Below are 144,179 nucleotides of genomic sequence, written 5' to 3' on the forward strand. Positions count from 1 at the left end.
GCTTGGGGTTCTCTCTCTCCCTGCTCTTCTCTCTCTCTCTCTCTCTCTCTCTCTCTCACACACACACACACACAATAAATAAATAAAACTTTAAAACAATGTTAAAAAAAAAGTACAACCACCCCAGAAAGAAAGAATCTCCTTTTAGCTTTTCATAACCTGCTCTATTCTGATTTTTGGTTTTCTGTTTTGTTTTGTTTTGCTTGACTAGGAAAAATTCCAAATTCAAAATTGTAAGACAAGTGTTTCATATGAAATTCCCCCCCATTGAGTATATCTGTGTTTTCTAATTTAAAAAAATTGATGTTTATTTATTTTTGAGAGTGAGAGAGACAGAGTGCAAGCAGGGGAGGGGCAGAGAGAGAGAGGGAGACACAGAATCTAAAACAGTCTCCAGGTTCTGAGCTGTCAGCACAGAGCCCAATGCGGGGCTCGAACTCGAGACCGGAGAGATCATGACCGGAACAAAAGTCTGATAACTAACTGACTGAGCCACCCAGACACCCCTTGTGTTTTCGAATTTTTACACATTAGAGTTGTTTTACATACTGTGTGCGTGTGTGTGTGTTAAGTTTATATGTTAACATTGGGAACTTTCTTAGAATCCATTCCCTGTCATTATTTCCACAACAAATTCTATGTACTGTTTACCCTTAAAGTGAGGGATATCTTCATTCAAAAGTTGATCGCCAAATGAAGCACTTTTGAAAATATTTAAAAACTTACCATTTGCCTGTTCCAGAATTATTATTATCCTCAGCTTTCTACTCACATTGCACAATTAGATGTAAAAGTCTGTGTGAGATCACCCACAGAAGTCTACAAGAACTTGTCTTTATTGTTGCCTTATGAAAGCTTTAATTTTGTATACTGTTAAGACCCAGCATTCTGAGGCTACAGAATGAAAACTATTTAATAGAAATGTAAAGTAATAACCGTTTCACCAAAATCTCATTTAAATTTTTCTTTTCTTTTTTATTCTGTAATACTTTTGTAAACACCCACATCATAGCTGCATCATTGTGGCAGAAATAGAAATAAATAATCAAACACATTCACTTTGAAACAGGAGGACTATCATTTCTGGGTTTTCATCATTACAGTAGCCCATTGTCAGTTACCTGAGTTAAGCCACAAGGGGAAGAGACACTGCCTTTTTGGTGATCTACAAAGCCAGGTGTTGTGCTAGGTTGTTTAAACACATTTTATTATTTTATCTTAATCACAACCTTCGGAAGTAAGTGAAGCCAGGTATCATCCAAAGCTATCCGACTCTTTTTATTAGTTGCTAATATTCTGTTTACTTGTTGAAAGAATCCCATTGCTTTTCCCAGTGTTTCTGTGACTATTCGGGGCTTATATTCACATGATCAACTTTGCTATGATCTTCTATGAATGCTAAATCCTTGACCAAATTCTAATTTGACCCTTCAGACACTTCCTTTCTTACTTCCTTGTGAATTCTAAAGCTATAGTTTTCCAAACTTTCTTGATTTTTCCCCCAGATACCACTCACACAAATGGTAGTGCTAAATTTTGCTGAACACTTGGCTCTAACAGCAACAGACTAGTACAAATCAGCACACAGATTCCGCATAAAAGAGACCCGAGAAGACGATTTCAAGTAGGAAAGATGTTTTCTCGGACATTCTTTAAACTTCTATTTCATAGAACAAACAGGACAAACAGAGGGAATTTCTCACGAGCTGCTTATAAGGAACATTACATCTTGTTCAGTTCTGCTTTCTCAATGTTGACAGTTGTGCCTAACACATGACATGGACCCAATACCTAATGAAAAGATGGGTAAGTTTCCACCTAAACTCTGTTTACCTCCCGCTAATATGTCCCTCTATTACTCAAAATTCGTCCTAAATCCCTCCCTTCCGTGTTCACATTTCTTTTCATTAAAATCTCTAATTGTTTCCCACTGCATTTTATACAGCATGTTAGCTCTTGCTTTGTCTGCAGTCACACATTGAGAGCCAAACCTCCACCACCAAAATGACCCATCCAAAGGTTTCTGTTAAACCAATATAATTCTCTTTCTGTGCTTGCTCTGTGTGTGTTTGTTTGTGTGTGTATATGCATGTATATAACCTTTACTAGGCTCATTCTACAGAAGAAAGCATACCAAACTAATCATTCAATGATATCAGCTGTGTAGAAAGATTTCCTACATTCTCAATAAGCTATGTTTTGATTTGCATATTTTTATATTTAAAAATTGGATACTGTAGTGTAGACGTTCAATGAAGAGTAGATTAGATTAATTAGATTTGTTGATCTGCTTAAGTAATCTAAACCAAAGACCAATTTTCTTCTGGAAGTTATTTGTTATCCATAGTTTCCTTCTTTGGTCTATGATGTATATGTCTATTACATAGAATACACATTATTGGTTAGAGTTTTATAAAATATCCATTTATGTTGCTATCATTCCCTGGCCAGTCAACCATTGCTATATTGTTATCATGTAAAACCGTTCGATTCTTTTTGGGGCTCAGATCCATACGTACCATGAGACAGATATCTCTCAGGTGTTAATTTTCATCCTCTGTAAAAACGACTACCACTGAAGCCCTTGCCTAACTCATCATCCCAAGGATCAGTGCAGTAATTATACAAAGTATTCGGAAAAATAATAACTTAATATATCATTTTTTAAAAAATTATTTCTCAAACTTAAATGTCATGAAACCAGACAATACCAAATTAGATACCAATCAGATAATACCAAAACAAATATATGAAGTATTCATTTGTTGCAGTTTAAAAAAAATTTAATGTTTATTTTTGAGAGAGAGAGAGACAGAGCATAAGCAGGAAACGAGCAGAAAGAGAGGGAGACACAGAATCTGAAGCAGGCTCCAGGCTCTGAGCTGTCAGCACAGGGCCCAACATGGTGCTCAAACCCACAAACCGTGAGATCTTGACCTGAGCCGAAGTCAGAGGCTCAACCAAATGAGCCATTCAGGCACCCCTCGTTTGCTACACTTAATAAAAGAATACAGATTCTCTTAAGAAGCTCTGGTCATTTCCTGTCTCCTTTAGACTTGATTTGCAAGGAAGTTCTAACACTGTTCTCAAGTATACTTCTAAGAAGTATAATCACGGTTTTATCAAATGTATTCCATTACCAATATCATAATTGTCTGATTAGATATTGTTAATGGGATACCATTTAAATGTAAATTCTGGTCTACATCTACTAATATTATTACTAATGGTGATCTCATATCAGTAAAATATACACCAATTACACAAACAACATTTTTAAACACAGGAGTGGTTTTCTAACTAATTCGGTTTTATGGTTCCTGTAAAGTTAAATGGGGAAAGAAAACAAACACATAAATGTCAGAAAAGTAAATTACATTTACGCCATTTTATTTGCACTAAAATAAGGTTTATTTTACTAGAAGCAGAACCAGTAAGATCATTAAAAGAAAAAAAAAGGTGAAAAATTTTGAAGCTCTATTTTAGACTTCAGAAGTAAACACACTTCTTCATCTTCTGTAGTTTTTTCAACAGCAATTATAGGTTCTGGACCAGCCTTAAGAAGCTCTTCTTCAAGAATAGCAATTATAAATTACGGCATCAGCATGCATTTTATTTTTTTCCTTATTTATTTACTTATTTATTTATTTATTTATTTTGATTAGAAGTGCCTTTTGACTCTGATATCCCGGGTATCTTCTTCCAGGGCTCCCTCACTCTCCATAACACAGTACAGTCCTTGCCAAATCATTTTGATGGCACGGTCTCCCTTTAAACAATGGATGACTTATTTTAATTCAAACAAGTAATTTATTTGTCTTGCGAATCTTCAGTTTGCTATGCTTAACATTTATGTATCTTATTCAACTTAACCCTAAGATGTTCTAAAGTGGAAGAGCTCACCAGCATGTGAAATTCAGGGGAACAAATAAGACTGAAAACAAGTCGTTATTATTTTCATATCTTCATGTTTATATTTAAAAGTAGTAGAAGCCGTTGCATCGGCAGCTAGTTCATCAAAAGAGAATTTTAACGCAGGCACAAACTCCCCACCCCGGCCACATTCTGAAAAGATATAATGGATTCCACAGAAAGCTGAGTCAGGATGCTACCCAATCATTGCCTTTAAATTAAATCTCTTTGGCACACTGCAAGAGAGAGATTAGGTAAAAAATCCAGACTGCGGCAGAATAGTCCAAATGCATCTATTTTTGAGAAATGCCTGGCAAATTTGCAATCTGTCCTAAAAATCAAACCCTTCTTTCTCTTTTAACCCATATGGCTTTCCCCTGTCCTTTCAGCTAGTGTAGTATACAGGCCCCGTGGCAGTGAGAATGGACCCTCCCACAAGGCCAACTTTGATTGTTCACTTTACAATGGCGCATGACAGAAGCTTCCCAGATTTGGCTGAGAAAACCCATGTGAAGTGTCTGCTGGCTGTTATCACATTCCAACCTGCTGGCCACTTGCAAATACGATTCTGTTTAAGAGCCAGCTGACCCTCTGTTTCTGCTCTCAGAGACAGGACGCGTTCCCAGAGGCTCAAGCTGCTACCACGTGAGGCCGAAGGCCGCTGATACCAAGGAACAAAACGAATTCCATTTTTTAACTTCACGTTAGACCAAGAGAGTCATAAAAGAGGTGGTATGAGGAGAATAGAGTATTAAAGGGCTGCTAGAAAAGGTTTGCTGAAGAGAAAATGTTTGAAGACGTTTTATGGAGAGGAATAATCAAAAGGATGCTTCTCACTCAAACTGGTGAGTGCCCTCAACTCAGAGGGTTTGTAATACCTCATGATTCCATGGTTGTAAGATCATCCCATTATTTATTATCTGTTCCATCAGACTGAGCTCTCCAGAACCTTGCACGGGCTTGGCAGCTAGTTAGCATCCAATAAATATTGATAGAATACATGGATGAATGCATTATTAATGTGAACTTCACGACCACCTAAACTGCTCTTGCTTCAAATTCTCCGTATTTTACATTAAAAATGTATTTCATTTATGTGAGGATATAGACTGTCCTTATGGCTCTCTTGAGTTCAATGCTTTGTGTTTCTTCTCTTAAAACACTTAACCAGCTATTGGGGAAGGGGAATGATTTTGAGCCTCTGAATACTTTTGACTGATGAGGGAGCATAAGGCGAGCTGACAGGTGACAAACACCCCCCTACCTCCAGCCAGGTGGGATATGTGTGATATTCCTCAGGCACTCCTGGCTGCCCAGGAACAAAGGAAAGGAGAGAAACAAAGGTTTAACTGATGGTGATCCTCGTCCTGCAGGACCCAAGTCCTCCATCACCCCTCCATAGTGTTGTGGGAAAGAAAGGCAGAAGGAAATGGCAGATAGAACTAAATTTCCTTATAACCTGCAGCCTATTGACAAATACTTGAGGCTGGCAGAGTAAAACCTTTCTCCAGGAACTCCTTACTGTCTCAATGCTAATGCTTTGCTAGAGGGAAAAACAACCCTAGCTTGACAATACCTAGGCCTCCAGTATCCTGGGAGTCTTCTTTAGCATATGAAAATCTCACTAGAAACTGCCCTTGGATTTTACTTCCCCAAACCCCATAGTATATAACCAGTGTCTCCTCATGGTCCTGGGGCAGCTCTTCCTGCCCACGGGTCCTGTCCCTGTGCTTCAATAAAATCACCTTTTTGCACCAAAGAGGACTTTAAGAATTATTTCTTGGTCATCGCTCAGGACCCCATGAACCCCACTAACACCCCCCAAAAAAACCTCATCATGATCATCTACAGAAGTTTATGCTTATCAGGACTTAGGGGTAGAGGAGAACTGTTACTGGTATCTAAGGAGCAAAGAACAAGGATGCTCTAAACATTTTGCCATGCACAGGAAAGTCCCTGCAACAAATCATTTTCTGGCTCAGAATGCCCAATAATGTTTGTAGCTGAGGTGCAGAGGTGCAAGGGGGCTCTGGGGGACCCAGACTGGGTTCAGCCACTCACCTCACACAAAATCCAAAGGTAGAAAAACTACTAGCATTAGATAGACATGAGCAGGAGTGGGGAAAAGATGGCAGATGGAAATTTCTAGGGACTACCCAGTCCCCCTTAGACCAACCCCTTTTGCAACTTAACATTGTTATGCCCAGAATTCGTGATCCCCAAAGACCACTAGGGAGCCGAGTTTCTTGGGGTTTTTTCTAAGTTAAAGCCGTGATGTCTGCAGACTCTAGGCCACATGAGGGACATTGTTCTTTCTCTTTCATGTCACCCTTTGTGCCTGTTGCCACCTATTCAGGTAATTGCCTGCAGCCAAAGATCAATAAAGTTACAACCTAGAGCAAATCAGCACATAGCCCAGGGTTGTCCCCATTTATTTTCTAGACTTTATCTCAAGGAGGAATGTGCCTTGAGGAAAGGGCTGCTGATGCCCCACCACTTTGTCTCTTTATCAAGGGCAAAACTTCCTCTTTTCATTGTTCTGAAAATAAGCTTTTAATTAAATGCAAAGGTACTTCAGCAAACTTCTGAATTTCCACCTACATGTATGCCTTGAAAGTGCACACCCACCCATGCAAAACTCTACACACATATTTTGCTTCGCTTTTACTCTGGAAAATCTAAAGCCCAATTCTAGAATTCAAGATGCATTTGAATTTTTCCTTCCAGCCTGTTTTTGGATGGCCAGTTAAGTGACAAATTAGGAACATAATGTGAATAAAGCAAAACATTAGGTCTTTCCCTCTGCCTAATTGTTTGCTTTCCATTTAAAAGACCTACAGTAGAGAAAATGAATCAGCTTTTGGTTATGGGAATGAGGTCTACATAAGTAACTTTCTGTTCTATACCCTGTGTGATTATTCAGAAAAAACTAAATAAATTTTAAAAAGTAAAATCATTTAAAACCCAGAAATAAATGTTTCCTTGATTCTTCCTCTTGAACAACCCTCTTGCAAACTAGAAAAGTTGGCTTCCAAGGCTACAGAGATGAGCTATTCTAAATTATTTTCTGTATTATTTTCTTGCTGTATCTGCCATTGATTTCTCTAGGCTAGAAGTTAATCATAGGGTTGGCCTACTTCCTAATCTTACTTCTACCTTGAGACCGCAAAGCCAGTTGTTAAATTTTGGCCTTTCTCTAACTTGCTGTTACTTAATTCAAATCTTAAGTCAGCACTTCCCACTATAAAAGGCAACCCAGAAACCAGCTACCAGTCTAAGCTATTTCTCCAATATCTACCTTGCTTAGATTAACAACTCTTAGTCACATCCTTATGTTTTGTAAACTAACTTAGATTTTCTGATTCTAGTAATAGAAACAGTAACTCAACTTTTGACTGCAATTAGTACCTCTGCTTAAAATTTTAAAAACACTCATAAAAACCCTTATTCATTAATTTCTGTATCAATGAATATCTACTAAGTGTCCTTGATGTATCAGACCTAGGGTTGGGCAAATGAAGATCAATGACTGAATAGGGGAAAGTCTACTTCTAAATAAATAAAACAGGACTATATTATCAGAAGACACAAAGTTGGATCAGGATAAGTTTATTAATATGGGCTTACTAAGCAGAGATTCTGCCTTTAACGTTGTAGCTCCAGGAGTTGGAAAAGGCTCTAACAGTTTGGTTGTTTGCCTGAAGCATAGCCCCAGAAATGGCCCCTAAAGAGTGAGTGTGAAATGCCAGTCATATATTGGTTTAATGTAGTATCAGGGAGTCAGAGGCTTAGAGAGATTGGAATGTCAGAGAGGATTTGTCACTTAAGTCCTATTCATATGTCCATGGTTCCCACTCCTGCTACACTGCCTTCTTTCTCTTAGCCAGCATTTATCTGTGGTTTCTTGGGGTGTGCCCTATGACCACTTGACAGAGGAAGAGAAGACTCGGGACTCTTTCTACAGATAGTTCTGCCTGACATGCAGAAACCACCCTAAAGTGAACAGCTGCAGCACTCTAGTCTCTTTCTAGGGACTAGAAAGACTCCAGGGACATTGCTGGAGAACAGGGGTGAAGGAAAATCCTCTCAGTGACCAGAATCTTGAATGGCTGCCACTTTGCTTGGAAGGAGAAATGGCCACATGCATGAGTATTTATTAATTCATGGTCTGTGGGCAATGGTTTAGCTAGATGGTCAGGGACTTGGAAGGAAGATGATTAAAAAAAGAGTAACAAGGGAAATTGGGAAGAATGAGTAAAGCAGATGGCCCTCCAATCAGTTGACTGCTTGGATGGAACAAAGCAATACAGGATTAAAGTGACTCTGCCTCTCCCTCAATGAGTGCAAAGGGATCTGCTAAATGACAGTGCTAATATATGAAGAAAGAATAATTTTAGTAAAGGAGGATGTATGAGGGAAGGCTTCAGGAAGAAAGAAATTTTTCAGATGATCCTTTAAAGGAAGCAACTCTCCACAGGCAAATAGTTATAATGCCCTACCGAGCTGATGGTTCAAACTAAACAATGGTTTAAGAAAGTCCAATGAATTTATTGAAGGTGAAATTCTTTGGCCCCATGTGGTTGGGCTAAGATCTCTGCCTTAGGAAAAATTACTAACAGCAAGTCCAGGAAGAGCCTAGAATGGTATACTGAGATATTTAAGGACTATATTTCTTATAGCATCAGGATGTAACATAAATAAGGGTAGATATGTAAATATTGGAGGCATAAATTATTTACAGAAATAATATTGAAATGGAAACTCTAAGCTACTTTTCAGGTCCTGATAGATTTGGGTTTCTATGGAGCTATAAAAACAAAGCATTGTCATGCTGTGTTTATTATGGAAAATCTCTATGTCCTGGTTAAATGATTTTAGTTTTCAACAATTTCAGATGACAGACTGTAATTTTGCCTTTCAAGCCAACTTACATTGTCTTTTTTTAAGGGAAATCACCTAGATTTGTCATGCCTATTGCAAATTACTTCTGAATGTGCCTCATATCTCAGTGTGTAATTCATGATTGATACTTTATTTATTTAGCTTTTTTTTTAACCAAAAGTTTTTCAAGGTATATTAAGAAAAGTGGATCAATATATCATCAAAGTCCTTGGAAAACCCACTCCTTCAGAGACATTTTCAGTAGGTATTCATGAACATTTTTGTTTGTTTTGAGGACAAATACTAAAAGTTACTTTCAAAGTTACAAATATTTTAGGTTATTTAGGTAAAGTTGGGAAAAGTTACAATTTTTAGTCAAAACTTCTATACTCTGAATTAGTCTCTTGAAGGTATCATTTTAATGCTTTTTCATGACTTTGAAAATAAACCAACTATAAATAAAATTAAGTTACTTGACTACACTACCTTTACATTCCCTTCCATGGCTACATTTCTATGATTCAACATTTCCAAAATGATAGCTCCTTTACAAAAATTCTTGGTTAATATTAACATAAATGAACATGAAAAATTCATGCAGGTTTCTTCCTACAACTCTGAGCTTACTCTCAGTCATTGAATAAGGTTTCAGAATAGCTTTGTCCCACAAAAGTCCAGGGACATGCATTATTAAAGATAATTTTCTCTGATACTTCAGTAATCATGTTAGAAAAAAATTAACTTGAAGCTGTCTTTACTTAAGAGTCATCCTTCAGGGAGTTTGGGTGGCTCAATCCATTAAGCACCTGACTTCAGCTCAGGTCATGATCTCACAGCCTGTGAGTTCAAGCCCTGCATCAGGCTCTGTGCTGACAGCTCAGAGCCTGAAGCCTGCTTTGGATTCCTCCTCTCCATCTCTCTCTGCCCCTCCCCTGCTCATCCGCTGTCTCTGTCTCTGTCTCTTGTCTCTGTCTCAAAAATAAATAAGTATTAAAATTAAAAAAAGAAAGAATCATCCTTCAAAGTAATTAAAGGCAGTAAAATGTAGTAGTTAAAGCCATGTGTTTTGGAGTCTGATAATGTAGGAATGTATGGTGCTTGTTCCTGGTAACAACTTATGTGATCTTTGATGTGTTACTTAACCTTTCCACATGTCAGTTTTATAAACTATGAAGCAGACATAAAAAGTAGTATCCCTATTGCATTGTTTCATGAATTAAAAGTGATAATAAATTCAGAACATTTAATACAGTGCCTGGCACAGAGCCCATGATCTATAAATTGTGGCTATTGCACTTAATAAAAACATTAAAAACTTAGAGAAGCACCTCTGATATTTAAACAAGATATTTTGCTACTCTGTAATTTGTTGTTCCTATACCTATATTTCCCATATGATAAAGATATCATACATGTTTTTTTTACAAGTAATTTATCCCATTTCCAGTGTTGGCATTCAATCAATGATAACCTCTACTTCATTTACGCAATCGTGTGTCTTCTATTGTATCTCCCATCTTTCTTTCTTAGGCTGTTATGCTATTTTAGACATGGATACAAATTCTTTGACACTCCTCCCTCCTCTTAAATATGGGAAGGCTTATAACTACTTTAACCAAAAAATTACAGAAGTGATGCTGAGTACCTTTCAAAACTGACCCAAAGTATCCACCGCTCCTGCTTTGTCCTCTTGGACAGTCCATCTTGACTTTGTGGATCACCAGGAGGAGAAGTCCAATTGCTCTGATGCCACCGTGCCGATGCTTTGGTCGCTGGTTCCAGGTGAGCGCCATTATTTAGCCATCTCCACTAAGGTGCCAGGTATGCAAGTAAAGCACGGTCAGCTGATCCACAATATAGATACAACAACATAAGCACTATCAATGTCATATAGAGTTGGAGGATCAGACAGCTGATTCCTGGAAAATTCCTGAACCATGCAATTATAATATTTAGTAATTGGTTATCGGTTGAGACTCTAAGTTTGGATACTTCGTAATGCAACAGCAGTAGTTCACTAGAATGAGTACATTATTAACATTTGCCCTTTACACATTCACCATTTTGATCCCAAAATCTTTTGCACTTGCTGAAAATAATGGAGCTCGTAATGAGTTACTTGCACATATGTCTGGAGAGGAGTCCCTTCATTTTAGGGAACAGGTAACAACTTTATTACTCAAGAAGCCATTACAAGTACAATTATTTGCAGGCTAATTTCTGCCTCTATGGCTAATTGTATGAATAAGATTTGAAAGAAAAATTGAATGCCTATTAGAAACTTCTCAGAAATGCATTTCTTTATTACTCTGAACAAGTTTTGGGTGACCTGTGTCCATTTATATCATAAAACATCATTCAGAGTGGAAGTCGTGCTCCTGGTATGCTATCTAAACTAAAATTGTGCCATTAATTTATCTTTGCATAAAATTATTTATGTTTTTGTATTTTATTTTTTATCCTTAACGTTGATGTACTACTAACATACCCTTTGGTTTCTTAAGTGTGTCTAAGTGTTACAATTCCATTATATTACATAATGCAAGAACACTGACCTATTTGTAGCATGCTAAAGGAAAAAATTGTATGTTACATTCTTTTTAATGTACACTGTATATTCATTACAGATAAATGAAAAATTAGTATAGCCCGAAGGAAAATACAATAATTTGAATTACTATAACTCAAAAACGAGAAAAAAATAAATATGTATCTTTATACATTTATAAAAATATGTATATCATATACCTATGTAATATATTACAAAAGTGGTTTGCTTCTACATATTGTCTGTAAACTTCTTTATTTATATACCAATATATTATGAACACTAATGCATGCTAAACAAAGATGCATGGCATTTTTAATCTTCACATATTTTTTCTTTAAATCACTTGACCTATTGTATGTTTATGTGGTTCTTAATTTTTTTACTAATATAAACAATATATAAAATAAAATAATGTATTATGCATGTCCACTTATATATTTTTTTAATTTTTTTAACGTTTATTTATTTTTGAGACAGAGAGAGACAGAGCATGAACGGGGGAGGGTCAGAGAGAGGGAGACACAGAATCTGAAACAGGCTCCAGGCTCTGAGCTGTCAGCACAGACCCCGATGCGGGGCTCGAACTCACAGACCGTGAGATCGTGACCTGAGCCGAAGTCAGCCACTTAACCGACTGAGCCACCCAGGCACCCCCCCCCACTTATATTTTTAAGGATATGTTTCTAGAGGTAGAATTTATACATCAAAATTTATAAATATGTTGACTAGGAGATGCCTCCTGCCACAGGAATACAGGGTGGTTTTATTTTTTAATTGGTGCCTTTTTATTTTATTTTATCTTATTATTTTGAGAGAGAGAGAGAGCAGAAGAGGCAGAGAGAGAGAGAGAGAGACAGAATCCCAAGCAAGTTTTGCACCATCAGCACAGAACCCAATGTGGGGCTTGAACTCATGAACGGTGACACCATGACCTAAACTGAAACCCAGAGTAGGACGCTTAACTGACTGAGCTACCCAGGTGCCCCAATACAATATAGTTTTTTAAGTGGTCAGTATTATAGGGGGGAAATATATATATATATATATATATATATATATATATATATGTGTGTGTGTGTGTGTGTATGTGTGTGTGTGTGTGTGTATGCTTGAATTAAAGAGATGAAAACACTCAGTAACATCTGTAAAAATAATTTCTCCACTTAACAATTTTGTTTGAAGGAAAGTTGAATATATATTCAGGTTCATCATGATAATTGTTTAACTTCTAAATGAAGACGTGTCAACAATAAACAGCACTGAAAAGGCAGCAAGCAAAGCAATGTTGGGACTTGCACCACTTTTCTTTGGATCCCTGGGAGTAATTATTAGGATTTCTTAGTATATTTTGCTATCATTTGTAGAAATCAGACAAACAAATGATTGTTCACCAATTCTTGGGGGAGTGACGATAGCGAGTCAGTTAGGTTCAAGGGTAGTTTCTGTGCACAGAGCTGTATCAGACAGCGTTTCATCTCTCAACTACATTGTTCTCACTAATTCATATGCACTTAGTGATTTAATCAAAATACAAAAGAACTCTACCACAGTCAGTGTTGATATAAGCTAAGCTTAATAACTATGTGGAATAAATCTGAAAAGTTTGAACACATACACACATATATGCACACTTACTATTGGATACTAAAACGCTGCTAAAATTTATCTCACTTTAGCTTCTCTTCGTAGTTAAAAAACAAAAGTTACTAGTCTGAAAATTTTTCAACAAGATTAGTGTCTACAAATTAAAAATGTACACATTTGTAAAAACTAGTGGAAACCAGAATATGAAAGATATTTAGGGACCTGGGTGGCTCTGTTAAGTGTCCAACTCTTGATCTCGGCTCAGGTCATAATCTCACGATTCATGGGTTTGAACCCTGCATCGGGCTCTGTGTTGATGGTACGGAGCCCATACCCCACGGTGCTCTCTTTCTCCCTCTCAAAATAAATAAATAAACTTAATAAAATTTAGAATATGAACGATATATAAAAAGAATCATATCCTCCTCATTTGAGAAGTAATGAATATGACAAAGAAAAGAAAAAGCCTTTAAAAAAAAATGGGGCACCTGGGTGGCTCAGTCGGTTGAGTGTCCAACTTCAGCTCAGGTCATAATCTCACAGCTCATGAATTCGAGCCCCGTGTCAGGCTCTGTGCTGACAGCTCAGAGCCTGGAGCCTGCTTCAGATTCTGTGTCTCCCTCTCTCTGCCCCTCCCTTGCTCATGCTCTCTCTCTCTGTCTCTCAAAAATAAACATTAAAAAATAAAATTAAAAACATTCTTTAACATAAAGAACACATAAAAAAGAACACTATGTGTTAAGAAAATATTTATAAATACATGGAAAAAGATAGCTAGCATGTATCTTATCGTTGCCCAAAAAGGAAAGGAATCATCTAATGACGAAGAAAGGTGTTTATAGAGTTTGATAGACTTGCTACTTTTTGTTTCTCCATATTGTCAAAATGCTGGGATAGTTGCTATTAATCTTGTAAGTTAATAGTAAAGGACTTAAAATTCTTAGTTATTAAAATCATTTTATTATTTTATATTAAACCATTAAACATGTTTAAAAATCTCTTATCCAAATGACAAAAAGGATCAAGATTATTACTAAGGAATACACTTGAAATTGAAATAATACATAAAGGCCTTGAACATGAATAAAAATCATCTTAAACAACATTGAAACATTAATTTGCTAACCCTGAATTTTAAAATCATGTAAAAACTTGATAACCATTAGAACCCATTCTTTATAAATTAAAAATTAATTTATAAATTAATTTAATAATCATAAAAGGTTTACTATCCTTTGACCCACTATTTTATAAGAATGTCTCCTAAACAAAAATTCAGCAGAAAAAATTTATATGACAAAAATATTAATTTTAGCATTGTGTAAAAAACTTTCAAAGATTATCATTCCTTATTGTCAGTAATGTAGAATAAAAAATTAATATATATTAATATGTTTTTAAATAATATAATTTATAATGAACAGTGTCTCTGCCTGTAATATGAAAGCAGATAGAAAAATAAATGCAACGGATCAGAAAAATATTTCAGTCTTCTTACTTCATTATATGGCATTATTTTCTCATTGGCAAATTCTTAGGCTAAGCCAGATAGTTTTATAATACCTTTGTTATTTATGTTTTTTTTCTATTTATATCAACTAATTGATTTAGAATATTAATAAGATTTCCTGCATCCCCTTGGCAGATTCCAATTCTGCTAATATGTTATGATTCATAACTCTGAATTTTCAAAACCAAGACAAATCCCTGGGCAACTCTGGATCAAAATAAAATTCTTTCTAGCTGTCATTATCATTACTTGCCTCAGTATAGTCATAGGAAAGAATATTTCCCAGGAGGGGATTGAATTTTATAAAACTTTCATTGAGGGGCACCTGGGTGGCTCAGTCCATTGAGTGTCTGGCTCTTGATTTCAGCTCAGGTCATGATCCTAGAGTCGTGGGATTAACCCTACATCAGGCTCTGCACTGAGCGTGGAGCCCGCTTAAGATTCTCTCTCTTTCCCTCAGCTCTTCTCCCCAACTCACACTCTCTTTCTAAAAAAAAAAAAAAAAAAAAAAAAAGTAATGATAATAAAATAAAATAAAAAATCTTCATTGAAATTTCCTTCAAGAAAATCCTCATGTAAGATTTTATCTTAAAATTATAAATGAGGGGCACCTGCGTGGCTCAGTTGGTTGAGCGTTTGGCTCAGGTCACGATCTCGTGGTTCGTGAGTTTGAGTCCCGCGTCGGACTCTGTGCTGACAGCTCAGAACCTGAAGCCTGCTTCAGATTCTGTGTCTCGCTCTCTCTCTGCCCCTCCCCTGCTCATGCTCTGTCTCTCTCTGTCTCAAAAATAAATTAAAAAAACATTAAGGGCGCCTGGGTGGCGCAGTCGGTTAAGCATCCGACTTCAGCCAGGTCACGATCTCGCAGTCCAGGAGTTCGAGCCCCGCGTCAGGCTCTGGGCTGATGGCTCAGAGCCTGGAGCCTGTTTCCGATTCTGTGTCTCCCTCTCTCTCTGCCCCTCCCCGTTCATGCTCTGTCTCTCTCTGTCCCAAAAATAAATAAACACTGAAAAAAAAATTAAAAAAAAAACATTAAAAAATTTTTTAAAAATTATAAATGAAATGTGCTGATATGTTAGATTATTTTAGTTAATATGTTTCTACCCTGCTCTACATAATCCTAAAGCGCTACATGAATGGGTCTTAAATATCATTATATGATGTTGTACTTCAAATTATAATAATGGATATTGTGCAGAAATATGAAGAAATGTGTTTTTATTTTTTGTTTATTATTCTTATTATTTTATTTTAGAGAGAGAGTGTGTGTGCAAGCAGGAGAGAGGAGCAGAGTGGGAGAGGAAGAATCCCAGGCAGGCTGCATGCTCAGTGTAGAGTCTGATATGTGGCTGGATCCCATGACCTTGAGATTATGAACTGAGCTGCAATCAAGAGTCTGGAACTCAACCGAGCCATCCAGACGCTCCAAAGAAATATGAGTGTGTGTGTATGTGTTTTAATGTTTACTTATTTATTTTTGAGAGAGAGAGAAAGAGAGAGAGAGAATCACAAGTGGGGGAAGGGGCAAAGAAAAAGGGAGACAGAGAATCCCAAGCAGGCTTCACACAGTCATCACAGAATCTGACACCATGGGGCTTGAATTCCCTGAGATAATGACCTGAGCCAAATTCAAGAATCCCAGGTTTAATCTGCTTCAGATTTTGTGTGTGTCTCTCTCCCTGCCTCTCCCCCGCTCATGCTCTGTCTCTCTCTGTCTCAAAAATAAAGATAAACATTAACAAAAAAATTAAAAAAAAAAAAAAAAAGAATCCCAGGCTTAACCAACTGAGCTACCCAAGGTGCCCCAGAAATGTGTTTTTAAATGAGACAAAGCTATAATAAAATATATCCCCAGCCATAATTGATGGTATTGAAGTAATTTCATGGAGAAACCCCAGAAAGAATTTTAACCATAAAAACATTGTATTATGATTTGGAAATTCATGAAATCACTCACCTTTTCAAAAATATTTATTGAACACTTGCTACACTTCAATTGTGTTTCACTTAGAATTATGAATACTTGCCCTCTCTGAATTTTTTTCTGAATTTTCCTTAAGTTGGGAGGGCTATATATTAAAAATATGATTATTATTTTTTATTGTTTTCATATGATACTAAATGAAATATTATTTCATTAAATAAGAAGAAAAACTTGGGGGTAAAGGTTGTGACTCAGATGAATGATAGGCATAAAAAGTAGATAAAAATGAAGTTCAAGGAATTGAAAAAGTAAGATATAAAGATAGGTGAGAGACTAAAAAACTACAAACATTGGTGAAAGAAATTAAAGAACACCTAAATAAATGGAAATACATCACACATTCATGGATTGGAAGATTTACTATTTTTAAGATGGCAATACTACCCAAAGAATTCTACAGATCAATACCATTTCTATCAACATCGCAATGACTTTGTTTGTTTGTTTGTTTGTTTGCAATAGCTACAAAGGTAAGGATAGACATATAGGCCAAAGGAATAGAACTGAGTCCATAAATAAGCACATACATTTATAGCTAATTGATTTCAACAAGGGTGCTATGACCATTCAGTTACGAAAAAATAGTGCTTTCAACAAATGGTAGTAGGACAACTGAAAATCCACATACAGAAAGAAGAAGAAGAAGAAGAAGAAGAAGCAGCAGCTGGAATCCTATTTTATTCCTCCAAAAATGTAACTCAAAATGGATCAACAATTCAAATATAACAGTTAAATACATAGAACTCTTAGAAGAAAACATATAGAAATCTTCATGACCTTGTTTTTGGCAATGAATTTTGAGATGTAACACCAAAAGTACAATCATCATCAACAAACAAATAGATAAATTAGATTTCATTAAAATTAAAAACTTTGGTTCATCAAAAGGCATTATTATCAAGAAAAATAAAACCTACAGAATAGGAAAGACCATTGCACATCACATATCTAATAAGGATTTTGCATTAGAGGTCTCCAGAGACACAGAACCAATAAGTGAGAGAGAGAAAATATAGATGACAGATAAATGATAGATAGATACTTCTTTTCTGACATTTTTAGATGTAAAATATTTTCTTCATCATTCTATTTTAATTTTATTACATAAAATATTTTTAAAAAAATACTAGGGTGCCTGGGTGGCTCAGTGGGTTAGACAGCAGGCTCTTAATTTCTGTCCAGATCGTGATCTCACGATTCATGAGATCGAGCCCCGTGTCAGTTTCTGTGCTGACAGCACAGAGCCTGCTTGGGATTCTCTCTCTCATTCTCTCTCTGCCCCTCCCCTGCTCTCTCTCTCTCTTTCTTAAAATAAATATATGAACTTTAAAAAAATATATGAAAAATTTTTTTTTTTCTTTTTCTGTGACTGTGGGACTGAAGTGTAAAAGAAAATTTTTCTGAGATTTATTATAATTGTTTTTAGTACATGCTTGATTAAAAACAAGTAAATGAAAAACGATTAGCACTTATTAAATATAAAAAATTAATTGGAGGGGCGCCTGGGTGGCGCAGTCGGTTAAGCGTCCGACTTCAGCCAGGTCACGATCTCGCGGTCCATGAGTTCGAGCCCCGCGTCGGGCTCTGGGCTGACGGCTCAGAGCCTGGAGCCTGTTTCCGATTCTGTGTCTCCCTCTCTCTCTGCCCCTCGCCCGTTCATGCTCTGTCTCTCTCTGTCCCAAAAATAAATAAACGTTGAAAAAAAAAATTTAAAAAAAAAAAAAAATTAATTGGAACCATATTTCTTAATGAGATAAACGATCTTTTTTTTCCTATTAGCCTTTGTATCCATCGGTTAAAATAACAATGCTAAACAGTGTTATGTTTCTGCATAAATTCTACCCCTATTAATCATTTTATAAATGCTATCAACTGAGAGTTAGTATTCATAGAAATAAATAGAAGGGATAGAAGTTTTCCTTTATCAAATTCACTCTTTTTAGAAATCTTTCTGAGGTATGTGCTAAATATTAAAATAGGTTTGTGCTATTGTCAAAAATTATCTTCATTGATTAATTAGCTTACAACTCAATGAGGTCTTCTCTCAATCTGTGAAAATGAAGATTGTAAACCACCTGCCATGAAAAAAGTATTTGTTACCAAGGAATTGGCATCATTTTAGGTCTCAGGTTCTAGGAATTATATCATTTTTTTAGCTGAATACTGGACAAATGGCCATTAATCGTTCACTTAGAGGCACCAGGCTTTATCTAATATAACCGGAAATAATTGAAAAAATTAAAATAATGTTAATGTTATTAAAAATTTTAACATAAATATTTTTAAATAATCACATGCTTTAACTATAGAGCTATAAACAGAAAATATAGATACGTACAAATACAGAATTATAAATGGAAATATAGATATAGAGATATAAGTAAATATAAATACAAACAACTATGGTTTCTGCAAAATAAGAAATGCCCTGAGGGAATTAACTATGCATAAAACATTATATGCAGAATTTCAAGCCTCACAAAAATCTTCAAAAGCAATGGAAGTGTGGTAAGAGTTTGGTAATCCCAAACATTGTATTTCATTGTTATTTTCTTCAGTTTATAAAGGAGAGACTGAGGAGCAAACAGGTAAATTTCTTCAAAGACAGTGAAGCATCAATACCATGGATTTCTGCCATTAAAAGTCATGATCTAGCCTTGACTTTTTGTGTGCATCATCAGCATCTACCTTCCTCCCCTTCATTCCTGCTTTCTCCAATTGTTATTATATTATTATCAGTCCTGTCTCTGCCCATCAGCATTACTTCCATAATATAACTAACCTTCCTATTCTAGATTTTTCAAATTAAATTCGAATATTGACACCTATGTAAGAAAGATGAGAAAATCGGTCCACTTAAACTTCTTCCCACATCTCTGGTGTCTTTATGTTTGCTTGGCAGATGTCTTCTGGGAAAACATGGAAAACAAATAGAAATATATCAGATGCAGTCATAGATATATCTCCATTTCGAGCACAGATTTACTAGCATACTTTTGAAAATCATTAATTGTTCATTCTGCCACTCCTGTTTCAATGGCATTATTATTCATTCTCAGATTGCTAGAGAAATGATCTGCTCACTGCCATTTCTATTACGTGGCTGCAAAACATAACTGAGAAGTAATAAATAGCCACATACCAAGTAACAAATGGCTTGTTTTCAAAACAAGATTCTGATTACTTGGATTCAAAGAAGTGAAATGCAATAGTAAAGCATAAATCTGTTCAAATCTATTGAGGGATGTGGTAGTATTGTGTGGCTTGGTGAAATCGAATGCAGGTTTTCTGATTTTCAATTAAAATGGCATAATTCATGGAAACATCTATTTAGTTGTATTGCACTATAATTTTTCAATTCTTATTTATAATTTTCATTTGAAACAAACAAAAGTAATCGTAAAGTGATTTAAGCTATTTGTTTTTATCATCCTACACTCTAGGAAATATATTACTCCACAATTACTAATTACGGACACAAAATAAAATATTTGCTTGTCACTTATTAGTAATTACTTATAGTTGATGAACATGTCTTGGAATTTAAAGTACTTTGAAATTGCTGTCACAGAGTAGAACAGGGAAATTAATTTTAGTTACTAATGCACACCTCAACTGAACCTCATACCAAGCACTGTGGGACACATAAATATGACAAATATACCCGAAGTCTATTCCAAAGGCATCAAATAAAACCAATCATAGTTAGGATCCTTGGAAGTGCTTTGTTCCTCTTTCAGTAGCAGTCAGAATTGTTGAACTTGAAAATATTCAGTACCAAGATTGAGAGGTAGCCTTTGGCCAAATCTGGCTTTGCAGAATAAACAGAGTCGAAGTAGTTGTCTTGATGTCATTGCTGGTATGTGAGAAAAGGAACTTTCAAGGCAGAATGAGCTCTGGCGTTCAGGCTTCTCCTACTTCAGCAAAGTGTTTCTTTGCCTGTAATATGCAGCCCCTTCTCCGCCTCTTTACCGACTGTGTGGCCTTGTATAGGTCACTGTACTTTTTCAATCTGTTTCTTCCTTTGAAGAAATAGGAAGTGACACCCATTGCCTGCAAATGTCAAATGCCACTTCAGATCTGAACGACATGAATCTGTAAGAATGCGTCTTTCAACACAAATTCTTGAGTGCTGCTTTGTTGATATAAGGACAAATAACTTACTATTCAAAATAAGTTTACCAATTACTTTAGCAATATCTTGCTGACAGGAATGATTTCTCAAACTTCTCTCTAATGAGCTAAAAAAAAAACCAAGAACAAACAAAAAGTAAAACCAAATCCAAAATCGTCTCCTGAAACACTTTTTCCTGGGCCCATTTTCTTTCACTTTGATGTGTCCATACTCTCCCCCATTGTGACTGAAATTGACCAAGCACTGGAGCAAATGCTGGAGAAAACCCGACTAAAGCAGAGAGGCCTTTTGGATAAAAATATTCCTTTGTGGTTAAGCTTCCACTTAACTTAGGTAACCTCCGTGTGATGGATGAAATTGAAAACAGGGAGGTCTCTAAGGAGAATTGTGAACCACTAAAAAGATCATCTTGATTACTTTCCTGATGACCTTCTTCATTGTTCTTCAGTGATGGACTCTCTCACACCACTTCTGAGAGAAGTTCTTCAGAAGATTCAGAGTTCCCAAAAGACAAATGCCACCAATTCTTGATAGGACTTTTGTCCTCTTTTTTTCCCTCTTTCTGCCCCTTCTGAAGGGACACATTTACTGTACTTACTTACTTACTTCTACCATTAGCTGCCACTGGAAGGGTCAGGAGAATTGCTTTATACCAAGGAGTTACCAAGGGTAGCCTTCTCTTAAAGAAGAAAATAAGTTAAATTAGAAAACTCTGAAAATTCTCAAGAAAGAATTTAGATGATGCTACATCTAAAGTTGATGGAGCTATTTAAAGACAATTTTAGGATGCTTGGTGCTTTGCAAATATAAAGCTGCAAAGGAAGATAGTCTATCTTAATTACAGTGGATTCTTTTTTTTTAAGTTTATTTATTTCTTTTGAAAGAGAGGGAGCATGAGCAGGGGAGGGGCAAAGAGAGAGGGAGAGAGAGAATCCTAAGCAAGCTCCTTGCTGTTCGCATGGAGCCCAACAGAGGGCTCTATCTCACAAACCGTGAGATCGTGACCTGAGCCGAAGTCAAGAGTTGGATACTTAACTGACTGAGCCACCAAGATGCCCTAGGGTTCTTTTGATATAAGCAGACCCCTACTCTCTTTTTACTGGTTTTCTTCTTTAGTGATAGGAATTACCTTACTTTATAAATGATTATTGTTTTCCTTAATAAAACATAAAATTTTCAAACTATAATTATAATTTGAAGTTTGAATTCAAACTATTCATAATAAAAATAGGAATAATAAATGTATCATTTTCAAAGTGTTTACCACATACTTCCCAATATAAAGTGAACATATGTCAAAGATTAAACTCATTAACGAAAGAAACAACAGAATGATACAGAGACAGAACTCAAGAGTGAGTAGCCACTTTGGAAAATGGTGAAATAAGTTTACTAAATTAGATAGAAAATGAATTAAGGTTCTAAAGGGCAATAAAATTATAACCTATTGGGTGTCTTTCCTACTGAACAGAAGTAATTTGTGTTTACATGTTAACATGTAAGTTCACAGAATTTGGGGGCTCTGATTAATAGGAAATAATAGGTCAAACAAATATACATTCTTCCTGGAACATTAATTATTCTGGTTGGGCCTTTTGGACAATGAACAATGTTCCAAGATGAGGCTGAAAATCATGCAGGCTTTCTTTTATTTTCAAGTTTTGGATAATTTTTCTTAGCATCTGCACTACTGTTAGGATAAAATTTCCTCCTTATAAAAGTAGATGGAAAGAAATAAAGAAAAAAAAAGAAAAAAAGAAAAGAGAGTGGAAGAAAGGAAGTAGGGAAAGAGGGTGGGAAGGAGGGAGGGAGGAAGGAAGGAAAGAGAGAGAAAGAAGGAAAGAAAGAAGAAAAGAACATTTACTACATTACTAGTTTCCATTGCTTTCTTTAAAAAATATATCATTTGTCTCTGTACTCAGAAGTTTAGTTATACACTCAAATGTTCTGTAATACACATTTGAAATAATGTGCTATAAAGATCTTATTCAATTTATGGGCTTCTGTCTTGTTTTATGAATTTACCAGCCATTGTTCTCACAAATGACAATAGTCTGTAATTGGAAATGTCATAAGAACACTGAAAAGTAAATTTTTTTATTCCAAAATATTTTGGGGGGAGTGAGGAAAGGTAGAAACAATCAAATATGGCAAAATACACCAGTGTAAAATGAGAGAAAAGAATTACAAATATACTAACAAGTAACTGATTATTAGTCATTTAAAGTATTCTGCTGAATTTTCAGAGTGAGAATGAATAAAGAAATGTTTTGGGTCTGATGGATTGGGTAATAATGTGCCTGATCGTTTTGAAAGAGTTGATTTCCATATCATTCTGTGTTGATTTAGTTGAAGATTAGAGCAAGCACGGCATCCTTTGCAATATACAATCGCATATGTCCCCTCATAAATTAAACTGTTAACCTGGTGACATTATCCTCTCTCTCAACAGTATTAGGTTCATTTAAAGATGGCAAAGATCAGTGCTTTTTTTTTTTTTAAAGAGGTTTATACACATTAATTCTTTCTCTTTGATATTTACCAGGTGTGTTTTCAAAAAAGAAAAAAGAAAAAAAAATCACAAGGCATTGTTAGAATAAAGGCACAGAGAGATATTTTGAAGTCAATGCCAAAATACTTTTCAATTGTCAAGTTTTGACTTCATGAAAGACTTTGAGTTCAGTAAAAAATTAGGAATTTCCCAAGAGTCATTGAAGTGCATCGCAGAAAGGAATGATCCTATAACTATAAACCCAACTACTTAGTTTCAGAGAAATTAGCAGGGTTTAAGTTGACTTTCTCCCTGCCGGGGAGCTGACTTTTCCTTCACTAAGTCTAAAGAACATCCTCAGTATCACTGAGTCTTTCTTCTGTAATCAGTGAGGAAGGGACTGGGTGAGTGGGGGCAGCAACAGGGCTTCTAGAGAAAAGTCAGCTTAATGCTAGAAAATTGTGGCAGGCCAATCCTTGCTCTTTGTGTTTTAGTAGACCCTATGCCGAACACTTTGCATACTTTTCTCCTTTCGTTCTGAATGGTTCTATGAGGTGAAGCTCATAATCCTCATTTTTATAGGTTTGAAAATTGAGGTGTAGATGTCAGTTTAATTTTCTCAATATCACACAGCTAGTGAGTTATAAAGCTGGAATTTGAACATATTTAAGCCCACTTCAGAGGTCACCAAAAATTATTCTATGTTGCCTTTGTTGGATTGAATGACCTAGGCATTATCTCAGTTAAGTAATAATTAAATCTTTTACTCTGAGAAACAATAAAAGTCTTCTGGCTTTTTTTCCCCCTTCATCTGCAAAATAAAGATTTTAAAATCAGTAATATGGAAGACACCTATTTCTTCTACGATTCTGGGTCATGCCCTGTGCTATTTTGCCTAAGAAAAAATATACGTTTTCCAGCCTCACTTAAAATTGAAGATGATATCCTTATGTGGATTCTCTATGCTTAGTATGGTTATTTTTATAACATGAAAAACATGTAGACTCCTATATGACTTTTCTCTTAGAATTCATTGATTAATGACATAGCACTACAATGCATTCAGAAATACTTAGAAATGATTTTGTCTCTTGAATTCATAATATCATCTACATACATCTGAAAGTTTACAATATTGATCTACATAGGTATTAGTTATTCACCGTAGAGTTATTGTTTGATATACAAATGAATTCATAAATTCACTGTATTCAATCATCAGTCACCTGGGCAATGGCCTGTAGGTCAGGAATCACTGATAGATAAATCTGGATTATAAAAAGCTCTAGAGGAGAAACATCATTTTTTTCTTAAAGGATAAGAAATACATTGCTTTGCAATATTTAATATGTAATATCAGACTGGTAATGGCACCTTCATTGTGTATATCAGAAAATTATTTAAAAAGAATTATAGGTCATTTGAAATTCATTCCAAAGGTCCATCGGAAGTTTTACAATTTGGAGGGTATATTAGTTTCCTGGGGCTGCCATAATAAAAATCAGACTGAATGGCTAAACAACAAAACTTAATTTTTTCACGATTCTGGAGGATAGAAGTGCAAGATCAAAGCCATGATAGAGTCAGGGTTTTTTTGTTTTGTTTTGTTTTTTTGTTTTTTTGTTTTTTTTTTTTTACATGGCTTTTCCTCAGAGTGTGTGCTAATCTCCTGTTATAAGGACCCAAATCAGATTGGAGTAGGCCCACCCTACTGACCTCAGGAAACCTTAATTACTCTTTAAAGACCCCTTTCTCCAAATGCAGTCACATTCTGAGATAATGAGGGTTAAGACTTCAAAGCATCATTTTGGCGGGGCCGGTGCAAAATTTAGCCACAAATAGCTCATACTTTTGGAGATCGAGTGTGAGGCCTTCATTCAACTATGCACATCCTACCTATTAAGATATCTTTACCTACGCCTCATAAGGAACATTTACAGACTATATCATCTTATTTTAACTTATCTTCACAAAAAGGGCACTAGGCTAACACAATTATTACAAAGAAACCATGGAATAAAAATAAGAATCGAATTCAAACTTAAGTAGACGCACAAAAAGTCACAGCTGACTTATCCTTTCCTCGTATGAGCTTTTTCTCAGTTACAGAATGATGTAAAATCAATGAAAGATATTAAGAGAGGTACAAGGATCATTTACAGGTTTTCTTTCTCCTATCATTAAATCACTTTCTGCTCAATCTTTTTTTTTTTTTTCTTTGCTCTAACCACATTCTGTTCAGTACTTTGTTGGGAAAACAGCAAGCATGGTGTTGTAGCACCATCCATGGGAGTGTGGGAGAAAAACCTTTGTTGACATAGATCTGGAAAAAAGGCTATCGTAGGGGTTCCTAACACTACCTTCAATCTTGATTGAAGTCAATCACAAGGACGCCAGAACGCAATCATTTTTTTATATTCGCAGTTACAGTTTATTGCAATGAGACAAGACAGAGAAAACCAGCAAAGGGAAAGGTTCCTGAGGCAAAGTCCAAAGGAAACCAGGAGTAAGCTTCTATGTGTCCCTCCCAGTAGAGTAACCAACCGAAGGAGCTTAATTCCTCCAGCAATGATGTGTGGTAACAAGTACAAAGAGTTGCCAACTAGGGAAGTTCCACTGAGCCTGGTTTTCCAGAATTTATTGGGGTCAGTCACAATCATGGCGTCTTACAGTGCCTGTGTGACTGACTTTAGTTACTGAAGCCCTAGACCCCCAGATTGAAAGCAGGTGTTCACCATAAATAACATTATTAGTGTAAACTATTTGGATAAACTGGTACAGTATGTCACAAGGCCTCAGGCATACACAAACAACCTTATGAGACAGAACATTCTAAGAGCTCAGTCGTAGTCTTTAAAATAAGCCTTTCTGGGGAGTACAGAGGGAGGGCAACATAGTCCCGCTGAGTTAACCCTTTCCTGCACCACAGTGGCCTGAAGCCATATTTCAGAGACTAAATCCATGTGGCAGTCCTAGCAAGCATTCAGTGTGAATCAGAAAAAAGTGAATGAGGTGAATCATTTTGAAGACTGATTCAAGTATGTAAATACAAATAAATAAAAATCAGAGACTAGAAAACGGGCAGCAGAGCAAAAATCCAGGGAAGAAACTCTTAATGAAGGTATACAAAAATGAGAATGTTCTAAAAATCACTGGTAACTAATACAAGTTGTGTAACTTTAGAGATGTATGGAATGGCTTATAGGAATCACCTAACAATGCGAATAATTTTTAGAACAAACCTCTCGAGGTTTACAACAATATCTCTAAGATAAAGTGCATAGTCTCAAACCTGGTTCTTTGAGTGAGCATAGATAGATATTTACACACATCAAATTTATAATATATAAGTACAGACCATCTCAAAATATTTCTCGCATTGACCTTAGTCTTGTTCAGTGATTCAAATAATTAACAAATTTCACCTTAGAACTTCCTTCCATAGAAAATTACTATGCCAAATGTGGCCTTATATCCACTCATGGCTTAGTTAAATTAGTTAAATATTACTTTCTTGTAATATCAGTGTCATTGGTAAGAGAAGTAACCTATGACCAAGGTTATCTGGACTCATGGAGAATGTAATCATTGGAGACTACTAATTCTACAGAGTTAAAATCTCATCATGTTTTTGGGAGCACCTGGGTGGCTCAGTCGGTTAAGCGTCCAACTTCGGCTCAAGTCATGATCTCATAGTTCATGGGTTCGAGCCCCGCGTCAGGCTCTGTGCAGACAGCTCAGAGCCTGCAGCCTGTTTCAAATTCTGTGTCTTCCTCTCTCTCTGCCCCTTCCCTGTTCATTCTCTGTCTCTGTCTCAAAAATAAATAAAATAAAATAAAATAAAATAAAATAAAATAAAATAAAATAAAATAAAATAAAATAAAATCTCATCATGTTTTTGGATCCCATCTCTGTTTAAGTTGGTAGAGTGTGAAGTACCATTATTTGAGTTTATTTTTCCTTCTTGCCCTCCCTTTCTAAAAGGTGCACTTATTCCTCATGCATGTAAGTGTTTAAATCCTTGAGGCCTTCCATCTACTCTTGCATTAGCTTCCCATGCTTACTTTAATAAATTACCACAAACTGCATGGATTAAAACAATACAAATTATATCTTTTATCATATGGGAGACCAGAAATCTGAAGTGGGCTTCACTGGGCCCAAATCAAGGTGTCAGAAGAATCATGCTCCCTTAGGAAACTCTAGGTAAGAATAATTTTCTTGTCTTTTCCAGCTTCAGGAGACTAACTTTGTTTCATTGGTTCATGGCCCTTCACAGCATTGCCTTCTCTGCCCCTGCTTCCATTATTACATTGCTTTCTTCTCTTCTCTTTGTCTGTCAAATCTCCCTCTGACTCCATCATTGCATTTAAGACTTACCCATATTTTCTGTCTCCTTAACTCAATCATATCTCATAATCATAAGATACCGTAATCATATCTTAATGCATATCAAAGTCAATTTCTCTATGCAAGGCAATACACACGGGTTATAAGGATTAGAACCCAGATTTCCCTCCAGGCCATTATTCAGCCTTCCATACCTGTATTCAATAGATGTCCACTCTGAACTTTCCCTTCGTTCAATAGCTATTATTCAAAGAACACTTCTTGCTTCATATTTGTATTTCCTTGCCATTTAGTAAATTGCTAGGTGAACAGACTGGGATTCTAAATTACATCAGGTGTCCAATCAGGTCAGTTTTATCATTAGTGGTAACTCATGAATGTACCTGAGTTTTTAAAGTACCTAATACTTTCAGGCAGTACATTTTTGGAACTGAAGGAAAGCTTCTACAGTTAACATTGCAGAAGGCATTTAATGAGATTTGAAATAACCACATTAGGCAATACTACACAATAATTTCTTACATTAGAATTTTTGATAAATGATACAGGGATGTCTTACATGAAAAGGTAAACAGTGTTATTCCTTTGGAAGAATATACATTCTCAGCAGAGAAGTTTATGCTTCTCTGTTGTGACAATAAACTTGAATTCTATCTAGGATAAATGCTCTTCTCATTCCTGGAAGCAGTTTTATAAGTAAACATTTAGCTAAAGCACAAAGTATAATTGGAAATTTACAAAAACCATAAGTATAGGGCTTCATGAATTTTTCTGAAAGTTAACAAACCCATGTAACAAACAACCACGTCAAGAAATGGAATGTTACCAATGAATCAGTAAGGGTTCACTTGAGGAAGTAAACTTACTATGAGAAATAAGTAAATAAAGAACTTAGTGTGAGATTATACTTTACAAATGTGGGAGGAGCATTGTAACTAAAGGTTTGGAATAAAAAGTCAGAGGGTGAACCTGACTAAGACATAAGTCAGAAGAGATAACTTAGAGTTAGCAAGGAAATTAAAAAAAAAAACAAAAAAGAAAACAAAAAAAAAACAAAAAAAAAAGAAACATCTGCAGCTTCCAGAATGAGACTGTGAGTGGGAATAATGTAAAGGGGCTTATGAGATGCTGTTGCTTTGATGCAACTCCCACCATGGGGTCGATAGCCAGGTGTCTGTTGGTGGGTCCAGAGTCTCTGTTGGTCAGTAAGACTAGCAGTCAGAAAGATGACTGAATGTAGAGTAGATGGAAGAAAAGATAGTCTAGGGCCTGCAGCCAGCACTGTGTCTGTCCATCCCCATGGCTAACTATGACCACTTTCCAAGAATAATGGCAACTGCTGGTGTTCAACTTCCTCTTTTATTTAATCTTCACTTGGAACCATACCAGAAGGAGATGGAAAATTTAATCACGTAGTTTAATCTAGTCAACTTAGTACAATCCGGCAAATGAGTATCTCAGAAGATCCCCCTACCCACTTGGCCCATAGCCTCATCCTGTCACTACACCTCCCATAAGTAATCACTATGTTAACCTCTAACAGAGACTATGTTTGCCTGTTTTGTACTTTATGTGAATGGACTTATAAGACACACATTTGTATCTGGCTCCTTTTGCTCAGTATCAACTTTCATTGAGAGTCATCCATATTCTTGTGTATGGTTGCAATTCATTCATTCTCATGATTATACACTATTCCATTCCATGAGTAGATTATATGTTATTTTTCTATTTTAATAATAGTGAACATAAGTTTGGTTAAATTTTTGCACTATTGCTAAAAGTAATGGTATGAATATTTGTATATATAGAGAAAGAGCTGCACACTATTGTTTGGCATATACTTAACAATAGAATTTTTGGCACAAGAGATATGTATATGATTAGTTTTACTAAGTGAGTAATTTTACCAAGTAAGTAGCTAATTAGCCTCTCAAAACAACCTTTCTAGTTTACAAATGAAGATAATAATATTTCAGCTCTAGTAGGATTATTGTGAGGTTGAAGTCATACAGTCCATGTCAAAACACCTGAGTGCCTAGTACATAACGAGTCCTTAATAAATGAGGATTGATTATTATTTACTATATGTTCATAGTTTGATGATCACATAGCAGTCAGTGTTCACTTTTTCAGGAAAAATTTCATAGTCACCTTCAATATGCCCAACACCACACTATGTACCCCAGTCAATGATAAATAATACAGGCTCCATGCTCAGTCGTCTCTTGACAATCACAAGGAACAGTAATAGGACCAGGAGGATGGGACTGTAGGCACAATCCACACTAAGTATGCCTCAAAACATCTAATAGTAAATTCTCTGCACAATTTTTGAAGGATCTCATTTGCAATAGGGAATAGTAGGGGTGGAGAGAAGGGAAAGTTTTAGTCTAAAGTCTAGAGACTGAATTCTCACTTAGAAGATGTGAATTTTGACTGTAAGCTCAAATTCACTTTTCAATCCTGATGTTCTAAAATCTTGCCTTAGATCACAATAAACATAATACAGACCAAACCAGGGCACCTGAGTGACTCGGTCCAGTTGAGCGTCTTGATCTTTGGCTCAGGTCACGATCTCAGGGTTCATGAGTTTAAGTCCCACACTGGGCTCTGTACTGTCAGCACAGAGCCCACTTTGGATCCTCTGTCCCCCTCCATATCCCTCCTCTGCTCGTGCTCTCTCTCTGAAAAATAAACAAACATTTTTAAAAAATGAAATAAAAATAATGGCACAAAACTGACTTAATGAAGGTTGGTGAAGGAATTGGGCTTGTAATTATTCATATAACAAATATTTAATGAGCACCTAGAAGCTGGTAAAAAAGAGGCGAAGTGTTTACCCCTCAAAGATTTTGCATTCCAGTTTGAAGACAGGAAATAAATAAACAAATAATAAATCCATTTTAGATAATTTCAAACGAGGAAAAGTTCTCTAAAAAATAAAAAAGACATGGGGCGCCTGAGTGGCTCAGTTGGTTGAGCATCCGACTTCGGCTCAGGTCACGATCTCACGGTTCGTGAGTTCGAGCCCCATGTCAGGCTCTGGGCTGATGGCTCAGAGCCTGGAGACTACTTCCGATTCTGTGTCTCCCTCTCTCTCTGCCCCTCCCCCATTCATGCTCTGTCTCTCTCTGTCTCAAAAATTAAAAAAAAAAAAAAATTAAAAAAAAATAAAAAAGGCAGAGACAGCAGACAGGGAGAAAGACCTTGCTAAGGAGTACTCTTTTAGGTAATTTGGTTAAGAAAACATTTGAGAATATGTTCTAGATCACATACATGTCTGTCACCAAAAGGATAGCAGAAACTATGTCAGGCACAGTCTTATGCATGAGTACACGTTTTTAGATAATAATGTTAAACTCCCGCCCATATTTGACAATTAAAAAAAAAAAAAAACCTCACAAATTTAGAGAGAAGATACAGTATTTGCCAGACCTTGACAAATTTCAGAGAATGATTGTTGATACTTAAAACTTGACTCAGGAAAATTTAGCTATGACAGTTGACTCTCATATTTTCTCACATTATTACAATTATGAGTTGTCAAAGAGATAAGATAAACTTAAGTCATTAGGAATAGTGGAGAGAGAGAATGCCAGTATAACTTTGTTTTCATTCTTGCTGACTTATTTCCAGATCACAATTTCTTGACCTCAAGAACAAAAGTTTTTTATAATGCCAGCTCCACCTGCTTTCAGAGGATTTAGCTGGGAATGCTGTCTGCGCAATGACTAATTGCTAAATTAATAAAGACATTGCTGCTCCCACAATATAAGTGCTTAGATCTCCCTGTCCTCAATATATGTGATGTATCATTTTCTCTGACTGCTCAGATGATATAATTCTTTTCACATTATATCCCTCCACTGTAATTCATATCCTTTTAAAAACCATTACTTTTTAAGAAGTTTCATCATGGGATTGGTAATTAGGTGCCACATAAAGGGAAAGAATGTGAGGTAGCAACCAGGCTTCACTGCTTGCTGGGCATAAGATCTTGGCCAATTTATTTAATTCATTCAAGAAGTACTTGTGGAATTCCTATTATATGCCAAACTCTCAAGATATTTTAGTTTAAAAAAGAGACAAAAATATCATCCTGTTCAGAATTTCTCTGAATGGGGGCGCCTGGGTGGCGCAGTCAGTTAAGCGTCCGACTTCAGCCAGGTCACGATCTCGCGGTCCGTGAGTTCGAGCCCCGCGTCAGGCTCTGGGCTGATGGCTCGGAGCCTGGAGCCTGTTTCCGATTCTGTGTCTCCCTCTCTGCCCCTCCCCCGTTCATGCTCTGTCTCTCTCTGTCCCAAAAATAAATAAACGTTGAGAATTTCTCTGAATGACTGGATTTCTAATCGGGGAGAATTATAATATTAACTATCACATGGGTGTTGAAGAGATTAAGTAAGATCATAGAAAGACTTTGGGGTTAAACAGATCTGGTTGCCCCACTTTTTTGCATGAATTTTAAGCAGTTTTTTTTTTAAACTCAGTTTCTTCATGCATAAAATGCAGAGCTTTTGTGATAGAAGTTAATATAAATTTATAAATATTTGAAGTTATATCGAATCCTGTAAGGCAATAAATATTCAATAACATGTGGCCATTATTACCTGTAAAGTCATCTCTTAAAAATTAGCAGTATACAAGATGTAGTTTCTAGCTGAAATGCCCTGGCTGACTTCCAGGTTCTAGAAAAGAGAATTCTAGAGAGTTCCTCTTAGGGTCTCATAATTTTCTCAAACTTAGTATCTCCAATATTGACTACTTTGTGCTAGGTATCTTATGCTACTCATGCCCCAGACCCAATCTCTACACTTGAACAATCTTGAACATGTCCAAGAAAATCATTGTATGTGGACTGTGTCGGTAAGTGTCAACAGGCTCTTTTTGCTTCTGCTGGAGTTCAGGCTGTGGGAAACCACTGGATAAATTAAATAAATAAATACATTAATTAATTTAAAAAAAAGGAAGTAGGACGGTAAGTTTGAGAGATCCCTTCCCTCCACTTCTTGAAATCCTCGTTTAGGCTGACTGGTTCCTCCCCCAGAAATTAATGTTCTTGGCAGGTGGCCCTATACACCTGGTTCCCTCTTTTTTTCCATTTTTCCTGAACTTTTTCTTCTTGTGCTTACTAACATCAGATTACACACTGTTTCTAGTTGTTTTTCTACTTACAGTTCATATTTTTAAAACAGTATACAAAGTACTTATGCATTATCTCTCTGTTTAGCTTTGATCCACCAGCCCTAGAATAGATATAGTATACAAAAACCATATAGCACACAAATAAATATGGCATTCAATGAATGTTTTCTAGTTGTCTAGTCATAAAATTTGGAAAATTGCAAGAGGTTTCCATGTTTGTTCCAATTGCCTACCTTGTCTCCATATCAGTACACGCGTACATATACAGCCCTGCTTTGATGGAGTGCCTTGCTTTTATAGACCATAGTGCCAGTTGCACTTTAAAAAAATTTTTTTTACTATTTATTTATTTTTGAGAAAGAGCCAGAGTATGCACAATATATTGGACATTATTCATTTAAAATTTTTTTAAATGTTTATATTTTTTATTTTTGAGACAGAGAGAGATAGAGCATGAGCTGGAGAGGGGCAGAGAGAGAAGGAGACACAGAATCCGAAGCAGGCTCCAGGCTTTGAGCTGTCAGCACAGAGCCCAATGCCGGGCTCAAACACACAAACCGCCAGAACATGACCTGAGCTGAAGTCAGATGCTTAACTAACTGAGCTACCCAGGCACCCCCACCATTTCCCAGTTTTTATAGGCAAATTATTTTCAAGTATATTGTTAGTACTTATTATCTTTGCTTTCTCAATTTCCTGTGCATTCCTAAATTCACCACAATTTTGATTTGGACATCATCCATTCACTAAATTCCTCTTAGCGCCATTGCTACTCACCTTGACCGTGGACAGTTCTGATCCTTACATTGTCTTACTGTGTCCAGATTTGACACTTGAATCCCTCTCTTGAAATTTTCTTTTTGTTTATTTATTTTTTTTAATTTAAATTCTAGTTAGTTAACATACAGTACAATATAGGTTTTAACTTTCATGCCACCACCCTACTGATGTTTCCTTTCTCACTTTATATATCTCATTCTCTCTTACTTGTAATTAAATTATAACATTCCTCAGGCTTCTGTCCTAAGTCCTCTTTCTTCTTATTTTATATACTCCATCTGGTCAATTAAATTCACTTCCATAGATTAAATTGCCAATGTTAGAAGTTGTCTCCAAAATCACTCTCTTCCTCATTTTTTTTAATGCGCAGCAATATATCCATTTGTTTCTTGCTAGTAGAATCCTCAACTGCTCTGTTATCATCAACATTCAGTGAATAACCAAGTCCTGTCATTTCTGCGTTTAATTAAATTTCAAATCTCTCCCCCCCACTCTGTCCCTTTGGATTTCACTCTTATTTCCTTCACACACTGCTGCCAGAACCTTCTAATTTGTCTTCTCACCTTTTTTCTGGTTCTTATCAAATTCATTCGTCACAATTTTAGGAGAGAGACCTTTCTGACATGGATATGAACATCTTTCTGCCTACCTAACACCCTACTGTGATATAAGATAAAGTGCTAATACATAAATATGACCCTCAAGTTTTGTTAACAATCGTGTCTTGAATTAATTTCTAGCCCCTTCTTGTTAGTATATTGTAAACATTCGCTGTACCCATGAGAAAAAAAAAATAACGTATCTCTTAGTTTCTGCACAATTTCCCTTATTATTTTCTATCTCTAGAATACACGTCCCTCTTCCCTTTTCCTGGACTTCTCTTACATGGTCTTCAACTTCGAGAGTGAGTCTTCTCACCATGGAGGCCTCTCCTGACCTTGTGTCTGTGCTGTGAGCCCCTAGGACAGCCCCATGCTCCCATGACACACTTTTATGAGGACAATCTTTACAATTTTACACATTTTACCTGTGTAATCATCTGGGCTTTCTGTTAGGCTGTCCGGTTTGTAAGAAATTCGGTGTTTTCCCGGCAGCAAGCACTGTCAACTATATTATACTCAGCCAGTACATTTGTATTTAATGAATTTATAACTGAATAATGTCCAAGGGGAGCCTGGGTGGTTCAGTCGACGGAGTGTCTGACTTCCGCTCAGGTCATGATCTCATGGTTCATGGGTTCCTGCCCCGTGTGTCAGGCTCTGTGCTGACAGCTCAGAGCCTGGAACCTGCTTTGGATTCTGTGTCTCCCTCTCTCTCTGCCCCTCCCCAGCTCATGCTCTGTCTCTCTGTGTCTCAAAAATAAGAATACAAAGATTAAAAAAATTTTTGAATGAATAATATCGGATATATTGTGCATACTTATCGTTCTTTTATTGAATGAGGTGACTGAATGTTAATTGTAAATACCCATGGTTCTATCAAATCAATTTTCTATTGTTCTTTTCAGATTTGTCTTAGTAGACTTATAATTACTAAATAATTATCATCCCTCTATTTCCCTCTCTCTGTAAACACAGAACAACATTTAAAAAAAATTGTTTCTCAGTAAAAAAATATTTTTGAGGCTTTTGTCAATGGACCTTTTCCTTATCCCTTCAAATTAAATTACAGCTTTGGATATAAATCATATTTAATCTAGATTTAAAATAGAAATGCAATAAAACTGTTTTGACTATATTTCTTAATCAATAGAGGTCTCAAAGGATTTATTTTCTTTTTTTTTAAAGATTTTTTTTAAATGTTTTTGATTCTGAGAGAGAGATTGAGAAAGAATGAGTGGGGGACAGACAGACAGAGGGAGAGAGAGAATCCAAAGCAGGCTCCATGCTGTCAGCACAGAGCCGATGTGGGGCTCAATCTCACAAACCTTGAGATCATGACCTGAGCAGAGATCAAGAGTCGACTCTTAACCAACTGAGCCATCCAGACGCCCCTCCGAGGATTTATTTTCTATAGCTATGATTTCACAGATATAATTGGCTGTCTTTATGATAAATATAATTTAAGAGAGCTGATTATATATTTGCAGTTGGATTTGAGTGATATTTAAACTGAGATGGGAAGGGACACGAGGAAAGCTGAGTGACGTGCGAACAGGGTGGCAGATTGCTGTAGTGTGTGCTTGGATACCCTCCTGAGAGGACTTTGCAGCCTCCCAAAGCTGCCCAACTAAGTTTTAACCTGATAGAAATAAAGATGAGCATCTGTGCTATATTTCAGTGGCAGACTTAAAAGACGGCATTACCAACCCTTTGAAAGGGACATTGAGAAATCAACTAGTTTAGTCATTTGCCTTCAGGCATTACAATGGCTAAATCACATCAGAAACATGGTTAACTTTTTTAAAAAATAATTTTTACAAATAAAGATAACTCTCAACAAAATTTGAATGTCACTGTAAGTCACGCATTTAGTTACAGAAGATACAATATGGAGATTAATCAGAGATAATGGTTTCTGCCTGAGTACCAGAATGCTCTAGTTTAAAATATACACTTAACCGTAAGTGTTTTCTAAAGATGGAAATAAATGTACTTTGTGAAAAGTAATTCAAGTTGGCATTGTGTTTTCTAAAGAAAATAAACTCTGTTATGTTTGATGGAAGTAAATGTGCTATTACAAGATTATTTTATCTTCTTGAAAATCACAAACATTACTTGATATTAAATCTACGGGCCGACATAGTTTTTAAACATGAGAGGCCAGACAGAGAACCTGGGACAGAAGAAATGAAGCACAGTTTACTTAGTTAACCCTTCCTTGCTGGTTTTATAAATAACATTAAAATAGGATGTTTAGGGAAAGGCTGAAGCACTTGATAGTTTTGCTTCTGGTATGATTATCCTCTACAGTTTTTCACATCATACGATACTGCTTAAAATGTTACACTCATTTACTGACTACCCAAGAATAATTCCCTGTGTTGAAGTAAAGAACTATTTTCAGATTACTGTGCTTACTGTTTCCTGAGTGGGAGCAGCATGTGTTTCTGTTGCCAAAACTTTTCTCCAGATGCTCAGGTTGCTTTAGGTTATAGGACCATTTATAATTAATGAATGCAATCTATTAAAAAGAGGAATAAATTAACAGGGAATGTTGGAACTGATTCTTCCTGGATGATTATGCACATTTTATCTCTGCTTTTAAAATCAACTGGAACCCAAAATTAGGCAGATAATCAAAATCAAAATGATCGTTACAGTCACTCATCTCCTCAGTGGTCTTCATTCCATGGGCATGCTACTGAGTTGCTCATAGCCCTGCCCTGGGAAAGCAGCATGTCTGAGAAAACACAGGCTTTCGATGTCTGGAACCCAGACTGCCATTACCAAGAATTGCAGATAAAAGCAAGTAGGGAAGTAGGTGTTGGATCTGAGATCTTCTGACTTCTTTTGGGCTTGTTATTTAAAGGAAGCAAAGTTAAAACAAGACTTTTAACTGTTCATGCATGTTTCTTTGTTTGTTTGTTTGTTTTTACTCCTAAAGTAGCATAGGGGATTCCTTGGGTCAAAAATAATCTGTCGTTCTATGATACCAACTCAATGAGATACTTTGGCCCACGTATAAGTATTTTGCCAATTTTCTATCCCATGGTTTCATTAGGTCCTGTTTTAAAGTTCCTACTTTTTTAGTTCGGCAGCTTCGCAAATAGCTTCTAATAATCCTTACTATTTATTTCACCAAAATTATATTTTCCTTATTCAAGTTTCATTATCTCTACCCTCTCTGAGCACAGAAGTATATATATATATTTTTTCTGTGTTGGGATCTAGAACATTTTCTATTGCTATCTGTATGTAGCACTGGGCAAAAAACAAGAAATCTGAAACCCTGCACTGTAATTCAACACTGGGCCCATAGCACTGGTAAAGTACAATTTTCAAACAGTTACACAAAAGTGACTTTCTCATAAATAGGCAGAATGTATGTTAAATATTTTATTCAGAACATATGTCAAGTATTTTAGTTAATCAGTGAAGAAATAAAATGCTAAGGCTATTCAAAGAGTGTTTGAAGACCCACGTATTTATAGGAAATTCATGTATTAATATTAGAATAAAATTGTTGGGTGAGATGCAAATTGGTTACTCACTGTCCTACAAAACTAGTTGCCCTACAGGACAATAAAATGTAAATTTTGTAATTATCTTTTCCACTGGACAGAAGGTACCAACATTATTAGAGATAAAAATTGACAAATTAAAATGTAATTTTACCAAGTCTCACACTTTTAATCAATGGTAAAGATGAGTTAGAGCAAAGCATAGCTTCTTAGATAAGGCATCCATGAGTTTATCCCCATAGGACTATAAGGGCCAAGAACAGGGTGCTCCAAGATGGGCCACATTGTCATAAAGATTCTTTTTGAGTTGAGTTGAAAGGAATCAAGCCCAACAGATTCACGAAAAGCTCTTTACCTTTTCTACAACTACCTAAAAGAATTTAGTTAGAGGACCTGCTCCAGGAAGAGATCTATCACTGTAGGTAACCACACTGTGAAATGAACTGGGTATGGTAGACAGGGAGAAACCTGGCAAGGCCTGTTTGATCAAAGCCCTCTATGTCCCATTGTTTCTGAGCACCCCTACAAATGTTTGTTTACCAAATATTTACTCTTTTTCATCTTCCTGTGAATTGCATTCCTTCCCTTTGAAGTCCCAGACCCCTACTTCCTTCTCCTTAGTTCAGAATGGCATATATACCTCATTTGCCCTACTATCTTTGGAATTTCTGTCTGTGTGGATTTCCTTTATATAAGAAATTACTTTTGATTTTCTCCTATTAGTCTATCTCATGTTGATTTGATTCTTAATCAGGCTGAAGGATCTTGAAGAGTAAAGCTACACTAAGTTTTAGTCTTATTTTCCAGTTCTCTATACTGTTTAACAGCACTTAATAAAATTTTCAATAATCTGCTGAATGCACAGTATGAGTAAAAGATACCAGAATTCCTTCACAAAATCAATATGACAAGCTAACGAGCCTTATGTGTCTGTCATAGCTGATAAATAAAAGACAAAAATCGAGCCCTCAACAACATAAGATTTATCAAGCAATTTGCACATATAGAATAATACGAGAATAGAATTATATAACATATAATTCCATAAGATTTCTTTAAAAAAGATTGGGAAATAATTGTTGGAATGGCATGCTATTCAAGAAGATTATGGCATTTAATTCCCATTACAATCCTCTGGGTTAGGCATTAATACTGATTTTAAAAGTGAGAATACACACACGTTTAAAGGTTAGATAATATAAAGATCTAAGCCATTATAGGGGTGTTCAAAGATACAGATTTGCTTTTATAAGAAGTAGACAGGGAGGAAAGAAAAAGAGTCTCTCATTTAAAAAAAAATGTTTTTAATGTTTTCATTTATTATTGAGACAGAGAGAGACAGAGCATGAACAGGGTAGGGGCAGAGAGAGAGGGAGACACAGAATCAGAAGCAGGCTCCAGGCTCTGAGCTGTCAACACAGAGCCAGATGTGGGCTCGAACTCACAGACTGTGAGATCATAACCGGAGCTGAAGTCGGATGCTTAACCGACTGAGCCACTCAGGTGCCCCCTCTCATTTTAAAATGAGAGATTATCTGAATTACCTACCTGTCTACCATTTTTAAAAAGACAACATAGAAACTGAAAATATTCTATTTACTTTAGTACAGTTAATACTTGAATTTCTTCATATCTTCCTTCTTTTACTCTCTAAGCATACTCATTTTATACTGAAATGGAGAGTCTTAAAACAATATAAATAATCACTTATTTGCCAGAAAATTCAATAACCCTTTTCCTCCTCATATTTGTATTAAGTTTTCTTAAGAAAGTCATGTCGAGGCGTCTGGGTGGCTCAGTCCATTGAACGTCTGACTTCGACTCAGGTCATGATCTCGCAGTTCACAAGTTCAAGTCCCACATCAGGCTATGTGCTGACAGCTCAGAGCCTAGAGCCTCCCTCCCTCTCTCTCTCTGCCTCTCCCCCACTCATGTTCTCTCTCTCTCTCAAAAATAAATAAACACACACACACACACACACACACAAAGAAAGTCATGTCAATATTCTGACTGACAGGTGATAAATTCCAATTACATATTAGCAATTATTCTCACATATAACTATGTTAAATTTGAGATGGGATAACTCTATGATCATTGTCAAGTATATGCTAACAAATGTTTGATTTCTTGTATATCCTTAATTAGTTGTATATTACCTAGTCAGTGCTTCTCATTATATGACATGGTATTAAAGATTCCACCCCCCAATATTAACTTCTTTTTCTCTGTCTTTTGACCTGTGCTTTTCAAAGTACCTTTCTATATTTCTGAAAGAACTTTTGGCCCATAAAAAATATTTGAAACTAATACCACATTTCATCACAATTGTTTTGTATCACCAATATTCTGCCTCTCAAGTATGGTTTTATTTTTGTTTTGTTTTGTTTTGTTTTTTAATTCACTCATTCCATTTCCTTTTCAAAATGTTATGAGGTAAAGATTGCAATTAGGACACAACTGAGTAATATTAACTGCTCAACATCATTAAAACAAAACATTTACATCTCAATGTCATTTTGACTCTCATTCTAGAATATTTACCCAAAACCATACAGGGCCAAATATCCGGTGTATTTTACTCAGAGAAATGTATATCCTCTCTCTTTGCTTTGCTTAAGGATTTGGAACTGACCTTAAAGATTGGGGATTTTTTAAGGTAAATTTCCCATGCCCACAGCTGCCATATATGGTTGTGATGGTTGGGTGCCACATAGTTCTCACAGAACCATTTACAGAGTAGCAGCCTTTCTTGAATATGTATAGTTCCATATATATCTAATATTTTTTTAATTGTAATCATTATCTCACATTTTATCCTTATACAGGAAAATTGAAAAAGTTCAGATTTTCTTTTCCATTGTTATTTTTATTTCTCGTGGCTCTAACACAGCTTTAAAATATAGATTGTTTGAATTTTAGCTCTTTCCTGCATGATAACCAGACAAGGTCTTGTCAATTCTGAAGAAAAGCTTGGGGCTTTTCTTTGCGAGGAAGATTGAGGGATTGGCAGATCACATCTATACAAAAACCCTAGATCAGCCTTAACTTTTGAAAAATGCATAATCAAGGATTGAAACTTTATTATAAATTTTAAAAATATGAAATTCTGTCTTTAGCAAACTTCTTCTCCTCTCTTCAACTGTTACAAACCTAATTATGGAATTATGTCACAGAGATAATAAGAAGATAAATAATTTTATTTATATATTACCATTGTAACTTTTTAATGGAATCAAAACTATTATGGTAATTATAGATATATCAATGTATGCAAACAGGCTTTTAAAAAAATTAAGCTATTTATTTTATTTTATTTCTAATCACCCCATACTTATATTAATTTCTCTTGTGTATACTCAAACCTGAATTGTACTCAAATCTCAAACCCAACACATTTCAATTAGTATAAATATTTCAAAAACACAGAATCTTGAGATTCAAGCTTCTAACTCTGACATTTATCTGCCTTGCTATACATTTCTCAAATATTTATGTGAGGAGAAAAAACTTTTCAGTCTTTCCCTAAATTCTTAAGAGTATAGGTTGAGACATGGAAGAGAGTAGGAAATTAATAGTGATACCTGGATTATAGAAGGAAAAGGATGTTGTGAACTTTCTGATGACTTAACATTGCCTTTTCTACTACACTTAAAATCATGGTTTTCCATGGTGTCCAAAGGAAGGCTGATCTGCACAAGAGGAAAACAGCAGAATTCTGAAATTATGATCTTCATCTACTGGGATCCTCCTGAGAACCTCTCAATAATCTCCATTGCCCCTATGCCATACATGTCTCACTAGGATAAATAAATGTCACTTTAATTATTATCTCCTTCAAAGTATGTAGTAAATCTCAGATAAGTTTGACTATAGTGAAAGATGTAATAAAACAGTGGATAAAAAGTCAGAAATACATTGGCAAATAATAATCGTAAAGTTGGTAGTAATTCAGAAGAATGGTCCTGCTAAAATAGCTAAGACATCTAAACAAAATATATTTAGAATTATCTTCAAAATGGGAAAACATTATTAAGGTACTGAGGCATAGCTAGGACAAATTTAAGCATATCAAACCAGAACTTGGAAAAATGACACTAATACTCAGAATTCCTTTTGTGCTGAAGTCACTTGCTGATAATATTTTTAAAAAAATAAAGACCATGACTAAACTGACTTCAAAGACATCACAAAGCAAGGGGACAAATTGAAGTCAAGTACCCATTAAACAACTTCCAATAAAGCAGGGATATCAAGGGTAAATCCCAAATAATAAGAGTCAAAAGGAGATAAAACAACCCTTGAGTGAACTTGAAGCTGGACTTCCAAAAATCTTGGTTGGATAGAAAGCTTTGCATTTAGATTAGGATGGTCTTCCATTGACTGTACTTGAATTGTTCAAAACAAGTAAACAAAAATCTTCTCATAGGATAATACCATCATCCCAGGCTTTGTAGTATGTTTATAATTAATTCTTTTAAAATAGGAAAGAAAGACATGGTAGACTAGAGTATAAGACACAGTAAATGAGGGTCAGTAGATGAAACATAAATAGAAGCAGCCCATATGTCTGGATATATCGAGATTGTTAGACCAAGAATCTAGAATAAATGAGGATTAGTCGAAAGAAGTTAAAACTGAGTCAAGAAATTGTTAGGTAATTGGAAACTACAAAAGTAATATAGTAAATATGATAAATTCTGTAACAAGAAAGTATAATAATCTTAAGTCAATAGATGAATTTAAGTACACATTTGACATATGTTAAAAAATAACTGGAGAAGTGGAAAATATGTTCAAAATAGTTATATAGAATGTGGCACAAAAATAAAAAATCATGAAAGACTATGAGAGACATGGAGGATATAAGAGGAAGGTCAAATATAAGTATAATTGGAATTCCAGAGGGCCTGGAGGGGGAAAATTGGATAAAATAGCATTCAAAACAGAAACAATCCACAGACTGAAGAAATCAGCCCACAGATTGAATAAATCAAGATAATGCCAAGAACAGAAAGTAAAACAAAATTAGTACAGACACATCATAGAAAACCATAGGGGTGCCTGGGTGGCTCAGTCAGTTAAGCGCCAGACTTCAGCTCAGGTCATGATCTCACAGCTCATGAGTTTGAGCCCTATGTTGAGCTCTGTGCTGATAGGTCAGAGCCTGGAGCCTGCTTCGGATTCTGTGTCTCCCTCTCTCTGCCCCTCCCTGGTTTGTGCTCTGTCTCCTCTGCCTCTTTGTCTCCGTCTCTGTCTCTCTCACTCTGAAAAGTAAATAAACATTAAAAAAAAAGAAGAAAAGGAAAAAACAAAAAAGAAAACCAGGTTGAAGGAGGATTTGTCCCAACACTGGCTTCCACAGCCCCTGCAGTAGTTGGAAAAGAACATGGCAAATCAAACACAATGCACTGTCTCTTAGATCTTCTGACCCGAAGGGACACATGTCAACACATATCAATTCCGCTTATATTTATTGGCAAAAAAAAAAAAAAAAAAATCATGTAACTACACTTATATTCAATAGAGTTGAGTAAAATGAATACTTCCGTGTACAATTCTAAATTGTCATATGCTAAATAACATGTTCTCTAAATTAATACATACATATTTTATATCATATATATTCATAAATACATTGACATAGTTAAAATGTGAAATAAATAAAAAGAACTTTCAATATCAGATATCTTGTAAAATATAGCTTATTTATCCAACCCAGTGCTTACTTGCATAATACCTTCCTCCCAAGCTCCCAGTATATCATTTTAAACCATCAAGTGGAATAATCTCCAAAGAGATATCCTTTTTTGCTTACTAAGTGATCACATTTGCCAAGAGATTGATATTTGAGTGAAGTCTTATTTAATATATTGCTTTGAATATTTCAAAATGACTACTATGCCAGATTTCAACAAAATAAATTCAACATTCATTCTAAGAAATCCACACACACAACAAAGGAATTCTAGTGTGGTGAAAAGTGAGAGATAAGGGTATTAGAAATATCAACTACCTAGTAATCAAATATATAAGGCTAGAGAGTCTATAATTGGATCTAAGTACACCATTTGGAATTCCTAGTTTAAAGCTGTAGAAAAAGTCTTACTCATTCCTGGTTCAAAGCTTTTATTTATCCTAAAAATAGCCCTATGGTTTAAAGTTTTGTTAGAAAAATGGACTGTGCAATATGATTCAAGATGATATGTAACACTGCTAACTCAATAAGAAACTATGACATGTTAATTTCAGCTTCAATAACCTAAGAGGATATGGGTTTAAAACAAAACCAAAGAACAGAAGCATAGTTACATTTATCCTAAACATCACTGGCAGGAACCTAGACATATTATATGTTTTTAACAGAAACTTGAGTGAACTTGTTCCATATTAAGCTTATTTATCAGTTGGTTACTTGAAATAGAATGACTATTTGTGCTTTCCTTAAAGAGTATTATTATTGTTTTTATTTTTTCAATATGAAGTCAAAGTCTGAAATTTGGAATGTCAGATAAGAATGGATACAGATAACTGATTTAAAGATATCCTTGAATTTTAGACTGTTCTGATCAAATCATTGATCTAGTACATTAATTTGATCCACACTTTAATTTAAGTACTTAACCTACTCAAAATTAAGCTTTCTTAAATAGGTTTGAGAGTAGAAATTCCATTTCCAACAAAAGTATTTATTTAAAACTTTTAATTTAGTCCTGAAAAGGTTTTAGGGATGGTGGTTGGTTTGTAATTATAGTGATTTAAATGTGAATCAAAAGTTAGTGGAAAAGAGGAAGAAGGAAATTAACAAGGTAGTTGCTAAAAATTAGGCCTTTATTTTAAATGAATACTAAATAACCTTGGTAATTATCATGCTATTTTTTTTACCACTACAGAATATTAGAACCAGTAATGTTTAGTAATCAGTTAATATGTGTTCAGTGATAAAGAGTTCAAGAGCTAAATAAGAATAAATATGTTTTGTGCCATCCTGTTTGGATACATACTTCAATAAAGGAATGTGTTTAACTCTAGTTACCCCCAAATTTTTGATAACACAATGATTTGTAACACAAGAACATCTACTGACATTTCACAGAACACAGGATTTTGAAAAACACTAATGAATATGTAACCCATTCTTAAACATAACTAGATTACTTACTTTCCATTTTCAAAACATATTCCTAAATTCATTCAACTGATAGTCTCTAAAGAATATCTCGTAAATTATGAAATATTTGTGGTATTTCATTGTTTCCTACAATATAAAAATATACGTATTTTTGTATATGTGTATCTCTCTGTTTTGAGCACTTTAGCTACAACAATTCTCTTTTTGACAAAGGTGAATTGGAAAATTTATGACTATTCTTCAAAACCCTATATACCTTTGTATGATTTCTTCTATGGACCAGGCACTATGTTAGGCATTGTGAGCAAAACTGACAGAATTCTGATTTCATGGGGTCTACAATTCAGTGGAAAAGAAAGACACTAGATATGTATGCAAATACTTATATAATGCTAAAAATGAATATTAGAAATAATAATAGTTCAGGTTTAGTTTGGAAGTAGAGGAAAACTTCTAAGGAAGTAACAAGCTAAAATGAAGAAATACTTGAAATATGTTGGAGGAAGAAGTCTGGCATCACTGAAGCGTAATAAAGGGTAACGAAGGTATAATAAAATAAAAATAAATAAATAATAATAAATGAAATATTTATATATTTATAAGTAATATATAAATATTAAAAATTTATCTGTATTATATACAGTTATATAATTATAAAATATAAATAACAAATAAATAAGTGTAATAAAGATTTTTGAAGTGAATAATCCTATCAAAGTCACTGAGTATACCTGTTTTCTTATTTTTAGATCACTATTTACATCATCTCCTACATACTCAAACCGAACATAAATCTCTTTTTACTTCGTATTTTTCTTAATGTTTCTCAACAGAAAACTTGGCCTCATACTTCATGAGAAAATACTAGTAGATACACAATGATAGGAAAACTTTTTATCTTCTCACCACTAAATCTATTAATTAACTCAAGAAGCTCAGCAAACATGGAGATAAAGAAATATAAAGAAAACCACACTAAGACGCATTATAAGCTATTGCTCAGAACAAATGATAAACAGAAAATCTAAAAAGCAGCCAGAGAAAAAGGACACATGTCTACAGAGAAACAAAGGTACGAATGGCACAGATTTTCAACAGAAAGACTGTGAGAGGTCAATAGAACATTTTATATACAGAGAAAAAAATCTTTCTAAAATAAATAGAAACAGGAAAAAGAAAATCAACAACAAAAAATAAAAACATCAAAATAGACACATGGTAAATAGATACATAGACAGATGATGGCAATGGATAGATGATAGATAGAGATAGATTAGATAGGTAGATAGATAAATAGATGATAGAGATAGATGATAGATAGATAGATAGATAGATAGCTCTGAAACAATTAATCACTAGAAAACCTTCAGGATGAGAGAGATTTAAAGAAAATCCTCAAACAATAAATAGATCAACATCTGATTGGATAAAAAACATGGTCTATATACTGTTGTATTAGTTTCCTAGAACTGCTGTAACAAAGTACCACAAACTAAAGAGTTTAAAACAACAGAAAATTTATTATTTCACATATCTAGAGGCTAAAAGTCTAAGTCAAGTTGTCAGAAGGGCCATAGAAACTTGTATCCCTCTTCATAGCTTCTGGTGGTTTCTGTCATTCTTCATTACTTAGCTTGCAGATGCATTACTTCTGTCTCTGCCTTTGTCTTCACATGTTGTTCTCCCCTCTATATGTGTACATCTATGGTCCAATTTTCTTTTCTTAAATGACACTAGTCATAGCATTAAGGTCTCTCCTAATCCAGTGGGATTTTATCTTAACTTGGTTACATCTACATTTCCAAATAAGGTAATACTCATAGGTACCAGTGGTTCAGATTTCAACATATAATTTTGGATACAGAATTCAATCTATAACAGAAGCCTATAAGACATGCATTTAAATATAAATAGATAAATAAATTAAAAGTTAAAATATGGAAAATAATATACTGCCTGTCAAAAGAAAGCTGGAGCAGCTATATTAAATGCAAACCAAAGTAGATTTCAAAGAAAAATAATAATAAAGGGTCAATTCATCAAGAACACTAACTATTCTAAACATTTATGCGCCTAACAACATAGCTATAAAAAAAACAAAACAAAACACCTAATAGAACCCAACACAACTTAGAAAAAAATTCAGAGTTATAGTAAGAAATGATAATGATTCTCTCTCAATAATTGATATAACGAGTAGGCAAAAGCAACAGCAAGGATTTAAGACCTAAACAACACCATCAATCAACTTGGCTTAATTCACATTTATAAAACATTCCACTCAAAAGCAGTAGAATATATATTCAGGCTCACATGGAACCATATTCTGGCCATAAAACATCTCTCATTAACTTCAAAAGAATTCAAGTCATGACCACAATTCAATTAAATTTGTCCAAACTATAAACTCTTCAAAATGCACAGATAAAAGAATTAAAAGACCAGTTTCAGACAAGAAAATATTTTCAAATCATATGTCTTATAAATAAGTTCTGCCCAACATTTATTTAAAAACTCTCAGAATTCGAAACTAACAAAATATGTCTCAAATATATAAAAGGAGAAATTATTTGAGCAGACACTTTGACAGGGAAGATAAATAGAAAATAAGCATATGAATAGATGCTTATCATCATTAATCATTTGGGAAATGCAAATCAAAATCCCAATAAGATTCTATAACACACATTAAAAAAAGACAATGAAAATCAATAACAAACTGATTATACCAAGTGTCACCTGTTTGCAATGTAAAATGGTACAAACACTTTGGGAAAACAATGTGGCATTTTCTTAAGACATCAAATATATGCTTACCATATAATCAATAACATTTCATGCATACATGTTTACCCAAGAGAACAGAAAACATGTTTTCATACAAAGGGTTATGCATGAATGTTTATGGCAGATTTATTTGCAATAGCCAAAACCTACAAAATACACAAATGCTCATCAACTGTTGAATGAATAAACAAATGTAGTCTATTCATACAATGAAATACCACTCAGGGGTTTGATTGTGTGTTTGTTTATATATACTTAATTTTACCGAAGCATGAGTTACATACCATAAAAATCACCCATTGAAAAATGTAGAATGTAATGGGGTTTTTGTTGGTTTGTTTGTTTAGTAAATTAGTTGTACAACCATCAGCATAATTCTAGAACAATTCCACAACAAGATTTCCTCCTGCTTGTCTGTAGTGGATCCCTGCCCCACTCCAAGCTCAGGCAAACACATTTTGTCTCTAGAGCTTTGTCTTTTCTACAAATGTGACCTTACTACATATTTTAACTTTTGTAGATGTTTTGTATAAATGTAGCTGTATAATATATAGTTTCTTGAATCTAGTCTTTTACTTGGAACATTTTAGGGTTTAACTATGTAATTCTGCATAACCTCTATTGCCCTTACTGTGGCTACTCTCCAGTGTTATTTTTTCTTACCCACAATGTACCATATTTGTAGTTGATCATTGCTTAACTTGAATTTATTTGGACTCTGCTGTCATCCTATTTTACAGGTTGGTTCTCTTGTCTCTTTTCCCAAATCTTTTTCTTTGTTAGTTTAAATGAAGTCTCAATGTTAGAGTGCCCAAGAGTAAATTCTTGGCTTCTCCACATCTCTTTTTTTAACTTACTAACGTTTCTTGACTTAAACATCATCTATAAATATATTTCAAAACTGTAAACCTTTGCTCATGATTAGAGATACAACTTCTTTTTGTTAATTTCTACTGATATGTAAGAAATATTACAAATCTAATATTATTAAAACATAAATCTGGATTCCTATCCCCCAAAATATTTTTCTTATTCAGGCTTCAACATCTCAGCAAATCCAAGAATGATATACAATTTCCAATGATAAAATCATGTTTCTCAAAAACATTCTGTATCTATTGCTGTCTATATATGTAATGCTATCTCCAATTTCTCCGTATTCCAAGCAAATATATATACATATTTATATACTCTCCAATTATGTTGCCTGCTTTCAACCTTTCTCTAATATAATCCATTCTGGGCACAGTAGTCTGAGCATTTCTTAAAATTAGATATTGATGTTATACTTAAAATCTTTGAATAACTTTTTATCACATTACAATAAAATTTAGACTGCTTAATCTCTATAAGGGCATAACTTGGCCCCTGAATACATGTCGACTTTTATCTCATACACATTTCACACTTACTCACTCCAGCCATACTAGGTCACTTCTTATTTCCTAAAGATAATCTCCATGTCAGTCTTTTCACTAAATATCCCCCACAGTGGAGAATGTGTTTTCTCTAGAACTCAGCATGGCCCATCATTCAATATATTTGTGTGTCTTCATAAATAAATTCTTATATCAGTAAATCTAAAAGAAGTCTCAGTTACTATCTAAAGTTACTTTATCTTTTATTTGCTTGTATGGTTCCTTTCAATCTTGTGTAAGTTTCTTGAGAATCCAAAAATACTTCTTACATTTGTTGACAACAGTCTCTGGCACATAGAGGCTCAACATATAATTGAATGAATGACTGATTAATATAGACAAATTTAAGAATATTTAGAGCCTTATAGGGTCATGCTTTTATATTTGCAGTTCATCCTCAGTGTTAATGGGAAAGCTAACAAAGAAACTACTTTAAGTACAGACATTATTCAATATGTTTAATTTAAAATATTTCACTCTGACTCCATTTTAGAGGAAAAAATTCAAGAGTATGTAGTAAGAAATTTATCCAGAGATGTCTGTCCATTGCCCTTGGCTTCTTGAAAGTAATCTATGTCATACACGATGGGATTATCTTTGTTTAGGTCAGGAGTTGGCCATACTGTATTTTAGGGTGGGGCCTGTTTTATCAAAAGGTTTTAGCATGGGACTGGCCAAACCAGAAAGACCAACTATGTGATTTCAGATGGGGGTTTAGGATCACAAGATAACAGTTTACCTGGAGGATGAGGTCAATCATATGCAAAATCAATCAGTCATTCATGCCTACATATTGGAAGCCCAATAGAAAAACTGAACACTAAAACAATATCCCATGCATCAATTTCAAAAAGGTAATATCTTGTGAAGAAACAGAAGCTTTGAATTCAAAATTTTCTGAGACTATCCTATGAATTTCCTCCTTTGGCTGATTTTAATTTGTACTGAAACCCTGCAATAAAGGATAACCATGAGTATAATATCTTTCACTGATTTTTGTCCATGCTTCTCATAGATTATGGAATCTGAGGATGATTTTTGGGTACTCCGAGCTTGCAGTTGATGTCAAAAGTGAGAGTGGTCTTCTGGAGGATTCCATGCCCTCTAAACTTGATAGTTGGCTCAAAACTTTGCTGTTTAGCTAATTCTGGATGGTAACAAACAAAATCCAGTTCCTATATTCTATATAGATTATTTTGTCTGACCGAACCAGAGATACTAGTGAATTAGATTTTAATAGTAATGTGGAAGAATGTGGAATGGATTTAAGATGTATATGGAATTTGAGTCAACAATGGTTTATTGATGGTTGGATGCAAGAAATGAGTGATAAAAAATTTGTAACAATTTCAGTAAGATGGTGAATTAAGGCTGTTATAAATACATGAAAATGCTAGATAGAACATAATGACAAGTAACAAGAGCATTAAGGTTTGATAGACAGTAATTGTCCAAGTGTCAGAAACAAACAACAGTGTGCAAGAGTCCCCTTTATCCACATCCTCTCCTGCATTTTTATGTCTTGTCCTTGTTAATGGCTGTTCTCATAGGAGTGGGATGATATTTCACTGTGGTTTTTGCTGGCATTTCCTTGTTAATGACATTGAGCATATTTTCACATACCTGTTGGTCATTTGTAAGTCTTCTTTGAAAAAATGTCTATTCAGTATTTTATACTTGAAATTTTCTAAAAGAGTAGATCCTAAATGTTCTTACCACATACAAAAAAAAAAAAAGTAGCTATATGAAATAATATGTTAATTGTGTCGAATGTGGTAATCATTTCACAATGTAAATCAGTATTAAATAATTATGTTGCACACTTTAAATATATATAAATCTTATTGGCAATTATACCTCAGTAAAGTTGGAAAAGTTAAAATAAATATTTTGAATGGCTCTTCATACATGTTAGATATAATTAGATAAGCATATGCTGTCTTTCTATGAATGACACTTGGTTTAACAATGATGAAAAAACTATGGGAAAAACTTACAGTGATTTCTTCAGGAATTTAAATTTGCTGCCATGAAATTAAACATGCAAGAATTTGTGAGTATTAAAAGCTGGTATCACCTTGAGACATAATCTTTTAGTATTCTGGGAATTGCAATTTTTTTGCCCTGTATGGTATCATAGGAGAAGAAAAAATATATTTGTTTATAATTCATGATCTACATTTTCATTAAATTTTTTTTAATGTTTTTATTTATTTTTGACACAGAGACAGAGACAAGCACTAGTGGGGGAGGGGCAGAGAGAGAGGGAGACAGAATCTGAAGCAGGCTCCAGGCTCTGAGCTGTCGGCACAGAGCTCCATGCAGGGCTAGAACTCATGAACCACGAGATCATGACCTGAGCTGACGTCTCATGCTTTACTGACTGAGCCACCCAGGTGCCCCTACATTTTCATTTTTAAACATTGGGACGTGGAACCTTTTATTCTAAGAGTACTCCGAAGTTTTTAAATATGCTTTCATAATTATGCCCTGGTGAAAGAAGTCACAAAATCTTATAATTCATGAGAAATATCTGTTTTTATTATAATTGTATTGTAGAACTTGTTTTGGAAATATAAACACTTCTTGATTATAAGGAACTACATTTTTTCTATTCTAATTTTTTTCTAATTATTTTAAAAATGTTTTCATTTTTTTCATTTAAGTATAATTGACGCATGATATTACATTAGTTCCAGGTATACAATGTAGTGATTCGACAACTTCATACATCAACTTATGCTCACTACAAGAATAGCTACCATCTGGTACCATGCAACACCATTACAATACTCTTGACTATATTCTCTATGCTGTACCTTTTGTTGCAATGATTTGCTCATTCCATAACTGGAAGCTTGTATCTCCTACTCCCCTCTGGTAATGATCAGTTTGTTCTCTGCATTTATAGGTCTTATTCTGCCGTTTGTTTATTCACTTGTTTCGTTTTTTAGATTCCACATGTAAGTGAGATCATATGGTATTTGTTTTCTTCAGTATGACTTATTTCACTTAGCATATTTTCTAGGTCCATCCATGTTGTCATAGATGGCATGATCTCATCCTTTTTGATGGCTGAGTAATATCCCATTCTATCTATCTATCTATCTATCTATCTACCTATCTATCTATGTGTCTATATATCATCTATCTATAGATATCTCTATCTATATGCCACATCTTTATTCATCTTTTCATCTATGAATGGACACTTGAGCTGCTACATTTTGTGATAACCTGGAAGTACCAGAGAAAATATTGTATTTTTTTGTCTCCTGCATAAGACTGAGCAGAAAGGGATCAGGAAATATAAAGAGAAAACCAAATTCTCCTTGTCAAGATTTCACGATGATCATAATTACACCATAAAATTAACAAAGCATAATAAAGAATTCTAAGTATATGCTTTGATTTCAGTCTCATAATCAGTATAAAATAAATTCTAATTCAATTTATGACACCCATGACCAATTAAAAATATATATCTTGAGTGTCTCTTACTATGTAAATTAGATTCTATGAAACTACTGCTGTCTACTTGGACAGCTTTAATACCATTTGAAGAGAATTTTTTTAAAAAACACACACGTTTCATGTCCTTCTATATCCCAAGTTTCCCCATCATATGGCCAAAACAGTCAAGACCTAATTGGAATTCCATTCCCTTGTTTAATCTTGCATAGCTTCAGTGAAACTACTTAGACACCTAGAAACTTCCTTCAGTCATTTCAACTATGATTTACACAACAAATTCAAGCCAACGTTGCAGACTCTCTTTATCTTAGTCGCGCACCTGAGAGTGGACTCTAGTAGACAATTAAAAAAGACTTCCAGCACCAACTCGTTGTGTTCAACTCCACAAATAATAATAACTGGTCCAGTCCAATGGGTTGATAGTTATATTAGGATCCCTGTTAATGATAAAATGAACAAATTCCAAGAGAATGCTGCAACTGAGCCACTAGAACAGTCAAAGATTTCCCTTTTTCCCAATAAATCTATTGAAAGCAAATTGAATAAAGCACAGATACAACTAAATCCCAAAATTAAATACGATTTTGATTCACTCCGTGTTTCTCTGCATAATTTACTTGCTTAAGATCTAAGGCTATATCTCACAGTCTATTAAAGGCTTTGCTTGTTAGAAATTGGGAGTTTAAAACATTAAATGTGTATTCTGTTTTATTTTTCGTCACAATAGCATGACATTGATGGTAATTTCCATCAATGAGAAGGACAGATGTATAAACAGAAAAGCGTAGTTTTCATTATTTTTTTTTCTGCAGATAAGCATAAGAGAGCAGAAAGAAAAAGCATCATGTAAAAATAGAAATATAATCAAGGGGAAAACAGAGTTTGATGTGAACTGAAGCAAAATTTCAGATAGGAAGAAATAAGTGATAAATTATTAAGAGGTAAGAGGCAAAAATCAGGATTTGGGTGTGATCTGAAAGAATGTAAATGAAAAGTGAGGAAAACATGAGAAAAATCAGAGAAAACTAAAATCAAATAGAACCTTAACATAGAGGAAAATACAACTTTGTTAGTAATCTGGCCTCTGGAGTGTGTTTGGTTTTAACTCTGGTTGTATTTGGACCCCTGTTTCCTTATGTATAAAATGACTACAATAAAGATAGTGTGAAGATAAAATGCAATAATTCTTTTGAAGTTTTTACAATAGAGTCTAACTTATAGTAGCCACTAATTAAGTGATATTTGTCGTAAGTAGTGTTATCTTTACAGAGTGCTTAACACAGTACAAAATGATTTTTAAAACTTTAGGACATTTGAACTTCAAAATAACTCTGGCAAAAGTCAAGGCAGATGTCAATATCCTCATAATGCTCATGAACAGAATAAAGCTCAGGAAGCTCATAATCATGTGAGCCAATACCTTATAATAAATCAAATACATACATATATACATATGTATGTATATATATAAAATAAATCAAATACATATATATGTATCTGTACAATACAAATACATATATATGTATTTGATTATATATATATATATAAATATATGTGTGTGTATATATGTATATATGTGTGTATATATATATATATATATATATATATATAATATTTTTTCTGGAGAACCCCAGTCTAGTTGACCTTTAAGTGGAAAATTATTCTAGGTGGGGCTTGCTTCATTATGTGAGCTCTTCAAAGCAGAGAGATTTTTCTGGATGATGGCAGAAAGTGAAGTTTGAGAGGTGTGCTTTGGCTGGCCTAGAAGAAAGCAAACATTTATTATGTTTGCTTAGGGAGCGAGGGCTTACATGGCAAGGAATCGTGGAAGGTCTCTAGGTGACAGTGGTTCCCCAGCCATCAGCCTGCATATAAACAAGGATCTTGGCAGTCCAACCTCAAGAGAATAAACTCTCAAACAACCAGCAACCTTGAAGAAGGATTCCAATCTTCAGATAAGAATGCAACCTAGCCAACCTGTTGATTTCAGCCTGGTGAGACCTTGGGCAGAAAATCCAGTCATGCAGTGGATTCTAACCTGCAGAACTGTGCACTAATAAGTTCGTGCCATTTTAAGGAAATAAGTTTGTAAGAATTTGATAGGCAGCAGTGAAAACAAGGAATACAATGCATAAGGATCTTTGTTTCTTCATTATTTGGTAAGAGTGAAAATCTGGGGGAAAAATCCTTACTAATTAATGAAATGAAGATTATGGAATAAAAGGGGAATTCTACTTTTCATCACATGATAATAACAACATTAAATAAGCCAATGAAACAATGACCACAAATTAAAATTATTTTCCAGTTTTGTTCACCTCCCCTTCGTGCATTGGTGAGGCATTAAGCCCCACCACAGGATTCTAGAGATGGCTACACACAAGACACCAGACACTAGACAGATGAGTCAGACGGCAGTTCATTAGCCACATAAGCTCATACTCTGAAGGAGAAGAGCATCACTCACCATGCAGGGCCATGAGACGTTGCACTTGGGAACAAAATAAATGTACAGGGGCTGTAGGAGGCAAGCTGTAGAGTAACAAGTGGTTGGGTGACCTCTGATTCCCATCAGAGGATGTGATTTGCTTGCTTGGATAATTGTTCGAGGTTGGCAGGGAAGTTAGTTCAGTTCCCAGCAGACAGGGGAACAAGCCAAGCGGGGAGTGAGGGACATATCTGATGAGAGCTGCAAATTGTGGTTCGCAGGGCCGTGGGGCCCTGTGAGGCTCAAAGTTGTCCAGGAAGCTCTTAGAGCTGCATCTTAATTTCAGACCTTCCACCATACTTCCCAAATTGCTTTCCGTAATGAAGTAACAATGCTAAAAGTTTTTTTGCACCTTTAAACTTCATGGACAAGTAAAGTTTTTTCATTTCACTGAAAGTCATTGCAAATTTATCATATATCAGTGACTATTAAGTTTTAACTTAAACTATGATTCCTAATGGACAGCTATGTCCAAAATTCAAAATGTAAAATTTTCATATTTCTTGTTATTAACATTTATATTAGTATTCAAATTTGTTTCTTCTAAGTCAATTTTCTTAGCATTAGGAGAGGCAATTAAGCCCAAGCATGTCCACTATTTTCTTTTTAAGGCAGCTAGTCAATCTTTTGTTTTTGATGTAAAATTCAAATTCTGACATAAAATGTTTTGATTTCCTCTGAGGTAACAGGTGTCTGTTTGTTATGTATTATGGTTAAGTTTTCCATTTTCCACAATATCAATCCCTCTGTGATAAAGTTTATATATTTTTTTTTTCCTGAGAGAATTTTGGACTATAGATAACCTATCTCCTTTAGTGATAACCTGAAGCACACATAACAGGACACATGTATCCATCACATTCTACTTTATAAGACACAGTTTTATGTTCTGCAGATATTTTTAACTCACTCTACACTTACAAAACCCCTATTTTATAGATGAGAGACTGAGGCCATGAGCAAATGGATAAGTTGTCCAAGGTAGAGGTGGGATATGAATCCACATGATGTGGATCCAGAATTCATGATCTCATAAACTATAATATGTTGCCTCTAGAAATAACCACTTCCTGAAAATATTGCTTACTGGGCAGAATAGGATAGCGACATGGATAGAACTAGAAAAAACTACATCAACCATTCATCCATCCACTCATTAAAACATTTGTCCAACAACATTTTATTTATTTTCTCTTTTTTAAGGTTTTAATTTTAATTCCAGTATACTTAACATACAGTGTTATATTAGTTTCAGACAAATATAACAATTAGACTAATACAACAATTCTATATGTTGCTCAGTGCTCATCATGAGAAACATACTCTTATTCCCTTTCACTTATTTCACCCATTCCTCCCACCTACCTTCCTTCTGGTAACTATCAGTTTGGTTTCTATAGTTAAGAGTCTGTTTCTTGGTTTCTGTCTCTCTCTCTTTCTCTTTTTTTTAATTTTGTTTCTTAAATTCCATATATGAATGAAGTCAAATGGTATTTGTTTTTCTCTGACTGACTTATTTTGCTTAGCATTATACTCTCTAGATCCATCTATGCTGTTGCAAATGGCAAGATTTCACTCTCTTTTATGTCTGAATAATATTTCACTGTGTGTGTGTGTGTGTGTGTGTGTGTGTGTGTGTGTGTGCTGCCTCTTCTTTATCCATTCATCTGTCAATAAACACTTGGGCTGCTTCCATATTTGGCTGCTGTAAATAATGGTGCAATAAACATAGAGGTGTTTGTATCCTTTTGAACTAGAGTTTTTGTGTTTTGGGGGTAAACACTCCATAGAACAATTACTGGATTGTAGGGTAGTTCTATTTTTTGAGGAACTTCCATACTATTTTCCACAATGGGTGAACCAATTTTCATACCCACACACAGTGCATAAGGGTTATTTTTTCTCCACATCCTCACCAATGCTTGTTGTTTCTTGTGTTTCTGACTTTAGGCATTCTGTCTTGTGTGAGGTGGTGTCTCATTGTTGTTTTGATTTACATTTTCTTGACGGCAAGAGATGAGCATCTTTTCATGTGTCTGTTGGCCATCTGCACGTCTTCTTTGGAGAAATGTCTCTTCATGTTTCCTGCCCATTCTTAACTGGGTTATTTGTTTTCCACGGTTAGTTGAAGAAGTTCCTTATATATTTTGGATAGTAGCCGTTTATCGGATATGCCATTTGCAAATATCTTGTCCCAATTAGTAGGTTGTCTTTTAGTTTTGTTGATTGTTTCTTTCGTTGCACGTAAGCTTTTTATCAACACCGTTTTAGCCACCAAATATTTTCAAAGTAGAATTTTTAGTGTTGACAATGTACCAACAAGTTGATTTGAAATGTCCCTCTCCTCATGAACGTTATGGTCTGGTAAGAAAAACAAAAGTAAAAACACTTTCTTTAAAATGTAATACACATAGTTTTAAGTCAAGAAAAGAATTCTATGGGATCCCCTGGGAAGGCTCTTTGCCCTGATCTTTGACTGGTAACCATACTCATGATGATAGTCAAGGAATGCAATTACCCAGGTATAATTTGAATGCAGGAACACCTGGTGCATAAATTAAGTCTCCACATTTCAAAGGATGTATGTATTGCCAGAAATAGGAATTGCACTGGGATACCAGAGTGTGTTGGGGACTCGGGGCATGAATTTATGCTGGCAGCTTCAGCTCTCCTTTCCGCAAGGCCTAAAGCTTTGAAATTGTACAAGGTAACACTGCAGAAAATGGTTTCTGTGTTCCTCTGTGTGTGCAATGGGAAAAAAAAGGCAAAAAAGTCTTAAATAATTTAAAATAGAAAAACACTTCTAAAGTTAGTTGTTTTGGGGACCCTGAGGTAGAACAGCACTTTATTCCCCCTTGGTAGTGTGAGTGGGAAGAAAAGAACAGTCTCAAGAGCACCTCTCAACATTATCCGAGGATTTTGCAACATAAATCTCTCACATAAGGATGTCTTGATACCTGCTCCCATCCATCATATGCTGCATGAATACACAACCCCTTCCAACGCCCTTGTCCTAAATCTAAAAAACATTTGCTTGCTGACCCTGAGAATTTCAATCATTACAACCACTGAGCATTCTGGCATTCAGAATCTATTGTGAAAGGTTTCTTTTATTTCAGTGATATATATATTTACTCAATGAAATTAGACTTTCGTAGAAATACTATACATAACATTCTGATAGCTATTATAAATTTACAGATTTCTTTCTTTCTCAGTAGCTCATTAAAATATTTTAATAACCAGCAGTCGATTAATGAAAGTATCTTGAAAAAACTCCAATACATACCCATAACTTTGAATAAAATATAAAAGGATCAAGAAAATATTGTTTCTTTTCAAATTTTTGAAGAAAGCTAAAACTGTTTTAGGATAAAAAGAGACACATCTATTTCAACTAACATTTCTGGAAGAAAAAAACCCTATGCTTCAGATTCTGAAGTAAAATGTTATAGATAGATATTGATATTGACACAAAAGTAGAAAATCCCTGTAGATGATATCAGACTCATAATTGAGTGGGGATCATCTATCTATCATCTACCTATCATCAATTATCATCATCTATCTATAAAGTGTAGAATAAAAAAGTAAATAAACATTTATGTAATATCAGTTATAAGTCAACCAGTGATATACTCTTTCCCATAGAATAGCTCATGAATCCTCACAAAAATCAAGCTGGTTAGAAAAGCATGTTGGAATAATAGCCAATTCTAAGTGATCTCACTTTGTGACCTTGGGCAAGTCAACCTCTGCCCCTCAGTTTTTACATAAGGATAATAATAGCCTTTATGTCATAGAGGATTAAATAAACACCTTTAATATTAATAAGAGTCCTAGACATCAAATAAATAAGAGTCCTAGACATCAAATAAATAATAAATCATAACTTATATTAAGAATAACTTTAAAAATAATCTTTTATCTTGAGAAAATAAGATCTATTTTCTCTCTCTAGTTATTGAAAATAATGAGAATTTCCCATTGAATGCTCCATCTGGCATTTGAAATAGAGAAACAACATGTGAAAAACATAACTCTTAAGTATATAAAAAAGATTTATTGCACCTTAAACTTATAATGATTTGGTGGGAATGGCAAAATCTAAACTTAGAAATTCATATTTGTTTTTAGTCTGTATTACCTTGGGCAAGTTAATAATCTTCAATTAATATTAGTTTCTGTAAAACTGGAATATTAGCCTAATTTGGAATGAGGATTATGTGACAGGTAGTTCATCCGTGAAGGCTTGGCTCAAGACGACTCATGGAATTGTCATTGTGATGGTGCTGGTGATGTTTTTTGCTATTATTTTACAATCCCTTGTGCTTTTGCCTTCATCTTCTTTGCAACATTTGTAAAAATAGAACGGTCATGGGGCGTCTGGGTGGCTTGGTCGGTTAAGTGTCCGACTTCGGCTCAGGTCATGATCTCATGGTCCGTGAGTTTGAGCCCCGCGTCGGGGTCTGTGCTGACAGCTCAGAGCCTGGAGCCTGTTTCAGATTCTGTGTCTCCCTCTCTCTCTGCCCCTCCCCTGTTCATGCTCTGTCTCTCTCTGTCTCAAAAAATAAATAAACGTTAAAAAAAATTAAAAAAACAATAGAAGGGTCATATTTGTGTTTTTATATGATCACTATCAGGGGTGCCTGGATAGCTCAGTCAGTTAAGCGTCCAACTTCAGCTCAAATCAGGATCTCGCCACTCATGGGTTCAAGCCCCACTTTGGGCTCTGAGCTGTCAGCACAGATGTGTCACATCAGCTCTGTGCTGACGGCTCAGAGCCTGGAGCTGCTTCAGATTCTGTGTCTCAGTCTCCTTCTGCCCCTCCCCTACTCATGCTCTGTCTCTCTCTGTCTCTCTGTCTCTCTCTTACTCTTTCTCAAAACTAAATAAACGTTTAAAAAATAAAAAAGAAAAAAGACCACTGTCACATTGGCAGTAGTTTTCAGAATGCAATGAGAAGAAAATGACCATGACAGAAGACAAGAAGAATGCAAATGAAATGCTCCAGATATACAAGGAAAACACATTTATTTTTGATAATTGAAGGAAGAACAAGAACTGTTGAAAAATTTAAGCCATATTTAATTAAGATGGATATTTAGTCCACCAGATGGATGTTAGACTCATTCACCTGTGAAGAAAATGCTGGGAGCATTTTGGCAATATTGGGAGTCAAGTTATAATGTTTCATTCGAAATGTCTTAAATGTTAGTATCCATGCTCCATTGATTTGAAAAAAAATTTTTGAATTTATAAATCTAAAATTTAAATATTCATAGAAATTGCAATAATAATATATTTTACTCTAATGCAAATTCAGTTGCACAGATGATTATACCATATAATTTCCATAAGATGATACATGAAATCTGACTGTGAAATACTTATGGATTATTACTATCTGAAGAATTATTTGTTTAATTCATCACTGAATTTTATTTTACATAAAACTTTTAGCTAACATTATATCTAATGTTATATGCCCCAAGAACACATTTTATTCTAGATGTTTATAAGGATGCAATTGACATTGCAGTGAAGAATAACCATGAAGGAAACAGAATTCCCTTAAAGAAACTTTATTTAAGCTTCAGCTTTTCCATTTCTGTGTGACCTTCAGTTAATCACTTATATAATCTAAGCTTCAGTCTCTTGATTTAAAAATGAGAATAATATCTATCTTACTTGGCAGAGGATTTTTTTCCAAAAATGGTTGTAACATTTCCCCTCCTACAAATTCTTCCAGAGCCTAGCCAGTCTCTCAAGAAGTAGATGCTCTATCCTCACCTCCTGAGCCTGGGCTGGCTTTGAGACTAACTGGACAGTAAAAGCGGAGGAGATGGCATGTGACTTTTGAGTCCAGGACATCAAAGGCAATAGAACGTCCACCTAGACATCTCAGTTGGAACTCTTCCTGTTGGACCCTCCCCACCATTCTGTGAGGAAGCCAAACAGCCACATGGAAAAACAGGTAGATATTCTAGCTGACAGCACCATTCAGCCAAAGTGTCAGCCATCGTCTGGCATCAACTGCCATACATTGGAAGAGGGGTCTTCCCCATGATTGCAGCCAATGAAGTTTTCTTGCCACTCCAGCTGGTGGCTCATGAAGCTCAGTTGACCATTCCCTCTGAGTATGACCCAGGTTCTAGATTTGTGAGCTTAGCAAATGACTGTTTTGGCTTTAAGACACTAAGTTGTTTTTTTTGTTGTTGTTGTTGGGGGGGGTGTAGTTACATAATGTAAGATTAGAATACTCACTATATTTTTAGGAAGATTTAAATGAAATATTAAGAGCTCTGAATTCTTTTACCAATGGAAAGGATGAGTTCTCATTCCTAAAGCTTTCACTTGATTATTTTTGTCATCATGATAAATGTATTCTTCAAAGCCTTCACTTAAAATACCTGCCTCAGCCAGTGTTTCTTGGTCATGGTATCTTGGAAGGTATGGAATTATATACTTTATTTCTAAGCTAAATCTGTAACTTAGATAAAGTTTCCGGCTTGAGAAAATTTGCTGGGTAGAATGTTTCCAAACCTATCCTTGATCACTGTAAAAGTCAAATGGTAAATGGCTGTTGATTATAGATCTGCTTAATATAAAATCTAGTAACTTATAACTAGAAGCCGATACATCAGTTGTCCTTGATACTAAATTTCGTAAGTTTCCGGGAAAATTCATTTGATCAGATTTTTTTTCTTCCTCTTTGACTCTTCCTTTGTTCTCTCCACTGGTCTTAAATCTAGCATTAGTCTAAGTCTACAATGTATGTTTAAATTCTCACCTTGAATGATTTACATGGTCTTTCAAATGGCAGTAAACGTCATGCATTGCTGCATTATGCAGTTTTAGGCTTTACTAACTGATGAGCAGAAAAACACTCAAAATATCAGTGAGTGAAAACAATAGTGTTTTTCCATTTATAAATCCATTTATTCAAGAAGTGATCAGGGACTTAATTTATTTATCTTTTGGCCCCACCATCTTCATTCTATGACCTCTAAGTCACAACACAGAAGTAGAAGATCCTCAAGGATCCTGTGTGGAGAGCTGTGTTACACATGTCTTGGTAACATTGAACATTTTTTCTACTTAGCCAATTGCCTGCATTGAATCTGAATAATGTAGTCTAGCTCTAGTTCCAAAAGAAAAGAAAGTAGTTTGATGATTGTCCTGCAGTTATTGCCACCTCAGAAATTACCCCAAGAACATTAAAACTGTGTCCTCATCTTTGAATTTCCCAGAGTTTAATAAATAATTGTTAAACTGACACGAGTTTTATCTTTAGCCATCCTAAAAAGACTCATTTTCTTCATCATCTAACAGAACTTGTCCCAGGTAAACCATGTTCTGTTTGTTAGTATCAAATTAATTATGTTTCTCCTTGACATCATGTATTTTCTTGTCCCCAATTTCCATTTCTCATGTTTTTTCTGCCTTGAATGATCTTCCTGTGGATATTCTACCCATTATTAATGATCAAAAGAAAATGTATTCTCCATGAACACTAAAGGCATATCTCTTCGTCTTTGATTTCAAGAGTTCAATAAATAGCTGCTTAATTTATATTAGTTCTGCATGATCCATGCCATGGAAGTTTTTGAAAAGTTATCCTCCATTTAAGAAAGATATTTTGTTCGGGGCGCCTGGGTGTCTCAGTCGGTTAAGTGTCTGACTTCTGTCCAGGTCTCACGGTTTGTGGGTTCAAGCCCCGCATCGGGCTCTGTGCTGACAGCTCAGAGCCTGGAGCCTGCTTCGGATTCTGTGTCTCCTTCTCTCTCCGCCCCTCCCCCACTTGTGTTTTCTCTCTCTCTCTCTCTCTCTCCCCCTGTCTCTCAAAAATAAATAAATGTAAAAAAAATTAAAACAAAAATAAATAAAAATTAACAAAAAGAGGGGCGCCTGGGTGGCGCAGTCGGTTAAGCGTCCGACTTCAGCCAGGTCACGATCTCGCGGTCCGTGAGTTCGAGCCCCGCGTCGGGCTCTGGGCTGATGGCTCAGAGCCTGGAGCCTGTTTCCGATTCTGTGTCTCCCTCTCTCTCTGCCCCTCCCCCGTTCATGCTCTGTCTCTCTCTGTCCCAAAAATAAAAAAAATAAACGTTGAAAAAAAAAATTAACAAAAGGAAAGATATTTTGTTCTACTATATGGGTAATATAATATTCTTCCAATTTTTATCTGGGGATTATTTCATCTAATTAGCTTAATGTTGTTATATAGAGACATGGGATGCTAAGGGGATAGATCTGGAGAAGAAATTCAAACACATCACAACATAGGACAGTTTGGTGACAAGTTAAAAACACAATGCTGTGTCAGGAGATGAGTTATCAACAGATTCACAAGAAGGATTAAGGAGTGTGTGGGATAATAACAAAGAAAGATTTTACCTATTGTCAGATTTAACTTAATCATTCTCTGCACTAAATAAGATAATACTTATGCAATGACCTAATATTAAGGTTACCTTCAATAAATATTATAACCATATTTCTTCTTCTATTTTATCCCTCTTACCTACACATTTAAATGTCTAATTGTAATGTTGGGCTAAATGTAAATGTAATTCTTCCACATTATGATTTCTTATACACTTACATGTGTACATTTTCTTATTTTAGTTTCAAAAGCCTTAAGACAGTTTTTTTTTCTTAATTTAAAAAGAATATTCATATTACTTAAAAATTACTAGCTCTCTAATCATTTGAAAATACCATCTGGCTTTAATATTTTCTCAATGTCTAATCATAGGAATAAAAACACCTGTATTTATCATATCTTCACTTTGTTTTTCCTCCATCATCAAGACTAGGAACTACATTTTATCTGATTGCCTGTTTTTCTTTTACTTCTAACTTTGCAATTTCACTCAAACATTTCATGTTGGCATATTAGCATCTGCTTATTTTAAAGCATATAATTATGACAAATAAAAACAACTTAGACTCTGTATTGAATTTAATCCAAAATAACTTGAAAAAAGGGGGACAAAGTTAATATAGCCAATGTTTTTTGGGGGAAAAATGAACTTAAGAAACACCATCAAAACCAGAGAAATCTACTCAATGATTGTGAAATAAGCATATTCTGATGTTTTATACATACAAGCATGTAGATAGCCAGAGGGACAAAACAGTTGGGGATATGAGTTTTCTTCTTGGTTCACCAGGTGTTGGCATATTTAATATATAGCACACAAACACAGAAACCATTTGCCAATAGCTATTACTGGTCTATTCTTTAAAAAAAGACACCAGTTTTATCATTTGGTATACATTTTAAAAATTTTTTTAATGTTTATGTATTTTTGAGACAGAGACAGAGAGAGAGAGAGACAGACAGACAGAGTGTGAGCAGGGGAGGGGCAGAGAGAGAGGGAGACACAGAATCTGAAGCAGGCTCCAGGCTCTGAGTTGTCAGCACAGAGCCCAAGGCGAGGCTTGTACTCAGGAACTGTGAGCTCCTGACCTGAGCTAATGTTGGACGCTTAACCAACTGAGCCACCACAGCATCTCTCATTTGGTATATTCTTATCATTGAGTTATTTGCTAAACAAGAACATAATTTTATCTACCTTGTCTTATTCTATTATTTTAAAAATATATGAAATTTTAGAGTTCCTGGAATGTTTCCAAGTCCTGTATGTGTGCCATAATGCTAACTTTTATGCTATAGAACATCTTAAATTGAATGCATTGTATTGTCTTTTTCTTTTTCTTTTCTTTTTCTTTTCTTTGCTACTTTACATTTACTATTACACAAGTAAAACCCTACTTCTAAAATTTCCACATTGCATTCCCATCACCGTAGTTATCATCATATTCTAGTCTTAGTAAATGAGAAAGATTATATTAAAAAACAACTTCTTTTATTGCCATATTCCAGGTAAATTTCAGCTCTTCTTTCTTTAGCATACCTTTTATCTATATTTTCAGTTTTATCTTAAGAATCTAAAACACTATATAAAGAGTAAATAATTAGTGGAAACTATAAAATATGTAAAAACCTTGACACTATTTCCCCGAACACTTATCTAGTATTTTTCTATTATAAACATTAATATTACTCTACCTTGTGAAGAACTTCTTTCAAAACTATTTTCAGTTTGATTTCAACAGTTTATAATAAGCCCATAATAACCTAAGCTGAAGGTAGTGTCAGTGTGATATAAGCATATTATCATATAAGCATATAATAAGAATAAATTATTATAATTAAAATAGTAAAAAGAACATTTTGGGTGTTTTTTTCCCCAAAACTTGGACGTTGAAGTTATTTATGGAATGATATTATTGAGCTTGTTTATAAAACTGAGCATCGGGGCACGTGGGTGTCTCAGTTGGTTAAACATCCAACTCTTGATACGGGCTCAGGTCATGATCTCATAGTTCATGGCATGGAGTCCTGTGTCCGGCTCTATACCAACGGCTCTATACCAACTGCTTGGGATTCTTTCTCTCCCTCTCTCTGCCACTTCCCTGCTGCCAGCACTCTGTTTCTCTCTCACTACAAAACAAACATCAAAAACAAAAACAAAAACAAACCAAAAAACAAAACAAAAAAAACCCTGAGCTTCAACCAAATTAACCACATGTCATCATTGAACCAAGATACCGATGAAGTAAACCTTAATAGTCTAGAAGTAAAAACACATGATTTTATTGCCTCAGGCGTTCATTGATATGTTCAAGAATTACGGATAATCACATAGTGCTATGCATTGACTATAAAAGAAAAGAAAAAAAGTTTCTGTCTTCATATATCTAACAGTCTAAGAGTTACATAGAACAGGCAATTTTAACTTGGAAAATTGTGATAAAGTGATGTATTTTCATTTAGAGATACCAGAGAACATTTTTAGGGAACACTGACATTGAAACAGAGAATAATGAATGTATGACATCGGTAGTCAAGATTTCTTGAGCATTTCCTATAAGGTAGGTGCAGTTCTATGTGCTTTTCCTTTATAAACAGACTTCTTTCTAACCTTCTGAGATAGGTACTGTAATTGTTTCTGTTCTAACGGATGTGGGAAGTGGAGCACAGTTAGGTATTAAGTAATGTGTGAGTAATACATCCACTCAAAGGCAATCACTTGTCCCTGACATGATAAAGAGCATGATATTTTCAAGGAACTCTTAACCTGAGAAAATAAAATAACCACCAGTTATTTTACTAGCAAAAATGTGTTTATTCAGGAATAGCAGAGAATTGCAATATGGGACTAGCAAGCTAAGGCTGAACCATAGGCAAGTCCACAGAAAGAAAGGAGAGGAATGGTCTTTGGAGAGGAGAGAGGGCCCTGGGAAGACTGTTAGAAACAAAAGTTCTTTGGAAAAAAACCATGAGGTAAAAGTGTAGTGGCTTTTCATTGACCGAGTTGCGATAGGCTCTCATTGGCTGGGCTGTTAGGAGGAGTGGCTGGGGGATAGCCTTTTTCCCTCCTGCCAGGATAGTGAAGTGATGGCCATGTGCAAGTTCCCTGTGTCTACATTGGGTCTGCAATTGAAAATGAGTGGTAGGACATGAGAGCTTTCCCTGTCACCCTCCTACCTCTATTCTGAAAGAGATTTCCTTTTATTAATTGTAACAGAACCAAACACATACTGGGAATTCAGAATGCAAAAGATGCATATTGCAGAAGCCAGGCCCTATAGGATCTCATGGCCAATATTATTTTATTTTTTTCTTTTTCTCTTTCTTTAGCCCCACAATGAAAAGTCTATGGAGGCTTTCGAGCAAGAACGACCTGCTAATATTAGTGTTTTATAAGCACAATTCTTCATTAGTACTTCACATGATGACCAAATGGAATGAATCAAAGCAAATACCATAAAACTCACTGTGATGTTTTAAGCCTGGAAGATAAAAACAATTCCCATGAAAAGTTTAAAACTTTTATTTTCTCGGGGCTTACCTAACACTCTATTCCCTGACATTATTCGTGAGGAAGGAAAACTGGGCATCTCATAAAACTTACGTAGCCAATTTTATAAACATTTTCTGCTCCCTCTCTTTCCTTGAGGGGATTCCACTGTTTAATGGTATTTATGCCAAAAATGATATTTAAAAAAAGACTCAAACACAATATATCTTAAACCAATTAATTGATTATTTCCAAAAAAATCATGCTAAATGGTAAAATGAGAAAAAAATATTAAGGTTGTAAAAAAATTAAGATTCATAGGTAAAGAACTGGTAATATTTATTTTGGTATCCATTGTCCTTAATATAGAGCTGTACTCATTCTTGAAAATAGTGAAAATTGTTCCTTTCATGCAACCTCCCTAAGTTACAACATACAGTGAATTTTTACCTTTGCTTTTCTTTTTACACAGAACATTACTAGCTATCATTGCACATGGTAAATTATTTAATTTATCTATTTATTTATTTAGTAATCCAATTTTTATTTAACATTCCTAAAAGTGTTCCAAACCAGGATTTTGATAAGATTCACAAAGAGCTGTAAAGTACAAAATAAAAATACAGCATGAGAAAAAAAAATCCCAAAATTAAAAGAAAGAGAAAATCATTATTAAAGGCAGATGAAATCAAAGTAGATAAATTACAAAATATGTGCCCCGTGTAATATTTAATATATTGGTTAAGTTAATTACTTTTATATCTGTGACTTCTACCAGATATGAATATTGTTGAAGATGGGGATTGTATCTCATACATCTTCATGTCTGCTTTCGAAGAGGTCCCAATAAATGTTTGTTGAATGTGTGTACATATGAATGAAAAAAATGAGTAATGGTTCCCTAGTCCTAAGACACTTTAGCCGAAAAGGGTGAGCTACCATAATTAGGTATTGTGAAATTAGATTAGAATAAGGACATTTAACAGCTCTGTCTATAACTCAAAGCTTTGCAATGGGAAATATAAAAGCAGCCATGTAACATCTAAATGAATATTATCCATCAGATTTGACATTTATTAAGCAATAGCAGCACGCTGGGCACTGTCGTAAACACAAACTCTTTCCCAGTGAACTCAGATTTATCTGCGCTGGCTTTTTTTCCTGAAAAAGACTGATGCCATTTCATAGCAGATGGTAAAAGAATACAGAAAGATGACTCTAGTGTTCAACTTTTGTAGGCACTAGCTTAAATCAACTCCTTATGTTGGGAATCCATCACGTTACCGGGACTAAACATTCCAATTACATTTCCCCTTATAAACAGGGAATAGATTTCTTTGATTAAGAATTATTCACCTGTATTGTTATTGTCAGGGTTTCTGTTATTGTTATTGAGACCATTGTTCCTTGTACGTGTTAAGTAGCATACAAAGGTAGTTCCCCACATTTTTTTTTAACACCATGATTGGTTTATTTTCACAATACTGTGATGATGGGCTAAGATGAAACCCTTCTCCTTCAAGAATTTCGTGGAAGTAAAGCACATCTTAGTGAAGACTTTCTTCTGGGGCATGGTGTTCATAAAAGAGCATAAAATGATAGGACTATTAAAAATAGTGGTTTAAATTTTTTAATATATTAATTTTATGAACTATCATGTGAAAAATCTTTCCATATACTCTACCTACAGATAATTTTAATACTGCATGTATATATTACTGTACACTAAACTTTAATAAAGTTTCAATGTATTGGAAAATTATTATTATAAAAATTTCTAACTTTTAACATGCTGTAGTTTAAATATATATATATATAATTTTTTCTGAGATGTTTATTAAAATTCTGAATTTAACTTTTTTTTTTTTTTTAAATTTTTTTTTTCAACGTTTATTTATTTATTTGGGACAGAGAGAGACAGAGCATGAATGGGGGAGGGGCAGAGAGAGAGGGAGACACAGAATCGGAAACAGGCTCCAGGCTCTGAGCCATCAGCCCAGAGCCTGACGCGGGGCTCGAACTCACGGACCGCGAGATCGTGACCTGGCTGAAGTCGGACGCTTAACCGACTGCGCCACCCAGGCGCCCCATGAATTTAACATTTTTAATGTAATAATTAAAACTCTTTGGTTCAAGTAATTGAATTGAGTTCTGGTTTGCTTAGAAAAAAAAGGAAAATTATTGGTGTAATTTTTGACTACCTCATGGGAGACAAGATCACGAATTGTCTCTGGAGGTGACACCAAAATTATATGGGAGACCCAAAGAGGGCTCTGTCTTTATTCTCTCCTGTTTCCAGCTACATTCTTCTCTATTTTAAGAGAGAAAATTTAAGTTTAATTACCTAGAAGCCTTTTTTTGTTTTCTTCCCTATATCCATATGGCATAATATGACTGCCAGAAGCTCTGAGAGAAAAGTCTTTATTTTAACTACTGTCAGAAATAAACAAAACTAGTTCCTAGTTAAAGTGGTAAGGACAGATTTTAGTCATTAATATACTGTTGCAATGGGGAAGAGAGTCCAGCGTGAACTGAACTCAGATTTGTGCAGGGGTAACTGGGGACTTTATTTTTATTTTATTTTATTTTATTTTATTTTATTTTATTTTATTTTATTTTACTTTATTTTACTTTACTTTACTCTATTTTTTTAATTTACATCCAAGTTAGTTAGCACATAACTGGGCACTTTAAAGGAAGAAGAAATAAGTACGGAAGGGAGTGACAATGAGCTCAGTAGAAACAGGAAAGTGAGGGGTGCCTAGGTGGCTTAGTTGGTTAGGTGGCCAACTCTTGATCTCAGCTCAGGTTTTGATCTTGGGGTTGTGAGTTCAAGCCCTGCATTGGGCTCTGTGCTGGGTATGAAGCCTACTTAAAAAAAAAGGGGGGGGGGAAGAAAAGTGAAAATTTATAAAAATTGGGAAGTGGGGGGTTCCCTGTGAAACTCCTCTGGGTTTACTAACTGATGCTTATCAAACTTAGGCTCCTACTCTTCTCCCCACCACCCGGAGATCAGATGTTGGCTGGAACAAACACTGAGTTCTTTTAGCAGACTTGAGTTTCTTAGGCAGGCACTTTAGAGGGGCTAGGGTCATTCTAGGGATGTGACCTTGAGCCGTTAGAAACATTTAGTGTTTTCTCATCTGTGTATCGGCCGGAAATGAGGCCCAGTTTAGAAGAGGGCTCAGAGGAGCTTGACTAGTTTGGTCAAGAGAGAGAATTTTTGTCATTCATTATCTAGAAACCTTAATTGTTTTTTTTTTTATTTAAAAAAAAAGTTTTAAACTTTTATTTATTTTGAGAAACAGAGACAGAGTGAGAGCAGGGGAGGCACAGAGAGAGAGGGAGACAGAATTGAAGCAGGCTCCAGGCCCTGAACTGTCAGCACAGAGCTGGACTCGGGGCTCGAACTCACGAGCCATGAGATCATGACCTGAGCCACAGTCAGATACTTAACCTGCTGAGCCCCTTTAATTGTTTTGTTGTGTTTTTTTGTTTTCCCTTAATCTATATGGCAGAAAATGGCTGCGAGCGCCTTCAAAGTTGACAAACTGCCATTTTGTTGACAAAGAAATAGATTTATCTTTTTCTTTCATAGATTTATTTTTTCTTCCTTTCCTTCATCCTTCTAAGGCCAGTTCCCACTTCTGTACAAATCAACCAAGGAAGTAGGGCCACAGTGTATTAACTTAGTAGCTTCTATAGTAGTTTTATTATGTGTGAAATAATCTTTCCCCCCAAAATAGAAGACGAACTGGGAAGCAAAACAGTTTGTGGTCAGACCCAGTGTTCAGAGTGGAAACAGTCAACAATACTTACATTTGTTGATCAGCTGAAGGGGCCACTCCCTGAATTGTGTTCACTGGGCTGATAAAGACAGATCTTAGCACCACCTCATTCTTTTTTAGCCTAATGACCATGGGGAGGGCAGGGATGAACATTCTGAGAAACAAAGGGAATCTTTTTTACATAGACTTTAATTATCCCATGGTTAAGATTGGATAACCAGTTTTGGTTGCCCATTGTGGTCCCCACTGTAAATGCTCAAAAAATATGTGGTGTTCCATTGGTTCTCTGCCCGATTCATTTCCTTGTTAGCACTCTTTCGTATTATAAAGGCCGTGGGTACTCAATTTCTTGCTTTAAAAATCTTCTTAAAATAGTTATTGTCCTTGTTTTAGGTTGAGTTGAATACAGTGTATATTTTAGAAGATAAATTATATATATATATATATATATATCCTCTCTGAATTTTGTAAATGAGATGATAATAATAACCCTTAGTGGATTAATGTGAAGATAAAATTTTATAGCACAAGAAAAATCACTGAACATGTTTCAAATCTTGTAGGCAATCAATATATGTAACTTTTCACATCCCTCTTATTCCAAATACAATATCTAATCATTCACATAAATACGATTATTCACGTTAACCATACCTAATTTAAAGCCTGTGTCTAAAAAATCCAATACCTGGATTACTTATATATCTATTGTTATCGACTATTTTTTCTATTAGTTTGTGTTGTTTAAATTTATTTCCCTGCACACTGGCACACTATGTAATATTTGGTAGACATAGTGCATGAAAAACTGTAGTGGTTCCAAATGGTACTGTTAATCTACAGAGTTGCTTCTACATTAGAGGATCTCTTCCATCATCAGTATATTTCCAGTCAACACTTGTTAAAGTTATAGGAGTCTCAGCTGAAAACCTGGGTCCAAACCAGGATCTCTGAGTCTGGACCAGGCATGAATTTCAATTTTTTGAATGTCCAGCACCATGAGACTGCTAGAATTTTCTGCCTAGTTCTGTAGCAATTAGCAGCTTCTTTCTGCTTGATTTCTCTGCGTCTTACCTCTGGGGATGTTAGGATTAACAAATATTCCAAAAGCAAAATCTCATGGAATTAGATGTTCACATTCTTGTTGTTCCCTTTTTCCCCAAGGTCCCGGCACCTGAGTTCCCATTTTGGTTTCTCCAGTCCCATGACACTAACAAATATTCTAGGTTGCCACTTTCTGCTGAGACTAAATGTCAATTTCTGTGAATCATCAAGTGTCTTTGGGAAAAATTTATAGAGAAGGTCAGGCTTACTTCACTGTGCCTCTTTCCATTTTTCAAGGATCTTAGCTTCTCAAATCCAGGCAGTCTCAGTGGTTCCTTGATACCTTCAAAAATCTGGGTTTTGTTTGTTGCATATTTTTTGGTAGTTTCCAGAGGAGATTGGACCAATAGCAAAAGTACTCAGTAGTATGGGCATTAGAATATCTAGAGATTTCACCTCCATAAGGAATATCCCCACACAAAATTGAGATACACTGCTCAATAGAATTAACCATTAAAACATATATAGACCTTATAGTACTGCTTAGGATTCTCTCTGTCCCTCCCTCTCTGCCCCTCACCTTCTCTCTCTCTCTCTCTCTCTCAAAATAAAATATATACAAATTTTTAAAAAGTAGTAAAGCCTGAGGCAAAGATGTCTTAGATGGTAAAAGATAATAAAAATAAAATTATAGGTGGCAAAACAGATATAAAAGTCAACAGTAGTTAATAATCCTATTAACAGATAATAGCATTGTTGTGAAAAAAGTCTCAAATGTATAGAATAGTTGCAATAGGGGATTTCTCTATGATATTATTAACAGAGCTCAGAGAAAATAGACAAATATAAAACTAAGTATAATGTACTACAGCATGATAAATATTGTTTAAATGCAAAGTTATGTGAAAACAAAGACAATTTCATCTTTGTGATCATCTACTGTGTTAACTTTTTAATTTAATGTCCCAATTAAATACATGCGGAAAGTCAATATGAAGGTCAGAATGACAGGTTAGCCTAAAGTGGAAAGAGACCTTTTAATATTTAACCAGCCTCTTGGGCACAGAGCCCTGTGATAAACTAAAGAGATGGAGGGCTATTTGAAAGTAACTGGACAAATCACGTGGCAGGTACCCAAGCCAACAAGTTCACCGCAGGAATTTTTCTGCTAAAACTTGAGGAAATTCAGTTATCTATTGTTCTCTTTTATTGCCATCCCTATAGACATGTTCTTTACAGGAAGCAGTTGGGGCTTTTCGTTTATTTGTTTTGTTGTTTTTTTTTCTAATTTTTTAATTTTTTTCTAATTGTTTTGAGAGCAATGACTTTGCAAGAAGAACTCACACTGTTCTCTCCCAGATGGCTGAAAAGCGACAGTCTTTGAGATCCACCAATACAGTGGGGTGATGGAGAAGTGTAAATTGGGAACAAAAGCATGAAGGAAATACCCTCTTTTTTGCTTTCAAGGTTGAGCAGTGGAAATAGTTTGTCTTCTTCCAGGGGAGGAGAAATGGTGCAATGTGGATGTGAAAGGAAGTTGTTTGGATGGTATTAATGTGAAGGGGACTCAAATTTTAATTTGGTGATTCAGGTACGATTATGAATGAGAAGCTCTCGGGGAAAAATGAGGCTGGAAGTCCAAACTGCATAGTCACTGTTGAAATTATACTGAGTTCTTCAAAGCACAGACACAATGATCACCATCGTGAACTGATATTTGTCTGATACATTCATCAGTGTCATTAGCATCCTTTCATTTCTTTTAACAATTATTAATGCTTTTAATTTTTGTCATGTTTATTTATTTAGAAAGAGGCAGTGAGGGGCAGAGAGAAGGAGAGAGAGAATCCCAAGCAGGCTCTGCACTGTTAGCACAGAGCCAGACTCTGGGCTCGATCCCGCCAACAGTGAGATCATGACCCGAGACAAAACCAAGAGTCAAACGCCTAAGGGACTGAGTCACACTGAGCCACTCTGCCCTGACAGTTAGTAGTGCTTTTAAATTAATAAAATATCTATAATGGGATACCTGTGTGGCTCAGTCAGTTAAGTGTCTGATTTCAGCTCAGGTCATGATCTCACAGTTCGGGAGTTCGAGCCCCACATCAGGCTATTTGCTGACAGCTTAGAGCCCGGAGCCTGCCTTGGATTCTGTGTCTGCCTCTCTCTACTCCTCCCCTGCTCATGTCCTGTCTCTCTCTCATTCAAAAATAAACATTAAAATGTTTTAATAAAATACCTATAGCATATGTATTTTTTTCAATAAGCTCTATAGATAAGAGTATCAATAGATACCAATAGAGAAATTTATCTATCTTCTTTTTCCTACTTCCATGTCTTCACTCCCCTCTGCCCCAGGAGGATATGGTTTTACTAGACTAGGACCTAGTTAGTTATCTTAACAGCTAACAAAGAATGACGACAACAGAGGTTGAAGTGTTGAGCATGCCATCAAATACATTCTCAACTACACTTGGGCATCACCAATAATCTCAGCTTAACGGATTTTCCTCCTCGTAAACCACTGTTTTTCTTTTTCACTAAAATGACTGATTACGTGCAAGTGATGAATGAGGTAGGAATATAATTTGCAGCTTCTCCCAGTTGTGATATTGATAAAACATTGTCATAATACTGTCTCTTCAATAAACTTTTCCAGATCTTCCTAGAAATCTAAATATTTAACATTGATGAATATTATTTGGGTGGCTAACATTATAATTATTGTTATCATGATATTATTGATATTTCAATTATTAACATTTAATAATTAATGTAATGTTTATTTAGGTATAAAATAATAGAGAAAAATATGCAGAACATTAGTGTATGGCCCATTAAATTTGGGCATAACCATCATCTCATCAAGAAATAGAGTACTGGAGCACCTGGTGGCTCAGTCTTTTAAGCATCAGACTCTTGACTTCAGCTCAGGTCACGGCCTCACAGTTCGTGAGTTTGAGCCCCGCATCGGGTTGTGCTGAAAGCAAGGGGCCTGCTTGACATTTTCTTGCCCCTCCCCTGCTTGTTCTCTCTCTCTCTCAAAATAAATAAAAATGAACTTAAAGAAAAAAAAGATGGGGCACCTAGGTCACTCAGTTGGTTAAGTGTCCAACTTCAGCTCAGGTCATGATCTCACAGTCCGTGAGTTCGAGCCCCGCGTCAGGCTCTGTGCTGACATCTTAGAGCCTGGAACCTGCTTCAGATTCTGTGTCTCCCTCTCTCTCTGCCCCTCCCCTGCTTGTGCTCTGTCTCTCTCAAAAATGAATAATTAAAACAAAATGTAAAAAATAAAGAAATAGAGTATTAATAAGAGCCAAAGGCTCTGTTCTGTCACAGGTCTTCACAGGTCTTTGTCACCATCACCTGCATCTAAGTAATCACTATTCTTTTTTTTTTTAATGTTTATTTATTTATTTTGAGAGACAGAGTGAGAGACGGGGAGGGGGGGAGAGAGAGAGAGACCGGGGGAGGGGCAGAAAGAGAGGGAGAGAGAGACCCCCAAGTAGGCTCTGCACTGACCTATGCAGGGCTCCATCTAACAAACCGTAAGATCATGACCTGAGCTGAAACCAAGAGTTGGACACTTAACCGACTGAGCCACCAGGTGCCGCAGCACTATTTTGATTTGTATTTTTTTAATGTGTAGGTCTATGACTTTTGACAAATGCACAGAATCATGTAATTATTTTTATAATCGGAAGCAGGTTCAGCCATCCCCAAATTCTCTAATGGATGTCTGCACTCAAGAATGTTTCCAGCCCATCCCAGGGAGGCAAGAGGTTTTCATTTCTTCCCCTTTCCCAGCAGCATTAGGGTTTCCCCTGTGTTCCCAGAACTCTTTTGTTCCATTCCAGGAAGTACTTTCTGCCTTTCCCACAGCTGTGTCCCCTCCTCTCCCGCCGACCTGAACCACTTAGGGGAAATTCTTTCGGTCTTCAGACCCCTGCCAACTCTTCCAAGATTCTCATGAGCACCGCGTAAAAATTCATGGAGTAAAGCCGGGTAGTAGGTGTGACCGATCTTTGTATCTGTAGTTCCAGGGACTCTGTACTTTCCTACTACCCACACTTGGTCCTTGGCCATTCATTTAAAATAGCTGATTTTTTTTTTAGTTGTGTATATGTCTTCATCCTGTGCTCTGCCCCAGGTGAGTCACTGCTTGCGACCTCTCTCTGCTTAGAGGCATCTGTCTGTCTTTCGATTTCAGGCTTGCTGATTGCTCCTGCCCCTTCAGTCCCCGGATGAATTCGTGAAAATTATGAGTTTTTAAGACCATTAAGCGTTTTCCTTTTTATACAGGTAGGGTAAATACTCTTTCTGGATTGCTACGCCCTCAGCAGAAGCAAGAAGTCTTGGTTCAGTCTTTTTTTTTTCTTGTTTTATATTACTCCATTTAATCAACTGTTCTTATTATTGAGAAATATTCAGGTTGTTTCTGGGGTTTTGAATTATCCTCTATGACCATCTTTACAAGGACTTTGGTGTCTACAGATACGTATTTCTCCTAAACTCCTAAACTTAGGAGTGAAATTGTTAGGGAATAGAGTACTCATAGCTTCATCTGTGCTAGATAACATCAGTTTTCCAAGGGAACTGTTAATTTTTAACTTCACTCCACTTCATAAGTATAAAATGACTCCATTTCTCCTCAGTGCTTTTAAAGAGCTGCTTTAAAACTTTCACCAATTTTGTATGATTGTTCTTGGTGGGACAGTTGGTTTTATATGCACTACACCTTTTCAGAGAGAAGCAGATACTTCGTAGCATTAGTTTCACATTTACAAATATACTGCTAATTATAATTCTAAACATACTTGACATTTATAGAGATAATGCAAAATTTAAAGTTTGCATTCACAATCTATCGGTATCATAAAAATTAACTGAATAGTGTACATTGAAATGCATTACCACCGTTACTTTTAAAAACTATGATTTACACAGTTCTATGACCTAACAAATAATCTCTGTTTCTTACCATTTCTGTCTCTGTATCCGTATCACTTCCACTTTCTGTGTTCCTCTGTTTCATCCTGTCACTTTAAATATTTCCGTAGTATCCCATTTCGTTTATGTACCAGATCCCGTCAACCCAATATTCTGCCACCGATCAAGTAAATTATTTCAAATGTTTCCCTGTTATAAATAATGTTCTAATCAGCACAGTTGTGTGTGTGCCTGTGTGTATGTGTGTGTTTGTATAATTGTTAAACACTAGTTGAAGTATTTCTTTGGGTACAAATTATTTGCTATGAAATTACTAAGTTGAAATATATAAATATTCATTTTTTAAAATGTTTAAACCATCTCAAAGTTATAGAGAAGTTGGAAGGAACTGACAACAAATCATCTCCCTAAACTATTTGAGAGTAAGTTACTTATCTCACGTCCCCCATTCCCAAATATTTTTGTGCACATTTCCTACAAATAAAGACACTGTCCGACATAACCATAGTACAGTCATAAAACTAGCGATGGTAGCTTTGATACATCACTACCATCTAATTGTCAGACCCTCCATGACTTTGGCCAATTATTCATTTAGTGTCCTTTATACAACAAAAGCATCTAAATGAGAATTAGGTTTTCCATGTATTTCTTATTTCTCTCTAGTCTCCTCAAGCCTAAAATAGTTTTCTTTTCTTTTCATGACCTCCCTGCTTTTGAAAATAGCCAATCAGTATGTTGTACAAGGTCCTTCCACTTGGATTGTCGAAGGTTTTCTCATGATTGGATTCAGGTCATGTACCTTTGGCAGAAACATTATAGAGGTCATGCTATTTCTTTTCACTGCATCCTATCAGTTGGCAAACATTTTCATTTGTCCAATTATTGATGATACTCCCTTTAATTATTTGATAAGTGTTCTTCCAGGTTTCTCCAGTATAGTGATTTTTTTTCTTTTATACTTTGCATTCTGTAACGAGTTTCTTCCAAGTTATTAAAATATCCTTTTCCTTACGAAATTTGTTTCTTTATTACTTTAGTTTGTGTTCAGAGTTTCTTATTTTATTCAGTATTTTATAGCCTGTAACTATTATTATTTATAATTATTATTATTATTATTTTAAGGTTAGTCAAGTGAAGCAGTGGGAGTAGAGAAGGAACAAAGAAATCTTTAACTGGCAATGATCAATTAATTGTAAACACCACTACACTTGAACCAGTCTGTAGGTATTATTTTAATGTTCAGTTGTACCATATTTGGCTAGTGGGAGCACTTCAATCTTTCTCTGCCCTTATGACTGCCCTCATCATTTGGGGGGAGGTGGATTTTTCTGCTTTCTGGTACAAGGAATTCTAAGGTCTTTTATTTTTCCTTTACAAGCCCACTAAAAGCCATTTCTCCAAAGAATCCTAATTTCTTTTAGTGAAGATAATACATAAAAGCCAAATTGGAGGCTAGACATTATCAATGCTGTTAAGGTATCACTACTTTCCAGCTCTCTCAAAAGCAGAGCTAGATTGTATGTTTGTTGGGGCGCCTGGGTTGCTCAGTTGGTTAAGCATCTGACTTTGACTTAGTTCATAATCTCAGGGCCTGAGATCTAGCCCTGCGTTCGGCTCTGTACTGTCAGCTCAGAGCCTGGAACCTGCTTCAGATTCTGTGTCTCCCTCTCTGCTCCTCCCCTGCTCATACTCTGTCTCAAAAATAAACATTAATTTTTTTTTTCTCATTTAGATTCGATTATATGCTTGTTTATATATAATGTGTACCTAAGTCTTTTATAGTATATTTATTTCTATATTTCTCCACCTATATTTATTTCTCTATCTGTATGCACTGAAAACTATGAATTCACACTGACACAAGCAGTTCCAATCCAACTCAACAAATTTTCTATTTTTCTCCATTTTTATGTTTGTAAATTTTTTTTAGTGGGGGGCTCTTCATTCCTAATACATTTACTACCCCTTTTCCTCCATGCAGATATTTTCCTTTCCTACTTGGGCTTTGACACCAGCTAAATGCGTACCCTCACTGACCCTTTGGTAGAGACATCCTCCTCGCCCTACTACTGTCTCTGGACCAAAGCAACCTCTCATTTCGTATTCGGACAAGTTTGTTCTCTTTCATTTCAACTAAAGGGTTGGAGTTAGAAGAGAAGTTTGTTCTCTTTCATTTCAACTAAAGGGTTGGAGTTAGAAGAGAAGTTTGTTCTCTTTCATTTCAACTAAAGGGTTGGAGTTAGAAGAGAAGTTTGTTCTCTTTCATTTCAACTAAAGGGTTGGAGTTAGAAGAAGAAGAGGAGAAAAATAGGTGAATGAATATTTTCAAATTTAACACAATACAAAATTATTCTTCTGTTTTCCCATGAGTAGTGATATCAATCTTTTTAACCCTTGTTAAATGATAAGAAATAAATAACAATTATTTTGGAAATATTTTAGTAATTATGGCTGAGGTTGACAACTTTTTAATATTGGTCGTGTGTGCTTTTTTTCTCTAAAGGGTTGTTTTTTATCGTTTTTTTCTACCTTGCATTTTTCTTTCTTGTTGAGTGGTTGTTTTATTATTCATTCAACAAATATTCACTGTACATGTATTATTGGCCCTTAATATTATTCTCTAGCTAGATATTTTTCATTTGTATGAGCCCTTTATGTGGAATTATAGTAATGAGCTCCTCAAAGGCAAGAATCAAACTTCATGTTTATCTTGGATTCATTTCACCTCATAGTACAATGGCAGATATTTACTCATTAGCAACTTCCTTTTAATTATCTATTTGAAGAAAATTATTTAACCTGTGGTCCATGGATAAGTTTTAGACACTTATGAGCTTGAAAATGTATAGGTAGGTATGTGTCTATGTATGTATGTTTTTCTTGAGGGTGGCTAAATTTCCATAGGAGCACTGAAATGCTCATTTGGTCCCATTATTTTAGTATAAAACTAGAGATGTGCTAAACATTAGATGTAAGTGAAGATTTATTTATATTAGAGGCTATGACTAAACTCATAAGCTTATTCTTCATAAACTATCCTATGATCAGGACAATGACCTTTGATATTAAATCTTCATAGCATATAGACTAAAAAAACTTTCAACTCTGACTGGTAAGAAATGCCTCCCTGTGATGATGGATCGCCCAAAAGAAAATAATCCTTTTCTTTAAAGATAGGATTGTTTTGGTTCCACAAGAATATTTTATGTAAAGTAAATGAATGACAAACAAAAAGTATTTTTCCCAGTGCTTGATATAAATACTCCTCAAATTGGACATATTTTTTATCAAAACAAACTTCTCCAAAGAGTTTAAATTGCAAATATGAATTAAAATACCTACTCCACATTTTAAACTACAAATGTGTTTTTATTGTGACTAGTATTTTATAATAAAAGTAGTAGGGTTTAGCACTTTGAATTACTCTGATAAAGGATATAATTTATCTAAGCTGCTAAGCATGCAATGAATATCTCTAAAAGATAGTGAGGTAATATTCTTGGAAGATTCCGAAAGCATGACAATTGGTAACTGACTTTGTGAACTGTGAATTACCTGGCGTATATCATCCTACAATGCAATTAGTAGCTATTAACTATATTTTCAGTATATAAATGTCAAGTATAGTAGGGATTTGCATCAATATTTGGTCATTTTTGTTCTGCGATGGGGAGCACACAGATGCATAACAATACACGGTTAATAATTTAATCACAGTGCCAACACCATCTCAAACAATGTTAGAATCTTAAAGCTTTATAATCATTTACAATTATTTATCATATTTGATAGCCTTACATTCAATCCCCTCTTCATATGTTGATTTAGTGAACATTTATACAGTGTCTCTAATGCTAGAAATTAGGCGTGTGGGATTCAATAGAATAGCGCCATATTAAGGCCAAATTACATTGTATGTGAGGGAAATCTGGACATTAAAGCAGCAGGGCAAATCATGCCTGAAGACGCTAGGCAGGGGCAGAATTCAGAATCCAAACCTCATACCCACACCAATACTGCTTTCAGTTTTGTTGAAAATAGCAGGAAATTACTCCTGTTAATATCTTCCTGATATTCTTGGAACATATAAGTCACATTCAAATATCATTAATCTTCCCTTGTGAAAAAGTAAAAACGTCAAGAAAATAGCATACGTTTGGGTGGATGGTAGGGCGCACAAGAACATTAGCATAACACTATTATTTTGTTTGGCTTTATCCCCAGCCCCAATTGATCCCTATCAAAACTCAAGTTAGAATTCCAGCCACGACACCTACTAGCTGTGGGACAGTTTGTTATTCTATCTCTTAAACCTGAGTGTGGTCATATATGAAATGGGTATGGTATTATCTTCCCTGAGTTATCAGGATAGTTAAAGCAGAATGTATATAAACACCTTGCATAGTGTCTGACTTATAAGAAGCATCCATGGACCTTTTAATATCTACAATATAGTTTCAACTCTCCAAGATCAAAATGTGTGGATGTATGTTTCTTGTGCTTCAGCCTTATCTTATAAATTCTCACAATAAATTTCCATCACCAAATGCAACATGAGCCTTCCATGTAGCTCACTGAAATCTGAAACAGGTTAAATAACATATGTTCTTACGGTATGCTCCATAGTGTACTTAGCTTTCCAATGAACATATTACAGTATTGTAATTGAACTTGTAGCCTCACCAGAAAACCAATACATGCTTAATAAAATTTCTGTTGATTTTGGCCAAATATTAGTACAAGAATGATCTTGTAATAATTGCTGCAATCCCTAGTTATTCTATCTGGGGATAGTCAAAGTTCACTTGTCTCTAATCGATCTGGTTTGACTGTATAGACATGGTTTAAGACTTCTTAATAAATAGCAAATGTATGCAACAACAAAACAAAAACTATTTCAGAAAGAAGGAACTCAAGAAGAAAGCTGTAACAACAGCATTGTTTCAAAACAAAACAACAACAAAAAACCCCAAATCAGTGCATTGACTTGAACTGGGCATCTAGATAACATCATAATTGAAAACAGACGCACTAAGCAGAAAGCAGCTTTTGGGTTTCTGGTTCCTGAACATTAATGCAGTTGCCTAGTTGTGAAGTCATTTAGCTAATGATAAATTGTAAATCACTCTGCTACCTGAAATGTAAGACCAGATCTATATTATGTTAATGAATCTGATGCTGCATTGCAAATGATTAGTAAGAATCATCAGGGGCTGTTAAAACTCTACTGGTAATGAGCGGCATTTTGTTCCAGTGGAGAAACCTGGACTTAGAACTTGGCTTGCTAGCATTTTCTAGCTAGAAGATGACTTTACTTCTTTGAAATTCAGGTGTTCCTGTAAAACGGGGAGCTATTATTTGTCAGAGAATAAATTATAATCATGTATATGAAAGCATTTTGTATATGGCAAAATGAGGTGTTTTTTATGATTATGGTACCATTCTTTTTTTAAAATCATTAGATTTTAAATACATATTTAACATGTAATCATATAGAATAATATAAAATAAATTTATTGAGCTATTTAGTAGGAAAGGGAAAAGCTGGTGAAAGAAACATACTCTTCTCTTTATTTAATTCAAGACCTCTATGATAGTTCATTCAGTGATGTTATATTACTTTATGTTATAACATTGTTTTAGTTCTAATTTAATAAGGCTTTAAAATAATGAAATAATCACTAATTTTATCTAATCACTAATTTTAAAAAGAACACACAGGATAGATTAATTCACAAAAAAATGTTTAAGGACTAATATTTTAGAATTCAAAATTCAAGATGCTTCGTAATTTCATATTCAGTGAACAGTTGTCAAGGACATTATATGCCAAGTTATGACAACCTGTAATATAGGCATCTCTTTAAGTCATTATTATAAACCATAGAAACAAGTAGTGTCCTGCCAGCTTTTAGACAAAGAGACTGAGGTTCAGAGAAGTTCTGTATAGCCTAAGGTCACATGACTAATGCATTAGAGTGTTGGCATTTTATTCTTTGTTTTTATTCCAAAGCCATTGCTTTTCCCCTTTAGGCTATATTTTGCCAACTAGCTTTTACAATTATTTGTAAAATATACATTTAATTTGAAGTCACTTTGTCTATGTAGGCATCAAAGAACAAAAGGCATGTACATAAGATAGGAATATAAATATATATATTCAATTATTTTTGCATTAAATTATAGATTCTCTGGGGCGCCTGGGTGGCGCAGTCGGTTAAGCGTCCGACTTCAGCCAGGTCACGATCTCGCGGTCCGTGAGTTCGAGCCCCGCGTCAGGCTCGGGACTGATGGCTCGGAGCCTGGAGCCTGTTTCCGATTCTGTGTCTCCCTCTCTCTCTGCACCTCCCCCGTTCATGCTTTGTCTCTCTCTGTCCCAAAAATAAATAAAAATATTGAAAAAAAAAATTAAAAAAAAAATTATAGATTCTCTGGACACACAGCCTGTATTCAGTCGTTTGTGTAATATTGAGACTAGTATTTATCTTATGTGCACCTCGACTCCCTTAACTATTAGAAGGTGATCATCATTCTACCCATCTCATAAGATTTCTGTGAGTATGACAAGATCTTACATAGAAAGAGCTCAGAATAGCACCTGGCACTGAATAAGCACTTGGTGACCGATAGCTGTTGTTATTAGCCCGTTATTTTCGGCTACTGTCTAGATCACTTTTGTTCTAGATAGCCCCATTTCAAAGTCAAGAAAAGGTAAGTCTTTGATGAAAAAAAATCACATTTGGCACATCATAATTTATTTACAATACACACCCTATGTCCACTTTAATAGTCAACTTCTTTTTCTAAGAATTTTATCATTTTCACACGATTCATTGTCTAACTTAGCTATAATATTTTTCTGCAGTGAAGCCTTCAGGAAAAAAATCTCAATCATTTGTCTTTGCTTGCAGAGGGAGAGAACAGGGCAGGCTGCTACCACCCCTCTGAAGGACAGCACATCCAATGTGAAAGAGAACAAATTGGCAACTCGACTCTAACAACAAAACCATAATAATCATACTTGTTAATTATTTAGAAGGAAGTATCTTTCCCAAAAGATGTTGAAGTAATAGCAGTTGCAATTCGTTTTTAACAGATTATGCACTGGAGTCTATGCAAAGGATGTTACGTGGACCCTTTCTAATCTTCACATGAGCCTTGCATGAGAGAATGGGGCTTCCCGTTTTATAGATAAGCGAACAAACTCACAGAGTTTATGTGATTTGGAAGGATGCAGAGCACAGGAGATATGAAGTACAAATGTTATAGTTAGACCGAACTGGGTTTAAACTCTGTTTTATTTTCCCCTCGCTATCTAATACATAACTTTTCTCCATCTTATTTTTTTTTATGATCTGCGAAATGCCCCATCATATTTATGTGTGATAATGTCCATAAGATCTTTAATTTATTTCTGGACACATGGCAAGCTTTCATACGTGGTTACTCATATTATGATTAAGTTAATGCGTCGATATTATGTGAACCTATGCTAAAACACACTTTCGTCCAACTCCAAACATCACCATCACTTACAACCATGTTTATCTACTCTTAAAAAATATATTGAAACTAGACATTTTGATAAACCATCTCTTAATTAAGATCTAATTCTCTAGACAGGAAAGCCCTTTGTGTGCCTGTTCATTTTCATCATCAGGCTACATTGATCACTCTATTAAACAAATATTCTTCCTCTTGTATTGTGTCCCATTGCAAAATATGGGTTTAAATATGAGCCAAGGTGATGGCCTTGACCTGTTCTCACATGGAGAACAGGTGTCCACAGACCACTTTAGTTTTATGTTTTTCTTTTTGGAGAAAGAGCTTTGATTGCAATTTTTGATGTACTGTGAAGCACTCTTTTATACAGTGGGTAGACTATTACCCACAGGAGATTAATACATCATAACACCAAATCAAGAGTGACATATTCATTTTCACACCAAAAGCATACCAGCAGTATTTATCATAAAGAAATGATTGATTTACACCAAGTAGAGGCAATTTACATTTTTATATACACATGCACACTCACATAGAAACTTTAAAAGCTTTAGCTTAATTATCTCCTAATACATATTTTTGACGAAACATATTTTTAAAAAGGTAAAAACAGTGACTGTAACCACGAGATGTTTTGTTTGGTTCGATTAATTAACGAGTTATGAAAATATTCTTCAAGGGAATTTAAGTCAAAAATGATGTTTCACCAAAGTCATTCCATCATCATCTGGAGCACTGCAGCCTACTAGGACTGGTGCTAAAGCCACTCAGCATGTGACATGCCGATACCATTTTATTTATGGTGGCACGGGTCCATGATTCCTCCCCTCAGTGACTGGAATTCAAAATACTCATAGAAGGATTTATGACTCAATAGTTTAGTTTTGGAGAATCCGTACTTCACAAATGATAATGAACTTCTGTAACAAAATTAATCTGTCTCGGTCATAGGTGCACCATCCTCCCCAATAACATCTTAACCTCTTGAACAAATCAAAGATTTTCTTTCCACTCATCCTCTGCTAAATTCTATACTTTCTTGGGGAGATAGTGAACATTGACATGCTCCATAGCAATGAGAGATTTTAGAGTATCTTTCCCTATTGTTTTGCATTTTTAATTTTTTTTTTACATGTGACAGGACAGAGTTATAATCAGGAATTTTTTTTTAATTCAGTTAAGGCTTCCAAATTCTAAGAACTGCATTATGTACTAAAAATTTTGAATTAAATGATCTATGGTCCCTAGCCTAACTTTTCTATTTAACTCCACCATGAGATCAAAAGAGGAAAGAAAAAAAATCAATAAATTCAAAATAAACACTCTCAGAATAAAATTTTACACCAAAAACTAAATCTCTGAATGCATGTTGCTCCCAATTAAGCTAACCATATTATTTTATTCACTGGAATGAGAGATAGAGAAAAAGAATAAGAGGACTGAGGACATGGGGCACCTGGTTGGCTCTCATGATCTCGCGGTTTGTAGGTTTGAACCCCACAAACGCCCCCCCCCGCCCCCCTCCACGTCAGGCTAACAGCTCAGAGCCTGCAGCCTGCTTTGGAATCCGTGTCGCCCCCTCTCTCTGCCCCTCCCCTACTTGCTCTCTCTCTCTCTCTCTAAAAAATAAAATAAAACATTAAAAAAAAAGACAGAATGCTTGAATTCTACTGTATTCCTATAAGTGATTTCAAGATACCAAATGAAGCTATAACTGCAAAAGGTTAAGTGTGCCCATGATTGACCAAAAAAACCAACTATCTTCCATAAATCACAATGTCAAGGTAGGTATTATAATCAAATTTGTAAAATATTTCAAAATAATATGACACATTGACGAATTATCTCAAATTATTGCACTTAATTGTGCAGCTTCCTTGACTCCCTTATTTTTTTATGTTGTAATTTGCAATCCAGTTTCATTTCTGGTATTGAAAGACTGAAATTACAATGACAAACATATTGGGCATACACATTCTTCTTTTAGGAACAATAAGAATGGGGGCGCCTGTGTGGCTTGGTTGGCTGGGCGCCTGAGTTCTGCCCAGGTCAGGGTCCAGCACTTGGTGGGTTTGAGCCCCACGTGGAGCTCTGTGCTGACAGGCTCAGAGGCTGGAGCCTGCTTCGGGTTCTGGGTCTCCCTCTCTCTCTGCCCCTCCATCTCCCAAAAATAGATAAACATTTAAAAAAATCATTTAAAAAAATAACAGTAAGAATGTGAGAATGGTCTCAAAGTAAACATTGGAACAGAAATAAGAAAGATAACATACACTTGAGAATTTAAGGAACAAATCACTAGGAAATACCTAAGGGATTCCACAACCAAATCTAGGAAATTAAGCCATATTTATTCTTAGTTTTTATTATGAAATTTATTGTCAAATTGGTTTCCATACAACACCCAGTGCTCATCCCAACAGGTGACCTCCTCAACACCCATCACCACTTTCCCCTCCCTCCCACCCCCCATCAACCCTCAGAAGCCATATTTATTCTTAAATAACTTATTTGCAGTTAAAATGTCAAGGAGATTTTTTATTAAAAGACACAATGTTAACAGAAAAAACTAAATAAATAAAGGGCAAAAAAACTAGCCTAATGCTAGCCCAAAACTGAAAGGATCTAGTTTTTGAAAAAAGATAAGTTTATAATTGTAAAGTTTTTATAAATATTATTTCAAATAAAATTGGAGAATGGTGTACAAATACATAGTTTTTGAGTAAAAAAAAATTTTTAGTATTTTCAATGAGCCGATAAGTTTTGGTCAGAGAGGAGATGTCTTCCATGGTGAAAGACACAGACTAAAAAAAGTTGAGTATTTTAAATAAGACATCTGTGGCAGATGAATCTTTTAAGACAGTCAACACACTGAATAAATCTGAAAAAAAAATAATGCAAAGATGTATTCACGTGACATTTTTGCCTGAATTGGCCAAATGTTTAACCACAGCAGCAGCTTCACAAGCTCATAAGTAGCCTTCCATCTTAAACTCTAAAAGGAAGTTTAATATCCAGATACATATGAGAACACTGCATGTTCTATGCCCACTTGGAGGAGTACATTGCACATTAGCATATTAAAGATTTGAGTGGCTCAGCTGTATGGACATATTTTTAACTACATTTGATGTATCATACTTGACGACTTGAATATTTTCAAATGAAATGATTAAAATGCTACAGAATCAGCATTTTATGAAACATTTCTAAGCTATGGTGCTCCAAACACAACCATTGGCTGATAAACAGAGGTGTGCTGTGTTTGATTTTCTCTATCCTCCCCTTCAGATTGCTTATGCTTTTTCCAAACTGCTTCCCCAAGTGGCTGACCAGCTCTTCACAAAAGAGTGCTTTGCCCTCTGACTTCAAGTTACTTAAAGGTTGGCACCAACAAGAATTCAGAGAATGGGCAAGAGGTCTAGTACATATTACCCTGACTGTCTACCTACAGGATCACTCACTACATGTTGGCTATGTCCCTATGCCAAAGACTAAAACTCTTACCAGGTGGCATTTCCCTACAGGTACTCTACCTGTGCTCTAATCATGCCTTCTCTTCCCCCTTTAGAACTGTGAGTGGTAACATCTGTCCACTGTTGTTAGAACTATGATGCTTGATTATTATTTCTATTAGACCTGTCCGTGCCTTTGCAAATGATTTCCTTTGATTGAGTCATCTCTTTCCTGTGGGCTCCATGAGTAGTCCCAGGAAATGGACACTCAAAAAAAGATTCTAGGATTAAGTTGCTCACATGTTTAAAGAGTTCACAGATAATCCTTGGCAGACAAGCAACAGGTCACCAGTAATTGGCCAGGTAGTGGCATCATGACTATTTGAAATTATCACTAATTTATAATACATTAAATATACTCTATTTTACCTTATATTAAATACATTAGATGAAGTGTAGACAGATGCTGGGAGTATAGTTGGCTCTGATCCCCAGCACTGGGGAATATAAATCTGATTACTTACTACTCTGCTTAAACTTCCTGTTTTTTATAGTCCCTCACACTCTGGCCCGGGAGTAAATACAAGATATTCACAGAATGTACAAAGATTCTCATCTTTGTGTGTGGTCTCCTTCCATATCACTTCCCTGAAAATATGTTTTTTTTAGTTCACTCTGGGATGGGCCACTTGCTCTTGAAAAAGTTGTCAGCAATATTTTTTTTTCCCTTCCACGCTTCACACATGCTCTTGTCTCTCTAGACTGTCTTCCCATTTTGTATTCAACCTCCCTATAGCGTCTAGACCATGATGCACAGCAACATAGCTGACGCCACTGCCTCTTTGCTTACCCCAACCTGCTGTGTATCTTTCTCCTCTGTGCTTCCTAAACACTTATGAATGCCTCTAATAAGCAGTACTGACACTGTCATGCATCAAATTGTACTCGTCAGTGTTTCCTACCAGACTGACAGATCATTGGTTAAGACGGCCCTGTGCTATTTTTTTTAACAATATATCTTTAGTGCCGGTCACATTCTCCAGCATGTAGGAGGAAATCTAGGAAAAACCTGTTGATTTAAATAATTAATTACAATTCCTTTTTCTAATATGTTAAAATCAACAGATGTACTCTTTCATGATGCAATGCTTATATGTGTACAAGTCCAAAATTTTATTATTAAAATAATTCAGGGGCACCCGGGTGGCTCAGACGGTTGAGTGTATGACTCTTGATTTCAGCTCAGGTTATGATCCCAGAGTTGTGGGATTGAGCCCCAAGATTCTCTCTCTCTGCTCGTCTCCGCTTGCACACTCTCTCCTCTCTAAGATAAGATAGGATAAGGTAAGAGAAGAGAAGAGAAAAATTAAATTAAGTGGAAACAATTCAAAGATATGCCATTGAAAAAATTAAAAGTATACAAAGAAATGTATTAAAATCACCCTTTACCTCTCTCTATTCTTCCAATCTTCTTATCACAATTGACTTACATTAACAATAACAATACAGTGATATTATCTAATAATGCTTTCCAGGAAATTTTCTACCAAACAAAATAGAATGCACTATTTAAAAGAAGATACTTTTCTGTAGTTTTTACTTGTCTGGCAGAAAATCATGGGCATATTAGCACTAATTGTGCTTTGGAGTTTCACATAGCCACAGAGCAGTGTTTTCTTTAACACAACAGACTGAAAAAATGTATGAGATAAATGATTCTCATTAAGCGTTTGCTACCTGGTTGGAGACTTTATTTGTCTTGTGGATAATTCTAAATACATTGTGGTTCTTCATACACCACTGCATTTGGTGGCTATCTAGATGCCTAAGAATGTAACTGAAAACATTAACAGGCTCTTCTAGAAGCGGGCATTCCACATTTTCCCTGGTTTTCCAAAAATCACCATTAAATTTAGAAACCACTAAACGTAAGCACGTTTTCATGTATTTGCGAGGAGTTAAATGTGTTGCAAAAGGCAAACAAGTGTTTAAAGTCCCTAAAAGTACAGTGGATAAAAACATGCGCACCACAAGTCATGGTTTTTGCTTTTCTTACCACACCACATAGTAATATGAAAGGAAAAAGGAGGAAACAAGACAGGAAAAAAGATTTTGAATTTATTTTTAGTGGGTCACTTTAATGCACACATGTTTTGCTGCAGAATATGTAAATGCTGAAAATCCTACCTTTACCTAATACAAAATAAAGGAGGACATATTTTTGTGAAGTATTTCCCAAGAACAAGCAGGGATTTGGCATATTTGTTTTTGAATATTGTGATTGGCACTGATAGTCTAATAGACAGCAAGGGGACAGCTCTATTAACCACTGTGGCTTGAAATCCTGATTTATGTTTCATCCTCTAATTAAAATCCAAGAACCCTAAAGCTGAGATATAATATGTATAAATTTACTTTAGCAATGAGATGTCTATTAGATGATGTAAATGTCACGATGAAATTGGAGGACCTTTTCTTCAATATGGAAAACGGAAATAATCTTTAGCAGAGAGAGATCCAAACCATTTCCAAAGGACAGATAGAAAGGTCTAAGACACCAGAGTACCTTAGAAAGCAGATCGTGACTGGATTTCATGTCTTGTTACTACGTAGGGAGCCAGAAACAAATATATAAATTTTGTCTTTCAAGCTCTAGTTAGGAAAAAGAGGCAAGCTAATGTTCTGGTGGTACTGCATGGGCTATGCTAACATCCTCAGAACAGAATTGACTTTAATTCAACATATTCACTGAGTCCATTGTTGTATTTAATAATGTATTAGTGCTATACAGCTCTTGATTTGTTTAAATAAAGGTATTCAGCTGTCTTTAAGAGCGAAAAGAAAGAAGTGTTAGTCACAGAGAAGGTATTTTTAGAATCAAATTCTAAATTCCAGTCTTTACATTGTTTATTTCTAACTTAGGATCAGAACAATAGAACTTATTACTTTAAAATAGGAATCCAGGGGCATCTGGGTGGCTCAGTTGATTAAGTGTCCAACTCTGGCTCAGGTCATGATCTCACTGTGCGTGAGTTCAAGTCCCACATTGGGCTGTCTGCTGTCAGTGCAGAATCTGCTTTAGATCCTCTCTCTCCTCTCTCTCTGCCCCTCCCCTGTTCATCCTTCTCTCTCAAAAATAAATAAATAAATATAAATAAATAAATATAAATAAATCTTAATTTTTTTTTCATAAAATAGGAATCCAGTTTTCTTTTCTTAAGGATTCCCAAAAGCAGCTTAGCTGCGATTATATATGAAACTACTAAGGGAGAAGGGAGTTCCAAGGGGAACTCAACAGAGAGAAATGCCTCCAAGCCAAAAGAGGGGGTTCGTTTCCACACCTGCACCTCCTGTGTATGAACCGCATGCCTCTTTCCATACTCTGCTTTCCTCTCTGAGTGCAAGACTAACGAGAACATGAGCCATTACTGGTACATTCACTCATGAAATGGATTGTTTTTCTACTACGTTAAATCATAATACTTACCAATATATAAGCTATTAATAATAAGTGAGTTAACATATCAATGAATAATAAGCATATAAATACATGTAATGATATTTTGTTTATTCCATTTCCTTGAAAGAAGCAGGAAAGAAAAAGCATTGGGCTCTAAGGGCAAAAAAAAAGGGGGGGCATCATAAATGTTATCTTTAAAGCTTGTAGATATTTCACAGAATTGCCTAGACCCTTTATTTTGGACACCTGAATCTTACATATACTAGAAGTTTAATAAAAAAGTATAGACTCACAGGTTCATCCAAGTCTTGATTATAGCTTCTTTGTTGCAATGAACTTTACCTTGACTATTTTATGTTTATTACACTACATAGCATACTGTGTCATATAGGGATACCACGACTAGCATTTGTTAGCAATTTACTATTTCAAAAACAATTTTATCTACATTATATTATATGACTTTCACTATTTCATGAGTTAGCTAACATTATTGCCATTTTGTAGAATAAGTCACTTAGAGTCAAAAGGATTGACTCACCTGACTGTAGTTATGAAATTCCAAAACCTTGTAGCAAATAAAGTGTTTCAGACTGTGAATGTCATGCTCTTCCTCACACAATATCCATCAAGAAATGATTATTGAAATAACAAAACTTGTTTTTCATTTGATGTTACTTTCTGAAAACTTACCAAATGCACAAGTGTGTACAAGTCATGGAACCAGATGCCAGAGATATAAAAGTAGTGAAACTTCAGATTTTCCACTCAATAAACCTAGAGTCTAAAGAAGATGTTATCAGAGGGTCACAGGATCCACAGTATCGATCTACTATTCCTTCTCCATCACCAACAGCTATTAGATGATCATATTGAGGCCATATATCATGGCATGATTTTCTCATGAGACGGGTCTTATGTTATGAATATAAATGGCAAATGTAATCAAGGGCTAATCTTTATGTAAGGTAAACAGAAGCAAATGCCTTGCAGGATACCCTGTGAATTTGCACAAGGCTAGCGAGAGCTGTTTTGTCCGTGAATATTTTTGAGTCTGTAAAAGATGGTTAAGTGACTGTATAATGACCTCGGAGAAAAGGCCTCACTACCTCTTCTGTATTTCAATAGTTGTATTTTATTAGAAACTCAGAAATAAGAAAATAGCTTCACAATTGAAAAGAGTCTTTTTTTATCCATCTGAAAATCCTCTTGAATAGCAAACTGGTGATTCTAATAGGTTTTATGTCTGTATTTCCAATCGAGTTTTGTTTTCTTTGTTGCCAAAATACATGACGGTATACAAACTAAACATATTAGTTCTACTTCTGCTATATTTGAATGCATGCTTATGGACTCTAAACCAAGAAACAAGTAAATAAAAGTCAAACAGAAAACAAACCAAAAACCACCTACAGGCTCTGAAGTACACACAAAAGCAAGGAAGTTTTCTGACGGAGAGTTGAACCACAGGGGGAAAAAATAAAAAAAATAAACTATCTTAGAACGATTTACTCATTCTTATGGCTTTAGGCTAGAAGACAGAATACAGTCACCTCCCCAGAGGGTGGATAAAATTCAGAAAGAAAACACAAAGTTTTCTGGCTTAAAGTAACAAAAGTCAGAGTTCAAGGAAACCACAATCATTGGAGAGTGAGAGGCTAATCCTGGAGGATCCAGGGCCAGAGAAGGAGAACTCCAAATTTTATGTATACACTTTTCTCAGATCTCTGACCGAAGCCAGAAACACGCAAACATGGGGCAGGCCTCCAACAACCCCGCTAAAGACAAAAGAATTAAATGGAGAAGCTCGTGCCCAAAAGATGGGGTTGTGAATTGGGTCAAACGTTGTTCATTGCCTACTATAAGAAAAGGCCAAGCCTCTGAAGGAGGCATTTACAATTCAAGAATGCAATTCAAAAATATTAAGCATTGGAAGAACTTGGAAAATGTGACCTATTCTCAAGGGGAAAAAAAAATTCAACAGAAACCAACACTGAGATGACCCAGATGTCAGGATGTTTAGTCTAGGATGTTAAAGTAAATTTTATAACTATGCTTGATTAGAAAAGAGGAAAATACACTTCTAATGAATGCAAAGACAGAAGATGTTGAAAGAGAAATAGAAAGAATAAAAATATCCAAATGGAAATTTTATAATTGAAAAAATACAATACAATAAAATACAATAACAATAATCCAAAATGCCAGGATAGTCTTAGGAGAAGAACGGTAGGGACTTTTAAAAAGAGTCACTAAAAAGAGAGATAGTTTAATAGAAGATATCTAATCCGAAGAAAAGAGAGAAAAATAATGAGGAAAAAAAAATGAAGAGAGATTCAAGGATGAGTGGGATGACAAAAATGAAAACCACTCACATATGTGTGATTAGACTCCCAAAGAGATCATAGATAACTGAGCAGGAAAAACACTTAGAGAAATATTGGCCTGAAAACCTCCCAAATTTAGCGAAAGCTATACATTTACCGATCCGCTAGGCTCAAATTCAAGCAAGATGAATATAAGGAAAACCACAACCAGCTATTTCATAGTCAATTGCTGAAAACCAGAGATAAAGAGAAAATTCTGAAAGAAGCCTGAGAAAAATGGCAACTTACATCCAGGGGGGAAACAATTAGAATGATCAAAGACTTCTAATCAGAAATTATAAAAACCAGAAGACAGCAAAACATCTTTAAGTGCTGAAATGAAAAAACTGCTTACCAAGAATTTTATATCTATATAAATACCTTTCAGAATGATAGTGTGATATTTTCAGAGAAAAGACAAATAGATGAGTTATCTACAGACCCCCTACTATAAGGAACGTTTAAAGCTCTTTTTCAAGCTGAAGGGGTATGACATAGTATAGAATAGTATCCTCAGGAATAAGTGAAAAACATCAGAAATGGTAAATATTGAAATAAATATAAAATGCTATTTTTCTCCCTTAGTTTTAAAATCCATATGACTGAGGCACCTGGATGGCTCAGTTGGTTAAGTATCAGACTTTTGATTTTGCTCAGGTCATGAGTTCAAACTCTGTACCAGGCTCTGTGCTAACAGTGTAGAGCCTGTTTGGGATTCTCTTTCTCTCTTTCTCTCTCTCTCTCTCTCTCTCTGCCCCTCCTGCTCATATTCGTGCTGTCTCTCTCCCCCAAAATAAATAAATAAACTTAAAAAAATAAAATCCATATGACTAAAAAAAATTATAACATTGAATTATCATTTTTATGTTTGTATATGTAAAAATAGAACACAGTAGCATAAATTTAAGGGATATAAACAGTTACAAGATTTAACTCTAAGTAGATTGAAAACTTTAGTTTGTGTTATCCCTCAAGGAACCACTAACAAAAAATGCAAAATTAATAATCCAATGCATAAGTTAAAATGGAATACTAAAAAATATCTAAATGATACAAAATAAAGCAGGAAATGAGGAACAAAAGAACAAATTCAAAAGAGAGAAAGTAGAAAACAATGTTAGACCTAAATCCAACTACATTAATAATTAAATGAAGTTTTAATAAGGTAAACATTCTAATTAAAACATCACAGACGTCAAAATTGATTAAGAATCCACTCTGCACTATATATGAGATCCATTTCATGGATATATAACACAAATTGAAACTACGTGGATGAAAAAATATTTAATATGCAAACAGTATGTATTAGAGAGCAAATCAATTATGTCCACTTAGGACAAAAGAATGATCAGATGTAACATGGGCGTTGAATACTGATAAAAGAAGAACACAAAACATTCAGGAATCTATTATTTACCTAGTAACAGAGCTCTATTTTTTTTAAATTCATTATTAATTTATTTATTAGTTTTGACAGAGAGAGAGAGAGGAGGGCAGAGGGACAGAGAAAGAGAGAGAGTCTGAAGCCGGCTCCGTGCTCCGAGCAGAGCCCGATGAGGGGCACTACATCACGACCGTGAGATCATGACCTGAGCTGAAATCAGAGTGGGACGCTCAGCTGACTGAGCCACAGAGGCACCCCATTACTGGACAGCAGAGCTTTAAAATCATGCAGCAAAGATTGACAGAAGAGACCATTCCCCAAATGTTGTTAAAAATGTTAACACAGGGGCGCCTGGGTGGCGCAGTCGGTTAAGCGTCCGACTTCAGCCAGGTCACGATCTCGCGGTCCGTGAGTTCGAGCCCCGCGTCGGGCTCTGGGCTGATGGCTCAGAGCCTGGAGCCTGCTTCCGATTCTGTGTCTCCCTCTCTCTCTGCCCCTCCCCTGTTCATGCTCTGTCTCTCTCTGTCCCAAAAATAAATAAACGTTGAAAAAAAAAATTAAAAAAAAAATGTTAACACATCTCTTTCAGCAGTTGATAGAACTAGACACACACACACACACACACACACACACACACACAAGTTCCACTACCATGACCTCATTGATATATAGAGAGCAATACATTCAACAATTGAAGACTACATATTTTTTGCAAGTGTGCAGAGCACGTTTACCAAAATAAGCTATATGCTGCCCCATAAATATATTTTCTTTTTCTTTTTCTTTTCTTTTTTTTTTTAATTTAATTCCAGGGTCACGTGGGTGGCTCAGTAGGCTGAGCGTCTGACTTCAGCTCAGGTCATAATCTCCTGGCTCGTGAGTTCGAGCCCCACGCCTGGCTCACTGCTGACAGTGCAGAGCCTGTTTAAGATCTGCTGTCTCCCTCTCTCTCTCTCTCTCTCTCTGCCCCTTCCCTGTCCTTTCTCTCCCCAAAATAAACAAACATGAAAAGAATTTAATTCTGGGGCACCTGGGTGGCTCAGTCGGTTGAGCATCCGACTTCAGCTCGGGTCATGAGCGGTCTGTGAGTTCGAGCCCCGCGTAGGGCTCTGTGCTGACAGCTGGGAGCCTGAAGCCTGCTTTGGAATCTGTGTCTCCCTCTCTCTCTGCTCCTCCCCGCCTCTCATGCTCTGTCTCTGTCTCTCTCTGTCTCTCTGTCTCTCTGTCTCTCTCTCTCTCTCTGTCAAAAATAAATAAACATTAAAAAAATTAAAAGAATTTAATTCCAATATAGTTATATTAGTTTCATGTGTACAACATTAATGGTTCAACAATTCTATATCAAGACAAGTGTACCAAAGAATATTTTCAATAGATTTCAAAGAATTGAAATCACATATAGTATGTTGTTTATTATTAATAGAATTAAATTAAAGCAAACATGATACAATATCTAGAAAACACAAATATTTGGAAATTATGCAAAATACTTGTAGATAATCTATAGAAATCACAAAAAAAGTAAAAACAAGTTTTAAGCAAATGCTACAATTCAACATATCCACTTTTGTGGGATGTAGTAAAATTGTTGCTTAAAAGGAAATACATAACTTTAAGTTATATTAAATTTATATTAAAAAAGAAGATCTAAAATCAATAACCCAAGTTTCCAGAGAGCAGGCTTTATGTAAAGACTGGAAGGCTATGAGGTAAGAAAGCACACAGGTTCCAGATTAGAAACGGTACCATGTACACAGGTCAGGAGCTTGAACTTTACATCGAATGCCCTGGGGAGTCATTGCAGTGTTCTCAGTAGGGAAGAAGTAGGATCAGATTTTTCATTTCAAAAAGATTATTCTGAGAGCGGAGTGATTTATGGATTTATTTCAGATCCACTTGCAGTGAATAGACAGGAAGTCATTTAATAATCTATATCTGAAAGGGACCAGAGTCCATTAAAAAGCTGTCTATGGAAACTGGGAGAACCCGCTGGTGTCAGAACTATTAAGGAGGTAGTAGCAATAAGATTTTGTGACTGGTTGCATGTTGATGTTGAGCCAAAGGATGGACTTTTCTTGGCTTTGGTGAAACAGAGGATGTGGGAACAGCAGCAACAGTCACAGAAATTTAAAAAAAAAAAAAAAGGTGAAACAGGAGGTTTCAAGGAAAAATAGACATTCATCGTAGGGGAGTTAGACATTCAGCTTGTTAATTTTCTCAATTTCTATTTTCTGTTACATTAATTTCTACTCTTGTCTTTATTACTTTCTCCTTCTTTGTGTTGGGTTTACTTTTTTTTCATTTCAGAGAAGTCTGACTCAATTTTTCTTTTGCTATTAGGATGAGATTTATAGGCGAATACTGTTTGCTTTGAGGAGACAATGCAATGGGAAAGATAGCAAACCTATAAGAAGTTTGAGGCTTGTTTCAATGGTGGCATTAGGAATTATTTTACTATTGGGAATACCTTTCTCTTGTAGAGATGGTCAATTAAATGAAATCTCCATGTACAGTACAGTATTGCATAGTACAGAAGAAAATATCAGCACCATATTGGAGTGCTATTATTGGGTTATGCTGTTTGGAAGACACTAATATTCACAGCCTTAGTTTATTATCTTTTAAAAAAATAATTTTTATTTATTACTGATAGAGAGAAAGAGACAGAGCATGAGCAAGGGGAGGGGCAGAGCAAGAGAGGGCCACAGAATCTGAAGCACGTTCCAGGCTCTGAGCTGTCGGCACAGAGCCCGACTCGGGGCTCAAACTCACCAGCCGTGAGACCATGACCTGAGCCACAGTCGGATGCTTAACTGACTGAGCCACCCAGGTGTCCCACAGCCTTAGTTTATTCTTTATCATTCCTCAGGCAGAAAATTTCTATATCTGAAATCCATTCTACCTAAGAATAGCTAAATACAAACCCTAAGTTTACATACCTGTTATGAGAGATGAAAGAGCATACACGCATTTTTCCCATGTCCGGGAAAACAATATTCTATAAAATACCTCATATTAATTGCTCATAATGAATTATTGATCCTATAGCCCCTGGAAATAACATAATTGCATCTTCTAATAATCTTTTACTCTTCATTACACTTGATTTTTATAAAATTTTTTAGTGTTTATTTATTCTTGAGAGAGAGAAAGAGAGAGAGCATGAGTAAGGGACAGGTAGAGAGAGAAGCCCGAAGATCTGAAGAGGACTCCGTGCTGACAGCAGAGAGCCCAGTGTGGGGCTATGAACCCATGAACCATGAGATCATGACCTGAGCCGGAGTCAGAAGCTTAACTAACTGAGCCACCCCGGCGCCCTACCCTTGACTTTTAGCACGTTTGCTACTGTTGATTGAGTCCTCTTTCTTGACACTATACTCACATAGTTTTGCTTAAACTCTTTTCTTTATCTCTCTTGAATTTCTTTTCCTGTTTCCTTTGAGAATTCCTCTTTGTTCCTTATACTTTCGTGATTTCATCCAGTTACTCACAAATACATATTTTCTCATTAGACAATTTTCCTGAACTTCCAACTATTGTATCTAACTGTCTGATAGCCATCACTAATAGATGTTCCGTAGGACTTCAGCTGAACTTGTCAAACACGAATTTCATACCTATGTTCCCCATATCAACCACCTGAATCCATTTAATACATGTAAGCACTATCATCCACCCAGTCATTCAAAACGGAGGAGCCACCTATAAAGCCTCTTTTACTCCCTCAATCAATTAACAATCCTGTTAACTTTACCCCTAAATTATATCTTGGATATGCACACCTCTACATTTCATTGTTCATCATTAATCACTGAAACTACATTTCATTTCATTGTTCATCATGAATCACTGAAACTACTACAAAGACTGGAGTTTACTCTTTCAAATTCACCTTTCAGAAAAAACCACACACATGCATATACACACGTCCACATGCATATATGTATACACACATTCATAACTGTTTCATTTCTTCATTTCAATCTTTCTGTGACTCTCCATGGCATAGAGAATATAGTCCCGTTAGTGGTACTAATTTAGTTCTAGGTAAACAGTTTTATAAATGATTTAATAATGATTAATGATTTAATCATGATTATAATGATTTAATAATTTATAATGATTTAAATAGAACAGGAATGGGGCGCCTGGGTGACTCAGTCCGTTGGACCTCTGACTTCACTCAGGTCATGATCTTTTGGTTTGTGAGTTCAAGCCCTGCGTCGGGCTCCGGGCTGACAGCTCAGAGCTTGGAGCCTGCTTCAGATTCTGTGTCTCCCTCTCTCTCTCTGCCCCTCCCCTGCTCATGCTCTGTCTCTGTCTCTTTCTCAAAAATAAACATTTAAAACATTAAAAAAAAAATAGGACAGATGAACAATTGATGCTAACCAGGAATACTTCCAAAATCTGCCCAATATCTAATCATAGAGTCATGAATCTAAATACAACCGCTATTCATTATCAAACATTTATTGAGTCGCTAATATCAGTCTGTCATGCATTCCGATACTAGAAATACATTAGCAGGCAAGGCAAACTTTATCTTGCTGAATCAATTAAACAAAAAGGCCACTGGGCTGTGTTGGCTTTCATGCCCTTGTAGCCTTTTGTAAGTAAAATCAAACCTAACCCTAAAATGCTTCCACTGTAAGTAATCAAGACCTAAAGACAACCAATTATAAACAACCGACTAGTCTTTCCCAAATAAAGCAACCACGTAAGCCACAGCCACTCAAATGGTGCCATTGTGTTGCCTCCTGTCACCTCTTCCCTACGAAAGTCTTTCCGCAAGTTCCTGCAGACGGGGCACTCCCAACCACCTTCCATTTGGCACGACCCCATTTGTGTTGAGTTTTGCTCAAATAAGCTCTTATCAATTTAATGTTTAAAATAATATAAAGCCCTATCAATTTAAAAGGTTATCTTTTAAGAATGCTCTCACGATGCTTACATTTCTATATATAAATACGTGATTAACTTCAAAACAGTAGTACAATTTCTAAAAAATAAAATATGTCAGTCGGACATAGGAACTCAAGATTGTTTTAACTAGAGTCATCAAAAAGAGATGTCTCCTAGGAGACGACACTGATTTGATATATACATGTTAAAAAACGGTAGGCTTGATGCCCTAATGATGGAGTACAGTTTTTTAAGCAGACAGCCAAGCAACACAAAGGACCATAAATGAGGATGATTCTTGCGCATTTGAAAGGCAGAAAGAGAGAAAGTGGGAGTAGAGCATGATGGGAAAGAATGATGGGAAAGGAGATGAACTTTGTGAGGAAAGGAAACATCCAAGGTCTTTCAGGACAGGGTAAATCGAGTAATAAGAGATTATGTTTCCAACTCCTCACCTGTAGGAGAGTTACATATTATTATGCTTCCCTTTTCAAAAGAGGTATACTCTTTCATTAGTTCTCATCATTATATACCTATTTATTTTAATTAAATAGAAATAAAAGCAAACCCAATAGATTTATAATCACATGTGTGCAGTTTCCAAGGAGGAACAATTATGATTTAGGACATTTTCCGAATCCTCTTTACATCTTTTCCTTGATGTTTTTCTTCCTCGTTAAATTTTCCTTTTTGTCTTTCGTTAAAGACCTCTCCAGGAGCACCTGGGTGGCTCAGTCAGTTAAGCATCCGGCTTCTACTCATGTCATGATCTCACCTTGTATCAGCTCTGAATTGACAGTGTGGAGCCTACTTGGTATTCTCTCTCTTTCCCTCTCTCTCTGCCTCTTTACCCACTCACGCCTTCTCTCTTCCTCAAAAATAAATAAGTAAACGCTTAAAAAAAAAAAAAGAAAGAAAGAAAAAGACCTCTCCATGGTTTTCCACTATAAGCATTTATTTTTTAAAAAAAGATCTGGAATTCATTTTAACTATAGTATAAATAAATGACCGATAGCTGCTTAAAGTACTTGCAATCTTAATATATATGTCATAAAATCTCAAGATATAAACTAAGGAAAGATTACTCTTACTGGTAGAAAAATATATATTTTTCCTAAGTGATGTTGGCCTCTCAAAACTTTCTAAGTTTTAAGTACCCCCCTGGAGCTGGAGAACTGAGCTGGGTGTGAGTGCTAACAGAGGTCATAGCTGATAAGAGCATTTAGGTAAATCCAAAGTTCATGTACACCATTTTACATCAGGCCTCATCAGCATTCTACTATAAACCCCCAAAATCCAAAAGTATAGATTTTTATACTTTTTTAAAAAGCACAATCTAGAGCTGCATTAAACAGGCATCAGATCTGTCTCAAGGCATTAAGCTTTTAGTTTTTCAGACAAACGGGGGAAGTGCAGGAGATTTGGTTGAGTACCTAAATTTGACCATAATCTCTGAATCTTTTTACATAGCAAACTTAACACTTTGGCCCCTGGAGTACCCTATTTGATACAACCTGGCATCTAACCAAAAGTCACCTTACACTGAAAGAGTTATTTGAGTAAATTACTGGGGGACCTTGAGATTTGTGAGTAAGAAACTGTGTGTGTGCTTAATTCAAGCCACAGTCATTAAGATTATATATCACGCAATCCAATGTTATTGAGATGTGTATGCTGCTGGGTCCAGATGTCCTTAGTGATTTGCTGAAATGTCTCTAACTCAGCACTTTGGAAGTTTCTTGCTAAGAATACTGTTCTTCTTCATATAACAGTTCCTCTCTCCTTTCTACCTTTTATTTGAAACCTTATGAAGAAAGTACATGAAGAGAGAAAGACATTCACCAACCTCCATGTAGGACAATTAGGAGTTAACTGATTCACACATGTCTCATTCAGGATATAGCTTCCAAAAGACATCTGCGACCACACCTTAAGGTCGGCCTGGAATGTAATACGATAAGAAAATCCACTGTAAAATGCCCAATAAATTGAAAAGAATGCAAAATAAATAGCACCTAAAATAGTTATATTTCACAAAGACATTTGTATGGAACCCTTTCAAAAGGAAAGCAGTCCCTTTTGAGACTTGATTACTCCTTCTGGGTGGGGGCTAGTAATCATGTGAACAGCAGCAATTGCTTCTTAGTAATGACCGCTGCAGGTCTCCTGTTCAGTTCTTCTATTCTCAAACACAATGTGCAGAATGTCAAGTTTGACTGCTCTATGAATAATTCAAAATGATCAGTTCCTGAATTGCCATTTGTGGTCCAGGGGTGGGTTACCATTCAAACTAGTGCACTGAGTAGCTCACCAGAATATGTCTGAAAATGAGCCAAGATTTTGGGTTTGTTGCTTTTTTTTTTTCTTTTTCCCTTCTCTAACAAAGAAAGAAAGATACTGGGCTCAAAGTGGATGGATTTTCTTACAGAGAAAAGCTTTTAACCACTGACAGCATAAAGCAGTGCATGCGAATTTTTATATAAACAATCCCACTGCTTGATGCTCATGCTTTCTTCCCCAGATTCACTCCTATGAAAAATTCCCTGGCAGTGTCTCTGTGTGACCATTTTCTCAACCAAAGGTCTGTAGCTGCAGGTCTAGGCTCAGCAACTGAAAAATGCACTTACTGAAAAAAGAAACCATTTCCAATAAAAGCAACAGCATTTGAGTGGACTGGCCAAGCCAATTTCTGCTTTGTATAACTGCTCAGGTTCCAACAGTTCTTTTTTATATTTATTTTTTTCCTAATAGATTGAAAGCCTCCTTTTTATTGCTGAGCTATAGCAATGCAATCCAGTAAAAATAGTCGAGTGTCTTTCTGTACAAGCTTGTAATTTCCTTTTCTGTTAAGGTTATTTTGGAAATAAAAGAAAGTTATAAATCAAAGAAAACTATTAGGTCTTCTCCTTCCTCAGCCCCTTCAACCCCAGTAAATCTCACAGTCTTAAATCCAATCAGTTTTAAAAAATTCAACTTAACAAACTTGTGTTAAGCATCTGATATCTAGGTTTGAATAGAATAAACTATAGTCTTTCATTTAAGCATTTTAAAAATTGAGATTATTTCAGGCAATAAAAAATCAATTTAATTAAACTAAAACAAAAATACAGTTACGTATGAGAGGTAAAGAATGCTATAGAATTAGGATATTGAAAAGTGTCACAGACCATGAGGTAGGGCTCAATATGAAAGTCCACACAGCACAAGTTGCTACTTTGACCCAAATGAATAGTACCCTGAAGGACTTAAATGCCTTCAGAATTCTCTTTTTCTTCTCAGCTTGTGTAGGCTTGATTTTCCCCGCACACCAACCCCTTTTGAATAGGAGAAAACACTGCTTTGACAACTATCTGGTGTCAGTGCCCCTGGGAAGGAATTGATTGGCTTTGGCTTATCTATGATCAGGTGCCCCTAAAATTAAAGTCAAGGAAAGGGCAATCAAGGAAAACAACGCAGATTTTACAGGAAAGTTACTGTAGGCAGGAGAAAAGACAGGTTCCTTGGGGCGCCTGGGTGGCTCAGTCAGTAAAAGCATCTGACTTTGGCTCAGGTCACAATCTCCCAGTCCATGGGTTTGAGCCCGACTTGGGACTCTGTGCCCACAGTTCTGGGAGCCTGGAGTCAGCTTCGGATTCTGTCTCCCTCTCTCTCTGTTCCTCCCCCACTTGCACTTTCTCTCTCTCTCTCTCTCTCTCTTTCAAGAATAAATATTTTAAAAATCTAAAAAAAAAAAAAGAAAGAAAAAAACGAAAAGAAAGGTTTCCTCTCTGAAAGAGGCATTCGTGGTTACTAAGATTGCTGCAGAGCAAACAAAGTGATAGGTGTGCAAAATGCATGAAAGATTAGCAGTTTATTATTTTTTTAATGTGTTTTTAATGTTTACTTATTTAGAGAGAGACACAGAGTGCAAGCAGGGGAGGGGCAGAGAGGGAGGGAGACATAGAATTCGAGCAGGGGCCAGGCTGTGAACTGTCTGCACAGAGCAGATGCAGGGCTCGAACTCATGAGATCATGACCCGAGCTGAAGTCGGACATTCAACCAACAGGCACCCTAAAGATAAGCAGTTTAAAAAAAAACATTTAAAATATGACCTAAACTTAGGTGGAATTGAAAAAAATTTGCAAAAACAATCAAATCAACCATCAGGGGTGTTTTTCTCTTAAAAGGCCTCATTTTACTGTAATAATATGCTTCACAGTCAAGATGATAATTTTTAATGTTATGAAATTTCAAGGTATTGGGTGTCATTCTTTGCATCATATCCACACATGTAGCAGATGTGTCCATGAGATACATAAACATGAGATACATAAGTCTGGCCTCTTAAAGTGATGCCTCTGGGAATTTCAAAAATTAGAATTTTAATGACAACAATAGCGATAATAATCAAAATAGCTATCCTTTACAACTGTTTTTTAATTTAAATCCACGTGTATCACTTAATAGCTGTATGATCCTGAGCAAAAAGCTGACCTCTTGTTTTTATATTCATTATTATAAAATAAGTATAGTAATACTGTCTGCCTCATAAGCAAAATAAAAATCAATTAAGATAATATATGAGTAAGGGGATTGGGACTCTGACATACAGTAAGCCCACAATAAATGCTAGCTTCGATGATTATTATGGTGATGATAATGAAGATGCTAATGATGCAATCATGTATGTACTTAAAGGTTAATTTTCAAATGGGAAAAAATGTAAATATCTTTTGGATTTCTTTCCTCTTAATTTGTGAATGTCTATGTATATATGTCTGTGAATTAGTGTATGTGTGCTTGCAAAGGTGTCATTAGCTGAATCTATTAAAAAGGAAACCTACATGAAACAAAAAAAAATTTTTTTTCAAAACTCTATGAGAAAAATCACAAGGTTCGGGGGAATTTGGAGTGATAAAATGTAATTTTGAACAAAACTTTCCCTGAAGCGCTCTCTGTTAGTTTGACTAGACTACGACACATATTTCTTTCTTACCTCATGAAATAGAGATTTTAGTTTGAATAAACACCAGTGCTGCACTTTTCCCATTTTCAGTCAATTACAAATAATAATAGAGATTGATTCTTTGATGGGGTTATTATGATTTCTGCTAATTGTCATTCATTACAACGTATTTCATGAGTATTCAGAAAAAAAATGGGAGAGACACAAACAATTGTAAGGGCAGGGTTCAGTTCATGTCTTCAGGAATTTTTCCTAACAAATTGAGAAATATTAAGTGTCAACCATCTGGTTCTGAATGAGATAGCACTGAAGAAAGAATTGAACTGATTTAGATAGAGAAATTATTTAAATGAAGAGTGGAAGTTGAATAGGCTATTATTGGCTAAGTGAGAGTTCATTATGTAAGAGAGAGAAATGAGAATATTTAAAGTAAGGAAATAAATAGGATAAGTCAAGGCTTAAGGGCAGATTCAAGCAAGATGCTATAATTAGGCGAATACAAATGTAAGCAAATGGTGTGCAGTACCATATTGTGGGAAACCAACTCAGATTTACTGAAAAGCATTAGGTACAAAATGTGCTAAAAATCAGCAGAGCAGTTTTCTTTTAAGAAATGGGAGAAACTGAGATTTCTTAGAAGGTAACTGCTGCTATTGGTCGAATACTGGGTATTGAGTATCAGTTGGGAGGAATTCTGGAGACAGACAAGTGAAGAGTACTATTTATATCTAAGAGTATAATGATATAGACCAAGATATTATTCTGCCACTCTGTATCTCCCAATCGACAATTTAGTAATAATAGTAATTGAAATATGAGATCGATTGGATCCCCAGATCCATTCTTACTAAAGGATGTAAGACAAACATTTCTCCAGCCAAACGTAAACTTTATTTCTAGAAATATTTCTCCCCTAAATTACTGTATCTTTTTTTAAACTCATCAACCCTGATAAGCAAAATAGAAAAAAAAAAAAACCCTAAAATTTTTTCATAAATCTTTCCATTAAAACAACAGGAATTCCCAATATGCCTAATATTTTCCTCATAAAAGTACCCTGGATCATTTTAGTTTTTCTAATGCAAAGATCCTACCCAAGGACAATCTCTTCCAATTGTGAATATCCAGACACCATCTGTCTGTGAAGTAATAAAAGAAATCTCAGAATGCAAGGGTATTAGAAATGTGAATAAATAAAATGGAGAAACGTCTATTTAAAGCTGGAAAATTCATAAAGATATGTGACTTGATTAAATAATCTTACTCTAGATGCATTAAGCTAAAGCTTACTGATTTAACTACCTTTTTAATAGATGCTAAAACTGAGACACAACTAGTTTAAATTATTTGCCACTTTCCTTCCAAATGAGAAGACCACATGCTTCATTCAATGATTCATTTAATGAACATTCATTTTGTACCTGCTAAAACTCCAACGATGCATTTTAAATCACTAAAATTATGTATGTAAATAAAACATGGTTCTTGTATTTATACTTTAGTAGGTGCTACAAACAAATAATGATACAATCATAATGATCATTTTGAATACATGGCTAAACCAAGGTACTGGGAGAGCACAAATAGGGGTACATAGTAGTCTGACCTGATAGGGAACCCTTTCAATTATCCTGATAGTTCTCTTTCAATTATGCAGTTTGCCACATTGTAATCATCCTCTGGAGCCTTCCAAGAACTTAACCACTGTAGTAATATCACCTTTAACACATAGCACCTAATTTCACGATAAAGTTAAAGGCCACAAGGGGGAGTAGATAGTAATAAGTCTACTTTTCACTGACTGGATGAGTATGAACCCCAGTGAAATCATGATCAACTTTTGACTTGCAAATAATTATATTCAAAGACCAGCTTTGCTGACATTTTTGTCACTTAAGTTTAAGGACGAACTTTAAGGATGAATAAATAGTCAAAGACTAAATCTCTGGAACACATGTTTTTACTTAGCATCTCTTTTAAGAGCTATTGTTGTGAATAAACTTAGTGCTTGTATTCAGTTCAAATGTGGCAATCACAAGTGAGTGTGTTCTATTTTATGATGAATTCAATGAGAAAAGTCGGAACATATAAATAACATCTGGGAAATTGAACACAGCATTTTTTTTTGGTTATTTTTATTGGTTTGACCTTATAATATAGCTTACTAAACTGATTATTGTTAATTATGCACACGTGAATTATTATGTATCTATTTATTTAAGAGGTGAATAGCTTGTTTTAGAATTGCTTAGTCTTAAAACATATGCTTTAAATAATGAGTATCTAACATACCGTGTCTTATGATAGTGTCTTATTTAACTACAGTCATTAACTAAATAGCAATTATGAGAAACATATTTAATGAATTAGAATCATCATTTCCCAATGACTATCTACAATGATGGTTTAAGCTCATGTGACATTTTTCTTTTTGGAAAACAGTAGGGTATATTCATACTACCTAGCTTATTCTATTACATCTCTAATAAATCTCATTTCAGATAATCTCTTCCACCACAAATCAAAATTAAATAAATGGCCACATATGGGAAGATGCCTTTTGGAGACAGACATGCCTATTGTCTGAAACTAGACCATGGTTCTGCTTACGCAGAGATGTCAATTTTATTTCACAACGTCTCTAATTGCTTTCATTACCACTATAGTCCAACCTCTTGAAGGGCACAGTTGTGTTATCTTTGTGATTTTCACAGGGCTTAGAACAGTGCTTCAGAGAATTACTTACTCTATATTTACCAAAAGAATATCTGCTTTCCCCAATATTATATCTACTATTTAGACAGCTCATTCTAGACAGCCATTTGGACAAATATAGAGAGGATAAAAAAATCATCAATGTCAGGTCTCAGGTAGATAAACAAAGTTGGGGAGAGTTTGGGATGATTGGATCGTATTATAACTTTTAATGAATGGGTGCAGTAAGCCAGGATTTTTGTTAATTGCTGTATATGTGTTACACATTATCTCCTGTATGTCCCCAAATAACCACATGGCATAAAATTGTATTGATGGCCAAAGCTAAATTCAGACAGGTTGTTCTCTGTCAAAGCTCACAAAGCATATCAGCTACAAACCTATGTTTATCTAATCGGGATTTTATTCACTAGGGAAAAAGAAAAAAGAAGAGGGCTTGTTTTAGAGCTCAGAAACAATAAATTGAAAAAGAAACCAATGGGCTTAAAGTAGGAGAATGATACATATGTTTTATGTTGTAAACTTACGATTTTGGCTGCTCTGTAAATAATAAGCATGTAGCTGAGAAGCAAGAGTAGAATTATGGTAAGCAAAATTCTAGAGGGTCCTATAACCTTTGCCCCTGGCCATTGTTGTTGTGATTATCTTGGTATGTGGCCAAAGGGACTTTCTACTCATAATTAAAGTTATTAATAAATTCTCTTTAAAATAAAAGTATTATATAGGTGCGCCTAATCTATTCATTTGAGCCCTTTAAAAACATTTTTCTCTGGTTTGCCACAAAGGGCAAGTCACAGGTACACAAAATATGAGAAGGAGTTACCTCTGGAGTTATTTTTGTTGAATTAGAGATGAAGGGGACCATATGTAAAGTAATACAGATGGGTCTCTAGAAGCTGAGAGCAGTTCATGGCTGAAGCCAGCAGGAAAACAGGGACTTCATTCCTACAACCACAAGGAACTGAATTCTGCCAGTAATTTGAATGAACTTGGAAGTATATTCTTCCCTGGAGCCTGCAGATAAGAGCCCAGTTTGACCAACACCTTAGCCTCCACCTTTTGTGACTGTAAGAAGAAAAACCTGTTAGTCCTTCCTGTACATCTGACCTACAAAACTCTGAGCTAATAAATGGGTATTGTTTTAAACCATAAGTTTGTGATTATTTGTTACATCAGCAATAGAAAACGAGGCAGGAAACGAGACAGGAAGACCAATTATTGTCAATTGCTGATCATGGCCACATGATGGTAGTTTGAACAAGAAATGTGTCAGTGGCACTGAAGATGATGTGAAAATGATTGGGATACATTCTGGAAATACAAAATAAAAGTATTTGTTGATGAATTGGATATATGGGATGAGGAGAGGAGAGGAATCGAGGAAGACTCTTGAGTTTGGAGTTTGCATAACTGGATAAATGGCTATGTATTTAATTTCTATAGAAACCACTGGGCAGTGATGTATTTGTATTGCTTTGGAGCATGTGCATGATATGGTATCTATTATATTTAAGTAATAATATTAAGCAAACTTGCCATTCGGACTGGATCCGAAACATTGAAACATGATGTCTGATTAGAGTTGTAAATTTGTAGTGATCCCTTTATAAAGAGCATTTAAAATTCTAGAAGTGGATGTGTGCACCCAGAGAGATAAGTGGAAGATGAATCATCAAGTCCAAGACTTGTGTCATCCAATATCTCCAGGTTTAGTGGAGATAGCAGAATCACTGGTTTTCATGAGAATAAAAAGATACTACACAAGAAGGTTAGTAAAGGGAAGAGTGGTGTCATAATCATACTGCAGAAAATATTTCAAGATGTAAGAAGTTACAAATGATGACAGAATTACCCATGATATTTGAACACAAAACGGCATTCAAGAGCAGTTTCACTACAGTGATAAGTACTGAAGACAATTCTAAGTAAGTTGAAGAGTGAATAGGAGATGAGTAAGTCTAGATCATTTGGTAGCTGAATACTTAAAGAAGTAATTTTAGGAAGGATATACATACATGGTAGTAAAAGAGACTCAAAGTAGAGTATTTCAGAATGCTATTTTTGTTTGCCGTATCTGCCAGTAATTTTTTGAGCCATTATCAAGAAGAAGATTTAGCACAGAGGGCAAGCACTAAAATAAAAAGTTTGAATTTCTGTAATGCCACATATCCCATACTGTTTAGCAAATCACTGGATTTATCTGTTTCAATTTTCTCAAGTACAGAATAAAAATAATAATACCTACCTCAGAATATTGTTGTGGGGTTAAAGGAGATTGATTAATACAGAGCACAGTATGTAGAAGATACTCAATGAAATATCAATTTCACTTAGGTCTATGGCACATTATGTTTCATTGGAAAAAAATAAAAGAAAAAGCCAAATCATTTGAGTTCTTACTGTGATTTAAACACTTTTTCCTGCATAAAAATGGGGGGGAACCCAACTTCAATTTCAAAAAATTGTTTCTAACATTGAAATTATATGCTCTCTTTGGACCCACGCATACACATTCAGGAGGAAATTAAAGCTACATAATTTCCTTAAGTCATTTCAAAAATCTGAGAAAGTATCTTGTATTTTATATAAAAATATTATAAAGGCAATTTAGGAAGGACAAATCCGGTATAGATGATCAAAAGGGAACTTTCTTTAGCAACTGAAAAGTTGTTTTAGCCACATACTCCTCTCTGGGTCTATTGCTTCTGACAAAATTGACAAATGAAAATGTTTCAAAGTCCTTACTTAGGATGACTAGGAAATAGTTAATGGAAAATGGCAGAAATAAATCCCTGGAGAGAGCAGAAATTGTGGTAAGGCAGATGAATATGCGTCATCAAAACTCAAAAAGGAGAAAGCTCCTAAAATCCTAGAAATTGTTTTTCAAGATCCTTGGATTAAACCATGTACGGAGAGTATTAAAGTTTCAGTTTACCTTCTACGTAGAACCTCTGAATATCCCTTTATTCCAGAAATAAGTTAATACTGCAAGCTGTGGGTTCAAGAAAGAGGAAAATTGATGACATCAACTTTGAGTTAACAGAGGGACACATGATTTTCTCCCGTTTCTCTAGATTCCATTTCCTTTATCCGTGTTTGTTTAGCAAATGCTGATTTGCAGATAGACAAATCCTATGTGAAATGGCCCTAATTTCACAATCCTGGGCAGACACTTTTGTTAAATAGTCCCACTGTGTTGACTGCCTGAATAGGGAAGTTTATGTATTCTACATGTGTAAAGTGAGATTTGAAACTGAATATGATATTTATCTACAAAGTAAGAGAAAATCTAAAAACACTCCTTGAAATAAAAATAGTCTTAATATGCTTTTTATAAACATATAACATTTGCCCCTAAACACTGGATAATATGCCATGATTCATGGACGATATAAACAAACTTTTGAAATTTAATAGATAGCTCAAAGATCCAGATTGCAGTACCAAGTTAGTGGATACAAGCAACTTTCAGACCTAAAGCCAGAAAGTCTGAAAATCTGCCCCTCTTCGTGGTGTAACATTGATTGAACAGGTTGGTCTTTACCTGTGAAGAGAATTGAAAGCTTCTCAAATCCAAATGTCTATGCAATAACACACTAGTGTAAATAGAACAACCACTGTGGGTTGTTTTTGTTTTTGTTTTCATTTTAGAAATTCATTGTATGCTGCTTGCATGTCTAAGCTGCTGGCAGAGAGAGAAAGCTTAAAAGCGAGAGGTGGTAGGTCAAAGTCTTTGACAGATCAAAATCTACCTCTAGGTAATCTTTTGGGAATTCTGGGAAAAAAGGAAAGAAAAACTCCACGAACATTTCAGGACTTGAATTTTGCTGTAACATTTGTGAAATGAGACTTTTTCGACCATCAAACACCCTCTAGTTACAAACCACTCAAGTCTCTGAAGTTCAACCCGGCCACACTTTTTGCCTCTAATTGCCCATCAGAGTTGTGCCTTCCTGGATCTCTCTCAACAGATCATCACTCTCAAACCAGTCTGAGTTTTCCTGAAAATGAGTGAGGATCTGGAATAAGCCGCATTACAACAATGCAGAGAAATTTTCTATTTAGTTTCTGTCATTAGAGACAATAACTTTACTGATATGTCAGTTTACATCTCATTATCTGATGAAAATATCCAAGGACCCAAAGGGAAGGATTAGATGTACTAATTCAAATAGCATCAAATCATTCTCATGTTCCAAACTCTGTGATCCTCGTTGGGAGACACATGTGAAGAATGGGGCCCTTGCAACAATCATCTATCCTATAAAATAAGTACATTGATTAAAATCTGCTTTGATGTGTGTAAATTATACCTCAATTAAATGAACAATGTAATGGGGAAAAAAGGAAGAAATCTCTCCAAAATACCCCATATTATAAGCACATTGATTTCAGGGACTCTGGCTCCCTAGTCCTCAACAGGTAGAGTGGTTGTCGAATGAACTTTCCTTGTTTGACAATTCTCTCTTCTTCCTTTCTGTGCAGATGGCTTTCACCAACTCCCTACCCTCAAAATTAACCAAACTCTCTTCTGTCCTAACTTGCTATCATGTCCATATTTGTTATTGTTTACATATCACTATATTGCTAAATCTAAAATCTACATTTTAGGGGTCTGCTCTATATTGGCTGTACACATCATAGCACTAGGTGCCCAGTTACTGTCTACTTGAAGAAATACATGAGCCACAAGCTACATCTTCTTAGGACCTTTCCTCCCTGTAGGAAGTTAATCTTCAATTCCATGATGCACACTACTGACAAAATATAAAACAATATATAGAAAATTATTTTATAATTTATAAGTTCATAGAACATTTAAAGACAAAGAGGCATTTGCATATGGAAACAATTTATGAATGTAGAATTGTTTTTCCTTTTTTTTGTTTAAATATTTAAAATAATGAAGAAAAAGTGAGAACTGGTATCTGGATTAGTCACATAGGAATGGGTAGAATTATTTTTGTTACTATAATAAAGTAAAGCTTCTATCACTGGTCAAATCTGATAGTACCACTTATGATATTACCTTTGTGTTCAAAGACTATGGACCTACTTAAATAATTATAACTTCTAAAATACTGCTTCTTTCACACCTTAGGAGAACTGGTATAAACGATTCATTTAGAATCATACTTATAAGGTATTCATCATTATTACTTTTTTTTTTTTTTAATTTTTTTTTTCAACGTTTATTTATTTTTGGGACAGAGAGAGACAGAGCATGAACGGGGGAGGGGCAGAGAGAGAGAGAGACACAGAGTCGGAAACAGGCTCCAGGCTCTGAGCCATCAGCCCAGAGCCCGACGCGGGGCTCGAACTCACGGACCGCGAGATCGTGACCTGGCTGAAGTCGGACGCTTAACCGACTTCGCCACCCAGGCGCCCCCATCATTATTACTTTTAAATGAATTTTAAGTAAATGGAAACTCAAAGCTATTGCCATTGCATGTTCATTAACTATTCTCTGAATGTAGCATAATTAACACCAGGCTTTACATTTTGTGAATTAAAACAATTCACGAGAAATTTTTATTTTTTGAACCAAATTTGCAAATCCAGGTTAACATGTACTACCTGCTCACTCCTTACTAAGTGCACACTTTTTTTTTTTAAGTTTATTTACTTACTTTGAAAGAGCCAGAGACGGCACCAGTGGGGGAGGGGCAGAGAGAGCGAGAGAGAATCCCAAGCAGGCTCTGTGCTGCCAGCACAAAGCCCAATGTGGGACCCAAACCCACAAAGCCATGAGATTGTGACCTGAAACCAAGAGTTAGATGCTTAACCGACTGAGCCATCCAGTCACCCCTACGTACACACTTTTTATATACAATATCCTATTTAAGTTCTATTCTAAAGGAATGTGCTTTAGGAAATTAAATTAGGAAAAGTTGGACAGGGTATTTGGGAGAGATTTCTTCCTTTTTTCCCCACTACATAGTTTATTTAATTGAAGTATAATTTACACACATCAAAGCAGATTTTAAGCATTATGGATCACGAAGTAGTTCATATTTAACCATAAGAGAAACTTCCAAACATTTTTCCAAAGTGGTCATGCAATTTTACAATCCTACTATGAAAGCATGAGAACTGAAGTTGCCCTATGTCCTCACCAACACTTAGCATTTCCAAAGTTTTAATTTTATTCTTTCTAGTCGGCATATTGTGGGAATACATGACTATGCTTGTCCCTGGAGAATAATGATGCTGAGATATTTTAATGATTTTATTGGCCAGTCACGTGGTTTCTTTTGTGAAGTCTGTATTCAATTTCTCCATTTGTTTTCAATTTTATTTTTCATTTTATTTTATTTTTTAATGTTTATTTATTTTGAGAGAGAGAGACAGAGAGAACAAACAGAGGAGGAGCAGAGAGACAGAGGAAGAGAGAGAATCCCAAGAAGGCTCTGTGTTGTCAGTCCAGAGTCCAAAATGGGGTTCGATTCCAACAACCAGGAGATCACGACCTGAGCTGAAATCAAGAGCCGCTTGCTTAACCGACAGAGCCACCCAGGCTGCCCTTATTTTTCCTTTCACTATTCAACTGCATTAATTTTTAAATATATTCTGAAACACCAGCTGTTTGTCAGATGAACGAAATGTGAATGTTTTTCCAATAATAGTTTATAAACTAAGTGAATTCTGATAGAAGTGTACACATTGTCATTAATCTTCTTTGCTAAAACTCAGTATAGAATACACCGTATAACTATTGCCCACCTGGGGAATCCTAATAATTAGCTCAAAAGTAATTCAGAGTAAAAAATTTTTTTTCCAGCTAGCTAGAAGTTAAAAAAAGACCATATTTACTTCTAAGTGTCATAAGTACTATCATTCTATCTAATTGAAGGCTGAGCGAGCTCAATGGGTGATTTGGAATGACAGTTTTCTTCTAGTTCCACAAGTGTGTTATGCTTTTACATGTGAGTCTATCGAAGGTTTTCCAAACTAGGAACATAGAATATCTGTCCCTTTATTTATATATGCTTTGATTTCGTCCTGTAGAGTTTTAGTTTTTGCAAACAGATCTATTTATATCTACTTGCTTACTTCTTAGTATGTTAGACTTACATCTAAGTAATTCTTTTTTTTTAAATTGTATTGCAAGTGGTATTTAAAAAGCTTTAAACTTTAAATAAAAAGTTTTGTTTGCTATTGGTATATAGCAATTTTGTGTGTTAATCATACATGATGTTGCAATTTCTTATTAGTGCCAGGAATTATTTTACTGTTGGAGGGGTTGTATTTTTGTTTGTTTTTCACAGATAGATCATCTGTGAATGAGAGGGACAGTTTTCTTTCTTTCTTTCCAATGTGAATTTTTTTAAATTTACTTTTCTGTTTTTATTTCACTAACAAAGACTTTCATTGATTCAAAAATGTAGTAGTGAGTAGTGAGAGAGAATACATAATAGTGAGAGAGTATTTGTGGCTGACATGATGAACCTACACTATTTTCATAGCCACCATAGTAAGGAAGTACCAAGTCATGCACCTACAAGCACACAATGATGATGGGGATATATCAAAGGACACAAGAGCCAAACGAAAGAGCTCCTTATGACCAAAGCTGGAGCCATTTGAAAAAAAAAAAAAAAGTAAAATATTACCCAAAGAATAAAATAAATATTCATGAGTTTATACTGATATAAATAAGGGATTGAATACATAAATAAATGGGGAGCATAGACAAAATTCCTATGCAGAAGAACTCCAAATAATTTATATAGATACTCTGCACTCTGGGAGGTGGAACATAATTCCATACTTCTTAAGTGTGGACAACACATACTAACTTCCAAAGAGTACAGCATGGGAATAGGTAACAAATAATAAATTTATAGTGTTGAAAGCTGACAAATACCAGCTCAGCTAAGTGATCAAATTTGCATCAACAGTGGCATCATTTTTTTTTTAATGTTTGTTTATTTTTGAAAGAGAAACAGAGCTCGAGCAGGGGAGGGCCAGAGAGAGGGAGACACAGAATGTGAAGCAGGCTCCAGGTTCTGAGTTATCAGTACAGAGCCCGACGCGGGGCTCAAACCCATGAACCGTGAGATCATGACCTGAGCCGAAGTCGGATGCTTAACCAACTGAGCCACCCAGGAGCCCCAACAGTGGTGTCGTTTTAATAGCAGGTATCCTTGTAATGGTATGATAAGAACAGTGCTTTACCTCTATGATTTTCCTTCCCCAAAGCTATAATCTATTCTAAGTCATAAGAAAACTTTACCAGTATAGGTTAATTATACTATAATTCCCTGTCAGTATCCTTCAAAACTGTAAAGTCAACAAAAACAAGAGAAGTCTGAGAAACTGTCACACAAAAACCTCAAGAGACATGACAAATCCATCTAGGGATTCCAGAAAATTAATAAAAACTTAGAAAATCTGAATAAAATTGATTTTTACTAATTATAATAAAATAATATTGGTTAATCAATTATTAAAAACTTACCATACTATTATAAGTGATTAATAATAGGAAGAACAGAGTGAGATATTCAGGAATTCTCTGTATTATTTTTGCAATTTTTAAAATAAATCTTAAATCTATTCTAAAATAAAAAGAAAATTTTAAATGTATAGATCATCTGTATACCTATAATTCTACTAGATTTTAATATGTTGCTAAAATCAATTCATATTTTTAATGACATAGAATATTACAGGCACTGGGTAAATCTATTGAATACTGCTCTTTAATACCTATAGGTATTAGAAGTTTGAAGTTTATCAAACTTATTCATGTTTATATTATCACATCATATATATGCATGCATTGAAAACATTGTTATTTTGTATTTGTAAAGCTTTGTAGGAATGATACTATACTGTACATCTTAATGTGGCTTGCTTTTTATGTAAAATATGTGCTCAGTTTGAGCTATTTATAATGTCACATATAAGTAATTAATACCATGTTTACATATATATGTATAAATGTGTGCATACATACATACATGTATGTATATATAATTATTTATATATGTGTTTATATAATTTATGTACATGTAATTATTTATATACATATTTAATACTTATTCAGTTAATGGGTATTTTAAAGACTTGGGAGCTCTCACTATTACAAAAGTTGTAGAAACATATTTATTCTCTTCATGCATGTGTATGTGACATCTCTACTTAAAAGTACAATTTTGATGAGAAGGGTATTCTTTTTTTAAATGCATTAGATATTTCCAAATGCTCCAGATGATTAAAAGAGCAGGAAGTTTACTTTTTCACATTTTTATTAATATTTGGAGGTATGTAGGTTTTGCTCCAGTAAATATAAAATATTATTTTATGTGGTTTCTGATTTTCTAATTACTGACTTAAATTTCTAATTATTTAAGTTAAGCATCTATTAATATACTTTGCTTCTTCTTAATTTTTCTATTTAATTAATAACAAATTTCTGTAATTTTCTTTTACTTACAAATGTATCCATCTCTTTGATTCTTGTTAAAATTTTTTTTAATGTTTATTTGTTTTTGGGACAGAGAGAGATGGGGGGGAGCATGAGTGGGGGAGGGGCAGAGAGAGAGGGACACACAGAATCCAAGGCAGGCTTCAGGCTCTGATCTGTCAGCACAGAGCTCAATGTGGGGCTTGAACTCATCAAGGGAGAGATCATGACCTGAGCGAAACTTGGATGCTTAACCCACTGAGCCACCCAGGCTCCCCAATCTCTTTGATTTTTGAATGTTAATTGTAAAATCTGAATACTAATCCTTTATTGGTTAACGGATGGCAAGTATTTTTGCAGTGTGTTCTACCATGTTCTTAAATAGCATTTGTCCTATCTTTGGAGGTATGGTAGTTTCAACTTTAATGTAGCCAAATGTATCTACCTTATGGTTTATATTTCTTGGGTATTGTTTAAAGAATTTCCAAACTCAACACTATGAAATATTTTTCTATATATTTTTATTTAAAATTTTAAAATTTCATTTTTTAATTTATATCTCAGTGTGAAATCTGGAATTATTTTTGTTCATGTGATAAAATAGAATCTAGCTTTCTCACAATGAACGTGCCAGAATTTTTACTTGAACATAGCAACCTTTCCTCATCAACTGGCAGTGATTGCCTTTGATGCATATAAAATTATAGGGAGTTTTAATAAATCTAATTATTGGTCTACTTGCTCTAATTCTGCCAATGCCACGCTTTGATAAAACTGTGGCTTTTCACAGTGTCTTTAGAAATGTAAAGATAAAAAGTTTACCTTTTCAGACACTTCCATATTTTCTTCAAAATTTATATTTATAGCCCCTATGTTTCCATATGCACATTAATATCAATATATCAAATTCATTAAAATACTATTTATTTCTGGATTTGTACATTAATAGGTGATAATTGATATCTTAATGTTGGCTCTTTCCATCCGTGAGTATAGTATAGCTAACTCTTTGTGGAAATTCTTTTTTTAAGTTTTACAATACTTATGGGTACTTTTACCCATTAAGTAATATATTTTATTTTTAAGTTTTATTCCTGGGTACCTTATTGGTTTGTTATTTTTATAAATGCAGTCTTTTTAGTTCTGTTATACTTTCTATTTGTTACTACTGGGAATACTATTAATTTTCATGTGGATTCTGATTCTAGAAAAGTCAATAATATTTCTAAATACATTTGATAGTTTAATTTGTTGATTCTCCTGGATATTTTGCTAAAATATTTATAACATTTTAACTAGAAACAATTTATATTTTTTACACCATTTCTGTCTTTTACTCTCTAAATGCAATGTTTGAGACTTCCCATTAGAAGGATGAATAAAATCTAGTTTTTGACTTGGGCCTCAAATATGTCATTCTGTGTAGGTTCTTGATAATATCCTTCAGATGGTTAAGAAATATCCCTTCCAAGGGTGCCTGAGTGGCTCAGTCATTTAAGCACCCGACTTCAGCTCAGGTCATGATCTCATGGCTCATGGGTTCAAGCCCTGTGTTGGGCTCCGTGCAGATAGCTCAGAGCCTGAAGCCTGCTTTGGATTCTCTGTTTCCCTCTTTCTCTACCCCTTCTGAGCTCATACTCTGTCTCTCTTTCTTTCAAAAAATAAATAAACATTAATTTTTTTTTTAGAAATATCCCTTCCAGTTGAAAGTCACTTCAGTTTCTGTCATGACTTAAGTATTGAAATTTACTGAATACTTCATCTGCTTCTTTTGAGCTCATATGTACATTTAAAACTCTATGCAGCAAGATATAGTGATCGTTTTATCTGAAATTGACATTGCTTGGCATTCCTGGGACTAAGCACTAATTTGTTAGAATACAGTTTAAATGTCTGCATATGTGTATGCTTTCACATGTGCATATATATGGTTATAATATAAAACTTAATTTGATAATATTTTATTTTGATTTTTTGCATTCATTGTTCAGGGAAATTGGTATCAAATATTCTTTGCTGGTCTTGTCTGGTTTTGTTATTGAGTTATACTAGCCTCATAAACTGAATAGCTTTCCTTTTTTAAAAAAAAATATTGTCTGAAATTATATAAAATTAGGAACATCTGTTCCTTGACAGTAAAGTCATCTGGGCCGAGTATGTCTTTTGTAAGTAAAAAGGCTTATGATTACAGATTCAATTTTTGTTCACACTCTTTTTGGAGTACTCAGAGTTTCTATTACTTTTCAGTACCTCTTTATAGTTTCTGTATTTTCTCAATATTCTATTAATCAATTTAAAAATGTTTTTTAGTGTTTATTCTTGAGGGAGAAAGAGAGGGATGGAGTGTGAGTGGGGGAGGGGTAGAGAGACAGGGAGACAGAATCCAAAGCAGGCTCCAGGCTCTGAGCTGTCAGCACAGAGCCCAACATGGGGCTTGAACTCCCAAGCTACGAGATCATGACCTAAGCCAAAGTCAGACGCTCAACTGACTGAGCCACCCAGGTGCCCTCTCAATTTTATTTTTTGACAGAAAAATTTTCAAACTAATATCTTTTGACTTTTAGAAACCACTATAACTAAATTTATATTCCTCTTTTGTTCTATATCAAAACACGGTCTTTCTTCCTTGATTGGTAATATTAAAGTACTAAATATATCGATCTTTTCTTTCCTAATGTTCTTCTACTCATCAAGTTTTGCTCTTGTTACCATTATTTTTAGGTTTCTACTATAAAGGCAGTCTTTTTTTCTTTTGCCTCTCTTAATTTTGTTTTTCAAATAAATGCATTGAAAGTTATAAATTTGCCACTAATTACTACATTAGCTGTTTTTCACAAACTTCGATGTATAATACTTTAGTTTTGTTCTATTTTGTATATATTTTGCAATTGTCACTGAAGTTTCCTTAAGCACCCTTAAGATATTTAGTGTGCCTTTATGTCTTCATTCACCGTGAAGTACCTTTTATCTGATACTAATATTGCTCTACCTTGTGGGTTTTTTTTTTTTTACCAATGTTCATATGGCATATCTACATTCATGCTTCTATTATCATCTTTATGTGATTATTGTATGTATGCCTCATAAGTAGAATATAGTAGATTTTGTATTGCTGGAGATGTTTTTAATGTAATATATATTTTATATAACAAGTCAATGTTACAAATATAAAATATGTTATATATCATCTTAAATCTTTTTTTAAGTTTATTTATTTTGAGAGAGAGGGAAAGTGCAAACGCGGGAGAGGCGGAGAGAGAGGGAGGGAGAGAACTCCAAGGAGGTTCTGAGCTATCAGTACAGAGCCCAAAGCAGGACTCAAACTCATGAACCATGAGATCATGACCTGAGCCGAAATCAAGAGTGGGTCACTTAACCAACTGAGCCACTCAGGCACCACCTATATATGTTATATAGCATCTTATTTAGTATATGTTTCCTATTTATTTGCTTTCTCTCTACACCTCCCTGCCTTTTTTTTTAAATTTTGATTGGATTGATAAAGTTCTTGTCATCCCTCCTCTTCTCTTTTCCGGTCAGAAGGATGCAAAGTGTATTTCAGTAATTTTCGTAGTGAGACTTGCATTTTCACACACATAGTTACCTGTAAATCTTATTTAACAAAATTATGGGAATTTTGTCACATTTCTTGAATATTGATGACATTTTGAATTTTCTTTCTCATTTATTTTGTCATATAGATTCACTTTTACATAGTTTTAAACACAAGATAATTATTACTAATTTTCAGCCAATCTTAATAAAGTTATCTAGTATATACTTTCTGTGCTCTACCGTATTTCTTATGTCATTTTCTCTCCTGTTTACAATCTTCTCATTTATCAATCAATTCTTTTAGTTTGGGTCAGAAGGTATTAACTCTCTTATTTTTGTGTCTCTTAATATTTTGCTCAGTGTTGAGTGGCAGTTTGGATGGGATATAATTTTGAAGCTGTGTTCTCTTAGCTTTTTGAGGATATTTATCTTTATCATCTGTCAGGTGGGAAATCTGTGGTCAGCCTGACTTAATTCTTTGCGCATAATCATTCCTTTCTTTCAGATGGTTTCAATGGCTTCTCTTTATCAGTCATGACATGCAAATTTACTATAAAATGTGTGGTTGTATATTTATCTTTGCCCTGCCTATTTCGCAGACTATTCAATCTATGAATTGCTGTCTTTCTCAAATTTTGCATATATTCTTTCTACACAAATATTGCTCGGTTTTGTTTGGTCTGCAAATTGTATTATCTATACAAATATCACTGCTTGGTATACAAATAGTATTTGTGACTTTCTCTTTAAATATAACTGGAATATCAAAGCTGTCCCTTGTTTACATTTTTTTCTTTTGCTTCCAGGTTTTTATTTACATTCAAGTTAGTTAACATATAGTGTAGTATTGGTTTCAGGAGTAGAATTTAGTGATTCATCACTTACATATAACATCCAGTGCTCTTCCCAACAAGTGCCTTCCTTAAAGCCCAGCACCATTTAGCCCAACCCTCCAACAACAGCAACCCTCAGTGTGTTCACTATAGTTAAGAGTCTCTTATGGTTTGCCTCCTTCTCTGTTTTTATCTTATTTTAACTTTCCTCCTCTTCCTTATTTTCACCTGTTTTGTTTCTTAAATTCCACATATGAGTGAAATCGTATGTTATTTGTCTTTTTTTGACTGCCCCTTGTTGTCTTAAAAAAATATCCTTATCACTCTTGATATTTTTTCAGGGGGGGCGGGGCAAGATTTTCCTGTCAATTATTTTCCTGAAATTCACCACTCTGTCAATGTGTTCAAGCTAGAGTCTATTTCACCTGCAATGTGTCTCTCTGGACTATGAGTTTATTAGACTAGATTTATTTTAAGCTCTTTGTAGTTTTTTTTAGAGTAAATTTATGTTCTAATCTTTGATTCCATAGGCTGTTTTTGTTAAAATTAGATCCACTTATAAAATTTTTAATTTAGGTTTCAAGTTCAGTTTGAGTGGGATTTTTTGGTTTATGTGTTTTTTTGTTTGTATTTCTCTCATTTCTTTGTCTAAATTTTGCAGTTGTCTAAGCTGGATAACTGATCTCCCAGTCCAGAAATCGGTCATATGGTAGCATTTGAAGTTTATCCTCTACGGCAACCTTGGATTCTTCTTCAAGTCCCTTACACTCTAAATAATTCCAACCTTCTGGGGATAATGGTAAATGCAGGAAAGCAAACCATGTGATGGGATTCCAGTAATTTTCTTCCAAACACTGATGCCAGAACAGACTAGAGATCACATCATTTATCTCCTACCTTTGATTCCAACCATTTAGTGGTGGAATGAATAGAGCAGCCATGTGAAATGTTTCCTATGTCTAACACATAGTTGCAAATTAGCCTTTTGTGACTCTCTTCTCCTTCTTGATCTGAAACACAAAATCTTTTGATATTCTCCTTAGATGTTCCCCCAAGGTAGAACTGACTAGAGAAGTGGTAACTGCTGTTTATTTAAAGAAATAACTTTTTCTCTTCTTATAATTTTATTAACAAAAAGGGGTCAGAAAGTTGGGACAAAATACAGTATTCATTTGTGTAGTTTTGGTTAAAACTTAAAATGACGGTCTTTAGACCATCATTACACTTTTGATTTCCTCAATATTTAGATTACAAGAATGTAAGCTATTTCATATTTTGTCTGGTGTCTCTTTCAAAGGTATTGGTTGGTTGTGCTGTTGTTTTGTTTTCTCTTTTTTGTGATGAGGCATTGCTGACCAGAAGAACCTTTCTTGAATTTACTACCTTAAATTCTTTCACTGGGAGCAATTAATAGTACCCTTTACCTGCTATTTAGTGAAAATTCCACATAGGTCCAGTATGTCCAACTCAAAAGATGATATTGAAGTTATCCCAGGTCCAGTTACATAACTAGTGGAATATTTGGCTCAATTCTTGTCATCAGGACATGTATTTACTCCTTCTTCTCTCTATGCTCTCAGTCTTCAGTTTATTGAAAACTGAAACCCAACTAACAGCCATTATTTTTTCAGCCTCAGTCAACACGCTTGGGAGTCCCGCCCAAGCCCTTGGCTTCAGGCTTTGTGTCTTGTGATGGCTCCACATCTTTTTTGCAAAATCACTAATTCTCTACTAGCCACAATCTCTTTACCCCACAAACACTGCACTCCTAGGCACTGCCTCTAGAGAGCTTTGGCTTTATTCCAGCACCATTGACTGAGCTCCTAATCCACAGAGCTGTGAGTCTAATTGCTGAGATTTTCTCTTTTGATCTTTGTCATTGCCATGTGTTTGAAATTGAATGACTGTACTGAAGTTTGAGCCAACTTCTGAAAACTGCCCAGAACAGTGGATTAGGCAAGCTTGTTATCTTATTTGCTTTTTTGTCAGGATTTTGTTTTCGGTTTTCTATCCACAGTTTGCTATCTGGATATTTCTTTTATTCTATCTTTACACCAGGGTATTCTTTCTCTGACTATAGATATCATGTAAAACAGCCCCTTTATATTTCCTACTTTTGCCTATAATTCTGACTTTCCTTCTGGCTCAGTTCTTTTGTGACTGACTAATTTGGTCACAACACAATATATTTACACACTTCTATAATTTATATTACACAATATACGTGTACTATCCAAGGTCTTATGTAATTTAACTGTATAAAATATTTTTAGAATGTAGTTGGATAAAATGTGTTGTATACAATGAATTATCTTGTTTTGTATAAAACCCAGGATTTTTTTTTCTTCTTTGACTATTGGCTCTCACTATGAACCTTAGCTCATCTGGGCTCATAAATACTTGCACTCATAAAAATCTGTTTCTCTTAAAAAAAAAAGCATTGTTTCTCTTTATCTTCCAAAATAAACCTGCATTAGTCTATAAAACTTGTAACTCAATGAGAATCGTATGTTTCTTCCAAGGTATTTGCCTTTGTTGCTATTGATTTTGGGGAGCAATCTTTTCTTTTTTAAGATTACTTTTGTGTTTTTTCATAGGAGAGGAAAACTTCAAAAAGTGAACCATTGCCTTTACAATGCAATGTGGGTAAAGTTTGGAATACTCATTAACATTTAAAAATTGTGAAAAAACCTAATTTTATGTTTGGGACTTTTACCATTATCTTCTAAAACCTTTTATAAATGCCATCTCCCACTGATGCCATCTCTCGCTAGCTCTTTATTAATGATCTTTAAAAAACATCCAGATGTGTATAAGTTCATAACCAAACATACTGACATTCTAAATGAGCAAAGGCAGTATTTTCTCTTGGAGAATTTGCATTATTAATATGTGTTATATCTTTCTGCTTTTCAGAGGTACACCTGTATGCTACTGCCATCTGGTATAATTTTGTGTTTTCTACAGCATAAGATTTCCCATTTCATTTAAAATTAAAGACCAAAATATAAAGGACAAGTTTATATACCTTATCCTTTGTGTCCTTTGTCCGTCTATATTTCAAATAGTTACTTACAAATATACATCCAGGATAGTTACATGTATTTGGTAAGACCTGTATTTAACCAATAGAACCTAATTTTAATACATTTTTTTCTAAGCTAATAATGCTACTTCATTAAAAAAATACCAATGACTGCTACATATGTTACAAGTCCACATGCTTCACGAGTCCTCTAAGATCCTCATTATTCATCCACTTCCTGATGAATAAACTGGAATCCAGAACACGGCAAGGCATACAAAAGTGCGGTCAAGATTTGAATGCAGAACTGAAGCTAAAGCCCATATTTTCCTTGATAAAATATATTTTGCAATTAGTTTTGGTCTTATAAAATGATATGAAGATTATGTCTTAGGGAAAACATGAAATAACATTTGAAACAATCTGTTTAAAACGCATCCCTCCCTGCTCAAACCCCGAAGTGTCTCCCAAACTCACCTGATAATAAAATCCAAGGGCTGCACCTAAATCACCTGTCTGCTGACTTTCTGCCCCCATCTTTTCCACTCTCCTGCAGTCTCTGTTGTCCAAAGCCACATTTTCCAGTATAACTCAGATACTTTCTTCCCCCTGCATGAATGCTGTTCCCTTTGCCTAGCACGTTCTTCTTGAAGATTCTCCAATTATTCAATGCCATAACTTAGTTTTTTATGTAATTATCACCTTATCAGATAGTCTGTCCCTCATCATTCTATCACCTTTGCTGCCATCACCATCCACCCCATTACCGTATTTTAATTTGTATAACATTTATCATTATAAGAAATTTTACTATATATTCTATTATTAATGTATTTACTGTCTGCCTTCTTCATTAGAATATAAAGTCATAAAAAGAACAGACATTTAGTCTGTTTGAATCACTGCTGTATCCCTAAAATAATGTTTGGCCTATGGTGGAATTCAGAAAATATTTGAAGGGAATAGTGGCTATTCCCAAGGAAATTATGGTTGTATACTTGGGACTTTGGTTAAGTCTTGCAGACTCTCTATTCCCAAAGTTACTCTTCTGTAAAAAGAAAGCAGATAAAGAAAATGTATACTACTTAATTTCTACTTAATTTCTAGAGTTATCATGAGGATATGATGAGATAATTTGGAGAAAGTGCTTTGAGAATTGTAAAAATTATAGCCATATAAAATGCCATTGTTGTCCAGATTTGCCATCAACTTACTACATGTCTTGCAATCATTCCCAGGATCCACATTTATGCAGTTTGGGGAATGTGAATGCCATAGAGCTCCTGGCTCTTGAAGGGCTTATAAATCCAAACATTATTATTAAATCTTACTTGGCTGTATCTGGCTGGTTTTATATTAAAAGCTAATGTGCAAACAATTAGACTTAGCAATGACAGGAAAAATATGAGAAAGCTGGGGGCTATGGAAGAGCAGCTGTGAATTTTTACATTTGATCAGTAGAACATTTATTCACCACAGAGGTATTGGTAATATATCTAACATGCAAGTTTATAAAACCAAGTGTACGATATATTTAACAAGCACTCTCCCCTAGGAGGGAGGTAAAGAGTAAAAAAATTATCGTCCTTTGGATGCAATATATCTACCAATATTTAACAGAGGAAAACAAGAAAAAATTGCACAAATATTCTAGATTTTATTAAGCAGTTATTCACAATATGCAATAGCTCTCTTAAATTTAATTTAGTAGGACTTGATCAATTATATTCTACACAAATCTCAGTATTTGTACTTTTGTAAACTTCATATGATATCATTACTAAACTGAAAAAAATTTTTCAAAATTATTGGTCACAAGAGTGGTGACATACCTTATGCAATGCTTATTGTTTCAATCTGAATTGTTTATTAGACAAGTTCAATCTCAAGACTGATCACCTAAAGGTACACTTTTTAAAGGATAAAATAATTAGTGAAAAGTTAGCAAAGCTTTTCCCCCTTCAAACAGGAACTTATTCTGTTAAACTCAGCATCTTTTATATGATCTTTAACTGTAAATGATTTTTGAAACTTATTCTGATCTCACATAGTGCCAAGAACTCATCCCTATATCCAACCAAAACAGTTTGCAGCACACGCTATCAATAAGGAAAAAAGAGTTAGAGATATTTATGTTCAGTTTGAATAAGGAAAGTCTGGGCTTTCCTGCTTCAGGCAAAGGCAGTCAGATAGATGGTCTTGTTCTCTACTCCAGTGTCTCCATTTATGCCAACCCGGTCAACATCATGTAATTATTTTTCTGACTGGATGTGCTATTTTCTCTAACTACCTTTCCCAACTAAAATGTCACTAGAACTTTTATTCACTGTCTCACAGATGATATGCTTTCCCGTCTCACAAGCTATCACTCTCATGTGGAAAGTCCTTATCTTCGGTATTGAATATCATTGTTGTTTCCTTGTGTTTTTTGTTTGTTTGTTTGTTTGGTTGGTTGGTTTGGCTTGGTTTTATCTACAAAAAGGTATATTGTGAAGCAAATTTCAAACTTCCTGATCCTGAGGGTTAATTTTATGTGTCAACTTGACTACATTGAGGGATGTCCAGATAGATGGCGAAACATTATTTCTGGATGTATCTGTGCGTGTGTTTCTGTAAGAGATTAGCATTTGAATTGGTAGACTGAGTAAAGAAGATCACCCTCAGCAATGCCAATGGGCATCATCCCATCTGTTGAGGGCCTGAATAGACATGAAAACAAAAGAAGGAAGGATTTGCTCTGGGCTTGAGCTGGGATATCCATCCTCCTGAACTTCCAACAGCAGACAGCAGAACATGGAATTTCTCAGCCTCCATAATTGCATGAGCCAAACCTTCATAATAAATCTCTTTCTATACATCTGTATCTATCTCCCTTTGGTTTTGTTTCCCTAAAAGCACTAACTAATACACTGTCTTTTGTGAACCTCATTTATTTTTTAAATCAATGTCTGACTTGGTTTGTTTTACAAATGGAAGATGTTGATAGTTTCTATTTACCAAATTAAATGGCCTTAGTTCTTTCTTATTAACAAGGTTCAAATAACAGTGCAACTTTCAAATGCAGTAGTATCTACTAATAAGATGTTTACAATGAACACAATGGAAATTTAGACTCTTAACAAGGTCTAAGCTTTCACAGACGTAAGGTTTTCTGTGGAATGAGTGGTGTTTCAGCAATCATGCAATTAAAACTTCTAAGACAAAGCTTTTTTTAATAATGCTGGCCTAGATCTAGAAAAGACTGTCGCAAGTTTAATCCATCAAGCATTAAATCAGAGCCAATTGAATCTACAGAAGTGGTTGAGGTTTCACTGATGTATCAAACCATAGACACAACTATCAAAGGGGGAGATAGCACATAACCTGATCCCTCTGATGTGCTTTAAGCACTCATCTGGCTGCATTTTGAGCCAGTCCCTACATTTATGGAGAAGTTGCCTATTAAGTTATAGCTAAATTAATGACTATTGGAGGGAGGCTGGTAGAAAATACAAGAGGCAAGTATGACCTTTACAAGGACCAAAGACATTTCTTGGGGCAAGAAAAGTTTTGGAAAGCAAAGATGAAGTAAATATCTCACCAAAATGCAAGTAGAAGAAATTCTACAAAGATGAAATGTACTATATAGTTCATGCATTATGCCTCCCTCCAGCATTGCCATTTTGACAGTGATATATTTTTGGAATATATCTTTTCATACTAATTCTATGTTTATATTTTCTCTTTATTTTATGAAATGAAACATTAAGGCTAAGTTTCAAATTAAGCTGATTCTAAGAAAAAAATCGTAGATGAACAGGGAAATACTGACTTTATTCCATATTTTGAAACATTCAATCTCTATATTCAAGTCTTAATAAATACTCTCCACCATACCTATTTTAAACTGTCATTTTTAAACAGTCTTTTATAAAGTAATTGATAGATTACCCTTTGTTTCTATGATTGAAAAACACAAAGATAGGCGCTCCTGGGTAGATAAGATGGTTAAACGTGGGAATTGGGCTCAGGTCATGATGTCATGGTTCCTGGGTTTGAGCCCCACATCAGGCTCTGTGCTGACAGCCAGAGCTTGGAGCCTGCTTCAGATTCTGTGTATCCCTGTCTCTCTGCCCTCACCAGCTCATGCTCTGTCCCTCTCTCTCTCTCTCTCCCAAAAATAAACATTAAAAAAATTGATAACAAATTAATTTTTTTAAAAAAACACCAAGATAAACATAGAATACATAAAGAGAAAAAAAGCAGTTGAATACCAACAAGCATTCCACATATTGTTCTGAACTCAGAAGTTTTGAAAAGTGAACCAGTTACAGGAACAAGCCATAGTAGCTGACCCAGAGAGAAGTATTGCACTATTAATGACAGGGCTATGACTGCAATTTAATTTTCCTAAGAACACTAAAGAATATGTTGGTTTTCAAAGTTAGAGAAACAAAGGTCTATCATCTGTTAAATATAAAATGTATTTTTAAGGCCTGTGAGAAACATTTTAATTCCTTGCTAGCCTGAACCCAAGATAATAGAGTATACAAAAGAACTAGAATCCACCCTTTAAATAATAGATTTTTTCAAAGTACATTTTCCAATATCTTCTAGCTTCCATTGTTGCTATTGATGGCTGAATTATCAATTTCGTTGTTGCTCCTTTAAAAATAATGTATCTATGGGGTGCCTGGGTGGCTCAGGTGGTTAAGCATCCGATTCTCGATTTCAGCTCAGGTCATGATCATACAGCTGTGAGTTCCAGCCCCACATTGGGCCCAGTGCTGAAAACTCGGAGCCTGCTTGGGATTCTCTTTCTCGCTCTCTCTCTCTCTGTCCCTCCCTGATTTGCATGGGTGTGCACTCTCTCTCTCTCCCAAAAATAGATAAATAAACAATTAAAATATAATAAAAATAAAAATAATGTGTCTATGGTCATTTTTAAGATGATGTAGTTATCCTTGGCTTTTCAGTCCCCGAGTACGGTGTGCGTAGGTGTCATTTACTTTGGACCTGCCTTGCTTGGGATATGTAATGTATACTGAATCTGTGGGTTGATGTATTTCATCAGTATTAACAAATGTATGGCTATTATACAAATATGAATTTCATTTAATATTCTCTCTTCAGTCCTCGTAGAACACTAAATTTAAACATCTCACACATTTCTAAACATCTCATATATTTCCACTATGCCTCATACATCTTTTATTATTGTATGTGTGTATGTATGTGTTTGTGTTTTTTAGAGTTAATTTGTCATTAAATCCATGTACTTAGTTATTGATTTCATTTACTACATTTTTACAATTCTCAAATTTTATTTACTTGTTTCCCTATGATGTCCAAATCTCTGCATATTTAAAATAAATGCATTTGTCAGAATTAATTTAGCCTACTAAGGTTAAATTTAGGAACCAAAATAAAAAGATTACATGAAAACTTTTCAGACTGAATTTTTTGGAATTCTTCATCTTGCCATCTATATTTTGCATTAATAACATTAATGAAAAAATGTATTTCATAATTGCAAACAGTGTAACACATAGGGTGGATTTTATCCTCTTTTTTTCTTCTCTTGGTGCCTGGTTATTCTTTTTTTTCAATTTTTTAAAATGTTTTTATTGATTTTTGAAGGAGAGAGACACAGAGCATGAGCTGGGGAGGAGCAGAGAGAGAGAGGGAGACATAGAATTTGAAGCAGGCTCCAGGCTCCAAGCTGTCTGCACAGAGCCTGACACGGGGCTCGAACCCACAAACTGTGAGATCATGACCTGAGCTGAAGTCAGATGCTCAACCGACTGAGCCACACAGGCGCCCCTTGGTGCCTGGTTATTCTTGACAGAATTCCAGACTCTATACGTGAAAAAGTGAAGAATCTCTGAGTGATGCTAACTCTATGTTTCTTTGTATATTTGCTTCTCCAAAATCAGAATAGGAAAAATTACCTTAATTCAAACAAGTACTGAATATATTTGAGTCTGGGAGCATTCTCTGCAATGCTCGGTCTGTCTATATATGCATCACTCTTCAGGTGTAACCCACGAGACTTCTCAGTTGGGAGAAAAGGAAGAATTCTAAGACCCTTTACTTCTTGGGAGGTCCTGAAGTCCAAACTGGACTAGTCTATACCATGAGACCCCAGAACACTTGACTGTGCTTTCAGTGGCTTTTTGGTTGACTTTTTTTAATGTTTTTAAATGTTTATTTATTTATTTTGAGAGAAAGATAGCGATGGCATGAACAGGGGAAGGCAGAGAGAGAGACAGACAGACAGAGAAAGAGAATCCCAAGCAGACTCAGTGCTGTCAGCATGGAGCCTCATATAGGGCTTGATCTCAGGAACTGTGAGATTATGACCTGAGCCAAAACCAAGAGTCAGAGGATTAACTGACTGAGCCACTCAGGTGCCCTGGGTTGACTTTTTAGACTCTTGCCCTGTGAAGTTTAAGAATTCACCAAGTGTCTCAGGGGGAGAAGACTTGAATACTTCCATGCTTCCTTATAGCCCAAAGTATGGTTGCTCAGAGAATATATACCTTTGCATTGCAAAATTTCCATTTTGTGTAAACTAGACCCATAACATAGAAAGAAATTCTGCTGGCTTCTTACACTCTTCCTGTGTTGTCCAATGTTGGGTCCACACAAAGAATCAACAAATGCCCTCATGGGGGAAAAACAAACAAACAAACAAAAAAAAACCAAAATTAAAAAACAAACAAACAAACAAACAAACAAAACATGTATTTATGTCTTTATGACACCCCTTTCCATCTTGGCCTCAAAAACCTGGGCTACCTCAGCAGTCCTCACACACTTTCCAACAGATGGTTCTGACATATCAAGCTTTCCTAGTTCCTAAAGGGAGTTTTGGTTTTGCTATCCTATCATAGATAAAGACAAAAGTTTCTCAAACAATTTAAACTGTTATATTTTTACATCTCAGGAGACACCTGAGAAGGATAAGAAGAGAATTTATGGTTTATGAGAATCTAAAATGGGTCATGTCGCATGTCTCATTTAATCTCATTTAATTTAAAATCTTTAATCAAGCCCTTTTTAGGAATTACTGTTCCCATTTTATAGCTAAAACTAGTGGCACATGTTCAATACTGTCTTTCAAGATTTATTTAAGTAATAAGTAGTAGGAGCTATATTGAAACCAACACTGACTAGGACCTACATGCCATCTACTACATCACGATTTAAATTAACTACACTGGGCAATATTGATTCAAATGAAGATGCTTCATCTATCCATGTAGTAGAGAGTGATCTTAGAATAACTGTTATTCTCATAGAGGGTAAAAGGACATTCAATATGTATTTGTGACCCAGGGACTTTTTTTTAATATCAATCCTGTTTTAAATGATTTATTCTAGTTTAAAATTTGTTGTTCTCTCTCCCCCATTTTTCAATGAAAAAAAAAAACCAGTATAATATATAAACCTTTTATTGTTTCCTATTACTTTTTTAGTCATCTTTTTATTCTCTAAAATGAAATTCTCTAAATACTGCTTTTCTCACTGAGTCAATTTTCTCCCCATTACCATTATTGTTGTTTTGCTTCTCCATCAATATATTTTTAATTAAACTCTAGAAAGGGAATGGACTTCACTTAATATATTGGAAAGATTAATACCAGCTCCTAAATAAAGCATTCCAATTTGTACACTAAGATCAGTCTTGAAAACAATAGAACATTTTTGTAATCTATTCATTACGGACCCTATGTTTTGCTTAAAAATACCACTAAACTTTATCAAAATGACAGAGCTAAAAATTATAATAATCCTTAATTTCTTGGATTTCTGAAAATGTATACTTATGTTCCTCTGCCCAACTTATAAGATGGACACAAGAATATCTGTCACATCGTTTTGCAATCACACCTAGATATGATTTAAGTAAAATTATAGGTCATTTTATAGAAGCTGTATGATATTACTTTCTTATAGTAAATTTTTTTTATTTATTTAAATGTCTATTTTTGAGAGAGAGAAAGGGAAAGAAGGAGTGGGGGAGGGGCAGAGAGAGAAGGGGACAGAGGATCTGAAGGGGCCTCTGCACTGACAACAGATAGTCTGATGCGGGGTTTGAACTCAAGAACCATGAGATCATTACCTAAGCTGAAGTCAGACACTTAACCTCCTGAGCCAACCAGGTGCCCCTGTAGTAAATTTTTAACAACTCATTCCACTTGATGCATTTCCCCACTCCCTCTGTTAAGGACCAGTTTATTGAGAATAGTAATTTTTGACAAAGAAATACATCTTTAATTGACTGAAAATAATTTGAAGGCCAATAAATGCTTCATAAATTATCTTTCAACTATATATCACAAAGTTTGTCCTTCAATTGAGTTGAAATTATAAGTTCCAAATATAGGTGGAAATTGTTTTCTTTACCTACTCATTATCATAGGATGCATGCCTTCCGTCCAGGTAAAGGAGTAGCTCATTCAACCTGCTCAGTGTACGACAGAGCCGGGCTATGGGGAAAAAAGCAACAGAACTCTGTCCATTAAACATGCTTTTCCCAGAAGGGAATTCTCATCTTTCCTGCCAAAATAGTTATGTGATCTAATCCTTTACATTATCAATCTTCCCTCCCAGCGAGATGTAGTCATAGAAGAAAAATTCAGAAAAAATATGGAAAAGGAGATTGACTTGCATATTGTTGACACTGTTACCTGAAATCACGGGTAAAGGATTTTAGGAACATGTGACGGCTGTGCCCCGAACTTTGCTCCATTTCCACTGCTTCACTACACACAAAATGGGATTTAGAAGCAATCATCTTACATTGCTACATTTTTATTACCAAGAGTTAAATAAATAGTGGTTGGGGAAAGAACTAACTTTGACACTTGAAAAAGACTAGCATGCAGTGACTAAGAGTTTTCTTGCTGCAAGATTCCACGGATTTAGAAGAAAAAGAAAACTAAGAGACTCTCTGTTCCACTGGGCACCCATGGATTGAGGATGTGGATGAGAACTTGTGTTATGTGACAGGATCTCATCAGAAATCATCTTGTTAAACAATTTCTACGGTAGCTCAAAAAAGCTAGAAAGACAACGGAAACAGAGTGTAATATCAAGTCTGCTTTTGAATATCAGGCTATTGAAAAAACAAAATGCATCAAAACTATTTTTCTGGACACCTTCATGTTTCAAAGGATAGAGAATCAAGATCACATCTAGAGATCTACAGGCAAGACTTGAAGAATCAAAGAAATAAACAAACTTCATAGCTAATAAGTACCTTAGCCATTGCTCTCACATTTTCACCAGGTATTTATAATCTTAATGAAGGAATGGAGAGTGGTATGTAAGTTATTAACTAGCAAATTCTAAGACCCGAATCTCACCAGTGATGACCTCTTTGTTGCCTTTTTGCCTTTGAAATGTTCAGCACAGTTTTGATTAATCAGAGTACAGAACTCTCTCAATCCACTATTAATAGAGCTCTCAGATTCCAATTTAGATGTACACCATATACACAAACAGAAAGCTATTAAGTGGATGTTAGTGAGCATATACACAATCGTGGTGCTCCTCTGTGACTAGTGTCATAAATGTTTAGCCATGTCTTGAAAACATCAATTTCAGGTCATTTTTAGAAAGAAAGGCAATAAGTTGAAACATTTCCAAATAAAAAAAAAGTGTGTATTTTATAGCAGGTTAGCAGATTTCACAGCATGCTAGGTGATTAACAGCATGTGACATAATGATGTAAGTGTCATGAGTGTGTTTACATTCTGTAATGTCAATATTCTATATTGCTGGTGCCTGAACAAAGAAACCAAGTTTACAGAGGACATTTGGACTGTGTCCATCCTAGTATTCAATTAGTTTTGCTATTTGTCATGTTTTTCACTAAAATCATAAGTTTAAATTCAATCCACTTAAGCAGTTTCATTTTAAACCCACATACATGCATATAGGTGTGTGCTTGTATATTTAATATAGCTGTTGATATAGATATTTGTGACGACATATTCATGGAAAGAGATGTGATCTACACAGTCAGTGTTTCCAATTTAGGAAAATTAGGGGAACTGACATTATCTTTGCATCTTTTCTTTTCTTTTCGTTTCTTTTCTCTTCTTTTTTCTTTCCTTTTCTATTCTTTTGTCTTTTCTCTTCTTTTCCTTGACCGCTTCTCAGAAATTTCAACCTCACTACTCTGCTCTCTCCTTTTTTCCTCTTATTATTTAAAATAAAATATATTCTTCTTTGTTCTCTTTGACGCTACAATTTGGATCTTAAAATCTTCAGTGATAGATGATGACAGCACGTGCTCAGAAACGAAGGGTTTGTTGGATGTTCAGACTTCTGGAAAGATAGGTCAACTAAACATATTTCATTGACCAGAATTCTCCCTAAGGGCCATTGTCTTTAGGGTGCCTGTTTTATCTTGCTCTGGGCCATCACTAAGAGACTGATCATATGACTTTTACTATGGTTAGCCAACTGCATATAGTGATGACAATATGTTTATATTTCCTTTTAAAATTTCATTTTTCTGAATTTCTTGGGAAGGAGCTCTTCCAGAGCAAGCAGGGTCCAGTTAGTGACTCTTCCAAGATATTGCCACCATTTTGCTTTGTTTTGTTTCTCAGATTGTGACTAGTAAAGCTCTCTGTGCCAAGAGTTTGAATAATCTTTGAATTCCAGAAGGAGGAATCTCAAAAGATCCAGCCAATAATAGCAGCGGGAATTGTGTTGCCATGCCAGGTGTACCTAGACTGTGACCTGATTTTTATTATGTTGAGTAGGAATAATCCAAACTAGTTGCATAACTATGAAAACTTCATCTCTTTGTAATCTTCTCAACAGCTTAGTTTCTGGGGAATAAATCTGCTTGACAATGGCAATCAGGTCTAAGGCATTTCTTGTATGGTTTGGGGAGGAAAGGTCTCACATATTCCAACCAATACAAAAATATATCAGAAACACAGAAAAAAGAAAATAAATTGAATTCAGCAAGTACTATCAATTGGGTAGCAAAAATTCTTTGCCCACATTAGCTTGGAATTATTTTCACAGGGAGTAGTGCAAGAAACTATAAAATACGAACTTTGAAAGCACCCAAATCCTTCAGCTATTATTTTAAAAGTTGTACAATATGTGTCATTCACAATAAAATTAAACTAAGGTGATATATTCATATATCTATGTATCTGTAATTTTATAAATACGTATTTCCTGTGTTTGCAATTTCTTACGAAATTGTCCATTAATAGAATATTAGTCTACATTTGCCATATGGAAAACAGTTCACTTTCCACCTATAATAAACTGAACTCATTGGTTTTAAGAAGTAAGTAAATTATAACCTCTCAGAGAACACTATATTCTAAAATATTGTGATAAGACCAGATACTTTACAGTAACACGGATTTTTCTCCCATAATAATTCATACCTGAGGTTGACAGAGTTATTGAGAAATTTTCCTTTATATAAGTTTTCCTTCATCCAAAACTGATTTTGTTTTTATTTTTATGCTTTGAATATTTGCTTTAAATATTGTAATGCATTTTAGCATTACATAGTTCACAGATTTCATACAGCCTCTGCCGAGGGATAATTCGCTCACATTTGTATCATTAACTGCTGTGGAAAGTCTCGCTCTTTGACTGCCTTTAGGAGAGTTTATGAGTGTTTTATGATGTTTCCTGGTTATGCTGTATTTTTACAACTGTTGCAAATAGACACAAACGTCATAAATTACCGAAAAAAGTCATCCTCGATCCCTCTGAGTTTAATGAGGAACAGTTACAGAAAAGGGAAGTTTGCAAGTGCCACTAAAGTCAGTTTGATGGATTCCACATGCAGAATAAGTTCAGATCTGAGCCAGATTTGTTAAACTTCTAATGCACCTTGTATTTGTTTCTCCTCTCCGACACTATTTTAAATGTACCTTAATTCTGGATAAATTGGCTATTTGTGAGTGAATACAGCTACTTGTTTCACGTGAATGGTTAAATAGAAGCTATCTTTCCAGATACAACAAACAGGTACCTCTATCTTCTTCCAAATAAAATCATTGCCATTGTGCATGTCTAGAAATTCCTCATAACTAAAATTTCTAGAATTTATTAGCATTTTTAGTGCTGTAGTTGAGACACTGTGTAAACTTAATGGTTCACCTAACCATAATTTAGAGTTATCGTCATACCAGATATTCTATAATCACATATCTATCATTAGTAACAAACATTATATTAAAAAGCCTTAAAATGTAAAACCTAAGTAACCTTAAAAAAAAAAAAAATGTATTTAGAGTTATCGTCATATACCAGATATTCTATAATCACATATCTATCATTAGTAACAAACATTTATTTAATGTTAAATGGATGTCTGGAATGGTGCTAAGTAATATGGATTCAAAGAATTAAAAAAGTGGAAATTAAAATATAGCAGAAGACACATTTATAACTGGCAATAAAAGATAAATATAAGTACTTAATTTATGTTACTTAATAAAGGTAACAGTGTTATGGAGAAAACAGCCTAGCAAGGAAAATAGCCTTGAGGAAGAGTGAAACTGAACTTCAAATTTTATAAAAATTGGATTTAAATAATTGAAAATGGGTTCAAAGAACTATATCCAGGAAGAATACGTCAAGGTATCTGCAGGTTTAGCAAATTAGGCTGCACGGGATATTGAAGAACAATTCATAGATTTGTACTCTATACTAGAATGTACAAAACAATGGATATCCTAGAGGTAATATGACAAACTCAAAGGAACAAGAGATCACCAAACTTTCCGGTATTCGGAGGTTCATTCTATTTAACATTACTTAATTCCTTACTAAATCTGGTACTAAGTAGGGACTCTAACTGGTTATAATTGCATTTCCTTTCTTTCTCTCTTTCTCTTCAGAATGCTTCTGAACATGCCCAAATTAGAAAAATAATTAAAAATGAAGGCTGGCGTAGAGGGAGGTGAACCAGCTAGCACAAAATGCATAACTCTTTGCTTTTAAGTAGCTGAGCATTAACTGACTGAGACATGAAAGCAAATACTCTGTGGAATGCCTTAGATGAAGCCTCTCCTATCAACCTCATACAACCCAATAACACAGATCAAATTATTACCCCAGTTTTTTTTAATTAAAAAAGTGACCTTTTATAATACAAACACTTGCATGAGGTCAAAGAGTTAGTAAAGTGATGGAGAACAATCTTGAACCAATGAAGTCTGACCCCAGGGCCCAGGTTTTTAACAAACATGCTATAATGGGATATGAGTATGGGGCATATTTGAATTCACGTTTACCAACTTTGAATCTTTCTGTATCCTTATACATATTCAAAAAAAGACCCGTGTATATATTTAAGGAGTTGTTTTTTTGAGCTTGTTTTGGTTGCTGCACTTGATTCCACAGAAATCTAATCCTATGTTGCTTATGATGCTAATTCTTAGTCAAAAATCACACATTATAATTAGTTTAGGATTAAAAGTACTATTAATAATAAAATCTAATATCAAGAGCATCTTATAGAACAACTTTCCAACGGGGATCATATTTTTTTTCATACAGTAAATACTTCTAATATTTTGATGAAGTTACTTCCACTGGACTTATGCACAAAGATCATTGCCTTGCTCATCTAACACTACATACAACTAGAGATAAAAGGTATGGATTTATATATGTATATACATATGTATATATTTATACACACACACACATATATATATTGTATTATATATGTGTTGTAATATAGATACATATATATTCTATATTGTATAATATTATATTGTAATATATATGTATTGTAATATATATATACATATGTATATATGTATATATATAGTAGATTTAAGGGGGATAACCATTGAAATTTGTCATGGTTTGGATGAGAGCTTTGAACAGTCTATTCATCTGAAAAATAATACACGAAACATAATTTTAAAATATTTCTAATTATTTTACGAGAAATGTGAAATGGTATATTCCCCTGAACGTCCTCTCTTTCTACTCACTGAGCATTTTTAGTTTCAAATACATACCCTTGTCTTCACCATAATCGAAAAAGTAAGTGGCTATAACTCATATACAAATATTTCTTACTTCAAGCTGGATCCAATAAAGAAATAAACATAACGTTTGATTTTAGAAAAGGTAGAACATTTTTAAAAAAGCAAATGAGACAAACACACGTCACCGAAATTAGTCTGTGTCTTAATTTGTTCACGGGAAACCAAAAAAGATGCCTAAGGGTAAATGCAGTTTACGTCTTCTGTGCTCCTATCATAATTGTGTTTTTGTTCTATTGCTGGCTGCACTACCATTATCACACTACTGTATATTCAGTTCTTGCCAATGGCAATGCAGTGGCCCCAACTAATAGAAGACAGGGCAGCATCAGGACTACATTAGGAAAGGAATGTTTTATTTAAGGACTCGGCTGGTAACTCACTACCATATTTCCCTTTACAATTTGCTCACTCTAATTGTTAAAACATTTCCTGCTATTTCCGAAGAGCGGAGACCACAAAAGCCTACAGATGAAGCACCAGCAGGTTTACACTGAAGGAACAAATTTGTTTTGTGACCTACATTTGAAAGCATTTTTAAGATGTCTTCTATGACTCCTTTCTTTCCTGTCTCGGTTAGTTGTTTTAGAATTGAACATCAGAACTTCTTGAGGCTCTGAAATGAGTAATTAATGAAGTATCAGTGTTTGGAAACTTTCTGAATGAAAATCAGTGAGATAGAACACAGACAAATGAACCTAGAGGCACACACGCACGAAGAAAAGCAGTCTGAAAAACTTCCGATTCAAAAATGGATTTGAGATTATTGAACTGTTTTCTCCTGATTTATAGTTTAAGTCTAAAATGTAAATGCTATGTCACTGTAGAGAGTGAGATTATCTGTGAGATACATCACTGTTAAATAGTAGGAGAGATTTTTTTTTTAAGGAAACATTGAAAATGCACTGTTCACAGGTATAAAAATGAATAACAATTTCTCGTTACATTGTGAAAGGTCTAAAATAACCAAATCATATTCCTAATATCAACAGGTTTCTGGTGGCTGTGTCTAGAGATATATTTCTGGCAATTATTACAAGTATCATGTTAAGACATGGCTAAATTCTCCAACTACTCTATGAGCTCTCTTTGTTCAGGACACTTTATACTCCCTCCTCAACTCCCAACACGAAAGGCAATAAATGTAAATAAATCATTACACAGACAAACCAAATATATTTTAATCAATAAAGTGCAAGTCTTCATTTCTAAACTCCTGGTAATTATATTCCATGTACTCGATATTAATTAGCAAAGCATCAAACATTTCTTTAGGCATACATAGCCATTTGGGGCATCATCTCAACTACAGTAAAGGTTTAAACCAGTATCTTTTCATTAACACAAGCACTGGGATGCCTGTGAGAAAGGTGGCTTCTTTAGTCATATGTTTACTAAGTCAGGAACATAGAAGTGGAAACTAGAAATTTGCCTTTTTAACATTTTCCAGATAATGGAAATAGTACTGTTTTTGGCACTCTCTGCCTGAATGAATGAATTTGACCAAATAGCCCCACAATTAGTGATTGCGTTATTTGCTTTGTTTTCCCGTTTCTGTGCTGCCAGGTCATCTGTTTCATCAAGGTACTCTCTCCAGAACTGGGATTTTCAAATCTGATTGTGTATTAAAATCTCCTGGGGACCCAGTCACAATTCTTTTAACTTTGTTTTTTTATATACAGAAAATTGTCATCACCCCAGAACGTTCTTTAATTCCTCTTTCCAACCTATCCTTCTCTACTAGTGCACAGAACATTACTAGAGGAACATAATTCTTTAGCCCCCATTCAGATTTTGTAGGGCTTCAGAAGTTAGGTCAATACTTATCACGGGAACTTTTAAAATAAAAGTTCTCTAACATACTCTCTACTAATTGGCATCATGTCCTGTGTATTCAAGGATTCATATCTGTTTGGAGAAATTGACCGTTAACCGGAATCCTCCCCACTTAGAAACATTTTGTAGAAGAGGAAAAGAACCCTTGTGAGAAACACTTGCCAAATCAAACATCTATGCAAATATAAAGTACTATTAGAATGATCTTCTGCCCCATATACATTCTTAAAGAAACAGTTATCCTGTCACTACTCAGGAGAAAATTATTCAGACTGCTAAGTGTTCAGAATCCTTTAGTAACTTGCAAAATCCAATGGACTCTTGGTTTTTTGCATCCTCTATGTTACAAATTCCAATGTCTAGAGATAAAGAAAGGAACATCTATCCCCTGCCTACCTATCACTTCCTAACAGTATCTCTTTTCCTCACTAGGCTCTAGCTCCAGTATTTTTTCAATCACTTAAACAGACACCAGCCTTTCCTGCCCCAGGGCCTTCACACATGCTGATCTGCCTTGAGATTTCCTTTCTGTGCCTTTTGAAAAACTAACATCTCTTTCTTCCATTATTACCTCTTCAGAGAAGTCTTTCCTGACTATTCTCACTTCTGTGTTTACTCTCTCAGAGCACCATGGTAATTTAACTCATTAAACACATCCTGATATTTGCTCACTGGTCCCTTCACAGACTGTAAACTCAGTGAGGCTAATGACATCACACATCATGCTTATTTATATACATGTGGAGCCTAACATTCTGACTGAAATATTATGAATCCTCAAAGAGATGTAGATTTTGGCTTATAAATTAAAAAAAGAAACGATGACTCTTATTTATTCATTAGAACTGGATTGCTCTGGACGCAGAGCTCCTGGGCTCCTCTCTCATGTGTCATCTCCTTTTGATTCAGTCTTTGGATCTCTGTGAAAGAAGGACATTGCTTCTTGAAGCATTCTGTATATATTAACTCTAACAGCATGGTAGTGATAATCTCCTGAGTGGTATTTATACTTGACATGCTATCAGCAGACTGAGAAAACACTTTCTATTTTCTCTCTTCAAACACAGGAACCTCTTCCTTCAGCAAGAAGGAGTAATTCAAGCATGCAGGGGCCTCTTTCTATTTAATTTTGTCCTGAAGATGACAGTTATTTCTCTGTATTCCTCAGGTGCTTTATCACACGCAGCTCAATTGATCTGAACAATAGAGAAATGGGTCTTTTATTTGTTTAAGAAAGCTGATGTAGGAACTACACAGCCCTAATACTGCCTTAAAGCCTATTTCATAATACACTTCCTGCCTTGATCATGGTGTAGCAAAAAATCCGTATCCTGGCCATCTATCAATTTTGCTGATCTGCCCATGTATGGTGAGACTACATCATGGATGGAGAGACAGAAGCGGAAGAAGAATCAGGAACCAACTAAAAGAGAAGGCTCCCCTTGTAAGTACTGTTCATTTATCTTTGCCTGCATGATGGGGACAATCAAGCACTATGATGCACTGAATTAGAAACAGAAGGTGGAGCCAGGTCCGTAAAGGGTAGTTTTGCACAATTCCTCATAAATTAGAAGAGAAATATACTTGAGCCTTTTTAATCAATGAGGGGACTGTTCTTTCAATGACTATTTTGTCGTTCTTAGCCTAGGAGTACTATAGCCGATGGTAGTGTGACTTCTGCTATTTTAGTCATAAAATACCTATGTGAACTCCAGATGTTGCCTATGAGGCCAGTTGTTAATGGGGCAAAGGAGGATTCATTCCGTGCCCATTTTCTACTTTGGTGCTGAAATGTGAGCTCGTCCATGGTCTAGATCCCACCCACATGCCAACATGCACCTGCAAAAGTCTTCAATTTGGGGACTTTTAAATCACAAACACACACTCTGATTCAGGCTTACATATTGAAAATTCCATAGTAAGGAAAAAAAATACTCCAAAAACTCAGAGCTCTAATTCCTTAATGAATTATGTACGTGGTGCGAGATATACAGACAGACATAACTTGATTTCCTGTTCCAAATACTGGAGCACATATTGCCATGTGAACTAAGTCCATTTCAGGGTAGTGTTTCAGTCATACTTGTGAGTAATGCAAAATGTTATCAAGATTTGCTGTAATTGAGGAAACTGGGAATTCCAAACTATTCATAAAGTATTGTTGACAACATCTAAACTCGAGATAAAAATGCAGCCTACTTTCTACAAGTTAGCTGTATGGTCTTTGGAGACATAGTGCATGTGAATAGACAGCCATGGACTGAAGTTCATTTTGCACAGATTCTACAAGGACTTCTTCTCATTTAAGAAGGCATGTCCCCTGCAATCGCCAAGTTTCATTTTAGACTCCCAGTGAACCAGAAACCCAAAGCTAAAGTCATCTACAGTCACCAGCTTTCTTATGCTTTTCACCTGGAGTCATAAATCTTCTCTTTATATCCTTTGGGAAGGAGTGAGTTCTGAAAACTTGGGCCAAGTTCACCTGACACTACTCATGAGCCCCATTTAGGGTTTACATAGAAAAAAAAGTCAAATCAAAATAATTTTACCAGTTTTAGATTTCATTTAAAAAACACACAGACACACGTGCAATGTCCCCAGTCGCTTATTTTAGTAGTAATCTGGAAGACAGAAATGGCATCAGTTTAGACTGACATGACTAACCTGAGAAACACAAGACTCAAATCAATATCCCTGGCCCTCAGTTATCTCTGAAAATGAGGCCAAAGGAAGTTTTATGGTGGAAGTTAAAAGCACATTTGAGCATTTAATACTCAGTTATATCATTATTGTTCATGTTGATGTAAATGTTCTTAAACCTGATATTTTCAATCTATATAAGCACAAAACACAGTTAACTTTTTGCTTACTGGCTCCTGTTTTTAAAGAGTGGTTCCAGGGTACTAGGTCTTTTAGATAAGTGGAAGCACACAGGTATGAAGTCTGAGACTTGGTCATGAACCTCCCGGGAAAGGTTCAATGGCAAGAATTGTCTCAGAAACATTTATTTGGATCTACTTCCTTGAGAAGTATCATGATTGTTCTCACTTTACATTCCCTCCCATTTCTGCAACAAACTGCTAGCACCAATAGATGAAATATAGAAAGAATTGAAAAGTCATAGCCCTTCATCAACTAAATTAGAAGAAGTTAGATCTTTGGGGAGGTAGGTATTGTCGGTAACTAGGCAGGGAAATGAGGGAAGCGTCTAGGTAACATCCTATTTCTTGATCTGATTAGCCATCATGTGGGTGTATTCTCTTTGGAATGATTTAACAACATGTAAATTGGTTATATGTGCTCTTATATATCTGCCAGTCTTTAAAAAAAGTTCACTAAACAAAAATATTATGTGCTATCTTCCAAGATATAGCTACTTGGAAAAGTAACTCAAAACCACGAGCAGGGTTGAGTTTGCAGACCTTCTGGAACCTAGGTGTAGAAGTCCGGAGAGTGAGACATGAATTGGACTGGATGGAGTTAGAAATGAGAAGAATCCTATGAACAGAAAGAAACTGAATAGAGCCATGATCACTGCATAAAACTTGGGAATGCGAAGAGGCTGAAAATGCTGTTCCTTCTTTCTGGACCCACAGCCTACTTAAAATTCCATACCCAGAGAGGCAAGAAAAGGAAGATAGAGGCTGATAACCAGCTTTTGCACTAAGTTGGATCTGCATATTCCAAACAACACCAACGTACAGGAGCCCCAAACCATCGGTATAAGACCGAGGTATGCATTTAGAACTCTAGCTGGAAGCGACTAGAAGTTTTAGAGCAGTTTGGTGACAGGCCAAGGGAAAAAAAATAACCTTTACAACAAGCAAACAACCAACAACTTACTCAAAGTAGATATGGATTGGGGCTCCTGGGTGGCTCAGTCAGTTAAGCGGCCGACTTCAACTCAGGTTGTGATCTCACAGTTTGCAAGTTTGAGCCCCACGTCGGGTTCTGTGCTGACAGCTCAGAGCCTGGGGCCTGCTTCCAATTCTGTGTCCCCCTCTCTCTCTGCTCCCCCCACCCCCATCTGCTCACGCTCTATCTCTGTCTCTCAAAACATGAATAAACGTTAATTTTTTTAAAAAAAGTAGATATGGATTAAAAGCAAATAACCAAATAAATCGATACCTATCCTTCTCTAAAAGAAACGTTAGATGGAAAAGATGGATTGCCTCCAACTGAGCAATAATTAGCAAACTCTCTTCTCATCAGAAACAACACATGGAAGATAAAGAATATCCTTTCAAAGTGTTTACAGAAAATTACTGCCACAAAAGAGTACACCACAAAAGTGTAGGTAAACTTTTTCAAAATTGTGTATGCATATTAAGAGATTATT

Source organism: Lynx rufus, unplaced genomic scaffold (assembly GCF_022079265.1).
Source record: "Lynx rufus isolate CCGP_SWC_20201006 ecotype Redwood Valley unplaced genomic scaffold, mLynRuf1.p SCAF_17, whole genome shotgun sequence".
NCBI lineage: Eukaryota > Metazoa > Chordata > Mammalia > Carnivora > Felidae > Lynx > Lynx rufus.